Below are 143,631 nucleotides of genomic sequence, written 5' to 3'. Positions count from 1 at the left end.
GGGTCAGGGTGAGGCCAAGGTCTCGCCACCGCAGCCCCAGGCTGGACATCCAGGCTCCATCACCGCTGCGGTGGGATGCTCGCCCTGCTTGCCACGTCCACACTCACAGCTCAGCCCCGCCGGGGGTGCAGCAGGTGCCCAGGGGTGTCACCATCCCGTCCCCACATGCTCGAGGGTCGGGGCTCGGGACCAGGGCTGCGGGGCCGGGAGCTGGAAAGCGCCGCACGCTCGGGGACGAGGTCTCGGCGAGCGAGCGCGGCGGCGAGGAGCTGTGCACATCTGGATTTCTCACGCTTGCGTTCAACGTCCCTCCTCAACCAGATGGCAAAAATAAATAAATACAATAAATCAGAGCCTCCTGACACAAATTGGGAACTCACGCCCGGGCTCTGCGTTTCATGAGTCTCCCTGGAAGACAGTCAAAAGCAGGCGAGGACAATGGGTTCACTTCTCCCTGGTGTCGGGTCATTCCCAGTTAAGGCTCATTAGCGGCGGGCGGGGATTAACCATTCCTTCCCTGGAAACGTGGCTACTTCTGAAGTGCAGACGGGCTCGTGACAGACCCAAAACTGGAAAAATCCCCATCCCTCTCCTCCTCCCGGGGCTTTTGGGCCGGGGCCGAAGGCGGCCCCCAGCTCGTGCCATCACACTGGCCAGGACACTTCGCCCCGCGCTCCGCGGCCATCCCAGACCCCGGGGAGATGGACGGGCTCGCGCTGACATCAGCCAGCCTCCGATCCCACCCAGCTGGCGTTCGGGGGAAGCTGGCCAGCCCCACGAGCGGGACAGGACGCAGGGCCTGCAAGCACCGGGGCGAACCGGCACGGCGGGACCATCGGGACCTGATTAGCGGTTCCCTTTTGGATATGGGACTGGAGAAACTATTTTGGCCGGGGTAAAAGCCAAGGAAGGGGGGGGGCATGGGGGGTGGGGGAAGCTCCGGAGAGCCAGTTTGCTGTCATGAGAGCGGTGCCTTCGCCCCGATAACGGAGCGGTCTGACCATCAGCGAGCAGTCCCCGAGCCGCGAGGCAGTGCTGCCCTGGGGGAGCGCGGTACGTGAGGAGCCGCTCCTGCCCGCGGTGAAGTCAGTGCCGCTGCCTGGGTGTGACTGACTGACCTCAGCCCTTGGCCCCGCGGCGTGCATCATGTGCTAACTCACTCCCCGTGTAACCCGGCCGGACGGGTCCACGCCGCTGCCCCGGGCCATCAGCCAGACCGGACTTGCTGCAGGTGCGGTCCCAGGGTCCTGCGAGCGGCCGCGGTGCCCGCGCTGCTTCCTTGGGGTGCGAGCCACCGCTGGCATCCCCAGGCGGGTGGCCCCATGGACACCAAGCCCGGGTACCACTTGGGTATCCCAGCGGAGCAGCCCGCAGTCCCCTGCACCCACCGCCCCACGCTGGGGATGGACCCGCTGGAGCACACGGCCACTTCTCCACTCCCGAGGTGCCCCCAAGGGCTGTGTTTTTGGGAAACGCTGCACTGGGAGGCTCGCACTGCCCACAGCAGCTCCCCGCTGTGCCCGGCCTCTTTATAGGACCCAGACCCCAGGCTGGTCCCTGCGGAGGGGAACATCGCGTCCATGGGGCTGGCCAGCGGCTCTTTCTCACCGTCCCCAGCTGGCCGCTGGCCCGAGCACGGAAAGCACAGAGCTGAGCCCATCTGAAACGCATTCGTCCCCGGGCACTGTTACTGCAATAGCAGATGCTCCTGCGGGCCCCCGACCACATCACAGCGCGGCGACGCAGGAACCGCACGCTCACACGGGAAGAAACAGCCCTTGCCCCGAACGAGCGGCCCGAACTCCTAATTGAAGACCAACCGTAACAAATAAACAAGACAATGGGCTGGAGGCGAGATGAACGCCGCGTCTTTCGCAGAGCCCGGCTCCTCCGTGCCCTGCGGGGGACTTGGCGCGAGCCGGCGGCGCAGCGGGGAGGGCGGGGGCCGGATCCGGACCCCCCGGCGAAGCCGCTCACTGTGCGACACCGCCAGAGCTCACGCTGGCCCAGGAGCTGCGTCCTGGATGACACATCCCCACGGTCCCCCGAGACCCTCGTCGGCAGCTTTGCTAAGCAAGTGTTTAGTCTTGCCGCAAGCGGGCTTGGACCAGGATCAAGCTGCTGGAGAGGACGCTCCTCACGGCCCCCTGGGGCCGGGGGCGCCGGGGACCCGTCTCCAGCCACCCTTCGTCACCCCCACCCCGTCGAGGACAGGATGAGCTGCCTCGCCGGGCAGCAGCAGCAGTGCCAGTATCAGGGCATGCAGCCCACAGCGGGTATCTGATGGCTGGGGTTATCTCTGCACACAAACAGCACGCGGGGAAAATTCCCCAGCCTCAGGGTCTCTCGCCACCGATGGGTGAGCCTCGATAAGGAGCTTGGCACCTGAGCCTGATCAGGCCCCGATAAGATGCCCAAGCAGGAGGTGTTGGAAGGGGAGGGAGCACCCCGTCTCCTTCCACCCCCACCAGCAGTGACCTCGTCTGACATGAATTTATCCCCCCCTTGCAGCAGAAGCTGCAGGGCTGAAGCTAGTTAAGGTGTAACTGCTTAATAGAGGCGTTCTGGATTTAGCCCAAGCCCAGGAGGGGAAAAATCAGGGCTCAATGGGAAGGTCTCACCCAAGGAAAGGGCTCGGTACCTGGGGGACCTGCAGAGTTTGCCAAGGGCAAGCGGGTGGGATCTAAGCCCTGAGCATGCCCCCATAGGAGCGGGCATCACCTGGAGACCCCTGCAGGACCTGGGGAGGGTGGGGAAGGACCACGAGCGGGCACACGATGCCGAAGCCCCCGTGCCCGTCCCACCGCTGTGACCTGTGGTCCCAGCCCCGGGAGCCAAGGGGGTTGTGACATCTCTGGCTGCGCAGCTGCGGGAAGGCAAGCCCCTGCGGTCATTTTTCCCACTATTCCACTGTTTCCGTTATTCTCCAAAGAGAATAAGTCCGAAAATTAGCGAGGGAGGCGGAGATGCCCGAAGAAACAGAGAAAATGGAAAGCAGAGACTTCTTTCTATGTTCAGGGGAGGTGGCAGAAGGGAACCATCGTGATTAGGAACAAATGCGCCCTTGCTCGAGCGTTTCCACCTGCTCTTTGCTCTCCCTGAGCTCTCCGACCCCGGGCGGCGGCAGCACCTCCAGCCCCGTGGCACAGCGGGGAGAGAAGGAGATGCTTCGAGCCAAAACTGGGGGTGCCTGACACTATAGCACCCATGGCACCCATAGCACCTAGCTCAGCACCTCCACCACATCACACAGACCACATCAGGACCCCACCACTGGGCCCCCCCCCATCCCAAGGCCCCAAAGGGTGCTCAGCTGCACCTCCCTCAACCGTGCTAAGCTCGCCGCATGGGTGCCAAGCACCCCCCACGGGCTTTGCCTGCCCCAGGGACACTTTTCAGGGCTTAGCTGACACGTTCACTTCTTGCAACAAAGCGAAATACGTGCCTGGTGCTACCAGATGCGGGTCACGCTCCCTTTTCCCCCGTGGCTGCCTCTTTGAGCCTCATTTCCTAAGAAAACGAGGTGTGTGCGCAATCAGGAGCCTGTGGCTGCCAACCAGCAGCGACTGATGGCCCGGGGCCTCACAGGTAGGAAGCTCCTACACGCCTTGCGAAGGCAGCAGCCCCAGCGAGCCCCCCGGCAGTGGGGAAGCTGCGGCGGGGCCCAGCCTTTACCATCCATCCGAGAGTCTCCTCCTCTGCGCCCAGGCTCCCCGCGAGGCACGGAGCTGTTGGGAGCGGTGCGCCTGACTCATGCTGCAGCTCCGAGAGGGATGTCTGCACTCGTGCTGCCTTCCTCCTGGCCCAGCACTTCCCAGGTGGGCGACATCCGTCCCAGCCCCACAGAGGATGCCCGCGGGGCTCCAGGATGAGATTTTCCATGGGGGAGCAGCAATTACCCCGTGGTGCCACTGCCAAAACCTTGCTCTGCTTTTGGTGCCCGTGGGCGGCCTCTCCCTGCGCCCAGCACCATGACACCGCTGCTCCCTGGGGGTCAGGGTAGCTGGGGTGGGGAAGGACCAGGATTTACCACCCTTTGGGGCAAAGCAATGAGCCCCCTCCTTTACTAACCCTGCCACAATAAATATTAAAGCTTTTGGCCACCCCTGCATGTGCAGGAGGAGGGCACCGGCCTGGCTCCCAGTGCCAGCGGGGTGGGGAAGAGCAGCGCAGCCCTGGAACTGATGGGAGCTGCAACCCTGGGAGCATCCTCACTCACATCCTCGCTCACATCCTCGCATGCTCACACCAGGGCCAAGCCTGGGCGGAAACAAACCCCAGCTGTGCCTCTTTGTAGCTACTGTGACCGGGCTCTTCCCCAAGAAGGGTCTTGGATGAACAGCACGAGGAACCTGCCCCGTCGCCCTGGGGCAGAAGAAGCCACCAGGCTCCGTGCTGCCTGCAGCACTCTCTGGCTGCTGCACGACCCACCCAGAGCAAGGGGAGCTTGTGCAGCTCCTCCGGGGTCTGCACCGGCTGGGTGCTGCTCCGGCATCCTCGTGGCGGTGCCCCCCATGCGCTCGGGACGGTTTTGTGTCCGGGTGTGTTTATGTCTCTGCACGTCGGCCTGCATCTGTGTTTATGTGCGTGTTTATGCATGTGTGCGTGTGGCTCCGTGTGTGTGGCGGTGTTTCTGGGCGTGGACGGGTGTCTGTTCACATCGGGCTCTCAGCTAACCTCTTAGGAAAGGAAAACAAGGCTGGAAGCCTGGCAGCTGTTCCCTGAGCCCAGCTCCAGCGCCGCTTCCAGACAGACAGCAACCGCAGGGCTGATGACCGAGCACACACGCTTCCCTTCAGGCCTTCTTAATTGCTCCGTCAGATATTCTGAAACAAAGGAAATTAAAGAATATACCGATAGCAATAAATGTGTCACGGGAGCAACAAAAGGCGGTCGGCTCCCCGGGGGTTTGGGAAACGTCCCTTTTGGAGAGGGGGCTCGTGGAGCCGCCGGCGCAGCGGGCACGGGATCAGGCTTGGCTGGGAGGCAGCAGAGAGCTGGGTGGGCATTGGCAGCGCCGCTGACCCCGGGAGAGGGCTGGGAGGGTTCCAGCACAGACGCGGGCCGGCGATGGCCGCGCTGGATTTCTCATGGAAACTTGCGTAGGAACTTGCCAGCTCCCAGGATTTTTCCCCTGCCTTTGCCCAGATTGTCTCCAACCAGCGCTGATTTCCTCCAGCTGCCTGGACGCGAGCGCGGCGCAGGAGCTCGCGGGGAGGAGAGCTGCTGGAGGTGTCCAGAGGGGTACGGGGCTGGTGGCTTCCAGCTGGAGGTGGCCACTGGGCCACCAGTGGTCAGCGGGACCAGCCGGGCTGGTAGCACGGGGGACGGCACAATGCCACGGGTCTGAGCTGGATGGGGGAAAGAAAATGATGCAGGGTTTGGAGAGGGGCTGAGAGTGAGCTGGCAGGGCATGGGGACGACCTGAACGTGTCACCGAAGCCCTGACCCAGATGGGGAGAGTGAGCACGGCCGGCTCGAGCAAACGCAACCTGCCAGAAGGGATGGAAGAGCCCAGCGATTGCTTAGCCTGGAAAAGGTTGGGCTGGGAGCGCACGGCTGCACAGGCAGCAATCCACCAGCAGCAGGTGGGACAAGAAAACCCCGGGCTTCTGCAGCAGGAGAGGTTCAGGGGAGGTTTTCCAGGCTGGGGATGCGCCAGGATTGCTGCGTGCAAAAGGAAGAGGCAGGATTGGGATGCAGGGCGGGCTCCACGCCGCTCTCCCTGGCATCTCTGGGCACTGGTCCCTAATTGCCCTGACTTTCTTCCACCTCCCGGCTGGGATTTGCAGCCCTGTTCGCAGGGAGGTGACACGTCCAGCGCGAGGGGTTGAGCTCAGGCAGCAGAATGGGTTTGCTGGGCTAAATCCCTCCTGGAGCCGGAAGGCTTTTTTGGCTTCCTTACAGCGGTGTCCAAGCTATTGTGGGAAAGTACTGAGCACCGCTACAGGCGGTGTCACAAGGCTCACAGAGAGGGGCTGGGGAACCGAGTCACTTTGGGCTGAAAAACAGCTTTTCATCGCCACAGGGGAGGAAGGAGCCAGCTGGGCAGAAAACGCAGGCAGGGCAGTTCCCTAGAAATATCAGCGTTTTTCCAAAAAGTGACCTGAGGCACTCACTCCCCCCACCCAGCCCCCCGGCTCACCCCCGTTTCGCCTCTCCGAGCACAACCCCTGCCTTCAGCCCTGCCGGGGGCCGCCGACCGGCGGTGTCCCTGCGGCACCCCAAGGCGCATCGCTGCCGGAGGGCAAAGGAGCTGCAGCTTCCCTTCCTGGGAGCTGGAGGGGAAGGAAACGTGGTTGCCCGCAGCGCTGCCAGCAGTGGCTCGAGGCTGCCAGCAGCCGCTTCCGCTGCACCGAAGCCGCTGGGGCAGCGTGCGGGTGCCACGTCCCGGCCCGAAATACCGGCCGGTGCCAAGGGTAGAGAGCAGCCCCAGCACATGGGGACATGTGGATGCCAGATGCCAGCGCACCCGTGGGGTCAGCCCGCAGCCCTCGCTGCGCCGTGCTGAGCTGGGAGGTGTCCAGAGCCGCTCACGAGCTCGTGCTGGCACATTTCAGCTTCCCCGTCTGGAGCCCAGGGCTTGGGGCTGAGCACAAAGCTCAGGGCTGAGCTGAAGGCTGAGGAGCAGGGTGGCAGGGAGGTGTGGAATGAAATCCTGCTGTTCCCTCTCAACCCTCACCTGCGTTTGCTTTTCCCCCCCTTGGTAAAATGTGAGGAGGCTGCTCAGCTCTGCCCGCCCTCGCTGCGGGGACGTCGCACGGTGCCCAGGACACGCGGCCCCGTCCTGGCACCGTGCCGAACCAGGAGGAGGAAGGGAAGAGCAGGGCAGCTTCTCCTCTTTGATCCTGGATCAGAGCACACCGGGAAGCAGAGCAGCTTGGGCATGCGGGCAAGGGGAAATCCTGCACTCTCCTCCCTTTTTGCAATGCCATGTGCGTGTTTACGTGCAAACATCCAGCCGGGAAGCCCAAGGGCACGGAGCTCCCGACGTGCCAGGGAAAGTGCCGCTACCTGCCGCAGGGCTGGACCCGCTCTGCCCATCCCTGAGTGGGTCCCCCGCAGCCTGGTGGTTCCCAAATTCCCCTTCTCTTCCCCAGGTGGATCCCAGAGAAGGAACTTCCCACCTGAGCAGGCTTGCCTTGCCATGGGGAAGCTGCGCCCTCACTTTGCTCAAGAATTTGCCTTGGAAGGCACCCAGGTTCCCTTGCAGCTCCTGCCTGGCAGAGGGGCAGCTGCTGTGGCTGGCCTCCCCCTACCCCCAGGTCAGGCCCTTGCAAGGAGCTGCCAGGCTCCCAGAGCACCTAAATTCACTCTGCATCGTATTTTTTGAGCAGAAAACTGAGTTTCTGAGGAACAGGTGATGATCACCAAAAGCGCCCGCTTGGCTGGGTTGCACCGGGTGGTCCCTGATGCCCTTCCAGCCGGGCTTTGCAGGGGCTCCCTGTCCCCAGGAGGATTTCCAATCCCCTCTGCTCGCTCTCTGCTCTGCTACCCCCAGGCTCAGCCCCCCGGGGAGCCCTGCACGGAGCCGGCCGGGCGCAGGGCGGCCCGGACACACGTCCTGGAGAATGCCGTGCACGCTGCGGGATTTATAGGGATCAGCTCTAATCTCCGGGATCACCAAACACAAAGAAAGTGGCTCTTTGTTTCTCAGAAGGCTGCAGAAGTACTGAAGCCAGCACAATTTCTCATCCCTGTTGCACCAGCAAGTGGTGGCTAACCCTTTATTATTTTTTTTTACGATCAAAGGACCGCAGGAATTGCCACATCAGACCTAGAGCCCCTGCAGCCAGGCTCTGCCTCGGGCAGTAACCAACGCCAGATGCTCCAGCGGAAGGTGCGAAGCCTCCTCGGTGCATAGATGGAAAATATCTGCCCATGCCCAGCTCCTCGGCATCCTGTACAAGGCCACGGGGGCTTTGCAGGTCCAAAAGAGCGGTGTGACCTGGATGGGGATTCACATGAGCTCATTCACAGACTGGTGTTAGCGGGGAAAGGTCCCCTACAGGTAATACAGAAACAGAGACGAAAGGTTTCCTTTAGGGCAACCGAGAAGAGTCATCTCTCTCTGCTCTGAATCATCCCAGCAAAGAGCTGAGCTCTCTGCACTGGCCAGATCTGGGGCTTTAGGGGTGCTGGCCCTCAGCCAGAGCCCTCCAGCACCTCACACCGGGGTGCAATTTCCAGAAAAAACGGGCTCTGGCATAGCTGCAGCGAGGCATCCTTCTACAGGGGCCTCTCGCAGCCTCCCTCAGATGCCAAAATCCTTCTACAGGGGCCTCTCACAGATGCCAAATGCCACCGCGACACACGAGTGAGGTGCAGGTGAAACTGAGAGGCAAGGCTCTCCTGGAGTATTCCTGACCAGCAGGGGAAATTCGTAACAGAGCTACGTGCAATACCAGAAACTCCAGATAAGCACCCGGTGACGGCACCTTGAAGAGCCCAGACCTCTGCCACATCACAGCAGCGTGACCAAAAGAGGGTCATTCCCAGTTTAAATTTCAGTTTCTCCCTCTTCACAGGGGGAATAAAGGTGCTCAAACGTCCTGAGGGATCAGTGAAATTACTGTCGGAAAGCGGACGAAACGCTGGTTGCAAGTGAAAACCCCAAAGCCTGCCCACAGGCAGCGTGTGCCAGGGCAGAGCCCGGTGCCACCGGCACCTCTCGGCACGAGGCGCACCCAGCACCGGCGGGGACACCCCGGGTCCCGCAGCAGCCCCAAAGGGCCCCCAGCCCTGGGGTTCCAGTTTCAGACCCGGCACTCCCGTGGCGATGATCGCAGCACTTGAGTCATGAGCGGCCCCATTGAGCCTCGCTGAGTGCGTCCTTTGTCCGCCGTGGAAGGGTGCCCAGGCTGAAATATCTGACTCGCGCATCGAGCTCTCTTTCCTAACAGAGCTTCCTACACAGCAGGCTCTGTTGCTGGGCTAGAGGGAATTTTTGTCCCGGGTTTCTTGACGTGGAGGCTTTTCAGACAGAAAACCCTGACTCATGGAGCCGTGACGTTGAATATACTGCTGTGTAAGGCCTGATGCTGGATGCTTGGCACCGGCCGGCTCCAAATCCGGCCAAGGCGAATATATGCATTTAGGAGAACTGAATATATATTTTTTTTCCTTTTCTGCTTTTAAGCGAAGGGCAGAGGAGGGAAGCCTTAGCAATGCCTTAGTAATGAGGGTCACCCAAACACAGACAATGTCTCCCACCGGATAGCTTAAAAAGCAAAATTCAAAAAAAAAAAAAAAAAAAAAAAGGTTTTTCCCTGTTCCTTTGCAGTCAGTAGCCAAATATGCTGATTCTCTTCCGGAGTGAGCAGCTGCCAATTCCAGAGCAGAAAACCTCCCGTAGCCAAGGACCTCAGCGCTCGCGATGCTCTCACACAGCCTGGGAAAAAGGGAGCGGGCCAGCCAACCAGCGCCGCGATTTCTGCCGAGAAGTGGGTGCTGGCCCTCCGAAACGCCACCAGCACCACGCATCCGCTCACAGGCTGACGTCTCCTTGAAGGCAGAGCGCACACACGGCCGTGTCCGGCCCTCGTCACGCTCAAACCCTCCCCGCAGAAGCCCTGGGCTATCCATGGGTCAGGTCCCCAAGTTACCCCAAGCTTTCAGGCACACGAAACATCCCCAAACTTGACGCAAGCAGTGAGCATCCTCGGGCCATCCCTTCTGGCCTTATCCAACGCGTATAGAGATGATCAGACTTTGGTTGGTTGGTTTTATTTTATTTTTTATTTTTTTATTATATTTTTTTGGCTATTCCTGCCCCAAAGCCCCAGGTTAAGCTGCTCTGTGCAACCCTTTGAAAACAGAAAGTAAATGCTGTCAGACAGCTGGCCCGATTCTTTCCTTTTTCACCTCAGCACATAATTCCACTGCCTCCGCAGGGGAACCAGGTAACAGCCAAACAACCACAAGCCAAAGGAAATACTTGCCACGCTTTGTCTAGCGGCCGCGCTTACCAATATCTTCCACGTGTCTGAGGTCTGCACTGATTGAGAAGCCCTTCACCATGGAATAACCCCCCGACAACGCAATAACCCCCCGACAGCTTTGGGGAAGGTTTCCCCTACGCCCGCTGCCTCCTGCCCCACCTGCAGCCGGTCTACGAGCAGGTCCGTGCCCAAGCCAGGGGTCTCTGCCCTGTCCCACAGGCTCTGCCTCTGTTTAGGGCACGCTGCTAGGAACTGCCAAAGCCCTGGCAAGCCCATTTTGTGGCCCAGCAGCAGTGATTAACAGCAGCTAATTGCTGAGCAACATCCAGCCTCGTATAAACGGGGGGAGCTGTGGCAGAGGACAGCGGGAGATGTGTGAGCAGAGCTCAGCGAAGGTCTTGGGTGCCTTGACCGGAACAGCAGAGATTAAAAAAAAAAAAGACCAGCTTTTTTATTGCGTGTACACAGAGCTCCTTCACTGGTTCTTACTGATACTGTTTTATTAGTGCTGGGGAAGCATCTGGAAACATCCAAGATTAAAGATATGTAAGGGCAGCTTCGGCAAGGGCTTGTGGAACGTGGCTCCTGCCCCCATGGCCAGCACTGCTCAGGAGGAGCAGAGGGGATGGGGTTTGTTTAATGGAGCTCTGAACGCCCCTCTGGGCAGTCCCTGAGCTGTGCCTTATCCAAGGGGACACGCAGCTTCACTATCCTGGTTAGCCTGAACCTGTAAGAAAACCTTTTCATGGACAAAAAGCAACTGTCCCCCTCGCCCTCCTGGCGGCTCCCCGAGCCGTGTGCCACCTGCTCGGGATGACATTCACGGTTCTGAGGCTGGCAAAGGCTTGGGTAGGCTCTAGCCAACTCCAAATGCCACTCTGTTTTCTAGAGACATCACTTTCCTGTGTTTTAGACAGTCTTACCCTCTGTTGCTGAAAAAAAAAAAAAAAAGAAAAAAAAAAAAAAGAAGCCATGTGTGTGTGATTCAAGGTCAATTTACTGCACAAAGGACTTGGGTTTCCTGTTATCAAGCCTAGACTTTCATCAGAATAAACATCCCCTCACTGCACGTCCTGTAAAGAAATACAAGCACTACGAACAGAATATATCATGGCATGCCCAGCTCCCTGCTCCCTCTGCTAGGCACTTCCCCAGGTCCCCCCATGCAGCCCGCAGGGGCTTCCTTGTAAATAGCAGCATCAGCCCCCAAACCTCCCCAAAGGATGCTTGATCCCCTCCTTAAACACAGGTTAAACACGGAGCTGCAGCCATCTGCTGAGGGATGGGGCAATGCCCAGGGCTGGGGCATGGGGAGCCACAAGCAAAGGGGGCAGCAGTCCTGTGGCTGTGACCACCGGGCCAGACCGAGACCACGTCAAACCAGAGGGTGTTTGATGGCTGGGGTGTCTTCATGGCTATTTTTTCTAGCCCAGAACTGACAAATTTCACTGCAAGATATTTAGGACTCGCCACGGGAAGGCCGGTCGGTTCCACGCTAGAACAGTAGGTCATTGATGCTCGGGGAAATGCCGTACGAGCACGTCTGGCACACGGATCCCCAGGGCGGCGTTTCCTATGGAAAACTCCTGCGAGGCTTCGGAATTTCAGCCTCCGTGTAAAGGAAGGAGAGCCGTGCCAATCCGCCTGAAATTAGCCTTGGAAACTGGCGAGAGAAAATGTGCCAGCTCAGATGCAAATCCCTCTTACTTACCTCGTGATGACAACAAAAGCCAGATGAAATTTTACTCATCCATTAACAAAAAGGACTTTGCCCAGCAACACACGTGGGTGGGATTCCACTGGGGTGACATTACGCTGCTGGCACGGAGATCTTGGCCCCCGAGAATGGCAGCCCTGTGGCATGACAAATGCAGGCACTCAGCTGCAGCAGCCACGACTACGTACTTCACCTGCTGACTAAAGAGGAAAAATGCAGAATGTTCAAAAATTAAAGTTCCAGCCGAGATCCTGAGAGGATAAACTCAGGGAACGGTTCTTTGGGTAAAGGTTTATTATTAGACTTGTCAAAAATACCAGCTGATTTCTAATCGCATTTATAGCAAGGTATGGCTGAGATGTTTCACTGGTAGCAATTCAGAAATTCACTGGAGGAAAAAACGATAGCCTAGCTCATGTGGACAGTGTTACAACGTGATTTTTGTATTACTGTCATGGGTAGAGGCCACTCCATGCTCCACTGACATCAAACTCTAACCCTCCTGTTTAAAGTGTGAAAGTTTCTTCATTTCTCCTACCCGTGCGTTACGTTTCGTTTCTTCTTTCTGCTCTCCTTCCAGAACCGAAAGTCAGATCAGATAATTTCCTAGAGCACACGCTGCAGTGGAAATCCCAAAAGAATCCTCAGCTGTCAGGTAAAAACCGAATGTTCACACCTGTCCATAAGATTAGTGTGCAGTACCAGAGGCTGGGGTTATTTTCTTGTTAAGGACAGTATATTTAAGGATGTGGTTGAGACAATGCTAAACATTTTCCGTTTGACTTCAGTTTGACTTTCAGTTTGAAAGAGAGATATCACTCTTCTTGTTAAACGCTATCCCAGAAACAGGGAACGGTTTTCAGAAGCACCGCCAACCTGTTTGCGGCTTGGCAGGTGTAAGGATACCCACATCACGTCTATTAAAAAGCCTGTGGTCACGAGGGACAAGAAAGGGTTCCCCTTCTTCACTGATTTTCTGAAAGCCCTGGGAAACATTCACTTTCCCCTTACAGAACGTTCCCAATATGCTGGTTTTTGAAACGGCCTGTCATCTTAATTGCTGTTTATATCTTTGGCAGATCAAAGGGAGGATGTCTGTGATTCTTTGTATTACTCATTGTTATATTAACACAGAGATCACATATTCATTTATTTTGCTTTAAGAGGTAACAGTCTCCTTTCACTGCATGCACGTAATTACTGTAAGTATTCAGGGGACTTGCCAAATGATGCACGGGGGGGAGGAGGAGAATCTTTGAAGAAAATTATTCAAACGTAATTTAGTTCACTAATTGGCAAGGGACCGTTACTAACGAATTGCTTCTGTTTTATGTCAGTAGTGAATCAGGTTGATGATGTGTAACACGCATTAAGTCAGTTAACGAGTGGTAACTAGAAATGCGACTGAAACACAAGAAAAAGGTTTTTTTACCTTTAGCTAGCCAAGCAGAATTGCTAATAAATAAAAGGATATGTGTAAGTGGCTTAGATGATTCCAATCTGCAGTGGAAAGACTTTTCTTAGAATCTGATGGTAACCACAAGCTTGTGGGAAAAAAAAAATCAGACGCTTACTGTGGCAATTCATCACAAGTTACTTTACTTCTAACCAAGCCTGAAATGAAAATGACTAAAAGTCATTACCGTAAAATAGCTGATTAGAAGCCAATGTGAACTGAGACAGTGAGTCTCTGGCCACGGCTACAAGACCAGGACACCGTCCGGTCAGCTAAGCCGTGGATTTACTCGGCAGAGTCTGGGTGCTCCCTCGTGCTGTGTGGGAACACCAGGCAGCCTACATCCCTCTCACTGCGGGCCAGGACACCTTGCATGTTCCAGTGTGCATGAAGCAAGCTGAGAGACTAACTTGCTTGAGTTACCATAAACATGGAGACACGTTTGTCTTTCTCCTCTGTGCACAATACAACAATAAAACGAGGCTCTGGGGGCAGGCAGGAGTCAGTGGGCTGAAGAAATGCAGAACCGTAACCTCCAGCAGCACGAGGGCAAAGCTGTCAGGTCAAGGCAGGTCCCGAGCTGTAGCTGTGCCGTGAAGAACGCAGGCCTCCCGTGGATGTGCAGGCATGAGAGCAAATATCGTTACAAAATCTGGGCTCAAGGAAGCTTTCTCGTTTGCTCTGGCATGTGAACAAACTGGCTTATTAGGCCACAGGTGCAAAAGTGAGAACACAGGACTGAAAGTGAGGATAAAATGGAGAACTCATGTTCTGCAAGTTTTGTGAAATAGGAATCAAGCCACAAAACCTGCCAGACACTGCTGCAGGCTCACGGACAGTCAGTGGTCTGTCTGCCTCGGGCCGAGTAAGGACAGCTGTGGTATTAGCATGAGGACTGCAATGAGTAACTCAGCTACCTGGAAGAGGAGGTGAACTGAACATTTAGGGGTGTTCAGCTTCAGCGTGATCTCTACCCAGACAGTTCTGGTCTGGCCTGCAACTCCTTCAGGTGGCCAGCCAAGTACAAGCACAAGAGAGGTGCATCAATCCCCACCTCCTGGTGGGCTTCTACCCAGTCACAGAGAGGTGGTGGTTTCAGCAGGCAGGAAGATCCACGATGCCTGGAGCCAATCCCAAACGCTGCCGCAGCACAAACCATCCCCACGTTAACAGCAGTGGGGAACCCGGTGTGCCAAGCGATGTCACTGGTAGCCAACATCCTTCTGTCACGTGCCCTGCACGCTATGGGTCAGACAGTTGTCAAGTGCTCCTCACTCCTTCCTCTGGGGCTGACATACGCCACAGAAGAAACACCTTACATCCAAAACCACTGCTGCTCTTCAAGCCCTGTCCCGAAATCTGCTGCATTATCTGAAATGGCCGGGATAATGCTACGCTACGAGGTGCCTTACTCTGTTGTATTCCAGTGTTTTTATTTCCCCATCCCTGTAAGATTTAAACTCTTCAATCAACACCATGTTGGGAAGAGGATGCACTAAATTCCCTTCGGTGTTTCGTGTTTCAGGATCTCTTTTGTTATGTGCATAAAGGAATGTAGAGGCTGTTCCATGAACACCTTTTAAAAAACGTTTAAGACCAATTAGACCATTTTGCTCCACTCCAGTAATAACTTGACAGAGTGTCTGCCAGGCAATCTGCGTGCCAGAATACACAGCACCTTTGCTCCAAAGGACACAGAAATTCTTTTATTGCTGTTGCTCTCCTTACCTGTGTTTGCCATCATGAGGTACCTTTATAAAAGTTAGGTTTTAAATGTGGAGTATTTCAACACGATTTCTATCACTTAACTAAGCCCCTTGGTACGTGGTAGCTGCTGCTTTAGAAATAAGCTGATAATATAGTCATGGCAACACTACTTGCAGAGTCAGAAAGAAAACATTCAGCGGCAGCAGAAAATGCTTATAGATTACTTTATCTTTGTATTCAATACAGATTAAAGAAAAACTTCTTTGAAAAAAAAAATCAGCGCTCCGGAAACAGTAGATAGGAGGAAGCATAATGAATCATGAGACTTGTTGTTTGCTGGCATTGATACCTCAGAGAGCTCATCCTGAAATAGTGCTGTTAATATTGATGACATATTGGCAAAGGACAGCCCAGTCAGCGAGGAGCAAATTTAGCCAGTGGGGTGTGTGTGGTGTGAGGGAGAACTCGGACAGAAAGAAGCACACGGACACATTCACATGGAATCATCAATCCTCAACTTTAGAACATGGAACAAGTGCTGTTGGCCCACACTGTCAGGACAGTTATGGCGCTTGCAGTCTCTTTGCAAACCGGTTTGCACTAGACAAATATGCAGAAATACACGTGGTGTGTGGAGAGTTAAATATGAGGAGAGAGTAAATGTCTTTACTTGTCAGATGACAACGCAAACTCACACCTTCTAAATGCACTTTGTGTCAGAGCGAACATCACTTCCTGCCTTCCAGAAGCAGCTTCTCTGGTTCACTGACCTTCCTTTTCTTCTTGGGTCCTATTACCTCTTCCTGGCTAAATGCAAGGTTCAGGCAGCTTATCTGTAAGAACCATCAGAAGCAGTGATCATTCTCACGGTACAGGCTCTTGCTAGACAAGTCAAGAAACACAACTTCCAAACCTACAATGTGTTTTCCTGGATCCTCTTGGGTTTATTTACTGTGATCCTGTTCTCCAGAAAAGCCATTAGGCAAGGAATCAAAACTGGAATACTCGCTGGAATTGAGACCATAAGGTTTGTGAAAGCAACAGGTTCAGCTTCAGGGAGAGAGAACGTTTCGGCCCCACAGCCGAAAGAAAATACAAGGAACAAGGAGATCTTTGAGAAACACAATAGCTTGTAGGGCAGAAGCTTCTTTTACCATCAGATAATCGTAAATGCATGTAACAGAAGAGAGGCACTTATGTCAAATCTGCAGTCACTTGAAACAGCCTTTCAGGATGAGACATACAGTACCTCTATTTGCACACCATGGAATTTCAACATGAATTGGTTGCCCTCTGAGTTCCAAGACTACTCATGAGTTTGTGAAAAATAACCAAGTGAAGCAAGCTTTGCTTCAAAAAGGCTTAACTTCCCTCTAGGAAGACACAAGCCTCCCTCCAAAATTGCCCGGAGACCTACCAATCAAAAGGTTAAAAACCACCACTAAATGTATGTTACAGGATAAATGGGTCAATGGTCTCGGGCGATTCAGACAGATCACCGAGAGATGAACAGCCAGAACGACAGTTGAAGTGTTGGCTGTGCCATTTAAGTGACAAACTCACTTGTTATTGCAGGACATATTTACATTTGTATAATTATAACACAGAGCTGCAGAGAACAGCCCACCCAGAGAGACAAGGCACGCAGTCAGGCAGTGTAGCCTATCTTGCTCTCTGGAACTGAGCTGAAGGGACACACCACAGCACACTGCTTCAACTTTGCCTCCAAAAGAAAACTCATTTGGATGAAAGCAAGGTGAATGAAGAGGGAAAAAACAGCTAACCATGTTGCTGCTTCAAAATAAGATTAGTTTGCTCTGGTTTCACTACAAAACAAGAGGAATCCTGTAAGTGAAGCAGGAAAAACACAAGGAGTTAATAAAAAGCTATTCCAGAACATATCCTGGAGACAAGCACAAGGTCTCCAGATTACAGAATGTGGTCATTATAGAATTCCCCACCCACGTCATCAAGGCTTTCTTTCCATCTGACCTTGGTATGAGGCTTTGGTAATCTCTACATAGCAATGGTCTTTCTAACGTGTGAAATAACTCTGACTACGGATTAGCAGCAAAACAGTTTTAAACAACCCCATTTCGCCTCTCTATCATGTTTCAACTTCCCTTCTTCCCTCCTCTTCATTATGAGCAACATGATATTGGCTAATGCACAAAGTACAACTTCCTTTCCATGAAAACAGAAAAGGAGAATCTGCCAAAGTGGGACAGGCAGGTTCTCCCTCATGTCTGACAAAATTTCCAGTGCTGTCCAAGGCGTATTTGCTTGAGAAAACACTGATGAGTCGATCTCTGTGTTACAGCTCTGACCTGATATCCAGCTGCTCAAACTGGCATTTTAGGCAGTTATTTACTTTCCTCTCCCTGGCATCGTTTTAACCTGTCTGCTTCCTTTTTTGATGTAAAGGGCCCTGAGGGTGGAAACACTGCATCCAGACACTCTCCAGTGCTAACACAGCTGCAAAGTTTGTACCATGTCCTGCTGGCCAGACAATAAAGCAAAGCAATGATCCCCAGTCTCCAGCCCCCTCGTCACCTGAATAAGGCGGCTCTCCTTCTATTTTAGCCTAAACCGCATAACGAGAATGTCAGCCTGAGCTGGCGCTTTTATTTCCTCTATCGAGGAATGGATGTTCTGCAGCACAAGCAGATACTTAGTCAAGTTTTACCCCTTTTTTATTTCTCCTAAGTTTTCTGCACGGATGGGATACTTTCGAGGTGGGAGACGCAGCCACAACGAGCAGCTGCAGCTTTCTCTCTGAATGTTTTCCTTCCCTTTACCACAGGCAGAATTGCCACCTAACAGGAACCTGAGATTAGAAAAGTAAAAACATCCAGGCAAGTCATCAAGTGCTCTAGACAAGCACCATTCATCTACTGAATGAATAAGATGTCAAAAGTGTGAGGTATTTCACTGAAGTCAACATGTCCCGTCCTGCTCCTGCAAGGCTACAAGTTCACGTCGCAGCTCAGAGCCACGAACAGAGCCCAGGTCCAGCTTCCAGGTTCCAACCTTAACCAAACACTCAGGCTTCTTCCCCAGAAATGCAACACTAAATGGGATTAAGTCAAATCCTACGTATGTTTATTTGACTTTAACCAAGAAGTAAACCTCTTAAACGGTGTGGTGAAAAGCAGGAAATCCCTCCCATTGACTAAACATACAATCAAAGGCTCCAGAAGTTGATCAATTGTATTTTTTTCCCATGTACTGGGATGCATGACTTAGAGAGCTCAGCCTGTACGAATGTTGTTGTCTTACACAACCACTACAAGCCTCAGCTCCTCTGCGGCGTCGAGCCAGGTGCTTGCAGGCCTCCTCTGCGAAGGGACAACGCTGAGGACAGGACGGGGGGACAAGTCCAGATGAAGCAAAGATCAAACAAAGGCAGGAAGAGACCTGTGACCTCCTGACTCTCAGTCCACGACGTAGCTCTGGCTCATACCATGAGCACACAGTGAGTGTGAATCTCCTGTGTTTTACAGTAGTGCGCTGTGTGTAAAAATGTACTATTTTGCCACAGATTTTTTTTTTTTTTCTGCGAAATTACAGCTAACTTGTGAATCATGCAAGTGTTACTAATTTCTGGCATAAAGCTAACAGGACAGCTGCACTTTGTCTGGAGAAGATATCAGGCTAAAAATAGATTAGACTTAGATTAAAGCCTTCCCAAGGCAGACTGGTGGATGGAGCAGAATGAGCAGACTATGGCTACACTGCTATTCTTAGATAGACAAAATCAGGACCTAGTTTTGTGCTCTGCAATTTTCAATCCCCAGTGTCCCCGTGTATGCCGGCCAAAAATTCCCAACATAAATTGATGCAAATTTACAGCTCTTCTGGCATGTGCTCTGCTTCCCAAGGCATCCTATGTAGAAAAGCTAGAATAGCGTAAGTGTTCAACCGTGTCCCCTCTTTGTCCCCTGCCTACCCCATGCTGAGGTTTGGCACTTGGTGCATTCTGTGCCCTCAGAAGACTTCCCTTTGTCAGGACATGGAGTGTTTAATGTGGTACCTTGTAACTACCCTAACAAATTCAGAAGCACATGAATATCAAAGGAAGCCCAGTTCCATCAAGCAAGCCAGAAGAATAAGGACTGAGATACACGACTTAACTGGTGAAATAAGGCAGAACAACCCTCCAGTGCCAGGGCAGCAAATATCTGCAGGGTACATCTGTCACCATCAGGAAACTTTAATCAGAGAGGGGCAATGTCTGATGTATTCTGTGATTTCAGCTGCAGCTAACTCAGTAGCACAGCAAACAGTCGCTGCTTGCAAAAAGCAAGACTTGGAAAAAGCTCTTTGAATGCAGCCCCTAAAACGTGAGGCATCCCCAGTAAACGGGCATCTCTGGTTGAAGGCAGTAATTCGTGTCTGCTCACTGACAGCTGGCTGCTCCATGCCCTCCAAGGCACAGATAAATAAAGGTTCACAAGGCACTTTGTGGTGCCCTGTGAAAAGACAAGAAAAGGACACAAAGACAATTGCAGCAAATTCCATTTAAACCTACGGAAAAGCTTTCCTTTACTATGAGGGTGATCAACTGGCACAGGTTGTCCAGAGAGGTCGTGGAGTCCATCCTTGGAGATGCTCAGATGTGACTGGACAAGGTCCTGGGCAGCCTGCTTCGAGCACACAGGCTGGTCTAGACACTCTCCAGTGGTCCCCCCTGACCTTTGCCATTCTGTGAAGGCAGCACAGAGGTTAAACGGTCGAGGCAGGGCTTGGCACTAATCTCCTATCAGTTTCCAGTAAAGCTAACGCACTGACATCAGTAGAATTAATCCTGATCTTCATCTGTACGAAGTGGAGGAGAATCACACTGGTTAGCGTGCAAGCCAATTTACGCAGGTGGAAGAATGAAAGACGCTCACTGTGGTGCCCCGGTGGAAACTTGCCACGTTTCTGTCCCCAGGAAGCCATGCCAAGACATCACTGACTACCACTAGCCCTCTTCATTTTCCAAAGCTCACTGTTAAAATCTCTGTCATTCAACGCAATTTCCTTTTTTGAAACTGGAAGTCTCATGCATCTACTCTGTATCTCGTATATCTTATTGCGTTTAAAGGACTAATGAACAGATTTTTTGCAGAGTAGGGAAAAAAAAAGAAAAAACACTTAAAAAATACCCAGTGGAAAAAAGCACACCAGTCTCTCTCCTCGTAGCCTCTATCAGGACCCTCAGTCGTGCTCATGGGATATCCTCACAGGATATTAGATCTGTCCAGCCTTACCCTGTGCAGATTTCTCTAGAGGGCCTGGTTGCTGGCATGTGCATTATGAACCTGTCCAAAGGCAGTCGGTGCAGATGCTCCATGGCTTCCCATGTCCCTGGAGTAGCTGTCAGGGAATCTGAGGGCACATGGGTTGACTCTCCCCCATCTGTGGGGTGATGAGCCTCACCTCTGAATGAAGAGATCACAAGGAAACTGTTTCCTAAGCAGTTAGGGATAGCAGGAATAATTCATGCAAAGGATAAATGGCCCCAGATACGTCTAAGGATCTGACATGAATTCAGAGAAGCCAGGAATTTCCTGACCTCCTGGTCTCCCTGCTCACAGAGCTAACAGGAAGGAGAAAGGCTAGCTCATCTCTGAATCTTGCTCTCTTCATTGTTTGGGTCTGTGTTGCCTCAGCTGCTCTGGAGGAGAAAATGTTCTGGGAACTTCTCATCAGATACAGTTTGCTTGATAGACAGTTAGAGATAAACCTTTCTTTTTTTCTTTTCTGCAAAAGTTCAAGATAATGACATTGCCACAGAAAAATGCTTTCCTATTGCTCTGCAAATGGCAGACTTCACCCTTCAACTGCTTTCTGTCATGGCAGTTGTAAAAGTGGTTTGCCTGGGAAAAATCAGACAACAAAGGTCTTGATCTTCAAGCTGTTTTTCTGCAACTGGACCCACTGGTGCTGACCTTCGCTTTCAGACAGAAGCCACAGACAACACCAGAGCTCAGCAAAGGCACGAGAATCTCCATCAGGATGACCTGGCACTGGCAGACAGCACAGACACTGCTCACAATGTGTTGGGCACGAAGGACCACTCACACTGCCTCCCCTTGCTACCACAGTCCCTAACAGAAAGTGGGATGTAGCCCCTGAGACTTCTGCATGGGGAGCAGCAGCTGGACAGCCCAGCTACCCTCTGGTGCCTAAAATGACACTGTTTTACAACAGTTAGGCAAATGAATCTCTGCCTAGACATCTTTCAGACAGCTCCAGAGCTGATTCACACAGCAGCAGCATGCCTCCGCCAGGCGCAGAGCCCCCTGGGCTATCAGTTATCCAAACCAGTTGTGTCCACGCACTTGTGTCCCACAGCAGTCCAGCAGCATGAGCGTGGCCAGTCCAGCAGCATAAGCAGTGTCTGGCCCTAGCTAGCAAAGCCAAAAACTGACTTGGGCTGTGCTGCGTTGATGCAGCCACACCATTTCCAGCTTTGGCACAGGCTTGGTCTGGGGCGATTCAGGGCTCTGCACGGCTGCTGCACTGTGCAAAGAGACTGCACTCGAAGGACCACCCCAGAACTTCAGCCCACAGCTTGCTGATGGGAGATAAAAGCCTGCAGAGGCGTCCACATGCTCAGCTTTTACTCATCTTCTAGAACTATTTCATTCCAAATTCATTCCACTTAACATTTTTGCTTATATGAAGACAAAAAACAATTTGCAGGACAAGACGATGAAAGGATTCAAGAAGATAAAGCAGTATGCTGAAGTTTTTCAGGTTATCTTACATTCAGTGCAGGAACCCATTCCCACCAGCAGATTTCTGTACACTAAATCAATGGGCAGCAATTCCCTACTTAATACAACTCTTCAGACCACAGCTCCTAGAATGCCAGTGGCAACTAGCAAGACGCATAAAGATAGCACACTGGGACAAATCCTTGGCTGATGCAATCAGAAAAGCTCTCCTAAAGTCAGCAGAGGTAGGCTAATTTACATGCTGGTGTCTAACTCTGGATGATTAAGCACAGAGATGCTTTGCTGGGAAAGGGCAATCTCTCATTTGATCCTAAGTATCATCAATCATTAGATTGCAGATAACAAGCAAGTTGAGTACATGTAAATTTTTCTCCAATCTGAAAATCCTCTGTCAGAGACTCTCCATGGCCATTATCAAACACCAGTTATAGTTCTAACTGGGCAGCAATGGCTTCTTCTCTTTTGGCAGATCTGCATCCTTTGCTTCGCCCATGTCATACTGATAAAAATAAGCCTGTAATACTTTAATTCCTGGTTTTCCTGAAAAGCTATAGGTCAGGAAGATAATGAACGATAAACTCTGTCCCAACAGCACAGATCTTATTTTTGATAATCCAGAATCCAGAAGGAATAAAGCAGTTCACCCAGATGAAAAGCAGTAATGTGCTGGTCTTTACTTCCCAAAGCAACTTCTGGTTGCGAGTACCAGATTTTTGAATTCAGCACTTTCTGGTTATCAAATCCTTGTACAGACACCCAACTCTGGGACCCTCCGAACTGGTTTAGGTAGATTTGAAAATCTTGGCCTTAAACTTTAGAGAGTTGAGCACTGAAACCCAAGTCCCTGCAGTGCTGCTCCACGAAGAGCTGAGCGAGCTGGTGCTGCGCGGCCAGCAGAAGGGCGAGGTCTCCTCCCAGGCCCTCTTTTCCCCATTCCTTACTTCCCAGTCTTGCCCGCTCCCTCACGGCAGCACTGGTATGTGAGCAATTAATTAAGTGAGCAGTTCAAGAGGCTCTTTTGGTGGAAACCTAACACTCGTCACGCACTAGCAGTGCGAGTCTAACGGCGATGTCTGCCCAAAATAGGGAGACCTCAATGGCCCAGGCCAAGTTGTTCCTCGAGCACCCTCACGTACCAAGCCGACTGAACTCTGGAATCCAGGAGAAAGCAATTCCCTGCGGAGACCTCACGCCTCCTCAAATCTGAGAGCCTCCCTGAACACACCTGACAGCTGGACAATGCTAAACTGACTGTACTGCAGTCTGGATAGCAACAAGATGTTTGCATTCACACCCCAGCAGGACTCCTTCTACCATCTTACCTGTATTTGACCCTGTTAGGTAACACCTAACTCTAATTTCCCTAGCCTGTCCTCATCTTTTAAGACAAACCACTCAATAGTTTGGCTTCCTGATACAAGTGGAATACACAATGGTCATTTGTTTTACCCACTTCCCTCAGAAAAGGAGGGAAAGTCCCTCCCACGTGGAAAATAGTGTCAAATTTGTATTAGTGCTGGCTTTACTGTGACGACCTGCACTTTTTAAATAGTGACTTGATTTTATTTTTCCCTAACCTAACTGAAATATTAGCCAACTTCTAAGCTGTGGGGGTTTAAAAAATAGTATCAAAGAATAAATAAAAAAACTGTCTGCCATGCAGAATTTACCAGGCAGAGGGCTTGGGATTTTTTTTTATTTTTATTTTTTTAAGTCTTTGGAAGCATTCAATGGATAAAGTGACTCTTTCACTTTTCAGTAACTGTTTCCACCACCTTCAGAAACTCTCACTATTGCTACCGTGTTCTAATGAAATTCACAGAGAGAGGTGTCTGGTGCTCTGATTATAATCATGACAGACCCGAAAGAATGTAAGAGCGTGAATCAGTGGGACAACCATGGGTTACAAACAAGAAAGGCTCCTGTTTTCACAGAGACGACAGAATAAACAATGATCAGAAGGAAACTGGAGGATGTGACAAAAAAATATGTGGTTAAAGTTTGAAAAATACCAGCCTAGGCACAGAAGTTCATTTCTAAAATCCAGAGTCAAGGCAAATACTTCTGAGATGCCTTTTGAGTGACACATTAAGCAGTCGTCTACAGTTGCTGTCTGGGTTAGACACCCCAGGATTCTTTTCAACAGAAGCAGGGAAATTTTTAGTAGCAATTTCCTACTCATTAACTTACCCTGTAAAGATTCATTTTCAGAACGTTCAAGCTCACAACATTTTCAACTAATTTGAGTGGGAGAAGGATCAAGTGGCAAGTCTGGTGGTATTCAGAGATTTGCTGTGTCACTGAAAAAACTTATGCACAAGCCCAGGAATTCCAGCTCTGATTCTGATTCAGGGTTTGACCTGGACAGTCTCAGGACAGAATTAATTTCACATAACTTTACATATTTAAAATTACATGTCTGGTCCACCCTACTTCTTTGGATTGCCCCAGTAACCAATGAAAAAGAGATCAGCACCTCCAGGGGATAGATGAGTCTTCTTATTCTAGAAAGGTAGCCAGAAAGGGATAGGATCCAACAGTACCTGTGACTCACACATAAAGACAGTCTGCATGCAAGGAAGCAGAGGTGAAGCCTATCTTAGGCAACAGACAAGCACAGTCTTCAAACCTAACACAGGGAGGTGATTTCAGAACCCTAATCCAAAAACACACACAGGTAAAACAGCCTGGTTGTGATGTTTAGTCTGCATGTGTAATTCACAAGTGCCAACTCCAGGAATAGTACAAAAATTCTTGTAGTGGATGAATGAAATAAGCTGACCATGGAATATTTGTTCCTAAGTGCTTCCAGTTCATGCTTATACCCCTATGCCGTAACACTTGTAGCAGTATGTTTGATACTGTACAATAAATCTACAGAAGTTATTTGAATCTTGTGCCATCCAGATGATGTAATATTCCATGACAATGAATTCCACATTGCCCGGCACATCATAAAACCACTAAAATTTTCTCACCTGCTGAGAGGCCCTTGAGGAAGGCATTCTGCCCTTTTCTTCTATTTCTGTCTTTGCCTTTCCACCTACAATCCAAACACATCAAAATTAGCTCTCAATTTGAAAACCCTACACTTGACTGGAAAAAAAAAAAAAAAAAGCAAAAAAAAAAAAAGCAAAAGCACGAATGAATTACTGTACCAAAACTGGTCTGAAATTGTGTAACCTTTGTTCTCAGGCAGTGCCAGCAGTGGCAGTTTATTACTGGAACAGAGATTTCAGACTAGTGCCATCTGAATGTGCAACACATTAACTTTCTGCAGCTCCAATCCATGAGGTTGACACATAAACTCCATTTTTAACCTGGCTTTTTAAGAAAACAAGGCTCATGCCAGTATATTCTCTGTGCAAGTGGTTGTGTTGGATAGGAGCGTGTCCCTTGATTACTAACTGTTGACCTTATTAGACAGTTTTCATAAAATCTGATGGGAATGTCCCAAAGTGCCTCAGAGCTTCCTGAATACAGGCAATTAGCTAAAGGAGGAAGATCTTGTAAATATCCCCTTAGTGGAAAAGGTGTCAGAATGAGTTCACTCCTATCAGTCATCGGAGAATCTGCAGGAGAAAGACCTGAAAAGGTAACTTCATAGGCAGCCTAGCTTCTTTATTGCACTGCTTGGGGATCTCAGGAATGCTATTTACCATTTTGTCACTAGATGGTATTGTTCCACAGGCTATATTTGAGAGTCTCAAAGGTCAAATGCAGCAGGGTATATCAGAAGCTAGGCTTACTGATGTGACAGGGTTGTTTCACAGGCTGTATTTGAGAGCCCCAGAGGTCAAATACAGCATGGTATATCAAAACTAGGCTTACTGAAGGAACAGAGAAGGCTTTTTTTTTTTATATATGTTCACATGTTTTCATATGTGAAAGTTATTAGCAAAATCAAACTGTAACAGCTAAAGGAAAAGAGCCTTGGTGAAATGTAGATAACATAACTCAGTATTAATGAACTTCGCATTTCCTCCATATCTGAAAAAAACTGCTGAGATAAAGAAGAGGAAAGATAATGATAAAGAATTTGAATGTTTCTGTTAACAAACCGAGCATACAAAACTGGCCTTTTGTTATAGTTTAATCTGATCTGATTCAAAATTGATTTAGCCTGGCAAACTGTTCATCCCTTTCCAAGTAGGTGAGAAAATCTACATATTATGCTAGGATGCAGTTCTGTGCACAAGCTCCTTCAGTTGTGAAGCTGAACCTCTACCTGTATCTTGAAGGCAAAAAGAAGATGCTTCAGATCTCCAGCCTGGATGGGTATCATTTTTGTCCTTTTCAGGCTCACCTGAATCTGCTCTGACAGGGAGAGGGTTGTCCTGCAATGCAAATGATGCTTTGTCTTAATAGCGTAACTTAAAAAAATATGCTCAGGTGGTATATCTACAAACTCAGCACTAACAGAGAGGGATTTTCAAAACTCCTCAGCACCCTGGCATCCCTACTCCCAAGCCTACAGGTCTTTCGGAAGAGAAATTTGCTGAGAAAAGACAGAAAATTCTGACCTAAATAGCTTCCTGTTGTCAGGTGCTGGTTATGTTTTGTTGCCTAGCACTGATCACCTACATGAAATTGTCAAGTCTGAGCTATGGCTGCAGGCTGCCCCTTCTGTTATTCTGTAGAGAGGCACCCCCAGAGGCCCATTCATTCAACCCTAACTTGTTGGCTACGGAAATTATCTGAACTGCCTGGTAAAGAAGCCTTCTTCTCCACTAAACCCAGAGAAGGCCCCAGAGAAATTAGACACAGTGCCCAACTTTTAGATGGCTAGGGGTAGTAGAAGGAATCTCACCTAACGACATAGCGGAAAATGCCTTAGGCCTGAGAAACACCAAGTGGAAATGCCAAAGTCTGCAATTTTCCCCAGTTTGTGCATGTCTGTGTATAAGCGTGTAAGTGTGTGTGTGTGTGTGTTGTGTCTCTCTCTGTATAATCACCGCCCTCTTCTGGGAGAACATACTACACTCGGTAAGCCAATGGATACACTCGAAGGAAGATCTCATTATGCCTATGGATTTTCCAGTCCAGCTGAATCCTCTGTAGTGCTGCTGCCCTACAAGCTTATTAAACTAGGATTCAGAGCACATGTTTCTTTTAAGGAGAATTTTGCTAGATAAACTCCATTCCTCCAGTGAAAACTGAATAGAGTTATTTTTATACCTTGGTGCTCCCCTCCTCTTCCTCTTCATCATAGTCTAACCCTTGATGGGAGATCTCAGTAGGGCCATTCTTCTGAATCAGGTTGCTTTCAACTCTCCCCATTCTTTTGTTTTCAGTCGTAACTTTCACTTTCATGGTGTGGAACCCAGTGGAGACTGACCCTACTTTCAGGTTGACGGGATCACCATCAAACAACAGGTCCGTAGGGCCGACTTCTTCCTTAAAGCCAGGCGGCTGGTAATCGCTGGGAGTCACTACAGAGGGAGGAAGAACCCACTGCTGACAGAGAAACCAAGTTCCATTTCTCTTTAATCTGCTCAATAAAAGACAAATATCTACCAGCCTCAAGAAACAATACCAGCTACTAAAAATACTCTGTGGTTTGTTTTGTTTTGTTTTATTTTGTTGAGGGAAGAAGGGAGAGAATTCAAAGGAAAAAAATGGACTGAGCAAATGTTATCCAGGGGCTCAAAGAAAGTAACTTTAGACTGCTGAGATACCATTAATGAGCTCAACTTTCTGGAGCAGAACCCGGCAAACATAGGATGCTGGTTCCTTAAAAAAAAAAAACAGTGAAGGAGAGGGTTGTCTCCATTTCACACTGCATGGCTATACTTCTTACATGGATGTTCAACCCCTTCTTACAAAGCATCTGCCATCCCAGTGTGTCAGAAGGCTTTACTTTTACACCATTTCTCACTGGTGCAAACTCTCTATCAGCTAATAGATCCTACTAGTTTACTACCATTTCACCTTTCTAAGCTGTATTAATTTTATGGGACTCAAGATTATCACAGAAACTGATGGAAAGGGAAGTTGTCCCTACAGCATGTGTTGTTCTCTACCTACCTTCATTGTAATAGAAGAGTTTCATGGTCAGGGTAATGTCATTGGGAAGCGGGCCAAGGTTTTGCATTAACAGGTACAGCTTACGGATCAGCAGGCTGCTGGCTTGCTTAATGTCCTCGCTGCACACCCCATTCACAAAGTTCATTTTGTTGCTACAATGGAAAGAAGAATAACAGAGCTGTTTTCCTCGGTCATGAATATTCAAGATCTAATTACAAGTACAGTGCACCCACTGACTTGTCTCAAACCACCAGCAACAAAGCTACAATGCCTTTATGTAATTTCCAGATAAACAGGGAAGTGAAACAGACTCCATGGATGGGATGGCATCAGCAAAACAACAGTTCTAAATGAAGAGGCATGGCATTTACATTTGAAAAGACTTTGTAGCTGGGGCAATGGACCCCATTATACAAATGTCATGACTCACTTGTTTGAACATGATTAAATTGGATCAAAGGACCATAAAACAAGTGCCTTTCACCTAAGCAATTTCAGGAATGAGAGGAATGAGGTGAGAATCCCATATAAAGCCGATTCATCACAGTGGCTATTTTCAAGTCCATTTTGCATTTTGAAGAGAAGTGAATTACATGTTTTCACTTCAATTCCATGTAAGAAAAACCAGCTCGGAAGCACATTTTTCAAAAGTGACTAAGGGGCATTCCTCTCACCTCCTTCACCCACCCAAATGTCAGCTGGCTAGTCTAAGCAAGCAGTCTAGACTGAGATAAACGTATAACAGAAGTGGGATGAATTTCCCTCTGGAGGAGTTTGTTTCTCTTGACTACTGAGGCAGATGAGATGAACGGCTGAGATCAGACAGTTGAAGGTGGACTGGATGAATCACTAAGTGACTAAGGAAGCTAAGCATCCCTAACTTTCACTGAAAAGAAGCTTTAAAGAAAGGAGCTCCTACATTACAAAATTATGTCCTTGTTAGACCACTGGCAGGTGGACAATACTGTAGGCTGGATGGAATCTAACAAATCATCACAAATTGCTTCAAAAGCAGTATGTAACCTAAGACAGCAGGGAGAATCCCAGGGCTGAATATGACTGATTAAATCACTGGAAGGCATAGCTTCATTAAGACTGACTTCCCCTTCCAGTTGAAACTTTTAGGCTCATCATGAAAACTGAGTGGCTGTTGAACAGCTTGTATTCCCAAGGGTATGTATGTTTGGTAGGCTTCCAGATGCTAACAACAAAACTGATGCCGAGCACGCATCAAATGAAATCTTGCATGTTCTGAAATGTACCAGTGAGAGGGCAAATGCTGGCAACACCTAGGGTGGAATAACAAAAAGCCACAATTTTCCTTCTACGTCATCTTTACAAGTTTTGGGATTAGCAGAATAAAAATGGCAGGGAGTATGTATACAAAAAAAGGACACACCTTCCATAGGAATTAACAGGTCAAGTACTGTTCAAGTACAAGTTCAATATAGGAATAACATTGTGGATTTGATGCAGGAACGTGCCAACAGGTAGAAGCTGATGAACTGAACCTCTCTGAGGGACGGGATCCATGGTGAGGAATTTGGTGAGGAACTCCTCCAAAAAATCAATACAAATAGGTCAGAGATCATCTAGGAGAAAGGTTCTCCTTACCACTCAGATACAAGGACACAGACATAAAGCATCCCTCACGGAATGATTAACTCCAGGTTTGAACATGAAAATAAACCTTGCAGGTGTACAGAAGCAGTTTTATCAACTGAAGGAGCTGACAGCAAAGACGACAATACTCTGATCAATGCCAGCATGCCAGCTTACTAACAACTGCAGGTACATGCATGATCCCACGGCAGCAGTGTCAGTCACTGGGGGCACAGACCACAGCTAAGGAATCTGGTGCCATGAATGTTCAAACAATGTGGTAAAGAGATTTCAAAGAAGCTGATATAAACAGAACAGCAAGATTACTTAGCCACTTCTTGGGCAGTACTATGGACACTAAGGAATGCTGAGTTCCATTTGGAGACTGCCGTTATTTCTAGGAACAAATGACTGATCTGAGTAATTCTGACAAAAAAAAAAATGTACTCAAGAACCATCTAATATCTTTCATATCCCAAAGCTCTCCTCTTTTCTTCACTGTAGTAAGGACAACCAACAGCAGCTTTGAGGTAGTATCAGAGAATACAGTCAACATGGCATTCCAGATTCAGATGTGGTTCAGATTTGCTCACTAGAAAATCATTTTGCCATGTATGACAAATGATTTGGATGTGTTTAGAGAAAGACTGGTGAACAGCACACTTTGGGAGTGTTATAGAGGAGCCTCCTGAGGAGCATAAAACACAGCAGAGCTCTCTCGCTACAAAGGCAGGTTTCAAGGCCCAAAAGTCCATCTTGTCCAATGGTAATTAGAGAGGAAAATCTAAAAACTGGCTAATTATTTTCCTTTGCTCTGGTTGTAGCCAATTGCCTTTGATAGTATTTAGTTTAAGTTGAACAGGACTATGCCCTACTAAACACAGTGCTGAAAAGACACAAAAAGCTGCTGCTGCTTCCTACTCTAAGATTTGCAGCATCAATGCAGGCATGATCAGCGAAAGATCTCCCAGGTCACCCTCACAAGGCTGCTCAAGCAGAATATATGCATGCAAATGCCCAAGGAAAAAAATATTGGGTGTGGGATCTTCATAAAAGGGATCAAACCTGGGAAAGCTTCACTGGAAAGAACAATGCTCTCAACTCTGACGGTATTTACAGCTGCTTAGCGACTCAGACATGCTATAATCATAAAGGGCAGTTTCTTCTTATGGCTTCAGGAACACAGAGCTTTCATAATGTAATTCTGAGAAATAAAGCCAAACCATTACCTGATGATGTCCATCTGGGGCACCTCCTTTTTGTACTTGAATTTGAATTGATACAGTTCAGTCACTGTCTAGAGATTTACGAAGAGCATGAAAAGAAGAAACAGGTCTCTTTCAATAACAAGCGTAAAGATGTGTACTGAACTTAACAACTTTATGTCAGAACACAGCACTAATTTAGTGACATGATTACAGCTTTAACTCCATTATTGCTTGCATTGGCAAGTTTTCTTAAGAACCATAACTCACCTAGCACTGAAAGAATCACAAAAAGCTGCAAACTTCCTGCTTCCTCCTTCCACTTCCTTTGTGGGCCTGACTCCCCAGCCTAAACCTCTAATGAGGCACCAAGGCCAGCCAACTGCCACAATCTGCTGATGGCTTCCCCTACTAAAAGGAAAGATGTGAGGCTTCCCCGGTGATGCAATGCCACAAGGAAATCTGGCCCAGAGTTCTGTAAACAGGCAAGAAGGACCTGAAGGGCTGTTCCTACTACTAAATAGAAATGGTATCATAAAGACAAAATTCAGAAATTGCTGAATTTCAGTGGTCTCAGAATTTTGTGAGAGAGATAAAAAAAAATCTAGATGATTTTCCATTTAACAAGATTTGCTACAGTTTTAGATAAGAATATTAGGGAGAACAAACTACTTCTACACAAGAAAAAGCATGTACTGTCATCCAGTCCCATGCCTGTTGTTCACTTTTTTTCAAAGGCAGTAAGGTTGATTGGGAGGAGCAGAGTTGAGCTCTTAACTCTGAGCCTTCCTTACAAATCCCAGCCTTTAGCCTTGGTTAGGGCTAATCCTTGCTTCTTTCCCAGATGCTGTGGGACAATGCAGCAGAACTGTAATTAGGTAAGAGTGTTCTGAAGCCATTCCCTGCAACTATTCTGTGGAGACAGAACGGATGCAGAACCTCACTTATACATTGCACTCCCGAGCCTGTCACTGCAGGCTAGATGTAGACAAAATAGCAGAGGTGGCAATGCACCAGAGAACATCGAAAGGATAAGCACACACAGTATGTAACACACACACCCCAGGTCTCGAGCAATTCATAACTTCTATCCTAAACCTCTCTGCATGAAAAACCAGCTCCCTTTTCAACACTGCTGTTAAAAAGATGATAATAGAATAAAAGAATGATTTTGAACTTCCCATTTCTTCCTTCTGGGAAGAAAAACAAAATCAGGAACATGCCCATTAGTTGCCTGTTAACATCCCTGCCTGAGGCCCTAGATGGGCCCACAGCCTAGTGCCCGGTAGGAGTGTTTGATCACAATCCAGCTCACTGAGCTGTCATTCTTGAGTGAAAGCAGAAGAAGAGAAACCAGGTCACCAGGCAGCTATGTCAGGGTAGAACGTAAGCCAAAAGTCCATTCTGAATAAAAATCTACTCACCCATGCCTTCAGTTGCCTCAAAGATTAATTAAGACTCTTTCTTACCTCCGGTTCCTTGGGATTGGTGTAAATCTGTTGTAAAAAAGCACAGTGAGCGCATTCTCCCCTTGGATAAGATGAGCCAGTGAAAAGTGACTATAAACAATGATATTTTCAAATTACAGCAGAGATTGTACTATCTGTAACATGGGATCAGAGAAAGGAATGGCTGAGAAACAGCCTTCCTCTATCAGCAGTCAATACTTTCCACTTCAAAGACAGGTAGAAGACACTCATCTGTGTAACTGGGGAGGAATGAGGCTAATTCCCATTCCAACCCTTACAGGTAACTGTTGATGCCTGAGATGTAAATGCTCAAATTATGCACAGAATAGGTGCATAAAATAGCTATTGCTGCTTTACAAAAGACCAGGGCAAAAGACTCCCAGCATAGCTGCTAGTGTGTGGTTTCACTGGTATCAGAGTAATAAAGAGGACTCCTATGTAGAGGGAAATGGAGGAGACACAGCAGCTTCCTTCTTCCAAGGATGGAGGCAGGAGTTTGCTGGAAGCAACAATACGAAGCTCACAGAAGTGCTTCTTGGACTTTAAGGATTCTTGTCAGGCCTCAGAGTCAGAATTCTGACATACTGAGAAAATGTTCCCACGCAGCCTAGGAAGTTCATATTTACCATATTTAAGAAAGGTCGCTGCTCTATTAAAAACCACACATATTTTGACTTCCCCTTAAAAAAATGGTTTGACACAACCTTGACTCCAAATCTCTGTCAAGCACGGTAGAGGAAGAAAAATGCCTTGCATCCATTTACTTACTGCTAGGACAGCAATATGCAACTAAGGAGAGAGAAAAAAAGAGAAAACAGATCACAAAGTCATAATCTAACCTTAATGGGCAAGGAAAAAAAAAAAACACATTTCAAAATCGAACTGCCTACACAGAGCAAATATGTACATTCAACAAACTGAGTCAAAAATCGTTATATGGATTCTTCATAGCACTGCATCAGCAACACCTAGTGGCCAGTTTACTTGGTCTCACATGCAGTTTCCCAAGGAAGACATTTGCATGCTCAGACTTCCTCTTAGGAGTTCTTTCTAAACAAATCTTCAGAGGCTATGCCAACTTAAAACTCTTTCACAATAGCACCTATCCCTACTGAAGACTAGTATTTACTCTCTGGTAAGAAACTGACCAAAGGTATTTGATTTACGCTATCGCAAGAAATTGTACATGGGACTACTCTTGAAAACAATCTTAGAGCATCTGTTAAATATCTGTTTTTCCCTAAATCTTTGCCCAATAACAACCAATTTATATCTCTTATAAATACCAGAGGACTAAATTCCTCCTAGAACTGTCAGCAAGCAATAAACTGAGTTCACAACATTTTGAACTACCATACACACAATGAGACTGATTTTTAAGAGCCCATCCGATCAGCAGCGCTGAAACTAACACCACTTCATCTGATCTAGATGAGAGTCAGTTTGATGAACAGTGCTGACAGAGATGGTGACAATTGATGCTTTTTCCTGTACAGAGCATTTTTTTGTGTGAGAATCAGCAAGGAATATGATTACTTACTAGCTGATTTTGTCCTGAAACCAGTTAAACACATTACCTGATGAATTACTCTACAAAAAAAAGGAATCAAGTCTGAATCAAAGACAGAAAGATAAGATAGTTAGAGAAGATCAGAAGAAGGGAAAAGACTTGAGGAAAGAAACAAAGGAAAGCAGAAGCATGAAAGAACCTTCCTCAAGAAAACAGGCATGGAGATCAAGACCTGCAAGTTCGGACTGGCAGTGTCTCCATCCAGAGATTGGAGAATTCAAATGTAGAACACAGAACTAAGAGATAAGTGCAGAACAAAGAACTAAGAACCCTTTTAGGCTGCAAATTATTTCACACACCATGTACAGGCAAGTCCAGGGAGCAGCAGCAGTCAATATTTGGGCTCTGGGAATAAACTCCCAAATCTCAGGGAGATACATTCTCATGTATGCTCATATATTCTCAGGCAGGGTCTTCTCCCTACCCCACAGCTGTGAATGTGTGTTGTGTGCACATAAAATCACTACAAAAATATAGAGCAGGAATAGAAAGAGAGTTTTGTCCATACTTTATGAAAAAAATATAAAAGTCCATTAAAAAACATGCAAGAACTTACATACTGCCTCTCCAAAGCATCAAAACAACCTTGAATCCTGCCGGGGAAAAATATTTTAGTACTAACCAGCAATGTTTATCATGTAATCTGTAAACATACACTCATCAAATACAGTTTAAAGTGCGTATATTCTGGAATTAAAACAACACAGCTAGTAACGTTTTGGTCTCGTAAAGTCCTTTCCAGGTCAATCATCAGAAAGGCCACATCATCCTCTGCATTTTTTCATTGTTTATATAATCTAGGGCCGGTCAGCCTAGAGCCCACTTCAGTCCTGACAGTGACAAGGACCTAAAGCCTGGCTCAAAGTGGCTCTCAGCTCAGTGCTGTTTTGGCTCCCCGAGACTGCGCTCCAGCAGCTCTTTTCCCAATGGCTGCATACAGAGTTTGGCTGAAACTTCGCTCTGAACACAGCCTGACATGTCTGGTCTTGTAAATTTTTGCTATCTGATGCATAGTTTACAGCTAAGGACTTTCTCAAAGCAGTAAATATTACTTGAGGTAGCAATGGTCCTTGAGTCTTTGCAGCTGCCTATCTCCTTAGCAAATCAAAGTCAGACTCTCTGCTTGCTGAGCACATGCTAATTCTGAAAGGCATCCTAAATAGCACAAAAGACAGCCATAAGGTACTTAGACACACAATATCCAGGGAGATAAAATATAGGACATACTTAAAAGAATCTACAAGAATCACTATAAAAGTGAAACTGGAAAATATTCAAACAAACAAACAAACAAAACCAGAATCAATCTTGTGATTTTCTTTACTCTCTCTGCCTACCTATACTGCCTGTGTGCTCTGGGGCCTGACCATGACCTCACTGAAGTTAACACTTCAAGAGACCTTGAACTCACATGATCTGCTAGCTAATTCTGTCTTGCTTACATACAGGGCCAAGCACACGCTGCAGCAGTGGGAGTTGCACTGGCATATCCAATCGCACTACTGGGCACAGTATTTTCAAACACAGGAAGAAGAAGAATGTGAGGGGCAGATGTCTTGCTATTCAGCACAATCTTGTCTTAGTTTCGCTGTTACTCACTTACCACTTGACTATCTGAAATGATCCCAGACAGCTTTTATCTTCTCGGAGAATTTTTAGACAGAGGTCTGCAAAACCAGATTTAGCACATAGTTACCATCCTTATCACAGCTATTGGGCAAACACTGAAACCAAAGCAGTCATCCTCCCTTTTTTGGATAAAACACTATCTGGAGGTCCTTCCTGAGCGGAAATGTTGGTTTTCCACTAAGTCCCAGGTGGGCTGACACAAGCTTATTGCTGCATTTTCAAATGTCAAAGATTTTCCTCAGATGATCTGGACTCTGCCAGAAAAAAGTGCTAGTTATGGCTTAATTTCAAAAAACCTACAGCTTCCGTTGCCCACTCCCTCTCTTCTTCATTCCCATCTATTCTGGCATTTCCAAACAACACCTTCACATCTGCATTCACACTGCACCAACATCTGAATGAGATAAATGACTATACATAGAATAAACTGCTTCTGTTAAGCTTTTCCACACAGTTCCTTCTGCCACTTTTTTCAGGCATTACAAATGGCAAGAAGAACCCCATCCTGCAAATGAGGTGGTGAATTAATAACACCTTAGGAGTCAACCAAAGAGCACTTAAAGGCATAAGCAGGCCAGATGTTAACATTTTTGATCAAAAAGGCATTTGAAAGGCCTGACATTTGATTAGAAAGACTAGTGGCTTTTCAGGGCTTGGTGATCAAAAGACAATTTGGGATTTCCTGTGCCCTCAACCGAGTCCACATGTGACCATGTTTCAGGGTAACTACCTGCCTAGGTAAAAGCATGGAGATGGATTGGAATACGAAGGAACACTTTAGACCTGCTAAACACATCTTGAATGAACAAAAAGAGGATGATGAATCAAAGCATCATGAATTCTTGTGATCCTATGACAAGTCTTACAGTAACGTCCTTCTTCCTTAAAGGTCTGACTGTAGTTAGTTTGCTAATTCTGACCAAACACATGTGGTTATGTGACCTAGTCAATTTTTAGAGAAAAAACAAAAACAAACAAACAAACAAAAAAAAAAATATATATATATATATATGACAAAAAGAATTCTACTTTCTATCTCACAAAGAAAGCTGAAAATTTGAGCTCAAAAATCCACAGGGAAATAACACACATCAATCAGAGCTGATTTTTAAATACTTACTGATTCTTAAGTCAAGCTCCTGACTCTGGGGACTGGCAACACCAAGGAAAAATTATAAACCAAAAGAGACATGAACAGGAAAGCTGTGTGTCGCTGTAAGCTGTAATAGCTCTACGTTGTCTTCTATACTCCATCTGATGCAGAAGCCTTGTCTGCATCAAGACAAGAGAAAGCATGCTAGCTGTATTCCTAATGAACTGAACTCATACATACATGAGCAGCTAGAAGCTAATCTGCAGAGTACATTATTGCTAAAATATAGCAAGTAAGAATAAGAATGCAGCACAAACTGGAAGTGTTACCATCTAAATAGCGAGTTCCATATGAACTCTCTGGGAACAGCCCTCTCAGGTATGTTATACAGGAGACAGAGATGGCCAGAAGTCTTTTCACCAGCACCACAGACTGCTGCTCAGTATCAATTTTGTTGGGGAACAACACTGATTCCTGAAAAAGAAGGGTAAACTTAAAAGTAGAGCTATTTTATATTTAGAAATGACTCTCAACAGGTAGAAAGAAAGGGTAACTTAAAAAGGTAATTTTAACAGTTCCCTGGTCTTCATATCACACAGAGAGGGATTCATGCCAAACTAAGTGTGACTAAATATTTCACGGAATGTTATCAACTGATCTGATTTACCCAAATGCAGACTGCATTGGTCATTACCCTCCTCTATCACAGCTGAACATTCCCACCCCCTCTACTGTACCAATGCAGACACTTAGCAGACAACCACCCCTTAAAAACAAAAGTGTATATAGTTTTCTGCCAGCTCTGCTCTACAGAATTAATAGTGGAGTCAAGCAAGTGCCTGTGCTGGTGTGTTGTTTACTGCAGTACCAAAGTTCAGTGCCTGCCCCAGCTTTTTTTGAGATGTGACAGCAGACCAAGCCTGTCAACACTGTAGGCAGACCTACTTTTCAGAGCAATTTTAACACAGAGATGTAAACATGTCTAAGATTGGAGCTAATGTAAATACTAGGCACTGCATGACTTAAACATGAAAAATCCCAGTGGAAAGTATACTAAATTTAGTTCCTCTATTAGGTCATTGCGTTACTTCCTGCTAATAAAGTCCTGTACACACCTCATGAGCCTTTATTTATTTAGTCAAGTATGTCAAAACCCCATGCTGTATCTTCCTGGACTCATTAAATTGGAAATACCTGCTTTTTAATTAAACTGAACAACATAGCCAGCAGAAAGTGTTCCCAGCTCACAGGGTACAGATATGTCAGGCACCAAAACTGACGGGTAAAATTGCCAGCAGCATCACATTTCAAGGTTTTTACCTTAGAAGACTTCTTTTCTCTAGCGCGTAAAAGCTGACAAGTGGCCATCATGTATTTCAAAGACCTGTCTTCCACTTGCAATCAAAAACCTGAAAAAAAGCAGATGCGATACACCTGGGAAATACACCATCATCACAACTCCTCATTTTCCTTAAAGTAGGAACTAGATTCTTCAGCCAGATTCGAGTATAAAAACTAATTGCCAGCTAAAGCAAAGCAAACCACAGATACACTATGGCACTGTCTGGAAGTCTGCAGAATGGAAAAACTCTCTACTCACTGGTGAATGATCAATAGTATTTGAAATTCAGGGCCATAAGTGTACTTGATGTCAGCTACTGCCCTTTTAAGTTGCATTTTTCATATTCCAAGCCACAATGTTAATTCCTACAACCATTAAAAAGTGTGAAGGGGGAATGTGAAAGAACTGGAATTCTGCCAATGGTAGCCAATATTTTAGCAAGGGTAAGCAGGAAACACACTAACATCAATCTTGGCCAGAATAAAGGAATGACTCTTCTGGGACACCTTGAGAAAAAAAAAACAAAAGAGAGAGAGAGAGAGAGAAGTCCACAATGTTTTAATGAAAGCACGTCTTGTTAAACAAACCTGGATTAAAGAGGAAAATCATTTTTTATTTTTTTTATTTAACAAGAATGGAAAGCTGGTTGATAAAGAAAATAATGTGGACGTCACATGTTTGGCACTTCAGTGAGGTGCTTCATTTAGCACCAACTGACATCTTGATTAAAAACTTCCATTAGATGGAATTAGCAAGGCACACATTAACCGGTTTGAAAAATGGCTCGCTGCAAGATCTCAATGTGTATTCGCTAATGGGGAGACGCTAATGAAGAACACCACGAAGAGGTCCCCAGCGGAGCGCTTCCTTGTCCACAGCCAGTCAGTATTTCTATTAACGATTAAAATAATAACATAAACATAGTGGATTGATTTAAATCGTGAACTAACACAGTGAGCAGAGGACTTTTATTGCAGCTGACTGAATCTTGTTCTGTGTTTTACCTTTTCAGCTCTTTTCCATGGAAGCCTCATTTCCATTTGCTGGCAGTCATTAGGACGTTGATTAGAACCTGTCACAGCTTTTGTGCTAAATTTAGCACTTCATTTAGTAATGAAGGCGGATTACTGCTATAAAAGCATATTTCAACAAATACACACCTGCGAAATTTTTAGTATTTACACGTTAAATATTTTAGGATTTTTTTTAAATCATGTTTGACTAAGCACTCCTCAAACAGGACTGGAATGCAATTAAAACAGACAAAGGCATTACTCCAACGTCAGGTTATTAGCTAAATAAAGCTGATTTAAGCGAGCCAGAGAGATAAGGAAGCATGTTTTCTACAACACGGTACATTCACAATCGATTTATACACAAAGGAAACATCATGACTGCCTGTATCTGATCTGATTGCTTGGGTACGTGGTGCCCCTGAGGGCACCACAACCACGATCGCAACCCGGCCAAACCTGACTTTTTTTTTTTTTTTTTTTTTTCCCCGGAATATGTGAGGAAAAAAGGCTTCCAGAGCCCCAGCACTCTGCGGGCCGGGGAGCTGAGGAGAGGGAATAGACCTAGACCAGGACCAGGCGCTGAGGCGCCGGGCCAGGGCCGCCATGGCGCGGAGCCATCTTGAGGAACGGCGGCCCCCTCGCTGCACCGGGCCGGGCCGGGCCGGGCCGGGCTGGGCCAGTACCTGCACGGCTCAGCCCCGCTCCTTCAGCCCGGGGGCTGCGGGCTCCGCCTGCCGGCCCGGCCCGGCTCGGCTCGGCTCGGCTCCGGGCGGTGCCGCGGGGCCCCCGGGCCTGCGCGGCGCTGGGGGCGGGCGGAGGGCGGGGGCTCGGCGTCGCCGTGGCGGGCCCGGCTGAGGGGAGAAGCGGGGCTGGGTCCGAAGCGGGCTCGTGGAGGGTCCCGGCGGGGCAGGGGGGCTGCATGGTCTCGGTGTGAGGGATTGGGAGTGTGGAGGAGGCTGCCAGGGTAGCGAGGCTGATGGCAAAGGTGCCTGCTGGCAGCCTGTGGGTAGCTTTTCTCTTCATAGAATCCTAGAATGAATGTTGGAAAAGAGTTCCGAGATCATCTAATCAAACCATCCCCCTACCACCAATATCACCCATCAAACCATGTCCCCAAGCACCACGTCCAACCTTTCCTTGAACACCCCCAGGGACGGTGACTCCACCACCTCCCTGGGCAACCCATTCCAATGTCTAACTAACTTCCTTTCCCCAGGGCCCACTGAGTGATTTAATGCCACATCCCGACACTGCAAGGTGCCCTTCGGTAGCATGACTGAGGGAAGAAATAGCAGCACAGTCATCGCAGGGCATTAGGTTTGGCCCAAGCACGCCTGGAGGCCAGCACAAGGTGCTCATGGTGCTGTCCAAGCAGGTGTTGCCAGCAGCCGTGCCTTCCCCACTGAAGCAGAAGCAGCATTTCTTTACCTCCCCGTTGCACAAACCATTTTCTGCATAGTGGGACTGTTAAATGTATGCAAACCCCTGCTGAAGTGAGGGTCAGGACTTGTTCGTGCTGCAGCATGAACAGGAGCCACGCCACAGGTGGTGTTGACAACCTGACGCAGTCGCAGTGCCAGCATCAAGACATCGACGAGGTCCCACCAAACAAGCAGCACCTGAATTTTTGAACTTTGACATCCATGTGGCTTTGTGGGACTGGAAAAAGGTGAAAGGTGACTGGTTTTGCTTCACTAACACTCTCTCCAGCTGGTCTAAATTCATGCTGGGGTTGGGACATGTCACTGGGTTACACCCCATGCTCTAGTCTCCAACATTTATGCTTGTAACAGCACTTTGCTATCATGCAGGTTTAAAATGATGGTACTGCTTTTATTATCACCGTATCAGTCAAAATCAGGTGCATGTTTTATATTACTCAAAGACAAAGACATTCTTAGAACACTCAGGGACTTCCCCAGCGAAAGGGAAACATTTAATATCATCCTGACTCAAATTTATGACTTCAGAGACTTCATAAGAAGCCGATTCTTTTTGGAGCTAGTGTCACAACCCAGGACTCCAGACAAGGAAGATGAATTTCCCTTTTTAACCAACACCTCATTTACAGAATAACCTGCCTAAACCTTTTCTTCCCATTTCCAGGCATTCTGTCACACTTCAGAAAAGGAAATGTAATTTTTCTTTCTGATCTCTACCAGATTACAATTTCCAAATTCATAATCCCAAGCAATTCAGTGGGGATGCTGGTGGGAGCAGCCTCACATAGGTCCCCTGACTCTTAAAATATCAAAAACTGGGGCTGGTGACGATGATTTCCCCAGCTGGTAGGGGGGGCTGCAGTGTTTTCTGAGTACCTGTGTTTTTCCAGGCTGCTTTCTGATCCCTTTCCAAAGACCTTTTCCCTAGTTCAGTCAACAACAGCTGCTAAACAGCTCCTCCCCGAGGGAGGAGAAAAGACCTAACTGATTTACAAGAATAACTTAACGACGTTAAAACAAAACAGGACTGGTGCTAGTGGCAGCCTGGGAAGGGTCTGAAGGTGACAGCTGTCGGAGCGACACGCTGAAGGTTTTGCACAAGCATGTTTGCCCGTCGCTTGCCTTTGTGGAGGTCCAGCGCTACCTGCAAGCCGTGGCAGTTGGGTCTCTCTCTGCGTCATGGCTGGGAGAGGTGCCAAGCCTGGAGCTGTAGAGGAGTCAACACAACAGCAGAGCAGGGGCAACAGGTCAGCATGCAGCAGAACCAAGTATTAGAAGATCTGGAAATGCCTGTTGCGAGAAGAGAAACCGAGAACCTCTTCCAAGAGCGGCCCGAGACTGGGAACCAGTATCTGGAAGATGCTTTGCTTCGAAGTTACCTGAAGGCACACCTTCCTCCCAAGGTCTGACGTGCATGTTTGTGTTTCTGTGCGTGTACACACGACAGTTCTGGCTAGGTGACTGCTTAAGACTATGAACTGAACATTTCTTGGAGCCCTTTTGCGCCTTCAGTGTGTTTAACTGAGGGGAATTTACCAGCATTCTATAAAACTTGTTTTATGTGAATCAGTGCAGGGGTGAAAAATACTCCCAGGACATAAATGGAAATAGAAAGGGCCTAGTGGACTCCTGTGACTGGCTTGGGCGTTGCACGGAGTGTTGTTAGATTGTTAGTGTGTGCATTTGTTAGCCGGTCACCCAGCATTAAAAAAAAGAATAAAAAAAATCAGTGAAAGGGAAAAGCTGAGGTGCTTCCAAATTCTGCTGTGCTCTTCCACTTCTCTCTCACTAGAGGAAGAGGTTTTTTTTGAGGAACTTCCTTGCCAAAAGAATTCAGCTGTTGTCAGCTGAATGAAGAAGAGGATGGAAAGGCCCCTGGGGGTTTGCTTGTTCTCAGCAACAGTCACTGGCTTTTTTGAGTTGATTTTCAGAGTGACGGCTCTGTGCAGAGCTGCAGGGGTACAGAGCAAGACCCCAAGCTGTGGGTCTCTGTTCTGTGAGCTTCGGGCCTGCAGGAAGATGGGGGCTTGTTGCATCGGCTCTTCTCTGCCCTCACCCCCAGGACTGCAACTGCTTCTCACTCGTCAAGGACCAGATCTCACGGAGCTGAGCGTGGCCTCTCGCTGTGAGTTGTTCTAGCAGAAGCAGGACCTGTAAAGCCACCGTGTGAGTAACGGAGGCAGATCCTGGCTGTCAGTGATGCTCCTGGTCTCCAGGTCTGTGAGGCCTTGCAGTCCTGGGGTGGTAAGAGTGTGATGGCAGTGCTGGGAGAATGATTTTGTCAAGGCCATTGTGGGAGACAGGAATGAGGCCTCCCTACGCACCACTGTGGCCTTCTTGCTAAAAGAGAAGGTGAGGGAAAGGACAATACCTTTGGGCAACCAAGAAGATCTTGCTCCTAATCTGCACCTTTGCAAGAAGCACGATTCAGATCTTCTGAAGAAGGAAAAAGGTCAGCGCTGCTCTCCACTCGTTCCCCAAAGAGACGCAGTGGCTGCAAAATCTACCAGAAAATCATCAGAATCAACCTTACGTTTCTGCGCGTGGTCCCAGCGGGGCAGTGTTGCCTCACTGCTAAAAGGCAGAGCCCAGTCTCTGCTCTCTGCCCGAAGCAGCACCAGCTTGTCTGCAGCCCGAGGGGCTGCTCTCCATACAAACGCCCTCCTGTCCAGGGGAGCAGCAGCAGCTGCAGCTCTGTGGTGTCGCGCTGAAGCAGACACCACAGTGGAATTGATTCTCGTTGTACTATTCACCTGTGTTCAGCAGTGAACACAAAAATTTCCCTGGAACAGAGCAAAGGGTTTGTTTGAAGGTGGTTTCTGGAAAACACAGAAGGAAGCATCCACTACTTTTTCTGAGCATAGTGGTGGAGATATCTATCGGTCTTTGATCCCTCTGTAAATAAGTCCTGTAATATAAAGCATCGTATGTTTGCACTCGTAGTGTGTTTTCACTATATCCATCCCTGGCACATCAAAGCAGTGGTTAGGGTGAGTGAGACCACCAGCAGATGCTGCAAGTTAGTGGCATCAGCCTTGAACCTCACGGTTTGCAGCTGCCTCCCCAGTATCCTGTTGTGTGGTTTTGGAGTGCCCCGGCTGTGGTGTGTTACATGCAGCAGTCACAAATGCAGGAACTCTGATTTTGTTCTCTTACCTTGGAAATAAACACATTCGCTTAGTGGTTTATAAGTGTGGTCAGGGCAAGAGCTCGCAACTAGGCACTGTTTTTTTGTTTTGGTTTGTTTTTGTTTTTGTTTTTGTTTAGAAAATGTGGGTATGGAGGTAAAGAGACTGTTGTAGTGAGCTCACTGTTGCATGTTGACTAAGAGACCTGTTTGGAAAACTGCTACTCTTCTGCCCACAAAATAAATGCCAGCTAAAGAGTTCAAAGGTTCCTGTGCTTCAGGGATTAGTGAAATCCGTGTACCTTGGATACTTAGGTTGTGCTTGTAAAACAGCCTTCCTGTTGTTGCTACGATATGATAAGCCTTGGAGGCATATACCCACCCCAGCTGAACCTAGAGCAGGAGTGCCGCGTAAGCTCTACCAGTTTGACAGGGCTCATGCAGGCTTTTGGCTCGTGTTGTGGTTTCTGAGGCTGAGTATTTCAGCGTTCACCTGAAAGAATACTGCCTGGTCTGAGGATGGAGACTTCCAGAGCACCGACTGGACAGCGTGTGCTGGATCCTCATTACACACATTGAAAGGCAGAGCGATGAAAGAATCAATCATATGGGAAGGAGTTTAATGAAAAGTCAATGCAGAGGGGAAGCAGGGTTTGTATTTCATCAGCAGTACATTAATGTGTTTTATAATTGCACCATTTGGGCAGAGCAGCTATGGCATTCACCTTTGCAACCGCTGTATTGAGGAGGAAATGAGCATCTCGTGTGGTTTCAGAGAACAGCAAAAAATATTCCTCTATTCAAAGTTAATCTTGATCAGGTGCTCCTGTGACACCCCATAACAGTCTTGGACGTACTTTTGCTAACCAGAGTCCAACAGTGCTAGGGGCTGGGTCTCCTTGGCCTGGTTTTAATCAGCTGTAAGTCAGGCTATTTACATCTAGGCAAGTTCATTGAGTTTCGGCCACAGACAGTGAAAAGTAGCAAGCACCTGCAGGAGATCTTTGTCACCTTAAAATAAGGATCTAAGGCTTGGAACAAATCACTTCTCTGCAGGTGCTGGTTTCTCTCCATTAACTACAGACAGACTACTCTGTCCAAGTCAGCCAAGCCTGGCTGAAACGAGGGCAGATGAATCCTTACCTAGGGATGTGAAAGAAGCTGGCTGCAGAGTGACAGTTTGAATCTAGACACACCCTGTGTATGAGGCTGAAGCTCAGAGGATTGAGCTATCCCTCCTTTTCTGACCTGGTAAGGAGTTAACTACTGAGCCCCGCAGAAGTTTTCCTGTACAGATGAAGGCTTCCTGTTTTTGGCACCTTTTCCCCTAGCACTCTCATCCAGCAGTAAATCACAGAGTGATTTACTGAGGTTGGAAGGGACCTCTGGAGATCAGCTCATCCAGTCCCCTTGTTCATAAGCATCTGTGTGATTCTCAGCCCTGATACAAAAGCTCTTCTGTCTTGTGTAAAATCCAGAGATGCTGCCAGACGTAACTTGAAAAAATGATTTTGAGAAAAAAATGTGACAGCTGAGCACAGCTGTGCCAGCAGAAGCTAAGAGACAAGCTGTCCTGCTGCATTACCGAGTACAATGAGCCAAGTGGCAAGAGATCATTAGCACCCAGAACAATATGGCCAGTCTTTTGACTTTCTGATTAGGACCAAGGCTCCTTTCCTTCCAGGCGAGTGCCTAAAGGCTCTTGTTGCTTCACAGGTACTGGAGGAGGTGAGTCAGGACCTGGAGAGGTTTGGAAACCGTCTGCTCACCGAGGTCAAACCTCTGGGATGGGAATGCGAGTTGAATCCCCCGGTGTTTCGGCAGTACGACGCCTGGGGGCAGCGGGTGGATCACATCATCACCTGCTCGGCCTGGAAGAGGATGAAAGAGATTTCAGCAGAAGAGGGGCTGATTGCTGAGGCCTATGAGAGAAGATATTCCAACTGGAGGTAACTGGGGGAGAATGGGAGCAACTTGGTGCCTTGCTGGTTATTCTTAGCAGAGCGTATTCAGCATCTGGTGGGACTGAACTTCTTGTTGTATAACGGGTAACAGATGATGCACGGACAAAAGCACACCGACTGCTGTACTGAACAGCAGTGTCTGTCCACTGTAATGTTCCACATCAGCAATGATAAGCTGTAACTAATGGCCTACAGTTGATCATAATATTCTTTGATGCCATTTTCCTGATTCTGGGGCCTGGCACTTCCCTGCGCTGCTCCAGCTTTACATGCAGTAGTTGTAACACAGCCAAGGGTCTGGAATTGTACTTGCAATTTAATTGTATTCTGGTCTCTGGAGATAGACCCAGATTTCTTATTTTTAAAAAGTACCCTTAATGTGCACCAGATGGCAAGCGATGCTTTCCATCCAGCCCCACGCTGGCAGTCCCTCGGGGACTGAGAAACTTCTGCTCCACTTCTGTTTTCCTCTCTGAAACAGTTCCTGCCCTCCTAGAAATGAGCAGGCTGATGCTAACCCATCTGGGCTGTATTTTTCCCCCTCTCTTCCTAGTCGAGATGTTTTATCCTCCTGCTGCTGAACTGCCACAAAACCTGTCTGTTTTCGCTCTTTTCTTTCCTAGCCGTGTGCACCAGGCTGTCAAACTGTACTTGTTTTCAACCACCTCTGGAGGTTTCAACTGTCCGCTGGCCATGACTGATGGAGCAGCCAAAGTCATTGAGGTACGGGCTCAGCTGGTCTCTGAGGACACAGCCCACGTCCTGGCAGCGCTGGCTAGAGGCAGGAGCACTGGCTGAGGATCTAGGAGAGCTGATCTGCCATCTGCCTCTGGACACAGCCCTTCCTCGCTCTGTGACTCAGCTCTGTCTCCCACTGCCTGGCTTTCTCCTTTCTCTGCAAAGTCTGTGCACCCAGACTGACTTTTAGATTTACATACAACACTGTGCACAGCGAGCCCTTTGCTGCACATGAAACCTGTAGCACTGCAGGCAGTTGGAAAGGTGTCTTATTGTTCCATACTTTTTTCTTTTTTTTTTTTTAAACTACAAGGCACAAAGGCCTGGCTTTCCTGTCCCCTCTGTGAAGCAGCTGTTAAACATATTGGGCCAGATCCATACCTGGTGTAAATTAACCAACCTTGCAAGGCTTCCCCATCTGAAGACTTGGCTCTGCATTTTACTGACCCTTTGCACTGTGTAACTGGCCATGTAGGGTGCAGAGAAAAGCTAGGCCTCGTGTAGCTAGCTCTGGGCATTCCAATTCAATAAAAAGAAAAAAACACAAGGCAATTTACCTTTTCCTGCAGCTCTTTGGGTGCTGGTGACATCCAGTGTACACGACTGAATGCCTGTCCCCTGGCACTGCGCTGTTTTGAAATCTGTGGGTCCAGCTGCAGAAGCTCAGGGGCAGGAGGGCTGCTCAGCATTGCCCTTTGTAACACGAGCCTGCACCTTCTGCCCGCACAGTGTTCCAGCAGCCTCGTACGAGCCAGGAGGTTTCACAGACTGTTGGCAGGACCCTCAGATACACTGCAGCACAGTGCAGGACGTTTGGTGTCCCGCTCTCCTGCTTGTGTACCATCCATTCTGAGCCTTGCAGGGATACTTGTAGGACACACCAGTGTTAATTAAGGCAACTCTAATTTCATCTGCTTTGGTGTGACCTTCTTCATTTCTTTTCTCTCTCCCAAAACAGTCACTAGGTACGCCTGCATCCCTGAAAAATGCTTTTGACCATCTGACATCCCGTGACCCCAAGAAGTTCTGGACCTCTGGCCAGTGGATGACCGAGCGCAGGGGGGGCTCTGACGTGGGTACGTGTACTGAGGTGGGAAGCAACTGCAGTAGCAGCTGGCTTGTTAGTGAGAACTGAGAAAGTGAAGGGTGTAGGGAGCTTTCAGAGCCAGGTGGCTGGTTTATGAATTTTCAGCAGAAGTCATCTAAATCATCTGCACAGCTCTTTACCAACAAAAGGCCCAGCTTCTGTCCACTGGTGTACACAGCACATGGCATGCAGGTAATCAGAGATTTGATCCTTGCTCAGATAACACACTGACATCTAGCTCTGTCATCTAAACCTTGGGCAAGGCAATCAGGCCCATCCCAGCTGGGACTGAGGAAACATTCCTGATCTTCAGCTTTGGTCCTTGGCAAATGATAGGAATAGCATGATGGGCTAGGAAACCTCAGAACTCCATTGCAGAGACGGAAGTGTGGAAAGGGAGTCACCTACATGGGGTGAAACTGCAGCTGGTTTCCTGGTGGCAGAAGTGAAAGAGTCAGCTGTGGAGGGAAAGCTACAGAGATGAGCATCATTGAAGGATTCATGATTCCTTAGCACCCTTTGTTGTTCTTGGCTATGGTAGCTCCTAAAGAAATTGAGGTTTTGGATTGCAAACCACAGTGCACTCTGCTTACAAAATGCTGCCCTTGCCATTTTAGCCTGGAGCAATTGCTGGAAAGGCTTGCAGCTAAACAGGGCATATTTCCTTTCTAGTACTGAACTCTGGCTGCATTTCTTATCCACTGTCAGTGAAAGAGATTAGCAGCTAATCCATATTTCATCTGGATAGCAAGAGGTGACTTATAAAGAGCTGCTGCTTAAACCGAAAATCAGCATCGATTGATACAGAAGCTCCCATAAAGCCACGATCTTCTGTTCCTTTCTTGCAGCTAATGGCACGGAAACAGTGGCCAGAAAGCAGCCAGATGGCACATATCGTCTGTATGGTTTTAAATGGTTTACATCAGCTGCTGATTCTGATGTGACATTAACCCTGGCCAGGATAGCAGATGCTGAAGGACATGTAAAACAGGTCTGTTGTGTGGTGGAATGTGCTGAAGGAGCAGGGGAACTTTTTACTTTCCTTTTTTCATTGTGACATCGTCCTCTTTGTGTGTCTTTTTAATGGCCCCAGGGTTCCAGTGGCCTGTCGCTGTTCTTCCTGAAGGTTCGAGATGAAGACAAGAAGCTGAACAATATCCGAGTGCAAAGGCTGAAAGACAAGTTGGGCACACGGCAGATGGCAACAGCAGAGCTGTGGCTGGATGGAGCTGAAGCAGAGCTGGTGTGTAGGGCACCATTTCCATCTCCTCTTGGGGCTGGGCAGGTGTGGCATGGCAGACTGCTCATGGGGGTGTACAGCTGAAGAATTTCCTCTCATCCGTGTCTGTAACTGGCTGCCTGTTCCACAGAACCCTTCCCCAACAGGGCCCTGTATGGAGCAGAGCTCAGGAAAAATCCTGGGGGAGAAGGGGAAAAAAGTAATTCTAAACTGGTAATTTCCCTAATCCAGTTGCCTTAGCCCAGCTGAGGGGCAGATCTGTGTGGCATGCAGGTGGGAACAAGCAGGCAGTGACCAGAACTGATCGTGCTGATAGTCTCCAAAGGCACCTCTCCAATCATGCCACAGACTTGGTTAAAACAAGGCAGCTGTATTTTAACACAAGCAGATCTTTCTGGTGCTGGAGAACAGAGAGAGGTGATGTGGACGTCCTGTACCTGTCTGCCTGCTGACACAAGTGTCACTAAGATAGACGTGCTTCAGCTTTGAGGCTGTGCCACAGGCTTACATTGACTTTTGTTCCTCCGTGGTTTCAGATCTCTGCAGAAGGTCGTGGAGTGGCCTCCATCTCCAACATGCTGAACATATCTCGGATCCACAACGTCATTGGTGCTGTAGCTTCCATGAGAAGGTGAAGGCTGCCTGGACCCCGCTCCCAGAGCTGGAGGAGCAGCACGTCAGGATAAGGGGAGATTGCAGTGCTTAGCATCGCAGTCACCTGTCATGTCATGCTTTTATGGCACCGGGCTGGGAGCCAGCGGTGCTAGGTCACCTCTGGGTGACCTAGGCTGGTGTGGTGCAGCCCAGCAGGGTTCACCCAGTGGAGATGGCCGTAAGGGGAGGCTTAGAAGGAAGGCTGCTGGTCTAACTCCTTTCTCTGGCTGCGTTCTCTCTAGGATGATCAGTCTGAGCAGGGAGTACGCCCTTAAGCGGGTTGTCTTCGGGAAGCTCCTCAAAGACCATCCCCTGCACATGCAGACGATGGCCCGGATGGAGGTAAGGCTTCCAGGAGCTGAGCTGATTCTGCTGGGCAGGAAAGAGGGCAGGGATCCTCAGCTGCTCATGGGCACATTTAGGTTATCCTAAATTAGAATTACCTGGGAGCTATTCTGACAGGAGTGCTAAAGTCTGTGCATGCATCCACTATGTCATGGCCTCTAAATTAAGTCATTTGCATCAGACCACAAGCATGACACCATAATCTCCTGAACTGCAGTTATCAGACTGTTTTCCAAGACTGGTGCACACTCATCCTGGTCGCTCTTGCAGCAGGAGATCGGCTATTCTCAGTGGGCTTGATGAATTCCTGGGGGGTGTCCATGAACTTTCAGTTCTGGGACAAATTTGTCTCCATGGTATACCTGCACAGTGCTCAGCACAAGACACTGAGCTTGAATACAGCATCTAGATGTAAATACCATCTAAAGAAATAATGGTTAGACAATAAAGAGAGAGCAGTATGAATTGGCACTCTGGCTCTGGGCTTTGAGAGGAATTTCACAGCCTTAGCTCTCTGCAGAATGTCTCAGCTTTGCCTCAACACTGAGCCACAGCAGCCCACTAAACCCAGAGGACATGGGTGGCTTCCTCCCACTACCAAAACTTCAAAAAGAAGGCACACAGTTCTCCTCCTCTCACCAATCCAGGCACTATTTCTTCTTTTAACTGGTGTAACACAAATTCTTATCCTTGGGCTACATTAGGTTCATGCAAATATTTAAACCAGCATTTAAAAGTCCGCTTTCAGGGTGGGGGAAGAGGGAAAGTGGTTTCACCCCAACAAGCATCAAGCATAACTTAAAGCTCCAGCATCTCGTAGCCTGTGGCAGTCCATGGCCAGAACTCTACCTCTGAAAGAAAGGCAAGAGCTGATGTAGTCCCAGAGCACATCATTACACACAGAGGCTACAAAGCTCATAGCTCAGTGCTGTCCAAATTGCAACTTGTCAGGGAAGCAAGAAATCTGTCAAAGACCTTGCGGATCTGGTGCTCGGGGGCTGACCATCAGATGTGCAGCCTCATGTCCTTTATCCCTGAAAAGAATGGATTTATGATCTGGATACCTGAGAGGAGCTTTGATAAGGATCCCATTAGGCTTAATTAAATGCCATCGTCCCTTTTCTCATAGTGGATTGCAGTGTACAAGAGAGGCAGCTCCAGATTGTTTCTAATATTTTATGCCTTATGCCTTGCTGATCTGTGGTCTTCGTCTCTGAAGCTGTGGTTTTGTATGGGGGGGTTGCATTTTGCTCAGGTCCAAGCGCTGTGCATCCCTTCCAGATAGTCTCATGGCACCTCAGCAAATCAGGCTGGAATCACAGTTCGAGACCCATGCCAATGAAGCTCCCCGCTTCTCCACATGCAGGTGCAGACACGAGGGGCTTTTCTTCTGCTCATGGAGATCGCTCGGCTGCTTGGACTTTCAGAAAACAACATGGCAAGTGAGCAAGACCAGCTTCTCTTGAGACTGCTTGTACCCGTCGCCAAGCTATACACTGGGAAGCAGGTATGGAGCAACCAGCTTGATTAGCCCAGAGTGGGGCTGGTGGCACATTAGTAGCCATGGAGCTGGAAAGAGGCAGAATTAACACAGCCAATGAGGAGGGCAGCAATGGCATGGGGTATAGGCAGCAACATCTATCTGCAGGGCCTGCAGCTTGATAGCTACCCTGCAATTACTGCTGTGTGCTGAGGCTGGACTTTGTAAGTGGGGGACTCATCCCTCAGCTCCCAGGAAGGACTCAGCATGCCAGCTGCCTGGCAAGCAAGCCACAATCAGTCAGCTGGTGACAGCAGATAGAGCAAACACTCTGTGAAGCACACCACTGAGGAATGCTGCTGAGGCTTTTCTTACCTAGAGAGGACTGCAGTGAGACTCTCCCTGGATCTTCTCCCTGGGTCTGGCTGCTCCCCCAAGTCCTCACTCAGTGCTGCTCACTCCTCACTCCCCGGGATGTGCCTTCCTTCATGTAATGAGCAACCTGGTCTAGTGAGAGGTGCTCCTGCCCATGGCAGGGGGATGGAATTGGGTAATCTTTAAGGTCCCTTCAACCCAAACCATTCTGTGATTTTATGAATGAGCAACCTGCTTCAGCAAGGCAGTGGGATCCAGTCAGTCCCCTCCCAGCAGGACCTGCTGTGTGATACAGGAGGTTTCCAGCCACTCCTTCCCTTTGTGCAGTGTGTATTATATTATATCAACTCTGCATTTTGCAGGCTTCTGCCACTGTTATTGAGGCAATGGAGTGTTTTGGAGGACAAGGTTACATGGAGGACACAGGCTTGCCAGTCATAGTTCGTGATACTCTGGTAAGAAAGCAGCAGAAAAAGCTCATTGTGTATCACCTAGTCCCCTGCATAGTCCTTCGTGGTTGCCTCCTAAAGGCACGCTCAAAGAAAAACACACTCCTCCCCAGACTCACTGCAAGTGTTGCAGTTCTTTCTAGCTGCCTGAGCCCCAACACCACCAGGGAGGGGACATGATCTGTTCCTGGTGCTGGGGATCGTTTCCTAGTTCAGTAATGTAGCCAGGCCCCTCGCTCTCATCAGCACTGCTTCTTCCCACTTGTGGAGAGGCAAGAAATCTTTGGAGATTTCCCTGACAATCCTTTAATGCTGCCCCAGCTCTTCATTGGCTCATGTTCCCCCTGATTTACTGCAGTTGCTCCAAAAGGCTCCTTCTTGCTCTTACACAGTCTCTTCTGCCACCAGGTGCTGTCTATATGGGAGGGAACAACAAATATCCTGTCACTTGATGTCCTGAGATCCCTCACCAAGAGCCAAGGACAGGTGATAGCTGTGTTCTTCTCCACAGTGCAGGTGAGCCCTTGTCAAAAGCACCAGTAAGCCTGATTTGTCTGAGTCTAATTTGGTGTCAGTGCTCTTGGCTGAGACTGGTGGAGAATGTGACCAAATTCAAAGCTTTAGACAAGCGTTCAGAAGGTGTTTTACAATTCTGCTCTTTAAATAGCACTTACAAAAGCAGAATGCAGGCAGTGTTTGTTTTGGGATCCTTGTGTGCTGGGAAAAAAAAGGCAGGTAATTTTATTTCTATAGTAAAGAGTTTTGCATTGTCAGTGTTCTTCATGACAGGTACCAATGTAAATGTATTTTTACTGTGATAGAATCAAAATAATGTAGTGTTGTGGTTTTTTGTTCGTTTTTTAAACTGCAAAAACACCACAAGACTACTGAATATTAAACTTTCACTAGGCCTACCTACTGCAGCATGACTTTCTATTCTTATTCCCACTGAAAAGATGGAAAGAGCCAAAGGAATTCCTTTGCTGCCTCTTCAGATTTGCAGCTCTCTGCCTTTACCTACAGGCTGCTCTTTTAAAGGTTCCCAGATAACAGGCAGTCATGGAGAGTTCAAAGAAGCCCAGAATTTCCTGAAGGTAAATGAACATCATCTGGCTTGTTACATCCCATAAGGGGACACAGGAATGAGGCTGGAAGGCATGATCACCATATCAGAGGGTATTCCTTCAGGGATTAGATTTTTAATGGAGACAGCAATTCAGAACTGTGTGAGTGCAGATACAGCGCGGGAATCATGAGCTGCTGGATTTCACTCCATGTAGCCTTCACTTTCTCATATTCTCCCCATGAGAATTGAGAGGTCTGGGCCACTTCACTCCCTTCAGCATTGACAATTTGCTCTTTGAAGGTGATGGCACAAGCAGAGAGAGAGCAGAGATGACACCTACATAGTGGCCTTGCCACTGCTCAAACACAATTGTGCTGAAAGCCCAGACTTCAGTCTCCTTTCTTTCCCTGGGAAGTGAACATAGGAACAAAGGAAAACATAATATATATAATGGATATTTTCATTATATATAGAGAGAGAGTGATTTTTTTTTTAATAAGTAGATTTTACAAAACAAATAAAAAAACTCTTACTGTGGTCTCTGGTGTATCCAGCAGATTATCCTATCCTATCCTATCCTATCCTATCCTATCCTATCCTATCCTATCCTATCCTATCCTATCCATCAGGTCCTTCAAAAACACACTAACAAGAGCCTGACCCCTTCTCACCAGTGGCTGCAGTTGGCAACTTGTGTTACGTTTCACACCCACAGTTTAGCTGTATTCTGCACAGCCCACCTCTCTGACCTCCAGAGATGTCCTCTTACCATCCTCTCGTGCAACTTCTGTTAAAGGAAAAATACCTCAAGCAATTTGACTACCAAACATGAAAGCCAAATCTGCTCATAAGCAGGACTAATGAGCGTACCCACTAATTAAAAAGCCAACTGGTCCAGCTGTTGGTAAAAAGCAGTTTAATCTGACACTGAGGGTAATGGAGTAGAGAAGGAAAGGAGGGGGTGGTAGGCTCTAAAAATAACTTGGAAAGAAGCCGGCTTCCTCAGGCTTATGCTTCTACTAATTTAAACCAATTCCCCACAAAGGTGCCATACTGCAGTCCTACGAGCACCTTCCTGGTGCAGCTAAGAGGGTCCTTAACTGGATAACCAGAGAAGCACTAAAGAACTCAGCAACATGATTCAGAGCAAGTAATTGCACAGCAGTAACACCAAGTGTTGAGATTTATTAATTAGCAAGCTCATCATTGCTCTGGTGCTCCAACAAATCACGCTAAGAGACTGTGTGGTGGAGGAGTGAGCACTGACTAAGGTTCCTCAAATGCCATTAATGCCACTGCATTTTCTGTTCATGTCACTTTTGGGCTGCCTCCATGTCCACGGAGTGTGGGAACAGAGTGACTGGAAGTGGCTGGGGCTCAGAGAGCCGTGCGATGCCCTGGTTCTGGATGTAGCAGATCATACGTGGCAAACATAACCTGGGCACGTCAGAAACCTTCAGCAGCCAGGCACTGGAGGCACCAGCTGGGAGGTATTTCTGCATGGTGCCTCTGTAGCATCAGGCAGGACCCTGCTGAGCTTCTACACCAGAATCAGGATGTCGTTCTCAGGTGATAAACAACCTCATTTTGAGCTCCAGGTGTCCAAATTCTTTTGGTCTCTGGGAGTCTGGCTCGTTTTGAAACATCCTTCCCATGCCCATCTAGTGAGGAAATCATTTAGCCCTTCATAAAGGGATTTTTACTGGTCCAATCCATTTTCTTTTTATTGATGCACACAAAACTTAGTACAATTCACTTTACGTTTGTCCCCTCAAGGTTCTCAGTTTGCAGAATTTGTGCCCAGTGACGGAGGCTTCTTTGGAGAAAGTGGCATTAGTAATTAGTGCAGCATAGTTCTTTGTTCTCTGAAGGAATCCAGTGTTATAATTACCTATAGGAAAAGGGAAGAACAGAGACCTTTTTCATTTTTGCACAGCGTAATTATGAGAATCTGAATTTTTAGGGTAAGCTTGTTACAAACCACCCTGTCCAGAGGTCTGCAAAGTCTCAGGGAGTTTCAGGTGGATACTGCACGGGGGGAGTCATTTTATGTTATAATAAGATTTTATTAGCTGGAATTTTGAGCCAGAGCATTGCCTGTACTTTCGAATCCTATTACAGTTTGAAAAGTGATGCTAAAATAGCACTGGGGAATTCTTTGATTATTGCATTTTAATAATTTTAGATTAAATTTGGTCACATCACAGTTCCTTCTGAATTGCCAGTCCTGCGGGCATCTTGCAGAGCTCAGAATTAACTGCCTGCTGCATCAGCAATGACTGCGTGGGGCTGAAACTATCTGTAAATCGGACGTGCAATCCGAGTCACATGGTAGTGTTTTTAGGTCCTTTTCAGACCAAAACCACAATTTTAGCACAGCAGGAAATAAATGTAGGTTATTAAAGCGAGACTACATTATTTGCTCAAAACAATAACATGAGACTTGTGCTTCTAGCCCCGTTTTGGATGTTCTCCCTGTTGCTGTGTTTTTAAGTATTGGTGATTGTTCTTCAAGTAAAAACTGCTCTGACGATCTTGCTTGGTAGTGAGAGCAAAGAAACGAGTGGCAGCTTAAACATTCCTCAGTGATAACCTGAAGGAACCAGACATACTGGCACTCTGAAGCTCTTTCTCTCTGCTGACTGCAGTCAGGAAAGAACCATACAAGTGGCACATGGGGGCTGCGTGCCCGTGCCTCCCCTCAGCTATGCCCTACAGGTGCTGGAGCAGATCAACCCTCAGGAGAGCAAACCAGAATTTGCTTCTGCCTCAGACATCATCCCTGAAGCAGCTCTCTATGTAGTCTCTCACTCTCCAAGGCAGTGGAGGATGTGCAAAAACCCAGCTCAGTCTTTCAGAAGATTCAGTGCTTTTGGTTAGGAGAAAAAAAGTGTGATCTGAAAAAAAAAAAGAAGTGTAAATTATTGGAGAGCAAAGGCAATGCAATTATTATTATTATTATTTTCTTCTAAGGTTAAAACGATGCTTTATATTCCTGGTCTACACTGCCAGGTCTTTAAACCTTACAAACCAAGGCCGTGTAGGATGTAGCTGTTTGTACACCCCAGCACGTGGCTGCTGGTGGAGGCACGTATGTGGTTGCTGTGCTTTGCCTGTGTGATGCTGGCTTCCACCCAAGCTGCTGGGAATCTGTTTATGCCTTTGGGGTCTTTGATCCTTGCTGGCAACAAGCTCCGAGCTGCTTTTAAAACATCTTATTAGCATTCTGTGGGTTTGGAGGGTTCTTTGGACTTTATCTTGGCACCAGACCCAACCGCTTTACTGATGATGTTTTCGTATTCGTCCAGCATATGCTGTGAGTATTTGTGTGCCGCTTTGCCTGGAGCACAGAATAGCAACCATTGAGGATTGTGTTTTCCTTGTATTAATAGTCAGAAAATACAGGGCAATGGCTGGGTAGAAGCTGTCACACACAGCCGTGTTACAGAAAGCAAAGCTGGGTTCGGCTTGCGTGGGCAGAGTCCTACGGTGCAAATAAGCTGTACGAGCAAGGGGAGCTGCACGTTCACTTCAGCACTAAAAAATCAGAAATCGGTTCTGTGCTGCAGCTCCTTACAGGCTTTAGCTCATAAACAGCCTCCAAAAGAGATGAACAAAAAGCACCCCCTACCACCTGCTCCTTAAATACGCACGCAGCCCTGCTCCAGGTAAACCTTCAGCCTTCCTGCAGTGAGATCTGAGCGTTGTGGAGGTGCCAGCTCAGCACAGCCAAAGCCAGTGCTGCCCGCAGGTGGGTGCCTGCCCCACCAAACACTCGTGGCCCTGAGAGATGCAGGGGCCAGAGGTTTGTGGGTGTGAGCTGGCTGCTTTCCAGCCTGCGTGGCTTCAGCGAGATTGAGTTTTCACCCAAGGCTGGCAGCCCCACGCACAAGGCACGCTCTTTTTTGGGCTCATGAGGGCTCAGCACTGCTATATGGGACACACAGGTTTAGGGCTAGCCTCTGCAGGACACATCCAGGCAGCCATGGGCATGCTGTGTTGTGAAAGGACTATTTTAGATTCTCTCGGCAGACACTCACTTGTGTTCACAAGGTACATGGGATGCTGGAGAAACAGCAGCTTAGCCCAGCCACCAGAAGGGAGCCAGACTGGTTCCCAGACAGGGAAAAGCTGCTTTTAATCTGAGCTTTCCTATCTGAACACAGCTCTAGCATCTTAGTGGGAGTGAGAATATAAAAAGAAGGGAGGTCACACATAATTAACCTGATAATACCCACCTGATAATAGCCCGCACATTAATAACCTGACACAGGTGTGCAATTAGAGGGAAGTGGGGATGTCAGCTGGTCCCCACGTGCAGCTGGAAGGCCAGCACGGTTGAGGCTGGCTCACAGGAACTCAACATTTTCGGGGTAAGGCTCTGAGTTTCCTTTTGGCAGCCTCCCCTTTCCTGCTGAGCAGGGCTCTGGCCACTCCACCTATGGCAGCATGAGCTGCAGCCACCTCAATGTAAGCCTTCTGTTAATATCCTGCTGGGTGTGCTCAGGGTTCCACCAGCTTCATTTCCTTGCAGAAGGTAAATATGCCGTAATTTTTCCTGTGATTGTTTTCTTTGCAGAAAAAAATTGAGCTGGCTTCAAGCACTGCAGAACTGGAACCCGCGGTGAAGCAAATGCAGGCTGCCATCAGCCGTCTCACCCAGTTCATCCAAGGAGCTGGTTCGAAGGAGGCAGTGACCATGGAGCTGGCTGCAAGAGACTTCTCTTACTCCCTAGCAAGGATCTATGCAGGTAGTGGGAAAGACAGAAATGATGAATTTCAGACCAGGAAAGGGCCAGGGATCAGTCCTAGAGTGTTGTGGCTTTACACACTCAGAGGTGAAGGGTGGAGTTTTAAAGAAAGCTTGGTCCCTGCTGTTCAGATGGAGGCAGCTCAGCCTGACAAGTGCTGTTGAGCAGTAACCACCCCCCTCTTTCCACGAGCCTTTGCTGCTTCAGCTGGAGCCCAGGATTACTTACATCTCATGTTTTTCCACAGGAGCTCTTTTAATTGAACATGCATCTCGGCCTGACGCTTCTGCTGCAGATGTCTCTGCTGCTCGAAGGTAAGTGAAGAGCTGCCCTATCCCAAACCATTCCAGATCATTCCTTGCGCGATGCAGCAGGCGTTGCTCTGCCTCTCAGAGTGGCCTGAATGTCTGCCGTGGTGAGATCCTAACTCCATCCCCTGGATGGAGACAAACAGCACGAAGCCTGGTTACCGGCAGTGTTGCTGCTTTTCCCTGCCATGGGCAATCTCTGTGCTACAGCGATGGGAAGGATCCAAACTGGGCAGACCTCGAGCTGAGAGCAGCACTGTCTGTTTACCAGGGCTCAGGTAACTGCTTGCGTTCTCTGTTCAGGTGGTGCAACCAGGAACTGTGCCCTGTGGCCACGGAGTTCAAGAACAGCAGCTACAAGGCTGAGGAATCGCTCATGGACAGCTCCCTGGTGTACGGCAGCCCCCCCAGCACCAGCAGGCTGTGACTTGGCACAGGTAACTGGAAAGTTGTGCCAGCCTTGCCAATGCAAAGTGCAGGATGGCAGTGGCATTCGGGGCAGGCTGAAATGGCCGTGGTGAGCTGCTGGATACAGAAACTCCCATCTTCAGGGTGGCAGCGGCTGGGTCTACACCTGAGTGTTTGGTGCAGGGGTGCAGGTTTGAAATAAACTCCTGTAGTGCCCCCCCTTGCTGCACTTTGGCTGGGTTTGCCAAGTTGTTTTACTGCCCGCAAACTCTATTCCTTCGGGAAGGAAGGAAGTTGAAAGCCCTGCTCTGGCACTGAGCACACTCCAACCCCCAGCTGAAACAGCCGCTTGGCTGCGATCCCAAAGCAGACACCTCAGACAGCCACAAATTACAGGTATGGTGAGGATATTCTGCCCCGGGGCCAGACCAAATCCTTCTGAACTAAACCCACAACTGCACCCACTGCTCCAGGCTGAATTCCCCTGCTTTTGCACTGAATTACTTGCTAATGCAGACACAAGCACTGAAATTCAGTCGGAGATGCTGAAATGTCCTGTGTTTTAGACAAATACTGAGTGATCAAATCATTATCAAATGTGGATAATGCCTTGAAGCAGCAGCTCTTCAAGTACAAACAGGCATTCTTTTTAAAGACAAGCAACTGAAATCAAAGTGAAAAATATTTAAGCTGATTAAATACAGAAAGACACCATTTTTTCTTGTTCACCACCTTGCTTTCCAATACTGCACGTGTTCTTCTACCCCGGCACCTGCCAGCGATGGTGTTTCTGCCAGGGCAGCCTCTGCTGCCCACCTTGGTGGTGCAGAAGTGGCTCCATGCGCAGCAGATGGCATCTCCCATCATACAAACAACTTCAATGAGAAGTTGTTTCCATTTTCCTAATCTCACCTCACTAAGGCTATTGTTAAGCGAGCTGGTCATTGATTTGTCTAGCTTGTGCTTTGACTTTTTCCTTTTACATTGAACTTTGTCCCAAACAAGCTTTGCTTAACTTTAAAATAACCTGATGTAGAGGCTTTACCTTCACGTGTAACGTTGGGCACCTCATCCCTGCTAACTGAGCTCCACTGTCAGCCACGATGGCCAAGAAAGACGTTCTTGCTCTGTTGCATTTCAAACACAGCAATTTGGTGTTTGCAGCTTCATAAGCGGTCAGCATCAACACCAACGCTGCTGTGCAAAACCGCTCTACAAACATCCTGGGGAGGAGATCATCTCAATTACATCACTTAGATTGTATCAACAGTGCACAAGTTGGTACCAAAATTAAAGAAAAAAAAACACTTTTGACCTCTTATTCATTTCCTATGTGTATGTCATAATGATGCTGCAATTTACTGACATAAATTCTGACGTAAGTTTTAGACTGAAATCCAGTACTGCTCCACCAAAGCAAACATCTGGCTGTATCGACTGCATGCTTCTCTTCACACGCAGCACGTCAGTCTGCCTGTGTGGTATTAGCCCGATGACTAAAAGTTTAATCAGAAAGTTGATAATAACATGAGAAACAATAGAGGGAAGACAATGGGAATACGTAGCTGCGAAGTGCCACCAGCAGCCAGGGTATCGAGTAGGAAGAGAGAAGGGAGCTGGTTGCAGAGCACGAGTTACCAACGTTTTACAGGAGACCAAAGACCGGAGATACAGAGTACCTGAGGCCACGTCTGGGGAGGAGGAGCACAGGCAGAGCAGTGACGGGAAGCAGAGGGCTGTGGGGGATGAGGAAGGAGCTCCTGGGGGCTCTGTCTGTCCTCATGCGGGGCCAAGCACAGCGCTGAGCCACAGGAGCTTCCCTCGAGTCACACAGGTGACAGCCAGGCCAGCACCAAAGGGCTTCTCACTACATCGCTCCTCCGCGTCTGCTTTGTGTGCAGCCAGGTGAATAAATAACACTTGGGCTGGGAAAACCTCAGGTGGATTTCAGGTATTTATTTGAACGCTGGAAGTTACTTTTTCCTAATGCGTGAGCTATAATTTGCCTAAAAATAAACCCCACGAAGTGGGAGCCCTGCAAGTGCGCCAACACAGAAAACACAAGGGACGGTAAAATTGCCACCGTGTAGGAAATGACAAATTTATTAAGATCTAAATATTCACTCTGAGGCTACAGCAGAATAAATGCTGTTACAAACAAATAAGCACTAGGGTCTAACACTTTGTGCTGCTGCTGAACAGCTCTCTGTGCTCATGGGCGTGCCTGTTTTAAAACATTTAATGTTCTTGAAGTTATTAATCAAGACTTCAGATGCCATTTTAATACAAATTCCACCGAAAAAAAAAATGTACAATCAAATGCATCACCTGTTGCCACTGCAAGGTAAAAATCATTTCATAGCAACTATGGGAAATCAGTTTAAAAAACGTTTGTTAAATAGTAAGATAAAACTTTAGCAGCATTTAAAAAATTTTGAAAGTTGAAGAGTACGGCAGCCTTCGATCCCGAAATGCAACAATCTGAGCTCCAATGCCTGTGTTATGAGTGTAAAATGAAGAGATAGGAACCTGTTATCCCTCTGCCCAAAAAATGGCATTTCCTTATGGTGTGGGGTCAGCAAGAGAGATGAAGGTTTGCACAGAGGGGGCTCTGTTTAAAGGCTCCATCTCTGTTTCTGCTGGTGGATTCCCTGCTTAACAAAAAACCGAGTTGAATTGGAATAATAATAAAAATCATTAAAAATATTGCAAACCAGAAACTTCACACGCCCTGGCCTCAGCAGTCCGTCTGGCTGTGAGTGTACAGGGTGGGAGCATCACCCGCGTGTCCTTCAGAGCAAAACCCAGCAGCAGGAGCAACCGCGGCTCCTCGCAGCTCCTCACCCGTCTGCGGGCGCTGCACGAGCAGGAGCTGCGTTTGCTCCCATTCCTTGTTCAGCTCGGAGCCTAAATCGCTGTTTTTGCTTTCTAAGCACAACAGGTAACCCCGTGTAACTCTCTTGCAATTCCCAAGCGCTGCCAAGCCACGGCACCTGGCGGAGGGCAGCTCTGAAGCTGCTGTCAAACCTGATGGGGCCCCTGCGCGTGAGCGAGCCCAGAGCACCGACCTCCCCTCGGCAGCGTCCGAGCCACGTCTCTGCGTCTCCTTCCAGCACGGCCCAGCTCAACACCGCCTCGTAACCGCCTCTGGACCCCGTTTCCTCAATTCCTTGTGCTGAGTAACTCAGGACCTACTGGAGGGACAGTTACAGAACCACAAAGATCCGGACACCCCGTATCTGCTCCGTGGCATCAGCTCAGCGCTCCTGCAGGCGCCTGTTCCCTTCGCAGCCTCAGCTCCAAACCTCTCCTGGCCTGGACCCCATCCCACCCCAGCAGCCCCTCGTGCTTCTCCACAGCCTCTTCCCCTTCACTCCTGGAGGAAGAGCCTTTGGCTTTTCACCCCGTGCTCCACGATGAAGCTGTGCCCAGCCTGCAGCATCGCTGCTGCCCACCCCCTCTTGCTGCTGTGCTCGCTGCCGTCCTGCCTGTGGCCGGGGGGCGTTCAAAGGGATCGTTTTTTCCCTCACCCCCAGCAGATATAAGCTGCTCGCAGGGCCTGTGCAGGAGGAGGTCGTTTTAAGAAAACCACAGCAGGGCAGCCAGCACCGAAGCCGCGCGCTGTGACAGCCGCTCTGCCCTCCCTTTGGGCTGTTTCAGAGCTGGAACAAAAGCAAAGAGGAAAGGATGCTCGTTAGGAAGAATCGATCGCTGGAAACGCCGCTTGGGTGCTCCCCTCGCAGAGCTGCCAGGTGATGCTGCTGGCTCTGCTACAGGGAAGGTAAAGGTCCTCTGACTCCCGTGCAGGACTCACGGGGTTTGCTCCACGTTTCTTTAATGGGGACATCTGAGAAGCGCCGTGCCCGGGGCTGAGCAGTGGCACACACACAGCCTGCAGCCACTGAGCTAGAGGAATGGGTCACTGAAAAAGCACTCAGAAGGAACTCAAGTGTGAAAGGAGCTATATGAAATCAAACGCTGGTGTGTAATTGAAAACCCGCTGTTCCTTTGCATGTTCTGAATAATGCAAAACATTCTCTATACCTTTTTTTTCTTCTACTTCTTGAAGCTGAAAATACTACCACCAGCTGTGCTCACAGCTCTGCCCAGAACCTGCAGTTTTATTTGATTAAATAAATACCTTCAGATTATAAAGCAATTGTGCACAACATCTTGTGACTGGAACAGACCTGCCCCAAAATAGCTCGCAATTGCTCAAGAAGCTCTTCAGCCTTCCTGAGAATTCAGGACAAATCCTCTCCCTCAACTTAAAATATGTAAGAAGCGATGAGGATGAGCTCATGTGATGGAAGTGCCTGCAGCCACGCTGCTGAAACAGCCAAACAGCCCTAGGAGAACGAGAACCTTTGTGCAAGAGACTTTTGCAGGACACACAGCAGTTGGGTTTTTCACCTTCTGGGAAAAGACGAAGAGATGTTAAACCTGAGTGGGTTTGGTTTGTTCCCCAAGAGCTACAGCTCTGCCAGCCAGCAGGGGAAAGGGGAAAGGGGAAAGGGGAAAGGGGAAAGGGGAAAGGGGAAAGGGGAAAGGGGAAAGGGGAAAGGGGAAAGGGGAAAGGGGAAAGGGGAAAGGGGAAAGGGGAAAGGGGAAAGGGGAAAGGGGAAAGGGGAAAGGGGAAAGGGGAAAGGGGAAAGGGGAAAGGGGAAAGGGGAAAGGGGAAAGGGGAAAGGGGAAAGGGGAAAGGGGAAAGGGGAAAGGGGAAAGGGGAAAGGGGAAAGGGGAAAGGGGAAAGGGGAAAGGGGAAAGGGGAAAGGGGAAAGGGGAAAGGGGAAAGGGGAAAGGGGAAAGGGGAAAGGGGAAAGGGGAAAGGGGAAAGGGGAAAGGGGAAAGGGGAAAGGGGAAAGGGGAAAGGGGAAAGGGGAAAGGGGAAAGGGGAAAGGGGAAAGGGGAAAGGGGAAAGGGGAAAGGGGAAAGGGGAAAGGGGAAAGGGGAAAGGGGAAAGGGGAAAGGGGAAAGGGGAAAGGGGAAAGGGGAAAGGGGAAAGGGGAAAGGGGAAAGGGGAAAGGGGAAAGGGGAAAGGGGAAAGGGGAAAGGGGAAAGGGGAAAGGGGAAAGGGGAAAGGGGAAAGGGGAAAGGGGAAAGGGGAAAGGGGAAAGGGGAAAGGGGAAAGGGGAAAGGGGAAAGAGCCTCTGAGAAAACCATGCTGGTTGTACAGGGAGCACCTGACGGTACGTCTGGGTGGTGACCTCTCCCCCCTCCCTGGGACTCCTGGTGCACCAGGAAAACCAAGCTGGGTAATTTTTCTTCTAAGCTTAGGAGCAACAGTTCGTTGTTCCTTGCAAAGACACAAGGGAAATGAAAGCCAGGGGAGGCTGCTGCAGCCTCCTTTTTCAAAGGCCTTGGTGTTTCTGCTGAACCTCAAATGTATCTCCTGTGAAGGACAGGAAAGAAAAATAAAAAACTAGAAAGTGTGTTAGCAAATGCTCCCATGCAAAATTCTAAACTTTATTCACTTTTATTTATATATTTAACAATTCTAAAGTATTTACTTCTCGCTTTGACAAAAATGAAAAATATAGGAGCACTTTACTCTCTTTAGGAGAGAAGGGTTATATATACAGCTATGGAGAGATACTGGTTCCTCCTTTACATACAAAGAAAACTAATATTAATAAAAAAGTGCTTCATCGATCAAAAAAAGACTAAGAGCTGCAAGCATTTATTCACACTGTACATCACAGACCCCAAAAACCCGTATCATAACCTCTTGGCACCTGTCATTATGAACTGCAGAATCTTAGACTTATTTTTGACTGTCTATTTGCACCACAAAAACCACACAATGTTAGTGTGCAGAACTACACCATGTCCCCCAGGTCACACCTCTCATCGCCCACCTCCGAGGACAAGCCAGAGACAGGAGCTGCGTGTTACCCCGCTCCAGCTCCCTCTGTTTTACACCACACAGCAATGCCTGGAGCCCTCTTCCAGATCTACTGCACTGCTTCAGGAGCAAGTTCTTAGAGACACGACTCGACCGGAGAGCCCAGCTTTTTCTTTGCTTTTCCCACCCGATGGTTTGCAAACCATTTAGAAACGTGCACCGGGGAGATGCTCTGTTACCAGACCCCCTTCCCGTAAGGACACGGGCGGCTGTGCTAAGCCTCCGAGACATTCATTGTCTTGTGAGTCTTCAGCTCAAACTGCGGCAGCGTTAACCATCCTGGCAAAGGGTGTGGGAAGTTCCAACGCCAAACACAACATACCTTGTCATTTCTTCCCCATCAGATCTAATAAATACTCCCAGATGGTTTTCTCTGTGTGATCCTCACTTTGGACTACGTGATTGTGACATTGCAGGGAAGGGATGCGCTCCTCTCCCGAGACTTGTTAGATTTTTATTTTTTTTTTTTGACCTTTTATATTTAAAACCCTCAAATACTCCAGCAGGATTTGTGTTCTTGAGAATACCACAAGAGAAGTCCTACCTTGGTCTAGGCAATGCGTTGTGAAGCAGGATATTACCGTACGCGTTTCTTCCTTGCCAAACTGCACTAAGCAGGCTCTATCGAAAGGGAAAAGGGGCTGAGTACCTAACGCTCATTTAAAAACATATATTCAAGAGATTCACACTTTAATGAGGTGACTTTAAAAGCGACTCAGATTGGGACAGAAGGAAGAAGGGGAATCCATGATGTGTTTTAGGTCTTTATATAATCCTCAGGCAGGTTTTTTTCCTATCTGGAGTATATTGGATACAGACTGAAAAAGGAGGAGACATCCCAGGAATATGACAAGCACCACTGCACTCCTGGACTGAGCTCAGCGAAAATACCAGCAGATCACAGTTGTTCTTTCGTTGTTGTGGATAGTCTCGTTAAAGTGCGGGTCTAACCAACAGCATGACAGACTGTTTGTACGAACCATGACAAGTGCACCGCTCCAGAAGTCGCTTTGCGTTGAGTAAACCAACCTACAGCTGGGACAAGGATAGAAGTCGAAGGTCTTCTACTTTCCCACTGGGTTTAAATAACGAATTGCATTTACAGACCTTCAGACAGAGGCGCCAGTGTAAAACCAATCTCGGCTCGGCAGCCTGGTCAATCCCCTTCTCACCTCTCTCAAACTCGCGCGCACTTTCCATAGCCACCGTTGTCCGGGTGTTTTCCCTCAGAGCCACAGCCAGAGGGCTGGCGGCGATAAAACCTGTTGATTGTGTGTGTGAGCACAGAGCCGCGGAGCGTGGAAATCTGTGACTGATCCCCCCTTCACGCAGTGAGGATAACTAAGCCCACTCTAAGAACAGAGAGGGAGAGTGCTCTCTTGGGAAAGAGATTCCCATTTCTTCTAGCAGCAACGAGTTCCCAAACAGCAGTTTCTTGTTTGGAAGTTAACAGGAGTGATTGAAAGCACTAGCACTGACGCTACAGGTATTCACTTTGCACACTGGCTGGGCTGGTTCCCCTCTTCTCCTTTCCTCCATAAAATCGTCTGTCTGCAACACAGTTCAGCAGTGGGGCAGTTAAATACACGAGGGAAATCTGGTTCCGGTGCCAGCCCCCTTCCTACTTCCACAATCTTCCAGCAAACAAGCAAACATATATATATTATTATATATATATACACACACACAGGCGCGTACACGCACACACATACACACAAATAGGACAGAAAGGAAAGGGGGAATAGCTGGAAAAGGAGATTCCCACAATCCAGCGGTACGTCCTCGAGGTCTGTCCCGCCGAGCAGTGTTCCACGCCCCAGCCTCCAAAGTGCACGGCTCCCTCCTCCTCCTCCCAGCCTCAGCCCACTGAGAATGTGCATGTCCGTGCGGGGAAGAGTCGACGCGGCTGCTTCCCGCTGCTTCTAGGCTGGAACTTTAATTAGACGTGGCAGTGATGGGTTTATCCAGTTCGAGATCAAGGCTGGAACTGCTTGGGTGCAAGCTGCTGTAGCACGATTTGCAGACTCTGCTGGGTTCAAAGAGCTGTTGACTAGGAACTGGAACCTTCTGGTTACAGCAACTGGAGCAGAACACGTTTCCACAATTCCTTGCGTCAGGAACAGAGGAGAAAACAGAAAAGAAAAAATTAGAAGCAGTTTAATGAAGTTATCCAAGTTCTAAAATTACACTGTGTGAGGGGGTCAGCCCTGGAGGCTGCAGTCGGTGCTCCCTAAGTACCAGAACAAAAAGACTTCCCTCCCTCCAGAGCTTTAAGGTAGGGACAGCACAAAGGAACACAAAGCAAGCTACAGTAGAGAATTCCAGCTCGTTTACCATCTCTACAGGGACTGCTCTTTTGCACAGTATCGTCCTGCATCAACCTGGAGGGAAGTTACCCCTCCAGGAAGCGGGGCTAAGCTATCTCCCATGGCCTGCAGGACACCTCGGAGCTGCTCAGTGCTGTCACCGCTACCTTGTGGGCACGTGGGTATAAGAGAGGGACAGCAAACAAAGAGCCCTCCTCCGTAAGGATGTGGGGGGTGTGGTGTTCTGGGCCCTGCTCACATCACTGATCCAGCTCTGCATTAAGGACATGCTGGATGCTGCAGTCCTGGCAGGAGGAAAAAGTCTCTGCTCCTTTACTCTTCTAAAAGCACCTGCTGGTAAGTACCAGCATGGACACATTTTCTTCCATTTCTTTCAAGTTCACTGCTGGAAGGTTTAAGCATGGAATAGATGGAAAAAAAAATAAAACCAGTTTTGGTTGATGCAACCATCCCGCTGCCCCGACTGCGCAGTTCCTTTTGAGGTGCTCCCAGCAGTCCCCAACCTCTGCGTAAAGGAAACGGAGCCAACAAGGAGCATGCAAAGCCACAGGGCGGGCAGCCAGGCACGCCATGCTCGGGGACAGTCACGCCACGGCAGGGTGAGCGGTCTCATTCTTGTCAGGTGTCAGCTGGTGGAGGCACGCGAGCGCATGCACCTCACAGGAGGCAGGGAGAAGATTTAAGACTCAAAAATAATTCCGTTCTTCTTGCAGCCCCCCTCCGAACCTGCTGCTGATCAAGCTAGCCCGAGGAGTGCTGCGACGCCCTCTCCTCCAACCTCATCAGTTCTTAGAAGGGGCTCAGAGCAGCACCCCAAGGACCTAAGTGTGCAAGTTTACCTCCAAGCCTGATGCCCTTGTCATTAACTCTTTGGCATCAGGATTTTCTGCCATTATCTATTTGTGCTGGAAAAGATTTGTTGCTGCCAAGAGACTGACACAAAATTCTGCCTACACGCAGCAGCTTTGATTAATCCTTCATTGCCAAGAGACCAGATTCCCGGGTGCTGGTCAATGACGGGGAAAGAGGCAGCAGAGAAATCCCATTTCTCACTTCAACGGGCTAATTTGCTCCGCTCCGCACAGCAGCTCCTGGTCTCAAAGCTATAACCCCAGCGGTAGGACACTCACAATGGCTAGCCTTTCTGCAGTGGTTTTGAAGTCTTCTTAAGGACCCTGTTAGAAATGACTATCAGAAAAAACAGCAGGAGTGAAAACAACTCCACGAGGTGTTACACAGAAACACCCTGCAGAAAAGCATCTCTGCTGCTCAAAGAACAATCACCCAGCAGAAACTTACTGCAGATGGACGAGGTCAGAAAACAACCAGAGGGATTAAAACAAATCTGGTTGTTGTAGCTCACCAGCTTCCTAACACATGCTTGGTTTTGTTGTTGTTTTGTCTCTCTGTAGAGTTCTATAACTGTTCTCAGCCGAGCTTTGGAAAGCCCTGAACCACTCTCTCTTTTTGTCCCAGTGGCCTGCTGCCTTGCTTGAGAGATTAAGAGAGATGTTAACAACACTGGAGAGGTGAACTTTCCCCTTTGAGGATGGCTGAATGTTAAAAATCATACCACCAATACCTTTTCTTACAAACTTATGGGTGTTCATCCAGCTTTTTCTGACTGTAGCTCTCTACCAGCCTTGCATTAGCTGTTATTGACACAGTACTTTCGGTCCTTCTAAAAACAGTGGCAATTTTTTCTGTTGACACAGCTACGCTAGAACTGCTTGTAACACGTTGACCTCTCCCGAAATTAAGGCAAAAAGAGAAAGAATCAAAACCAAATGCACGATGGCTAAACTTGAAGGACAGCCTCTTCCCGGTTAGAACCGAAGCATTCTCTGTTACTCAAACACACGACCTACCGGTGGTGTTAGTGTAGTCCACATCACAGTTCAAGCTACCAAAAGCCAAGCCCTAAATGCCTTTCTGTGGTAAGAGAAGCCTGTTTGTATGAATCTAAACATCCAATAGGTTGTGCTAGCTGCCCACATTACTTCTAGTGATCTCTAGGCGAGTGAAAAATGGGGAATAGACCGAGTTAGTTTGGAGAAGTTACCAAGAAAATGCAGACAGACAACAGACAGAGGCTGTTGTAAATGCTCACCAGATTTGATCAACACGTTCAATGTCCCTGCAAGGAGGGGAGAAAGAGCTCAGAGGGGAACTAGCAAAAGAAGTAAATAGAGGCAATGAAAGAAGCTGGATAGTTTTATCGTGCTCAAGTTGAAAATGTGGTTTTCAACTTATTTTCAGTCTCAAATAAGACAGAGAGCAGACTTAGACTGGGCTTTATGAAAGTGCACGCTAAGAAAATACTTGGTTTTGTTGTTGGCTAGGGCGCCACTCCTCACTGGCCTCTACCACAAGCAATCAGAGCTTACACGGGCAGCCTGTTCAACCCAGGTCAGGCATTTGAAAGATGAAGGAGCAAAGACACCAAAGAGAAATCTGCAACAAAACTTGAAGCCCTGAATTTTAACTCCTCACGGCGTTGGGGATGTTCGGTGTGTATACATTCAGGGCATACACATCCTCTAGGACTTCACCAGAGCCCAGGCCTAGGAAACTGAAATGTAGCTGCTAAATGTCAGTCGGCCTAGGGAAGCAAGGAGGCAGGGTGACAATGACGAATGGTACACCTCACAACAGAGACCACTAGAAAAAGGACAAAGGAAAATGCCATTTCGACTCTTCCAAAACCCTTCAGACGTGTATCACTGTATGCTTAATAATTACATTTTTCATCTGAAGCCGAAAGGCACATTTAATAGATTTGCACACACACAGTGAACATGAAACTTGAAATAAAAAATCAAACCCATTCAACTTCCAATTCATTCTTCCCTGGTTTATCTCTACAAGACTAAATGAAGCAAAATATAAAACGGACACGAGGTGCGTACAGTTATTTACTACTTCAAAAAGCAGCGAATCATCAAAATGAGATAACTGCCACTAATTTAAATGACAGGTCTTGTAATGGTTTTCTCATGTCCAGGAATGGGGATTTATTTGAAATATAACTAAGACAGAATCTCAGATTTCTAAATTTAGAATATGATCTAATCAAAAGGCCCCTACCCCCTCTTCTTCATTAAGCTCCTGCTGCCTGCATTATCTGTCGTAGCCTCTGTTACCGAGATGTTTGGCAGAGAATAATCCAGATAACTTTTATTTCACATCTTTTCAGATTCTCTCACAAAAGTAATTTAATGAAAAGAATGGTTAGAGAAGGAAAGGTGCTGGTTTTCAACCAGTACTGGAAAAAAGATGCTATTTGCATATCTGCAGTACTGACTGCAAACACAAGCCAGTACTTTTTATTATTTACACCCACTTAAACTAAACAGCTAGCTGCCACCAAACCCAGGCTGAGGAAAAAGAGGCAGGATCTGTTTAGGCCGGGGTGTAGTCGATGCCGCATCTGCCTTTTTAAACATCTACTCTGAATGGACTGGAGCTAACAGGAGAAACTGCCCTGTTCTCCCAAAGCTCTCGGCTCCTGTGTACGCAGTCCTCCTGCTCAAGCTACTACCCTGAGGTCCATCCTCGACAAAGGAACTTCGTGTCCAAATAAAGCCCTGTCCTGGTGTAAAAGGAGAGGGGACAATCCAAGCCATGACCTCGCCCCCTCCCTTCCATCCTCTGCTGACGCACAGGTTACCTGCAGTGGTGCTTCCTGCTGGCCAGCCAGAAGGTGCTGTCACAGCCGTAGCAGTGCGCAGCGAGGTGGTCTGGAAGCCATCGTGTCACCTGGGAGAAAGAGGAGACAAATCTATCAGGGAGCGCACAGCTGATTAGAAACAAACACATCTCGTTTGAGCTCACGAGGTCAAAACAAAGCACGATGAGAGAGTGCTTGTTCTATTTTAAGAGTACAAATTCAGTGTTCTTAGTAGTGAAAGAAAGACAAAGACCTTCCCCTTGAGCACTGATACACCAAATTCCCCTCAGACAAACAGAAATGAGGTCAGGAAGTCCAGTTCCCTGGTTTCTCTGTGCTTTAGACGTATCCAGGCCAAGAACATTCACCACGCATGTGCCAGCGTAGGGCTCTGTGGGCTAGCCATCCCTTCCACAGCTTACCAACGAGCTCAAACACTGACAGCAGAGGGCTCATAGGCACAGGTACTGGTGTTTAGAGTACGAGACGAGTGAAATGTCAGGAGGATAGCTCACGAGAAGTGGCGTATGACCAAAGGCTGTAGGACAATTTGAACTACGAATATCCCATCCTACCGGAAGAATGAGCAATTTACAGGGATTTAGTCTGTACCTCTGTGTCCTGTTTATCCACCTGTTCCCAGCTGGCTTCAGAGAAAATCTCTGTGCTGCAGCGAGACAAGCAGTTCTGATCCAGATTGCTTTCCGAGTCGGGTATAGAAGTCTGTTGGCAAACAAACACAGCTGAACAGAGCCTTCCCGTATTCCTGCTTCCACACAGATAAAAACTGGACAGTCATGGGGAGGAGTGGAAAGGGCACCTCCTGCTGAGGAGGAGCAGGCTACATCCACATTGGTAGGGTGAATGTCAGAACCAGCCACATGCCCACACGTGGCAGTGAAGGCAGGCACCCTGCTCTGACCAGTCCTATATGCCACATGTTGAAGCAGTTTGCGCAGTGGTGAATCACAACAAAAAAGAGAGAAAAAAGAAGAAAACCCAACAGGTCAGCTTCTGACCCTCTAACGACAGGATGATGTGAGGCAGAATGGATTTAAAATGTGTTCTCCCCTCTTTTAGGACAATATTCTGGCAGCACTTTGGGTGAGTAACTAAAAAACCTGTGGCTCCCAATTCATAGTTCCACTTCCTTGCCAAGTCCGTTTCATTTTCAAAAGTAATACAAGTAATGCATATATCCCTGCAAAAGTTCTGGAAAATAAAAGCCAAATCATGCACGGGAAACTCAGAATTTGAGCCAGATATATTCCATGCATAGTTTTTGTGGGGAGTAATACTTCCTTAATACAGCCTGGCCTGGTAGTGTTGTAGTTTATCTGGCTTAAATAAATCTCTATCAGTCCTTAAAATATGTGAAAAAATAATGCAGAAATCTTATGTCCTTTTTGTGCCTGCCAAATGGGCACCTCAGGAGCTGCAGAAGAAAAGCCCTGTTACTCCCACAGAGGCAAACAGAGAAGGTAGGGATCGGATTCTTAAAAATAGTGAATTTTCCAGGGGACATCCCAGCCCTACCCTGCAGGTCGTGAATGCCCTTACAAAATGGGAGGGTAGTAAATTAAGCCAAAGCATCAAATTCCTCCAAGGACTCCAAGCTTTTGCCAGAAGAAGCCACACCCAATGTAAATGAGACTCAGCTGACGTGGATGCCCCAAAAGAGCATTAGTGCTGTTATCTCTGTGAATAGCCAAGATGGCCCGGAGGATTTTTCTCAACAAACGTACCTGGGACTATTCAGCACCTCTGCCACTCCTACACAATATTAAATTAAACAAGCAAAAGTTGGAAATCACTTTATATTTTTATATATACATATATGCACTTTTTTCAGCTCTGTAGGTATTTAAAGCACATTAAATGTGCACGTAGGAAATTTTTGTACATCAGCCTCAGGAGCTAGAGGCCAACACTGCCTACCATGCAGACACATGGGAAGATGCACACTCAAAAACTCTCCTCCGTCTCCTCACCTTGCCCATCATGTCCTTTCCTTCTCCCGTGCCTAGCTGCTTCCTCAGGTAGCTCTCCCCTCTTCTCCTCCTGTAGATAAGTAATAACACTGGCCCTTTGAAAAATCAATTTTTGCAGCAATGCACAGAACTGCTCTGTGCTGAAAGGCCTGGAGAGGACGAGAGGCTCTTTTGCTTGTTCTCTGAATCAGTGTTACATCCAACTGTATGTGGCCAGTGACTCTGTGTCCTTGCAAGTTTTGCTATTATTAGTCATAAGACGAGAAACTAGGTAAAAACTGGTAGGGGAGAAGCACCTAGGGCAACTTAAAAATCCAGTCCAACATAAACAGTGATGTAAAAAGACATGCTGGTTCTTGTGATCTTGTACTCAAGTTACACTTATTTCTGATTTTTAAATTTCCTTTGCAGCTACAACTACGCAGATCATTTGAACATGCTACAAAGAGCATGCTGGATTTGAGTCACGCCTCAGATTTATTCTCTATTTTGTTAATTTTAAACACTCCCAAGTAAAATTACAAACATAGTCCAGAGGCTCTCTTAAAATTCTGTTTGTTAAGAAAAATCTCTTGCTGACATATTGCTGTCACAAACACTCTTCGTTTATTCTGGCTTACAAGCCTTGAGCAGGCCATCCATCTGAAAAGGTGGATGCCCTGAAATTCATGGTTTGGAGCTAACAACGCAGGCACTGCTGCCTCCTTCCTACCCTAAGCTGTAGAGCACCCATAGATCGGTCCCGCATTCCTGTCCCAGTAAATGACATTCACATCCTCAGAAGAGTGTCCTTCCCATGTGTGAAAATAAAAGGAAGACAAGTAGTGTTGTGGAATAAGGCTAATGCAGGTATCTTAAGTGTGTCTAGTTTTGTGCAAGCATGCTGCAAAACACGCTTCTGGAAATGAACCTCTGCTATATCCATGGTTGAACTGAAATACAGTGAAAATATTAGTCAGCAGTAGCGCTGCTTGCCAAGTACTCCAACCAGTTGCTTGCCCCTTTCCAGAATGACCTTGACAGGTTTCTACAACTCTGTACGGCCAAAAAATCACCGCCTGACCAAGGAGCCCTGAGCTGACAATATGGTGAGATCCAGAACTTGACCGACTAGCCCGCTGTTTCCAGCAGTGGCCCAATTACCACCTCACTTACCACTTCGTCTCCATAATCACCATTGAGACGCAGGGAGCTGTTCAGGAACTGGCTCTCCAAGCGGCTTTTCAACTCTTGCACCTGCTTCTTCAAGGTCTCCACTTCTTGCTGATGCCCGCTTTCTATCTGGCGCAGGCGCTGCTGGATAACATCGCTGTAGACGGGCATCCCATCATCGTCCAGGTGACTTCTGGCGGGTTGGTCTGGGCTGCTGGCTGCCTGCTGCTTCCCCAGATGGCTAAACATCCATTTTTGGTGCAAGTTCCGCAAGTGAAACTGCGCGGAACTACAGCTAGCTGCGGAGACCTGCCGACTCAGAGAGGCCTTGATGCGGCCGTCCTCCCCGTTCACGCAATGCCCGTTTGTCGCGTGGTATTTCTGCATGATGCTAAACCCCACGGGCTTCTCGGTCATCTTGTTCTCGGGCTCCAGCTCTCCGTTACAGACAATCTCATCTTTACATTCAGCTAAAGGCAAGGCACAAGGGGAAGGCATCGGGAGGTGTGTGCTGCTGCTACCAGAAGTCCTATGTGCTTTTGTGCCCAGTTTTTGAAGCTCTATCATGCTTTCCCCCTCTGGCCTGTTCTCAATAGTTCGCGAGAGTTCGTCAGCACTGTTGTCGATCGGGTGAGGTCTGTGGCACGGACCCTTAGCAATCAGCTCCTGCTTGGCTTCACTCTCTGTTAAGGTTTCTGTAGAGCTTTCGATGTTGGATGTTCTTGCCTCGGATGGGATTGTAAGAGGTAACGGAAGGCTGGCCTGCAATGTGCTGTACGGGCTCTCTGCTTCTCCTTCAAGCTTGCTAACACCTTCCTCCGCGTTCTTCTGAGTGTCTCTGTTTACAGAACCCTCCAAAGGAACAGTCGGCAGTCCTTTCACCTGAGGTAACTTCTGGATAGTGTTACTGAGATCAGTCTGTTCATCCTGGTGTCCTCTAAGCTCAGAAGCACCTTGTGAAACTGGATGTGGATTGTTCGTGACAATACCTCTATCCACCTCCGTCTTTTCACAGAGGTCACTGACATACCCATGCAGATTTTCAGTCCTCTTCTCCTTCTCCAGGGCAACCTCATCCGCTTTACCTGCTGGCTCTAGGCTGCCCCTTGAGTGCTCCTCCAGACCAACGTCATCTTTAGTGGCCTCTTGCAAAATGTTCTCCATCTGTCCCTCCGCCACACCGGCTGCAACAGAAAGCTCTGCTCCAACCAGAGCCCTGCCTTGCTTACTCAGGCTGTCTCCATCAAACGGATCGTCCCCAGGGTTCCCGAGGCTGCTCAGCTCCAGAGACCGGCGGTGCTCTTGCCACTTCTCGTTTAGGCTGGGGTCGCTACTGCGTCGATTGGTTGTAGGCACGCTGCTATCACAGGCTGTCGTCAGATTGTCAAATGATCTTGTCTTTGGTAACCTATAAAAGTACAAATAATCAGAATCCAATCTCAGGGATTTTTTTTTTTGTTTCGCTTTTTAAAATTTTTATGTTCAGCTACTATGGTTTAAAAACTCCCCCCACAATTAGGACAGTAACAATCTGCTAATTAATGGACTTCTGTGAAGTATTATTTAGGAGCACATTTTGACCATCTGTAGTGCAAAGTTGCTTCAGTACTTTTTTTTTTTTTTTGTTTGCCATCAGGAAAATATGTGGAATCAGACTTCAAACATTCCCACAACAGTCCCTTTACCACAAAGCACAAATGCTTACAGGCTTGTCACACCTCCTAATTGACATGTGTTCAGAATCATTTTACAAAAAAAAAAAAAAAAAAAAAGCAAAGAAAGTTATGCAGCACAGGAAAAGAACTGAAATTCAAGATAGCCAAATAAAAGCTCATATCCCACAAGGATATGAGGAATCTCACAAAGCTATGCAATACCCAGGGCTTAATTCTACTTGCTAATCTTTTTTTCTGATTCAATCTATTTGTTATGCTATGACCTCTGAAACTTAATAGCTTTCAAAACAAACAAGGAAAGACTGCTTTTGGTCAGTCAAACAGCCCCACAAAGAAGCCTGTGAAAAATACTTCCCTCCCACAACAAGTATTCTCCTCTTTATATCCCACAATATTCTCTGTTGATCTTACTTTACAGGATGGGATTTCTGGGCTCTAGGCTCACCTGCCCAGAGGCTGATCTTCAGGGCTAGAGCCTGGAACAGGGTATGGGGCACAGGTGTCATCAGCAGGTGTGGAGGGGGAAGAGCACGGCAGGTAAACAGCACTCCAGAGCATTAAATTACGCACATGGCACACTGGATACAGCACCTGAGAGAGGAAAACACACACAGCATTCAGAAACTGCAACCGTTTGCTCCCAAGGTGCAAAAAGATGCTCACATCTGATTGGGGCACTCCTGGTTTGCTATTCAGGTTTGCAGCTGGGAGGCTTTGTTAGACCTCTACAACTCTCTGAAGGCCAAGGAGCAGCTATGGCATTTCTATCAGCTGCACTTGGATATACAATTATCTTCTCTTTCAGAGGTGGAGGCTGAGGCATAACAACACCGGCTTTCAGCTTCTCATGAATGAATTACTGCAATGTGCTCTGTGTGAATCTACACCTTAATAATGCCTTTGAGCAATTTAAACTGCTGAAGAATTCGGTGGCCCATTGTTAGCGCGGAGATTTCCTCATACTCTGTGTTACAGTGTGCCGTGTGAGAGCTGAACTCATAACCTCCTTCTGCAGGCTCCAATTCATCAAAGCTAACCCTGCCTTTAATGGAAGCACTCACACGTGAAAAAATAAGTACATGCAGAAATACTTTTGCTGAACAGGCAGCTTGTTCTTAAAAGGGATTCCTTGACTGTGGAAGATGCTTTCTGTTTTAATTTAAGAACACCTTGAATCTCTCTAGCAGTTCCACTGTTTTCCCAGGCAACTTTCTCTTGGAAAAGCAGAAACAAGTGAATCAGAGGGAGGGATGTGGGGTGGCTTGGTTTGGTGGATGCTGCTCTTAAATGATTGTGGTTTTAAAACAGGTGTGGCTACATCAGTGAGGCACCCACTAAACACTGAAGAAAAAAACAAAACAGGAAAGAAATGAATACAAGATAGGAAATTACCAAAACTTCTATGGACAGACAAATTATCCTAATTAGCTTAGTATTCCAGTGTACTATTTACTGAGAACACAGGCCAAATCACAAGACTACACCTGTACTGTAGGGTACAGCATGTAAAGGCAGCCCAGGGACAGAACAACTGCCTGGCTGCACTGCCTGTTTTAAGCTGAGCTTCTCCTGGGTAAACTTGCTGGTATTTTCTGGGAAAATAGATGCCCCCATAGCTCTAAACATCCTCACAAGCCGTATTTATCTGCAGTGTCTCATGCTTTTGGCTATCACATCCACATCCACTCTTGTAATGACAATGTCAGGCTGGAAAGTCTTGAAGGGCTCTCTTTGCTGCTGCCTGTCACAATGACAAATGGGATCTGCGCCGGCTGAGCACTGGCTGCAAGTACGGTGTCTACAGGAGACAGACAGTGACAGAGGGCTGATGTGAATATTAAATTTAGCTTTTTATAACAAATGTAGACAAACTCTTTCCTGCTAAGCCAAGCCTTCATCTTCTTCTGAGGAACAATTAAAAACCACGTCTATCATATGCAAAAACATTGCGTAGTCCTTACAGTTAGGTTTATGGTATCTGATACTTTTAAAAACAAAAAGCGTTTAAATATTTATAAAAGTCTTTGCCATCTAGTCATGGTGACCTTTGATGATTGACTGTTTGTTTACACTCCATGCCTACCATATTGCATCTCCGTCTAAATCCCTTACAAGCCCCTTCATCAAATACACAAAAAAAGGTAACTGCAAGCCCTTTCCTGGAAGCTTCAGTGAGCTATTACTATGGATAAGCCAAACTCAAAATGTGAAAGTATTAAGAGAAACACAGATATGGTAAATAATCCTAGTTACTTTTTCTGTTTAGATTTAGGTTTAATACAGAAAGTGTCTAGGTCTGTACGCAATTTTATGGCACTCCTCTGACATAGCTTAGCTGTCTAGAAAGGTCTATTTGTCAAACACAGAAATGTTTTCTGTTACCAAAAAAAAAAGGCAAAATATTTAGTTACAGAATATGTGTCTCCAGCATAGAGACATTTCTGAGGTTGCATTTGACATTCCTCAAATATCAGCAGACCTAACACAAGACTTGAAACACAAGACTGAACAGAGCGTCCAGTTGTAAATATCAAGGAGGAGAGCTGAGGCATTTCCAGAAATGTGTACCATCTCTACGCTGCCAGTGAACCCACAGGATGTCCCACTGCTACAGCTTGGATACCTCCTTAAGGCACACACTTCTGAAAACATCATACTTGCAAGCCCTTTGAGGGACTGTCCCATGTGGTAGGGATTAAAGGATACATACAGATTCAGACTGGGAGGAGTAGAGCAGGTTTTTGAAGGCTTTGTTTGCTGCCCGCAGCAAAGACCAGACAGAACAGGTCCGTTCCTGAGTGTGTTTTTCTCCTCTCTCTTTCGCATTGTTGCACAGGAATGTACCAAAGAGGCAAGAGTAGGTGTGCTGCACCAATTTGACCTGCAGAGACCAATACAAATACAGTCATATGGCAGAAGATATCATGCTTAATTCTTAAAAGCAAGAAATGTTTCCTTCGCAGGGCAATACACCCCTTCCCAAAGACTGACATACAAATATACCTGAAATTTTCTGCATGTCTCCTTATAAATTAATTGCAAAAGGATTCAAGCACAGAGGCACCTTTTAAAATCATAGCTAAAAAGTCAAGGAAAAAGTATACAGAATAAAGACAGAATACTTGTTCATACTCAAGTTTAAAAGTCTTGCCAGTTCAAACCTCACAGACCAGGAGGACAGGCAAGGAATCCCAATACCTCTGTTATGAAACACTAATGCAGTGGGCAAAGAACGGCAGGGAAAAGTGTTAATTTCTGTGTCGGTATAAACTCACAGCACACACATCTGGATCATTAGTCGCTCTATTCTGTGGTCTGACCAAACAGCTTGACATGACCCTGATAGTCCCACTAGTCCCCAAGACTGTACACTACCAGCTAGGGGTTTTGCTTGAAGGTGGCAAGACCACCTACGTATGTTCACACGTAGCTCCTGCAGATTAGCAGCGAGCTCTGAAGCCAGTTACAAGCTTACATATCTTATTTCACAACCGAGCTAAGCTAGAACCGGACATAAACTCTGTTACATGGCTGAGCTGGCAAGTGGTAATGCAAGGCGGCTACAATCACAGGAACGTGCTTTAAATCTCTCAGTGGATCAGACACTCCATAAAAGCTTTCAGTCTTCAGATTACTGGTTCTGCAGTCAGAGACTGCCACTTTCCCACAAACCTGCTTTCTGGCCTTGAAAACTGATTTTGACAGTCCGAGGCCAATTTCTAATAGGAGAGCTGTCCAATTCCAAAGAAAATAAACTCAGCTAAACACATTTTCAGCTCAGAAACACAAAAGCCAAATGGAAAGGTAAAACAGGGGTGTTTTCAGAGGAGTTGCCTTCAACTGAAAATGGGATCAAACTAGGGGGAAGTTTATATCACCAGTAAACATTTATTTTTTTTCCTTTTAATGTTGTGTGGATGCATTATAATAAACTTATTTCAGCACCTCCTAGGTGAAACTATTAAATTAGTATTTATTTATTTAAAGTTTTAAAGAAATCCTGAAGGGTCCTACTTCTGTTTTAAGAGTGAACAGATGTCAAGCTCCAGGAAACAGACAAGGGCTTTTGTCTGTTGTATCAGGGCAGTTTTCCCATTTCCTTTATCAGGCTGCAGCATATCACAGATAGATGGGAAAATCAGAAACCCCTCAGGGCTATTTAGTTTGTTAGTACTGGGTACTGGTTTAGAAGCAGTCTATAAAACAGCAATCTCTCAAGCCACAACTCACAAGGAATGCTTCGTTAAACTCGAAAGAGCAAGGGAACTGCCTCTGGAGCTGATGGACGCAGTCCAGCCACTGTAAAAACACTGGGCAGCGCTCATTTAGGTCATCCGAATTCTCACCATGGCCACAGCGATCTGCAAACTTGTGGCCAAAATCCAGCCACTCCGTCTCCACTAGCACCTGGAAACCCTGCAGAAATGAAAGAAAAGATGAAAAGTTCCTCTTTTTCTTTGGTTCAATTTTCTAAGACAATCCAAGATCCATGGGAATCATTGCTGGGTCCTCATTCCCTCCGATCCCCCCTCAGCATTAGCCCCATCACTTCTTTTCTACTTTACCTAATGCCTCTGCACCCTGAAATGCTGCACAATGAATTCAGGACAGGATTTAATTCCCAAGTTTACACAAACAAGAAAGGCAATACGGCAGGTTGTTAAGTCCTCAGTGACTGGCAAGGGAGGAGACCTGGCAATGAGCCCCTGCCTGGCCAAGAAAGGGCAAGTAGGAACTTCACCTTGATCAAAACGTGGATTACGGCTATCACCATTCAGATAGGAGAGGAAACCTTCAAGTTCTCATTTGAAAATAATAGACAGATCTTCTTGTCAAACAGAAAACAGTTCATCCATGACAGGACATCCACACCCCCAGAAATTGCTTTGCTTGTGTGTGTAGCAGATGTAGCACAGCCACAAGTTTGATAAAGGTCAAGTTGCATGATTTCTCATGCAAACTCAAAGGGCAAAGCACATTTCAAAACTAACGTCTAGCTGAGCACCTGGATGTGACACCTAGTCTTACAGGACCTAAACCCTACCACGTGTTAGGAAGATCTTGCTTCTTAGTGGAAAGAAAAATTGTGGAGCATGTTTATTGAGGCAATGGTTGTAATTTAAAACAAAGAAGAGCTGATAGCTGTAAAGCCTGAAATGTGACAATGAAGACTCATTTTTCTAAACATTTCTGATCCTTGTGTAGACAGCTACAGTATATGGCTTCCTCTGATGCAGTAGGGACAAGGAAGGCAGGCAAAAGACATGTATAGAGGAACCCTGCACTTTGAACAGGAACGACAACACTGAGTAGGAACTATAAGGAGGTTCTGTGCTGACGACAGAGCAGTGTGTTTCAACCTGATAAACACTGACTTCCAAAACCACTGTGAAAAAGGATCTGAGGAAGACTCCACAGTTTCCTTCAAAAGGCATTGCTGGAGTTTAAACTGCTGGTACTTATGTGTCTGAGGTTTTGAGCAGCAGTTTTTAGCACAGTGTTCAGACACACGCTTCTGTTCTAGACAACAAAGACATTTTGCGTGTGGGCTGGTAGATGGAACCCAGCCATCACATATCCCACAATGCTGAAAAGTGATAGAAAAAAAAACAGGCTGAAAAATCAACTGAATTATACCTAAGCAATGAAGGACAATGAAAAAATGAAACTGGAAAAATATGCAGCTGAGAAATCTAGAGAAGAGAAAAGCTTTGTATTGGTAGTTGATTGAGAAATTGCAATGGTGCCAGAAGCACTCTGTATTCTATATCCCTACACTAAATACAGAGAAACATAGGCAACGACTTGGCAGTTATTGGAAAAGGGAAAAATATAATTTGCTCTTGAATTACAGACTCTATTTACAAGTATATGTAACTGTATCTACAGACTACTGTTAACTCCTGCTAGCTTTGGTACTTCTTCTAGTGGAAAAACCCGTAATTATTTTTTTATAGATTGGAAAAGAACCCAAATTCGATAACCACCTCATGCATTAACCGATGGTTTACAAACCTCTGTGGTCCTGTAATATGGATCTAGCAGCAGTTTGGCCAGCGCCACTATCTGGGGGGTTCGGTCCCAGCCATCCGAGCAGTGCACCAAGACAGGTCGCTGGTCTCGGTCCACAGCATGAACCACGAGTAGCGCAGACTTCAGAAGCACAGACAAGTGCTGCAGCCACTTGGTACTTTCCAGAGCTGATAACCAACTAGAGGAAAAGAAACGAGGACAACTGTTGTTCTTTTAAAATGCTTCCAGGTTTGAATCTCTGAATCCATCAAATCAAAGCATAACCATGATTCAATTTGTATTTTAATAACCCGTGAATGTCATTCTTGACTATTTTTCATTTATATCTATGCTTTCCTGTATTTGTAAGAAAGAAAGCTGTGCAGCCCACCTGAGGAACAGCCAGTCTGTGGCACGTGGCTTGCTGCACACAACTTGCCCAGCACAACACATCCCCAGCCAGGGCCAGCACAGGCACTGCTGCTAACCGCTACTTTTAGCAGCCTCTACTGACTCCATTCTTTGGAGCTGAGGATGCAATTACCCTGACTTCTGGTATCAGTGGCAGGTCTTGGGACTCTGCCATATCCCCAGGCCAACTCTGTGCTGCAAGGAAAGTTTGGAACCTGAGGTGCCATTGATATCACCCACATCTCAACTATTGCCAGGCTTTCCAAGGTGTGCAGTGGGTATCTAAAGAAGCAGAGCAGCATGAAGGTTTTCAGATTCAGCTCAGTAAGGGTGGCCATTTGAGTGACAATCAGCAACAAAATCAAAGCAGAGAGACCTGGTAGAAGAAACAGGACTGGTGGAACTATGGTGTCCTAATGAAGACTCAACCTCAGAGGCTCCTGAGGTGGTGGGCCAACTAGAGGCTAATTACCCCATAGCACCAGAGGGTTATGTTCCCTGAAAGGACGCTATAAATGCATGAAATACATGGAACACCACTAGAATTTTTTTGAAGGAGAGCCAGGCTGCAAAGATTAAAGGTCTGGGAATAGCAGGTTAGACTAAGTGCTAGCACTCAGAAGCACACATGAAAAGTAGTAACATTCTGGGATCAAAATTCAGGGCTGAATTATAATCCCAGATCTCATTTTCTAAATTCTCTTCAGTGACAATAATCCAGCAACTTCCTTTAGCTCAAATTCCATGGAAATGAAAAATACAGCTCAGCATTTTCACACTGGAAAGTCAATAAGGGAAAAACAACACTGCATTTCAGTTTACAAAACAGCAGCAAAAGAATGCGGTTACAGAAAGATGTAAGAAATGCCAAAAACACCGAACATCCACTTACTTTCCTGGATCTGGCATTTGTGTGCAGAGCAAACGCAGGGACTGAAAGCTCTTCCGGATAGAATGAATGTTTGCCATTCCCATGAACACTACTTCACAGTTTGGATAATACTCTGTAGGGAAATATCAAGAAAGAGGGAAGAAACTGAGAACTGCACTTAGCTTAATTTCTAGAAGAAGCTTTTTCATAAAAACAAACCTCTGGTGCTGTGGACAGATGAAATGATCTGTTTACAAATATTCTGTAAGGAAAAAACTAGCGCTTGGACTTCAGCAGGTATTCCAGGCATTACAGCAAAACATGCAAAACAGGAAACAGCAAAATGTTTCTGTATTTGTTTTCAGTGTTTTGCTTCACATTACAAAAAGCAGAGTACAAACCTATGGGAAGAGTGATATTGCTGTGCTAGGGGTTACAAAATGTTCTTCAAGAGACTGAGAAATTTAGTAAGAGACTAAGAAGCATAAAAATATTTAACTGGTAATTTATGGATGCTCTGTAATTTGGTAAACTAATTTATATTTTTACAAAAGTTATATTTTCACTTTAACTATTCCAAAAAGCTGCTTTATTTTGAGATTTTCTATTATGAGGAACAAGCAATACATGAGAAATGCTCAAAGGAAAACAGAAGATAAATGGAATTACTGAGTTTTCCTTCAGACATTGCCATGACATGTACTCAAGCAATTTGGCTATGCTGGGGAAGCAGTTTCGGTACAGACAGTGGCCACTAGTTAGAGGGAGCACCCAAAAAGCTGCAGAAAAATACTAACTAGTCACTCCTAGACCTAGCTTTGTTCTGTATCAGTGCTTCTTTGCACAAAAATGATGGCATGATAGCAATAAAATGACCTTTCCTACAACAGAAATAAAGTCAGGAGTTAGAACGTTGGATATTAAGTGCTTGTAAAAGAAAATCCAGTATTATTTTAAAATACATTATCTGTTTTAAGAAATCATTTGATTTCTTAAATGCCCAACAAATTCTGCCCAAACTAGAAACATCCTGTAAGGTATATAGGTAACTCCAGTCCAAAGTGACTGACAGTATCAGAATATCTAAGTATTTTTTGTCTTTTTTACTGAATTATATTTTACATAAACACAACATAACTGAGATTGTTTTCTATACTGAGAGAAGCAAACTTGGCAATACCTGGAGAAAATGTATCAGCAAAAAGGATGTACTTAATGCAAGTCAAATTTATTGAAGGTGACACTTAAGCTGTTTGGAAATTTTCTACAAAGAGTTCAAGAATCAATATGTATGAAAAAAATTAAACTTCTTGTATACCTCACATTTCTGTTTTGAAATTTTACTGTGATGATGATGAGTTATTTAGTCATTGTGAGGTGTTAAATGGAAAATTCATCTCTTCCTTCTGGTGGCTATTTATCAAAGTGAAGCAATTGCAGTAAAGAGCAAAACAGGAATATGTGGCTGAAATAGATTTTGTTATCTTATTGACAATTTTTCTGTCTGGTATTCTTTTCAGATTCTCCAGCTATGGAATTTTAACAGGTTGTATTCATATTCAACAGTGACCATAAAATAATATCTTGTTTATATCATCAACAATTTACATGTGCCAAAAAACAAAAGGAAGTGATAAATGTGAATATATTACAAATGCAAGATGAATCAGGACTTCAGTTGCTTTGGGTTATAGTATAAATGCTGAACAATGTTTCAGCTTTAAAACAATTGCTGAAAATTTGTCTTCTGCATAACCGTTCTAGACTATGACTGTCCTTCACAGCTAAGGGACAGCTTTAAAAGTTTGTTCAGGTTTTTCAGACATTAGCATATTGGATCTGTTTGTCTCACTCCAGTTTATATATTTGACTCAGCGAGAGAAAGATAATCAATACACCCCACACGGTTCACCATATACTGAACAACGTTGCCAGCTGGTTTATGCTCTGAGAAACAAACTCAAAGGAACAGATAACCCTGTCCTTTTGAAGGGCTGTGAGATAGCTGCAAGGGTCCAGAACTTTCATATAGATGAATAGCAATTGCATCTATGCAGTCTGCTGAATACACAGTACTGAAGTATATCAGCGTAATTATATTTGAGCACATCTTTTTGATTAAATTAGTATAAAAATGAGAAGAAACACTGCTTACCTGGGCACTCACAGCCTCCACCTTTGGCTCTGTTTGCCACAGCTGCTGCGTAGGATCGTGCGTCTAAGATCAAAAGCTTCTGAGGCTGTATTGCCAAACTCTCTGCTCCCGAAGCATTAGAGATGGAGGAATCTGGGGAAGAGAACATGCAACTGAAGGGATACTTCTGACATCACAACGATACACCCAAGCCCCACAGCGTATATGCAACATGCACACAGAAATCAGAGAACACCTCATTAAACAAAAGGGACTGAATCTGTTACAGTACACAGAGGCAATTAAGCTTTTTCCAAAAGCTCTGCCTTTTACAGAAAAAGATCTGTGACAAACTTACCAAATTCCACATCAGAGAGGTCTCCTCCATTGGAGAAATCTCTGGAACAATTTCCATTCATTAGTTTGTTACTGTTGGACCTCGAATCTGAGGCACAGGCTTTGGCTACCGACTGGACAAGGTGCTCGTCATCTGCATTCCTCCAGCCCCACCAACTGACCTCAGGTTGTCCACAGCGGGAAATAACTGCTCCATTGCTCTGGTGCCTGAAAAGGTAAAGAACAAAAAGAACAGCAGTGCATAACTTGAAAGATCAGGATGGAAAACACAGAGGGTGTGAGAAATTAAATGGTTCGCTCCAGTACTTTAATTCTACAGTTCAGCAGCTATCCCCAGCCTGTGATTCAGCAGCAATGCATGCCACGCGCTTCCCTCCAGGACACTGGCTGTCACTGAAAGGGAAAAGCCAAAGCTGAGGTCAGTCAGAGAGAACAGAGCATCTTCATGCTTACCAAGGCTGCCTGTCGACCTGTAAAAGCTGAGGAGCATTTCAGCACAGCAGATGCTGTAAAGGAGTGTTCAACACCTGCTGGCTAAGTCAGGGCTGCTGCTGTGGTACAGCAGCCAAATGCAAAAGGACAGTTAAACCCATGCTAATTTTAAAGCCAGAAGAAAGGAGTAAAACCACAGATTCACTTTTTGATGAGCTTGTTTTGAAATTGAACCGTACCATTAATTAAATCTGTGAGGAATGTCACTGTGATTTTGGTACAAAATACTAGCAGAATTTGGCAAGCCTTCTGCCTGCTGATGTGTAACGCTAAGTCAGAACCTTGCCCTTGTACACTGAGAGCATCCCTTGCCAAGTATCACCTGTGAATGCTGGAAGGTGGTCCTTGAACACTTGGCAGAACCTTATCTAGAAGGTACTGTATTTTAGGTATTACTTCACTAGCTTAAAAGAAAAGAGCCAGTTTCTCAGGATGCTGAACATCTGCAGTTTAACTCATTCTGAATTTTCCTATTAGTGCCTGTTGGAAAGGAATGGTCTTCTATCCTCACCAGTGGGGAAGAAAGCTGAATAATTTTGAAAAAAAAAAATCCTAAAAATAATTGGGGAAAAAAATAAGTACCACAGCCTTCCTTAAAATAACAGAAGAGTATCCAACCACTGCAAACATGCTCTGAAAAAACAGATTAAGAAACTCATCCCTATAATCTCTTATTTTGAAAAAGAATACTGAAGCCTTGTCACTTAATTCTCACATACTGCCTCCATGCTGACCCATCGCACTGCTGCAGAACACAATTCCCTGTTCACTGAAGTGCTTACAACATTCTCTTTGACCTTCCCCAGCAACACCTTGAATCCAGAGGACCGCAGGCACGGCAAGAAAGGGAGCCCAGCCGTCAGCATGAGGAGCTGTAGGTGGAGAGGCAAAGGAAACGTAGGGACATGACTTCTCTCAGGCTGCTTGATGAGTCTGTGGTGCTGAGGAGCGGGACACCAAGAAAGTTCTGCTCCCTGCCTCACATCCCATCTGAATTTTTCTACTGCTCATCCCCACACTGTTATTTTCTGTCCAACCAACCTGCAGACACACAGCTTTATAAAAAGGTGCCTTTAGGCAGTGCCACCCTTGCTCAGGAACCCCTCAGAAACACAACCTCCACATCCATAAAAGTACGTGCCAACTGCCGTTCCTAAACGTTACTCTGTAGGAAAGGAAAATATTTTCAAGTTTTATTCCAGATTGCAGGCAGGATGATTGTTCCAGCCTAACGTCAACCAGGAGTTGTTTAATTGCATTGACAGTAAGGGTGAGCTGAACCTTTCAGCAAATTTAAACATTGACTTTGACAGCCCTGACCTCGAAGAAGGCACAAACCTCTAAGTCTTACTTTTTTCTCTCACCACCCCAGTAAATGTTTATGGCAGTGTCAGAAATTGGTTTAGAATTTGCTGCCAGTGCTGTCAGACCCTGTCGTGTGCTCGGCAGAGCCACCTCTGCAGTGTCACCTCGGTGGCAGCTGCCTCCAGCTGTTCATCCAAAAGCAGCACTAACAGCAGGTTAAGGCTTGCTGCTGCAAAAACTCAGAAATATAAAATATTTCCTGATAGTGTATTTTAAGTGTTTTTCATAGCTCTTTTGTAATGGTTTCATATAAAATTCCTTCAGCAGCTGACACGCTGCATTAACCGAACCGAAGGCAAAGCGATCTGAATGCCACGGCATTTACAAGAGGTGCCAGCCAACTCCACGCAAAGGAAAATGTGTTGGTTGGAATGAATTGCCTCCCAGAGGCTGCTCCATTGATACAAAATTAGTTCAGTAAAATATACGTGTCAATCACTGAAAGGCCACCCAGTTCCCTGCTATGCTGGCACAAACAACAAAGAAAACAAACCATCATTGTACCTGTAACACATCTATTCTGAACACCTCGATAAGCTCATTTACTTTCCCATATGTTCTCCCAGATTTCATTGCTGCCTACCTGCAGAATCATTTTCACGGCTTCAAACACAGTTACATTTTCATCTCCAGGTTCTTGCCTCCCATTTATACCATGATTAATAACGAATCACTAGAGAGAGGTCGAGTTCATTGATAGCTGTGCAGCCTGAATACGCCTAGGCAGATATCAAACAAATCTATTTACGGTAATGTTGGAGGTCTGACGAATCACACTCATCCCAACTGAACTGGCCTTGGGAACAAAAAATAGCAAATAGTTTAAGTGCAATTCTGACGTCCCTAGAGATGGATCTGAGTATAAGATGGTGTCATTCGCATTTCAGTAACTATAAAAAAAGAATAAAAAGAAAATTTAACTGAACTCTGCAAACTTCCTAACCCTCTAGAGGCAAAACAACATGAAGCCTCTAGATAGTAAACTAGAGAGTAAATCACTCATTGAATAACTACAAAGCTCATCATTACAAAGCATTGTAACTGTACGATGTGCAGTACACTGCAGCATACGCTCAATCTCTCTGTTAAGCAATCCCTCGAGTACAATAAATCCTCTAAGTCCTTACAACTACAAGACAGGGAACAGTAATAAAGGTTTGCACAGCTCCCTGCATAGCATTACTTAACTACTAGTACTTGCAACCCAAAAAATTATTGCTGCAGTCCATTCTAATATAATTCAGCAAGTACGGTACGCAGCAAATTTCTGTTTACCCTTGCTTTCTGTGCTGGCAGAAATGCTGCCTGGATGGGTAATAACCTTCAGTGTGAGAGAGCAAAAAGCATCCTCAACACTGTTCATTTTTAAGTAGGTTCTCATGAGTCTAGGAAAACGTTTATATAATGCAGATGAAGCTCTCTGTGCAGTCTTTCCTCTGAATTCCAGAAGGCTTCTCCCTAACACTGATTTTCTGGGACTAAAACGTGATCTACAAAAACTACCTTACAGGCCAGGTTCATCTGCCTAAATATGTGCCTAGGTTTTCAAAAATGGTAAGCACTGAAGAAAGCTGCAGAAGATGGGTGTCAGATTTTTCTGGGAACCTGATCACAAAACAGGAGCAGCAGTCCTAGGAGGTCAGGACAATACTCCTGTAAATTCAAAAATTCAATATTTTTGAATTTTGCCTCCGAATTCAGCCTGTTCAGCTTTTCAGACTGTGGATGCTGCCATAGCTTCCGAATGCTTTGCAAGAACAAAAAGGGTTTGTAGCTAAGTGTCTCTCTCTCTCCTCTCTGTCTCATCATTCGAAGAACTATCTGAGACTAGTTATTGGACAAATTTAAAGAATTATTACTTTTTTCCCTGAGGTACAGCAGTAAGAGCTGATTTTTAAATGTGATCAATAAATAACGAAATCAATAGTCCCAAATGATCTTCAATGGATAAAAATGCTGAATGAGCTCTTGTCTGTTACTCCTCCAAAAGTAAGAAAAAAAGCAACTTTTATGGTCACACATATATATATATATGTATATAGAGAGAGAACTATATATGGATTTCCAATCACACGGATCATCAACCACTAGCTGATTTGGATTTTATTAGATGCAGAATGATGAACTGGATGTCTTATAAATCTATTCCTAAATGTCAAGATAAAGGAAAAAGAATTCAAAAAAGAGCAAGTTTTCTCCCACTGTTTTTAAGATACAGGTGAAATACGATGTGGTAATTGAACACATGTAGTCTCATCAGAACTGCAGAATATAAAATGCCAGGGATTGAACAATTTCAGTCAATGAGGTCTTTCAAACATTTAAATCACTACCCCATAAATCTCCTTGCATGGAAGCTTTACCCAAGAATGATACAAAAATTATGACTTTTTCTGCATAGTGATGAAGGAGGCTGATGCTTCCTCATGTTAACTGTGTTAACTCTGCCCAATTATGTGACTACTGCATCAAAGGCACGAAGCAGCCTGAAATGCAGTGTTCAAAGCTGGATACAAAACCATATATAAATTATGCCATTCTCCTATATACATTTATATATATATATACACACACAGACACACATACACATATATGTATTACCAAAATAATAACTACCTTAAGTCTAAAAAATTTAGCATATGCTGGAAAGCATTTTTCCCTTCACAGAGCCAAACAGAGGATGGGGGTAATTCCTGAACATTTAGAGACAATGCTAACTGCTTTATTATTTGGGAGAAAAAGAAGAAGGATGATTCAAAGACAATGGTCTGCTGCCACAAGCTTATTTCTTCTCCATGCATGGAGCACTAACTCTTATCATCCTAGGTAAACCATGCTTTATAGCCTACTCTTGTATACTTGCTCCTCTGACCTGGGTCATGTGAATTTGTCAACTTTACTGATCTCCAAATTTAGCTTGTTACTCAGAGAACAGCTCCTGCTCTCTCTCTCTTTAGAACAAATGGATGACTGGGCAGACTTAATGCAATTATCAGTATTCATTATCTTTTTAATCCCTTTGTCATCTGATTTTGAAAGTGATTTTAAATGCTTATGGGAGGATAAGCACACCAGAAAAGTGGCCAAGGTATTAAAGACAGGTCCCTGAACATTTGAGAAACAATTCTGAAATACATTTCTTACTAAAGAACCTGCCAAAAAATAGTATCTCAGAAAAGCAATTTTCTTATGAAGAGCTGGACTCACTCTAAGGAAAAGACTGCCTGATTAAAACTATTTACAATATGCAGATGAAGCTAACACCTCTTGTAAATTGAGTTTTAGATCTCTCTTAAATCATTTTAGGATTTGTCCTTGCTTATACTGCACCATCTGAGTACTGGTTTGTTTGTGCTTCTCTGTTGTGTGGTTCTTCAAATGGCTGGGTGAGAAGTAGAGAAAAACGGCCAGAGTACCTAGCCAGAGATGCTACTTACCATTTTTTCACTTCTGTTCATTTCTTCACCTTATACTTTTTCATTTTCATATTTAAAAAAAAAATATATGAATCTTAACTCAGGTGCTGCCCTAAGAATGACTTGCAGGACATGCAAAGCTGAGTGCTCCCACAGCACATATTTGGAATGAGAAGATACAAACCGTTATTCACTGACTGACTGTGTAGTCACTCTGTCTTACTTCACACATGGCTTGCCAAGTGTCAGTACATGCTGCTATGTCGCACATTCTTGGAGATTTCAATAGGTATAAAGCAATGTATGTACACAAGTAGCAAATGTAGAGACAAAGGCCCCAAACCACCAAGCCTAACATGTCACACTGTGCTGTCAGTTAAATACAAGCCTGAACTTTTTCTCATGTGAAGGCTCCTTGTCATCCTTGTTTGCTACCTGAACCATTAGGGTGCTTTGTATTTTGTTCCACGGTCCTGTTCTCAAAGTGTTAAAGATAAAATATCTTTTTAAAAAAGTGTTAAAATATCTTCAAAATAAAATATCTTTAACACTTTTGGTGAAGTCTGTCAGGCTTGGTGAGTGGACATCTGTGGCCCACAGGAGCCTCAACACCTTTCATGACAAGTCAAGATCCCCAGTTCCACGTTATTTCAGCTTTTATTTGCTGGAACACCTCAGGCACAGACTGGTGAAGCCTGTTCCACCTGCTCACCTGTACACAACAGCAGGGATGCGCTTCCAGGACCGAAAGCTTGCCACGCTCTCCAGTTCTTTATCCGTGATCCAGGCAGGAACTATGATTTCCTGTGGGTAACTGCCACAGAGCCTGTGAGAGAAGTGGTGCAAAAGGTTGAATGCAGGAGATACAGAGCAGTTACACACCTTCTAGACAACACAAACAAAAAAAAAAAGCAGCATTAGCAATCTGACAGCTGTTCATCTCAGCAAGCTATTTTGTTATAGCTCCTGTTTGATTGTATGTCAGTAAGTTTCTCCTTAGCATATATAAAAAGCACTATGAACAGCAAGGTATGTAAGTGCATTTCAGGATCAGAAAATTCATGTTTTGGGTTTTTTTGGGAAACTTGCATATAGATAATTTTTAACTCCACCAGCTGAAATAAACTGGACGGCAGAAAAAATATTCCACATCTCTCCATGCTAAAGAATAAATCACTCACAATTTCTGGGGCACAAAACATGGAAGAGCCACCTGGGCTACTGGATTCAAGACAATGAACTTGTATAATGCATGAATAATTACATTAGCTGATCAACCCTCCCTGAAGGCAGGAATTTGAGTGCACTGGCTTATGTTTGACTGGTTAACTGGAACTTTCTTCTACTAGATCTATCTCCTACTCCACAATTCAAGCAAGAAAGTCACGACTGCCAAAGAGAACTGGGCAAGCAGTCAGCAGTGACTGCAATATATTGCTGAATAATAAACTAGTTCATACCCAGGGCAAAAATGCAACAAAATGTACAGAATCACCCTATTGTACAGATAAACACAGCCTCACATCTGGATTGAATGTCACAGTTCTGAGACTGTGCAAAAATAGTTTTCTTTGTCTCACCAATTGGTCTGGGGGAAATGTTAAGAATAGGCCATAATGTCAAGGTTATAAATTCTAACAGAACTCAAAAAAAAAAAAAAAAAAAAGAAAGAAAGAAAGAAAAGAAAAAGGTCTTCTAGCAAAACCCAAGTAAAAGAAATGGGAAACAAGAATAACAAGAATTAACTTTGTGTGTTGCCAGTTCTAACTAGATCATCATTCCGGCCAGTAGACCACAATACTTTTTACAGTTCATTCAAAAATAAATACACTACTTGGAGAAAATTCTTAAAAACTTCAAAGAATATATTAATACCTGTTCTATCTTACTAAAAAAAAAAAAAAAAAAAGAAACTATATTCTAACAACGAAGTTGCAAGAAGTAGGAGCACTTAAAAAGAGATCACTGCATGAGGACAGACTTGAGCACATCTCTAAGACTATTCACAAAAATCTATCAATCATGCTGAAAAAATAATATTTTCTCAAGTGCTGGCCACTAGAACGAAAGGAGTGTGTTTGTATCATTCTGCTTCTATATGACACTGAAGTTTTCTTTTTTCTTCTCCAGTATTAAATATGTAAGAAATAGCTCTTTTTACTTCCCTCCATTTTTAGAGACAAGACAAATATTCTTCTTGTAGTGTCACCAACTGCAAGTCATTATCCTCCAAAGACAATGCAATGAAACATGTTTCATTATGAAGTGTTACTGCTGCTTTTGCACTGAACTGCATCAGGGTCAGGCAGTACACTGTCCTACCAACCATGAATGGAGGAACACCTTTCTCTCTCCCAGTAGACTGAGGGGATATTTATCCATGCTCTCAGGATCAGAAGAAGTGTTTTACTCTTATTTTCAGGGTCTATGAACTTGACTCATCCAAACCAACATTTTTTTCCCCCACAAGCCTTTGTCTTAAGCTAGAGAACAAGACATGTTGTAAAATCTTTTTAAAATTTCAATGTAACTCTACTCTTTGCCAACTTCTTAAGGCTTCCCCTTCTTGCATTGGAATGTTTATTCTCTAAGGAGTCTTACAGCAAGCACATCAAAATCTGGTATTTCTAAGCCTATGAAGTTGTAACAGCTAACAAAACACTAAATAATAATTTAAAAGCACATCTATGCTATAGAATAGCAAAACAACAACAACAAAAAAACCACCCTCATAATTCTAGTTGTCCCTTATTATGAACTGCAGAACTTGGAAAAAAGTTCCAGTAATCCACTATAACAAAATTGGTGTTTTGAGAAGGTATTTGGCTGGGAACCAGCAGCCCACATAACTTACTTGTACTTCTCATTGATGTTGGAAATCCTCCAGGCATTGTTCATATCAAAACCCATCCTCTCCACTTCATTTTTAAACCTTGAAGTTACATGTTCTCCTGGGTATCAAAAGGAGACAGACAAAATAAAGGTGAAATAAGATTCTTACCTTTCAAAATAGAGAAAAACACCACTGTACTCATACTTACTAAAAACTGAAGAGGAAAGAAAAGTTCAAAACCAGTCTGTCTCATAATCCTATTTGAAAATCAAGCAAGAGTACCACAGCTTGTATTGATGGCTCTCCCTGACCAGATCTCCAATTTTTCCCCAAAATGACTTTCCTCTGTACATTCATATCCAGAAAACAAAACAAAAACAAACAAACAAAACAAAACAAAAAAAAACACACTGCAGACCAGAACCAAGCATATCAGCAAAAATGAGAACAATTTAGATCCATCATCAGCCTTAGTGGGAAAATGCTAGCAGATATTTCTTTTTTTCTGAAATCCAGAATTTTCTATGAATGAGAAGAACGTGAAGCTTTGGTCTGACTGATATGTGAAGGGGTAGTATATAGAATATGGTCTGGAACTTGGGCGGTCATTTAGCATGCAATGTCAGCCACAGGCTTCCTACATGACTGTAGACAAGCCCTGCAATTTAGTCTGCATCTCAGTTTTCCATCTCTAAATTGGAGATGCACAGTACCAATCAATGGGGAAAAATCTATTGAAAAAATAATGCTTTGAGTATTATATCTTTCTGTTATATTTCAGAAAACCCTTAGTGTGTTTAAATACATGAGATATGCAGAGACATGTATCTCTAAGGATGTAAATGTACATGCCCAACATTTTTATGTGATATTACCAACCAATTAGAGATAAATATAGAGAAATAGGTAAACTAAGAGTACGTGGTTAAACTAAGTGGTAAACTAAAAGTAAGAGTTAATGGCTTAACTACAGGACCGTGAAATTAACTGAGAAAAAGAAGCTCCAGCGTTCTTTATTTCTACAGGTCAGATCATACACTGAAACTGGTTCTCTGCAATTCAAGACGTGCGTGAGATCTGCCTTAGGGAAGTGTACTAAGTTTGTTTTTCTTATGTTATTTTGAAGTTAAAACGGGAGAATGGCACCATGCAAAGAGACAGCATTCATTCTTCAAGGCTCATGGTGGTGCAAGGATGGACCTGCCTGACCATCACCGCTTCCTTTACAATGTGTCACTGGTAAAACAGTTTCGAAAAAAGAAAAAAAAAAAAAAAGATGAGACAATTCTGCCTCCCAGGCTGTGACTTTGCAGAGTGTCAGTCACACAGAGGCGCTGTAGTTCTGCTTCCCCTTCCCTATCACCACGTCAATCAGACTGGAGCTTGCCAACATTTCCCCACCTCTCACATGAACTCTTACTCCCTGCATGAGTTTGAATGTATTATATTTTAGCCACTTAGAATTTATCATCCTGAAGCGTAGGAGCTACTTGAGTCCTTGCTTTGCAGCAGCCGTTTGGCAGCCCTCTGTGAGGACAGGCCTTTGATTTCTCAAGTGCAGAAGTGAACTGGGACACAGCATTCTGGCCAGGAGACCTCTGCCGTGCTCCTCTTCACAACAACTTTCATTACTGTCCTTAAACATTCTGTGGGAAGAGCAACGTGTCCTTGCAGCACTGAGGATGGGCTTCATTCATTGTCCGCTGCTGTTTAGAAGTCACTAAAACTTGTAATACATACTGACAAAATATTCTGGATAGCAGATGAGAATACTAGAACTATCCCCAACCAGCTGATGCACACTGCTGATGGGTTTTAGAGAAACACATGAAACTACATGAAAATGAAATACATTTGATTTCTCCCTTCCTCCCTCTAATTTTCAGCTACTCTGTACATCAAGAAATCACAGATTCTCTCTGAAAAGCGAAACCCTAGCCTTAACATTTTGTCTGGTCTTCCCCAAATGCAGATATTTTATTTAAGAGGCCTCTGAGCCAAGGTGAATAACCTTTAATTTCTTAGGCATGCCCAACCAACTCTTAAAATTGGAGAAAAAGCAAGCTATACGTGTTGTGGGCTTGTGATGATAAACACTGGTCATGTGAGCCACAGTGCTAATCTGCCATTGCAGACATGGTTAACACTTTACAATTTTTTTCACAGAAGTTGATATTTAGATTTGGAAGCAATTAGTATTTGTGTCCGTATCTATCAAACACTGGGCTGCTTTGATGTACAATAAATAAATCCAATGTCTTGGATTAATTACATTCCTATAGATTCATTTTAACTATAATTTAACTCTTTATAGGAGGAAAATATCTACCACCAGAAGTACCCTCCAGGGGAGAAAAAGTTACTACATGTAAGTTTCATGGATATATCCCCAAGAACAAAAATGTATTTGATAAAAGTTAATCACAAAGTAAATGCTGCTTCGTGTAACTCAGGCTGAATCCTGTCTGAAGACCCACAAGGAGACTTAGTAAACCATCTAAACTCCTACTGTATTCCAGTTAGTGAATTTACTTGGGAGGGGAAAGATATGAATTCTGCTCTGAGAATTTTTCTTTCTCAGCAACTGCTAACAAAGTGTGTAAAGTGCAGGAAGAGGAAGCAGAACCAAGCAACACCTCCTCCCACTTGTGTGCTACCTGTTGACTGCTCTTCCTCAGGCTTCAAGGAAATTACAGTCTTTGCTAAACCACACTCCAGCTTCAGTAACAGGGGTAGAACCACACCGTCATTCCTCTGTTAACGAACCTCCTATAATTAGGCCATTTTTCTCAGATACGTGGATTATGGATGCCGAGGGCCTCAGACTGGAGAGGGCCCAGAACACAGATTTCCTCGGATACAAACAAATGCTATAACCACCAGCATAGCAATTTTAGTTTTTATTTACTTGTGGACTTCTCAAACTTTCCAGTGTGGATGATATTTCAGTAAAAATAGGCCCCTGTCTTGCAGTTGTGAACCTCAGAAACAGCTCAGAGGCGTCTTTCTCCTGCACCTCCTACTGCTGAACATCCACGCTGAAGACCACTGTCGTAGGCAATGACTACAAAAACATGGGCACAATCCATACAAAATGTTTAGAATGAAAGTTGCTGCCCTGGTGAACAAAATGTTATTAGTATTATACGTGACTGACTAAATTAGATCCACCACATTAATTTCCCCAGGCCATTCAGGGAGTGTTTTGCATAGCTTTTTGATCCCAAAGTAGCTGTGGTGGGAGCTAATCTCCCATTTGTTCAGACAGGACAAAATTCAGACTGTGCAGAGTCAGACATGTGAGACATTAAACACAATGCTGAAAGTGAAGGTATACTATATAACCAAGGAAGAAGTGCAAGAACTGATGTAAAAAAAGTCCATATGAGATTTTTCCTGGTACAATCTAAACAGAAAAACTGAATTGTTCATAATTTTTTTTTGAAAGTTGTGGATGTCAGCAACAAGCAGGCAGTTCCTATTCAAATCACGTGTGATGATCCTCAAAGTGCTTCCACGTACCTGGCCGACACAAGTCTCCATGCTGTTCCTTTTCACTAGCATACACCTCCATGCACCAAGCATGATAGGCAAATGAGAAAAGGTCTTCTATCTTCGAAGGAGGGCGGATGGCATTGTTCAGACGCTTCAGCCAATCTTGACACTGCTCAAAAGTAGAAAACTGACACCTGTCACAGAAATAAACATTTATTTATTAATTGTCAGGAATAGGTGCCCACATTATAAGGTCTGGCTGACTGCGAAAACCCTTGTGAAAGCTAAAAATGAGAAGAACCATCTCATTGATAATTTAGTTCTACTTCTGTGTACATTCTAGTGGATAGTAAAAATGAAACCTTAGGGTATTAGTACAGAAATAAATAACTAAGGATTCAAGTTAAATTGCAAGCATGAAAGCAATATTCTGTGACTGCAAATAAACCACCAGCATGCCTTACTAGTCATGGACGAGGAAGATGTTTATGGGTATGGCTAGTTTAAAATCATGGCGAGCATCCCTGAGCTCAGTGTGCAGCTTTCACACAAACCAGAACTGCATTATGTCGTCTTGCTGAAGGGTGGTCCCAGATGGAAACTAACTCATAAAACCACCACATACATTATAATCTATCACATTCCTGCAAGCAAGAATGCATTTTTCATCAAAATCTAGACAAAAGATCCATCTGAATGATATACTTAATTTGAGAACAATGGGGACAAACGCCAGTATGTGAAATCTTACCTTACTCCCCTACCATAGATGTTAAAATTCTCTTTCCTGGCCTTGGTGGTAAGCAGAAAAAATGTTTTTGAATCTGAGCTTTTCCTAACATTACATACTAACAACAACGAGCAAGAACATTCCCTGCACAGGAGAAAATAATCTTCAAAGCCATACATTAAAATGGCATTGGCTTGTCTTTTCAAAGAGGATTTCTGGCCCCTTTGGAATAAAGGGTGGAAATTAGTGCAGTGATTTATTTTTACTTTTCCCTGACAGATTTCTTCAAGAGTTTATAGTTATAAAATATTCACCAAATATTTGCATTCAGCTCAGTCTGGTTTCAACTACATTCATCATTAATGACAGCATCTGTATTCTCTAAGGGCAGGATTTATTATCCCTACCTGTAAATATCTAAAAGTCAGGCAGTGGAAGGAAGACGACATGTGCAGCTCCTGCTATCTTATGAAACACATCTAAAATAGCTGCGAGGAAGTGCAGCCCTGAAGCTTTTATTTCTCATCACTGACTATAAAGTGAGCCTCCACTACTAGCTCAGACTGGTTAATTGTCTATTAAGTGTCTGCAGTTAGACAAGATGCACCTCACCCTAAGTATCCCATTTTCTTTCTAAATTGTTTTAAAGTTGGTATTAGTCATTTTCAACACTACCTTCATTTGAGCCCAATTATTCAGAACACAAACTGCTTTGTTCAGGAAACATAACATGCACGTGTTCCAATTTTGGGATCTTGAGCCCACACCTCATTATTTCCAGTGGTCATTTTCATCAAGTCCTGATTCTCAGAACTGCAATTTTGATCAGAAATTCATAAAGGAGGACATAAATACAAATAATTTGTATTCATTGTACAATTGAAGAGGATTAACAAATTAATGTAGATAGGAAGAGTGAATTTTTTAAATGTCAAGAGCTATAAGTTAAGAGGAAGTTAAATATTTAATTCAAATTAAACTAAACATTACTTCTAAAGTAAAATCAGACCTCATCAAAATCCAGCATTTCAGGAAGCAGCTGGCCTGTTAAACATTCTGAGTGCTCAGATGTGACTGAGGCGCATTTCATTATACGAAAGGTACTGCCAGCAAACATTTAATCAAAAAGAAGTGTTCCTTTCTTGTTAATTAAAGTTTATAGATCAAAATTAATTTATCCAGCAGAAAAGTAGGAAATAGTGAAGTTCAGAGAACCCAGGGGCAGACACTGAAGAATGCTGAAGGACAGAAGCATATTAACATGACACATGACAGCTACTTTGCTGTCTACCGAGGTGGGTTGAAGACCTGGCTTTGCCTTATTCCCAGACTTTCTTTTTCAACCAGCTACTTGTGTCTTAAGGATAGTCTCTGCACTCTGACAACAGCTAAAAACCCAAGGTGGCTGATGCTATCCTGTCTGAAGGTTTCAGGTAGAACTACACAAGCCCATACCTTAAACCCCAACCTCAACCCCAAATCTTAACACTTTTTTTCTAAGAAGTATGTGTTTCAGCTGTTTTATCTAGTTCTGTGTCTTATAACCAGTACTGCATTCACTGTAAATCAGGGAAAGAACAGTGAGACTAAGATTAACTTCCAAATAAAATGCATGCCATCTTAATCCCATCCTCTTTACAAAAATGGCCAACTATTATACACAAAGACAGAAGAAAATATTTTGGGGGGAAAGAAAGTGCACTAAAGATGAAAAAAACCCACACACATCTCCCTAGAATGTCTTAGCTGTACACAGCACATGGAAGGCAAAGTCACAGCCCATTCAGCATTTGGCCTATTCATACCTTATAACCTTGCAGTCTTTGCAAGTCAAATGAAGCTGAAATATGTCACGGCACTCAACGCTTTCTATAAGCTGCAATGGAACCTGCAATTAAAAAGATTATATGATTTAATTCCAAATGGCATTAACATTGTAATTTCTTGGCATATCTCACAAGGACTATGTGGATACAGAAAAGAGAGAGAAAAGCAACAAAAACTAAGTATAGCTACTTCAAAAGCTCTGGAGTATGGTACCACAGATCAGTACAGTTTCTAGCTCCACTACTGTATAGCCCAAAGAACCTTAAGGGATCCCATGAAAACACCTGAGATTACAGATTAAATCAGGGAGAGGGCTGCAGCACTGGTAACATACGCAATGGTAGAAAAAGCAACAGAAACCCACAAGCTCCTCTCTCCTGGAAGCATCTTTCTCTTTTGTTGGTCCAAATTTAGAGGTTCAGGAAATGTAATTTTAGCTATTGGTGTTGAAAACAAAACTCTATGTAAGATTCCCCCTTAACAGACTGCTGCAGTCTAGATGCTTGTTATGTGGACATATTCCACATTCCTTCTTTGGGGAAAATCATTTGCCCTGTGTAGATTAACTCTTGTGATCAAAGCAGCTGTATTTTGAGTAATAAAGCTGAATCATTCAATTTTAAAGGTGTAGTTATATGCACTTCTAATGTTTTATGGCATATGTAACTGGCAGAAGCTTGATCAGGCAAAACATGTAAGCACATGCAAGTACCTTTAAAGATGGGAAGCAGAAGACCACACAATGAAAATATTAGTTTCATTAATATTTTAGACCTTTACCCGACACTGGCAAATGTACATTGTGGTCTGCAATGAGTAAGAGTTAGTATTCGACTACCTCAGAAATAACTGCCTAAATTCCAAACACAGTTATACAATTTAGCTAATATTTACAATAAACAGCGTAAAAATGTTTGAAATGTTTATTAAAGATTATATTGAACGTTACACAAAGCAAGAAAACCTCTGCCACTGGGATCCCTCAGTACAACAAAGGCTATCAGATAAAACTTTCAAATTCTCTTATCTTGTCATCAGTGGGGTACAATCCGGCAGTTTAAGTTCAGGGTTGGGGCTTACAAGATGGCTCTAAGACCCTGCTCTGCCAGTGCCTTTCCATATGACTCTGGGCACAAGTCCTTGAAGATTACCTTCAATCAAGGATCTGGGGTGTGGAGCCAAGACTGCTGCTTCTCAGGCATCACGATGCTTAAGAAGTGCCCAATTTGAGTGGAATGATCAAAGGAAATGGAATTAAAAACAGAAGATGGGGGAAAGTGATGCCTCAGAAATGAGAACCACAAGAAAACTCATCCTGAGCAGGAAGATGCCTAGAGAGCTAATAGTAAATGCTGGGCCCAAGGGAATGGTCATCATTCTGTCTCCTGGAGGCAGGCACACAGTTCGTGGCTGCACCTTGACTATCCCAGCTCACCCAAAAGTCAAGAGTCATCCTAAGAATGCAAAAGCCCAGGTAACTGCACAGAGCTTACAATGCCCAGAATACCACGGGCAGGTATTGTCTCAATACCCGAGCTTAATCCTTACCCTCTGCTCAGCCCCCAGCGACCAGAGGAAGTTTTCCTCTGGTCCTTCTGTTGCAACCAGGCCAGTAAAGAACATAAAATTCAGGCACAAGGACACTAGACGAGATGGAGTCTGACCTGACAGCCCAGAAGTTAGGGTATTCAGGTAAAGTTGGAGCTTGAATTCTGGTCCGTGTTTTCAGCCCTGTTACCGTTCTGAGATTGCCAACAGTCTGCTATCAATGACATGGCCAGCTACACGAGCAGGCATCCTCTTGGATGCTAAAACTGACTGCAGAGCCAGCCAGCTCTAGCAGAACAAGTGAGTGGTGAGAAGAGGTACCCTGAAGATGCTGATGGGCTTAGCCGCTGATTTAAGCCACTATTTAAATGCATTACAGACAAGCAGATCAGATGCACTGCTGTTGCTACAGCCTTTTTATTTTAACCAGTAATTCCTTCCACTATTTCTCCTACTTGATTCTAGGCTGCGAGGCAGATAAAATGATTGTGATAGTTTTGTCTAATAATTTAAGGGACTGGACCAGACCTAACACTAGAGAACCCTCCATTCTCCCTTCCCAGCTGGACAGCCCCATGAACACCGATAAATTATTTAAAACTACCAAACTCACATCGCACCAACGCAGAAAGTAAGATCCATTCCCGCTAATTTATGAGTTGAGGCTCTAGAGGGCATCCTTTTTAAGTCAAATGCTCCTTCACCTGTTAATATTCTTCTTCTCCAAGCCCTCTGTTACTGCATTATTTCCAACACACACTTCATTTAAGCAGTTCTTCGCCTTGCAGTCTAGTTCCAGCTCCTCTTCCCCTGTCTGCACCCTAATGCCATTCTGACTATTCTTCTACTAATGCATTATTTTTAATTTCCTTCTTTCAAAGTCATTCTTTGTTCTGCTCTCTTCCAATCTGCCCTCCGCTCAGCAGCCATTCTTTTTTCCCTTTACAGTCTGCACACGGCTCCCCATCTATTTCCTTAAAATTTGCTGTTTCTTTCTTTAGGGCAACCTTCGCATCAGTCTTGTAAATTTTCTTTTCCGGTCATAAAAACCTATCCTCTGATCCTCTTCAATTTTCAATCTCCTTCCTGTCCATTACTCTTACTACCCCATAAAACTCTGTAAAATTATCTGCCTCCGTCCTCCCATTTTTCCCACTAATAACCTCCCGGTTTCATTGTTCTGTTTTTCAGGCTGAATCACACCGCGAGGCAGACGCCCAGCGCCGTTCGTTTGCTCCTGAAAGAGCCATCAATTCTATTTGCAGGCTTCCCCATTTAATAGCGCCTATCTGAATAAAGCAGTGGAGAAGCAATCATTTTGGCTTTTATAAGAATAAACATGCACTGTTATCAAAGGCCAACCACATCACAGCAGAACATTACGCTCTTGCACTATGCCTCTTGACTGTCTCTTCTTAAAATATATATATATATGTATGTATATATTGTTTTAAACAGCAACATTTTACGACTCCATTTTTTACCTTTTTGGAATCATTTTTTCTTTTATTTTTTAATTGCTGGAGCTGTCACCTCGCTGCAGTACAAGATAGGTTCAGAGAAATATACCTCTGTAGTTAGAAAATAAAAGGTTATGCTTAAACCTGCTAAAAGGACCCATTGCATGGCTCAGTCCTTGACCGTGACACCAAGCAGCATGCTGTGGACCACGCTCAGGCTGTTTTGTAGCACATTTACTCTTGAAGGATCTGATTTGCTCTCTACCCTGCACACCAGATGGCCTCAGACTACTGGGTACCAGGTGGCACCCAAGGCTCATGAGCTGGAATTAGTATTTCCTTGTTGTTTTTCCAGCTCGGAGCCAGAAATAATGTTAGGGTTCTGCTACGTACTGGTTACTTCAACAGCACGGGGCCAAGGCTACGTGCTGGACATCCTGAAGCGTGGTGTAAGATGGAATATGGACATACTGAAGCGGCAAGGCCAGCTCAGAAGGGCTTAGAGCACTCCTGTCGATGGAGAGAGTCAAATCCTTCCAGGTGCAATCTGGTTCCTACAGCCTACAAGGAGTACCTAAAGCACAGTTTGCTTTTAATTACACCTAGGTTGCATTCCGGTTTTGCCTTTCAAGTAATTATTTAGTCCCTTTCTCTGCTTTCAGGACCAACATACATGCAATGCGAATGGTCAGACAACCAGGACCTGGGGACAACACTAAGCTATTGCTCAGCACAGATGACCCACAACTGTAATATAAAGCTGGGAAGAAACTAGACAAACCATTTTTCTACTAAAGACCAAGGGAAAGCTCATGCTAAAACTCATTAGATCCTAAAGACTGAAAATCTTCCTCATCTTGCCGGTATGACTTTTTTTTTTTTCTTCCTGTGTCCAAAGTCTGCTATTTGAAAGAGGCTACATCCAAACCCAGGGTTTCATAGAATACACTAACATTTTAATTCCCCCATAAATGCAATTAGCTTACACAGAGAAAAATGATAAGACAGAAATATCAGCTGCAAAGTTTGAAATTTTCTTAAGGAAAGCCAATCAACAGAGAGCAGCCTGGGAACCAAACTCGTTATGTGCACTGAGATATCACTGTTGAGTCTGCATTATAATCCCATAGATAAATACAAGGCAACACTTTTGAATGCCATAATCCCTCCAATTTATGCATGGTCTAAGGGATCTTTTGTTTTTGCATTTAAAACTCCATGTCCCTGTTACTACTCAGATCTAGGAAATTATCCATGGAAAGGACTTACACATACAACCCTTTTCTGCAGTGTTGCAAGGTGAGCATTATCAACATTTAAATGTATTTATTTTCAAGCACAGGTGCAGCAAGTGATCTAGCAACATTGTGCTACTTACTGAGGTTTCACAAGCATCGTTTGGACAGCCAGTCTATTGAATTGCAAACAAAAAGAGAACAGTGAGGTACAAAAACAAAGACTAGGAATCCATTTTTAACTGGATCCCATTTCTTTCATGCAGTTGTCCTTATTAAGGTACAAGTAGTTGGCGTGCATTCTGCTTTCCCTGGAGGTCCATTCCTACAGCTACTGCACAGGAATATTCCACCTCCTGCAAGAGGACGTGCCTGCCCAGAACAGCTGCACACCCAGCCACTGGGAACAAACACTTCTCACAAGTATTTTTACTGTAATACAGATGCTTGCTAACAATCTTCTTTCACATACACGAATACCTCTCTCTGCTGAGGTGGGAAGGTTGGTACTATATCCGGCCTTAGGGTATTGATTTCTAGAAAAGTCACTGAAAATTAAGGAAAATCAAATCCCTACAATTAGTAAATGCATTTACATTTTTTAAAAGGCCTTCTCAAAAGTAGCCAGGTGTTTTCTGAATAGGTCTAGAGATATAATAATAGAAAAGAATTTAGATGAATGTGATCAAACAGTACTCAGTGAAGATTTCATTTAGAAAATCACCAATAAAAATTGATCAACAATAACCAAGCTGATTATTATTCCAAACTCTAGCAATTGAAATATGGTTCCTAATTAGTACAAATACCTTTTTATCTTTACAAGTATTCCAAATCTTGTCTGCCTTGAATTCTAGTACCGGAGAGTTCACAGTAAGTAATTAGTGATGGTCATATATGATTAGGGAAGAACAATCTATATTCTACTCTACCTGCCACACTACCTAATTGAATCTTTCTCACTAATGATGACAAACAAAGCAGGACTAACAACCTCAGAGACATCAGACGGAGTTCTTATTCAGGCCTTACAAGGTCAGAACACTGCACATCGAAGTCAGTGAAGCAACACTAACATGGTAATATTGACAAAATTTTGTGCTGTCTTTCCTGAACTCAAACAAATAATATTTTAAGAAAACATTAAATTTTTGTGGCTGTTCATAAACATTACATTGGCAATTCTTCAAAAATTATCCTCCAATACTCCTAAGGACAGACACAACAGTAAGTGCAGCACATTCATTAGTGCCTTATCTAATAAAGTAATTCATTCGTTTCCTGGCATTCCCAAGGACAAACTCTTGATTTTTAGAATTACGCTCGTTTCTCAAGTCTCGGCTCCTTGTTTATAAATATTCAGTCCTTTCCACTGTCACTTCTACTTGCCAAATTCATACAAGAGTTGGACTCTGAATTAAAAAATAAGTAAAGCTAACAGTAAACACTACAGTAATAGTTTTATTGTAGCAGGCCTATTGGCAGAATTCAGCCTTAGAGTTTATGTTCATATAACAAAGATATGGACCCCTATAAAATGCACTCCTCATAATGAATCCTCCTTTTGTTGGCGACAATACGGAGGGATGCATCTGGCTGGGCTGCAGCTGAGACATCCCAGCACCTAGCTGACCCTTGGCTCCCATCCCCAGGTGCACGTACAGATTAACTTCCAAGTCCCAAATCGTAACCCAGGACTGACTATGGAATAAGAGGCGGAAAGTAAAGCTATGCTACCTCTGCATATACACATACACTATCTCCTTTGTATGGTCAGCAGTGGAAGATAAGAGCCCTTAAATGTCCAATTAAATTATTGCCATCAGAAATTTCCTGCCATCGTTTTAAATTAACTGCCGTGTTCAGAAATAATACGTTTGCTGAAAAAAATACACCATCATGAACTCTAGCACTTTACGTGTGCTTTTTATATTATGCTGTACGCAGATGTTCACTAGCCAGCAGATACGCCTGTTCAGCCCATTATGTTGACAACTCATGAACTAAAAGAGCACTTTATGTGATTAATGGTAACAACGACAGGCACACAGAAGTCTGTAGGTAATAGAGCCATACGATTAGAGACAACGTAAAACAGCGAAGATTTAGTTTTAAACAATCAGTAAACAATGTTTTTATAGAATTAATAATTTGGCTCTGGCACAAAACAATAAAAGAACAATTTAAATTTAAGACTGATGTGGTGTCAAAAGTTAACACAGCTACGTGCACAGGAAATCTCACTGATGTTCCAGACCGCTGTGCTGCATATGTCTCAGTCAAATATGTGACAGCACCTGACAATTCTTATGCTTTGTTGCCCTTGCTTTTGTCCGCTTTAGAACAACACGCATCAGTTTCGGTGTTTTACATTTACACTTTACAGCTCAGGATTCATGAGTGACACCTTGCAATTGTCCACAACTAGCTAGGGTCAGGACTTGACTTCAACTAAGGAGACTGGTGAAAAACCCATCACCATGGGGGAAAAAACATGCTTAGCTTGTTTGGATTTGTTTTGCTGGTTTTATTATAAATATTTACAGAAATACTTCTGTGCCATGTATAATGTCCTAATGAATTCTATATAGTTCACAGCTGGTACTGTAACTAGTAAGACTGGCATATGCCAATTATACCACTGTAAGGGACTTCACAATGCCTGTTTAATTTATGTTTATATAACATTTCTTTCTATGACCTTGAGTAGCTAGATATGTAACAATTTTTAAGAATGGATCTAAAGCTCTATGAAGAAATGCACAGGCATCTGACAAGGAGGTAAAATTCATGGATCTCTTGCGTTAATGATAGCACCCAAACTGTTCACCTCCAGGCATCAAGCTTCAGTAGCTAAACTCTTCCAGATCCTCTTGGTGAAGCTTCTCTAAGCAAGCTATGAACCTAGCTTAGATGCTGCAGACAGCCCGTTGGGCTTGTCTACTGACCCTGGGCTTGTCTACTGACCATATACAGAGCTTAGGAGAACATCTGGCAGACTTAGCCAGTTATAGAAGGACCATAAAGTTGATGAGGAGTATCCTTACAGAGCCTCATTTTCAGAGGTGCTGAGCCACCTTTTGATGTCTAAAACCACATCTGTTTTCTGTGAAAAATGCAACGAGCATCACAAAGAGATTTTCTATTACCACTAACCTTAAAAGGCAGGATCACTGTACTGTCACCTAATTCTTTTATTTAGATTGGGTTCAAAATAGCTGTATTACTGTAGTAGCATGAACAACACTTACGTTCACAACAGACTCCTTGAATTTGATGTGAAGTCTGTAATTAGAAAGTGCAATGATGGCATCTTCTGCTCGTCCTACATACTCTGTACTCTCACCATGAAGTTCAATGAACGGGACCTTCAGAACAGCAAGAGAAATCTTTTAGAAAGCATTTATCAAAACCACATACCTCCTATAAATACCCACTCAAGTACACAATAACAAAAGAACAAACCGAAACGCTGCTGAGAACTCAAACCTAGCTATTATTGCTAAGAAGGAACTGCAGCCTGTTTTATACAATTCCTCTTTTTCCCATAGTTTGCCTGAGTAGAATGTGCTTGGTTAGTTAAAACAGTGAATTTTTATAAAAAAAATTGAGCAAAACATCTTCATATTTTGGCAAGCAGTCTGACCTTCTGATTTATGCTCTTGCTCCTTACTTCATGGAATGTGGCATTTCCACAGTGTTATTAAATTCATCCTAAAGTGAATCATGCATAACCTTCTACACTGTTGGTCCCTTCACCAAGCAAGCTCAGACAACCAGCTTAGACTGGATACCTAACTGCTACACAGTGGAAGTCAGTTGGACAAATCATACATTTTGACTTGTATTTCTTGCTGCAAACAAGAAAATGCATGACATGCTGCTGTTTTATAGGTTGGAAAGAAATTATGATTGCAATCTTATTATGCTGCACCTAAAAACTGCAACTGTTTAACTAAAACCAAGATTTAAACCCAATTTAGCTGAGCTGAGTGAAACACGTCTAAGGGCTCAACTGGAAACAAAACTGGTTTTGCAATGACTTAGTTTAAATTAATTTAAAATATTTTCTATTAAAATGAAATAAACTACCTCTTCAGTTGATATAAGGATGTCTACATGATTATATCACCTGAAATTTCAAAAGAAACTTTGGAAAAACAAAAGAAAACAACAAAAAAATCAATTTTGTGTAACATGACTTCTGGCTTCTTTGTAACAAGGAGTAATGGTAGAACTTGAATAACAGTGTTAGGTGGGAGGTTTTTTATTTGTTTTATTGAAACATAAAGAGTTCCAAACTATGTAGTAAAAACTTTCCTAGTGTTGGTAGACAGGAATTATTAGTAGATTCTCAGTTCAGGAATTAGCACTTGAAATTACAACATGGGTATATGGTTCTACTTTTCAGACACTGGGGAAACTCCTGCAACATACTGCACAAGCGCTCTGTCCTGTCCAAATGTACACGAGTCTTTGAACAGAAATTGTTTCTCAAATAACTGTACTGACTCACAAATTAAAATTCTGCAGGAGAGACCAGAAAATACCCAGCTCAACAAGTGACATCGTGATCTCAACTGGCAAGAAGCACTGTGGTGATTACCTGAAGGTTCTCATCCTCTCGGATAAGCTGCTTCCTGGGAAAAATCTGATTAGCCTGGATGCATTCAAGGCTGTGCTGAGTCTCTTCATCCTGAGAAACAAAGCTTGACAGTTAACTTCAGCACTGTCACTTACTGCCTTCTTCACAACATAGCAAGCTATCAATGACTAATGAAAAGTTCAAACAGGATGGACTGTTTAGAGAATTCAGATATCAGTAACTTACTGAAGTTACTAAACTTACAAAGACAAGCACTCAACTAAATATATTAGAAATGGATCTTCCTGCAGCCTGGTTAATGAAGTCATAAAAAAAGAATGTCTTGAATGAACATTAAGAAAAAAAAAAAAGCGTTAGCCTAGCTTAGTCTAACTTTAGGCTCAACAACTCACACACAAACATTAATTCACTAATGCTTTTTAGATTTTAGCCTATCCTGCTCTGTAAGAGTCTCTATAAAAGACTTTTGCTTACCATGACAGGTCCTGGACAGGAGGAGAAATCCTCGTCTTTACTTGCAGTATTTTGAGGCTCTTCTTCACTTATTAAAATCTGAAAAAAAAAAAAACAAAATAGAAAAGTATAGCAATGAAGACGAATTCATTTCCTTTTGGCAAATACACACAAATGAACTTTTAAAAGATAAGAATTTAGCTATTAGGAAACCTCAAGCAAACAGTAATTATGAAAAGAGGAAATATTTATCAACTAACTCTTCTGCAAGACAAAATTATTTCAGAACGCGTCAGCCTCCTTCTATTCATACAGAAAAAAACATCTCTGAATGTACTGCTGGGACAGCACCAGTCTAAATGCAGCAGTTACACCATTCTGTTTACATCAGTTAAATTAAATTAAATTTATTTTAATGCAGATAGGTGTTTTTCTGTTTTTTGTTTTTAAGAATTAATATAGGTATTTCAGGACCACTTACACAGAAGACACAAAGTTAAACCTAACAGTCATGTTTAGTCAGTTCTCAGTTTGTGTGTTACCTCACTGCTAAATATATTTGCAGTTTTCGGTGCTGCAGTGGACAGAAAACCACTCTGAACACAGCATGAGCACGCAGCAGGAAGCGCTGATGCACTGCCCATTGCACACAGCTCTCCGAGAGCAAAGGAGCAGCAGGTACACAGCTTCTGAAATGAAACCAGCCTGCTGTGGAAAAAAGAATAATAAGAAAGTGGTCTGACACCTCTGTCAAATAGAAGTACGCCAACAAAGCCAGTGCCTTTATGTCCCCAGTAAAGGGAAGAAATGGCCTGAAAAGGCTGGCACAAGGGTCCAAAATCTGGCAGCGTGCAGAGGGATGTTTCTGAGCTGGTACAGGGCTATGGCATGATGCTAAGCCTGTATTCTCAACTCCTTTAGCCATTATTTCTACTTCAGTAAATACAAACCCTAAATATAAGCTCAAAACAAAGCAAACCTGTTCAGGCTAGACAGAAAAAAATGGAACTCCTGAGCTCTGCATTTTAAATGACCCCATTAAAACTGTAGGGCTCCGGGTCCTAATAAACAAACCCCGGGGTGGGTCGTGAAGGGAGTCCCTTAAACACCATGCTAATAAACAGTGAAATCCCTTAAGCATTCCCTATAGTATAGGGCAAATAAAGCGGTATTATTATAGGAAATTTCAACAGCAGACACGCTCCACAATAAAATATCAGAAGAATTAAAAAAAGTTAGAGATTATATTTAATAATAAATTTAAAAAGATTATTCAGTCAACTGCAAAAGTTTGTTTGTCTTGGGCTTAAAAATGGAAACTTTTTACAACTACATATGGACCATAAAATTGCAGTCCTCGTGTTCAAAACACGAGCTCATGCTCGATTCCAGCATGACGCAGTACTTTATGCATGTTATACTCAGTTAAGCTTATCTTGTAAAAAAACATCTGCTCTTGACTTGAAGATACCAGGAAAGGAGGAGTTCAGCTGCTCCCTCAACCACACTTGGTTTCAACTTCTAGCCCTTGGTTCTCGCTCCTGTCTCTCAGACTGTGGGATGCACCACTGTCCTCGATCTGCAAGACGTTAAAAAAGAGCCTCGTGTCCAAGCAAATTTAAAAGGATGGCTGGCAAAATAACAGGTGCAGACTGGATTGACTTTGCAATGTATCCTATCACGAAGACCAATGACTTAAGAGGAGATGGGTTTAAAAATGAAGATTTACACAAATCTCCTTCTCCAGCCTCACAATAACGATAAGCTTCCACACTCAGTCATCAGTTCTACAGCCAGCCAGAAGGATGAGGAGGAGTCAGGGCACGTCCTCGTCAGAGGTGGTTCTCTAAACATCTCCATCACCATTTCTGCAGGCTGCCAGAGGCAGGCTGTTGGCTTCTGCAGCCTTCTAGAGCCACCTACCTTAGCAAAGAAACACATACCTAATTAAAAAGATAAGCTTCATTACAAATTTAAAGCATGCTTAGTAGCACTGATGAAGAGTTTTAGTAGGCATTGTGATGTAAACAAAACTGTTCTTTACACTTCTGTTTGATTAGATGCATTTATTTCAAGAGTTTACTGTACAACCACGTACACGTTGATACTAGCTTATAAATAAACTCTTTAAGACAGTTGTTATCCCAAAATCCAGCAGAGACTATTCAAACTACCACAGAACAAGTTTCTTATTCTAATGACTGCACTCAGCTGCAAAACAACTTCTATACTAGTGTGGCTTTTTACATGCATGAGTAGAATCATACCTTTTTAGGGGAATTTTGGGAAAGCCGTGTGGAAGAAAAATATGCTGGTTTCAGCTTCAATTGGGATTATCAGATATGAACTGTGATATTGCCAAGATAAATGGTACTAGGACTTACAAAACTGTTTCTAAGATGACTACACATTCACATTGCTACTAGGTATTAGTGCGATGCTTCATCAAGCTAACTGCTGTAGCACAGAAGTATTTATAAAAAAAATTGCTGACAAAACCAGTAAGGAACATTGCCTTTTTAGAATGAAGTTCAGTGGTCTGATGGAAAATGAATATACCCAAAGAAAAAATTCATTTCCCATCATGTCAACAAGTACTGATCCCAGTAGTTCACGATCTTGTGATCACAGGACTAAGCACAAGGGCAAGGAATACCCTGGGAGCAGGGGCATGGACCACATGTGATTTTCAGTGGCAGCCCATATTGACACTGTGAATTAATTCTGAAATCACACTTTCAATCTCCATTTCCTTCCATTACCAAAGCTTTCTAACCCATTTCTATCTATACATAGCAAATTCTTCCAGGTTAGCCAAGTGAATAGGAGGATGATTGCAATCGCATGTCACCTAGAGCAAGGGGATTTCTGACCCTCATTTTGAAAGCCCTGCCCTCGAGGTGAGTGTGAGGACATTCTTCATATTGTAAACTCCAAGCAGCCACTCTGTTAAATTTTACACGTAATTAACACACCATACTACTTTCAAGGTCAGCTTGATATGAAATTAGATTTCTTCAGCCCATTCCTGCCAATCTCATGTTGACCCATCCCATCTTTTGTTGATCAGTGGCAGAATGGAATCAGAATTCCAGTTCTGTTTAACTGCAGCTGGCAAATGAGCAGCACTTCCATGATGCTTAAAAGCACTTCCCAGAAATGAAAATGTTCAAATACAGCTTGGATTATAACTGACCAAGAGAACACCTTCATAAAAACCAGCCTCAAATTCAGGCTTGCACTTACACATAGGATCACATACAAATAGTAGATAGCTTATAAATAGTATAGTGAGACTTGTTTTTGTTGTCAGAAATAACTTCTACGACTGCAGCCAAAAAGTGTATTATGGTATCGATCTTCAGTGCTGTCCTTTCAACTGCATTATTCAGCCGTATATTACACCAAAAAAGGTTTGGTGGTGTTAATTCTTCATCCTTATATTCTTCTCGAAAGGATAAATGCTTAGTAAAGCTTGTATCTTCCGACTATTCAGCCAGAATGGGAACATCTTAATTACCTCTTACTTAAGATGTACCTTCTGTTTTAAATTATGTACATAATTAAGGCATAATAGCCATGTGTTTGCCAGCAATTTTAAACAAAAAAGAGGAAATAAAAAAGGATGACTTAAATTCACATATTTACATATAATTGGACCTATAAATTACAGCAAAGAAAAGAAAAATTGGTGGAAGAAGAAAAATGAACTACCAATGCATTTAACTTTCTTCCCATGCCATCCCCTTCCAGCTACTGAATTCCATTTAGTTTAGTGATAATCAAATTGAGTTGCCCCTCAGACTCAAAACATAGCTGTTTACTTGCTGTGTCACAGTTGCCTTCTTAGTTTCAGATAGGAATCCAAGATTTCAACAATGGAGCATTAGAAAATTTGAGCATGAAATATTCAAGAATGCGATCTGGCTTTAGCAAAAGATGCTTCTGTTACAAAGTGAAAACACTTCTTCCTTTTCACAGGAGGAAGGAAATTATTCTGAGATAAGGATAAACGCTTAGTTTCCCATGTTTCAATCCCTAACAGCAAGATTTCCCCTCTTTCCTGGCACTGCACGTAGAAATAACTGAATAGCTGTCAAAGGCATTTACTGGCAAAGTAGTTAAAAATATGGGCATTTACACATTATTCTGAAGAAGACAGACAAAGAATTGTTTGAAGATTTTCAGGAGAACTAGAAGAGTTGTATGGAAAGTACAGATATCTTGGTGTTTTGTTTTTTTTTTTTTTTCCTTCTCAATTACAGGTCGCAAATACCAACTCAGTAAAATGTATGTATTTTTGTCTAACATCTTGGAAAATGCTTTCATTAAGAAAATAATTAGTAATAATCAATAATAACTGTAGAAATCACATTCAACAGGTAGCTTTTCTTATCAAAATAATATGATAAGCTTACCAAAATACGAGAGAGAATAAAACAGTCCTCTTTGTCCCAGAAAGTTTCAGACGATACTCTTCCAATATTTCACATTGGCAACTGCAAATAAAAAGACAGTTCTTTAAAACATGAACCTTCAATTGAAAAAAAATACATTTTAAATAGCCAGACACTTACTTGTACAAGAAACTCAGCTGCTAGGCTTGTCTGTCCTAATTAAAGAGGAAAGTAAAAAGTACTAACTAGCATGCAAGTCATAACCACTGAAGAGGGAATTCAGCACTTGGATACTGACAGGTACACATGCTCTGGCTAAGGTCTGATTTCTGGAAGGGAATGGTTCAGAAATCGTGGCCACCAAGTAAGTCAAATCTTTTCCAAAATTCCTTTGCACATGGAAATTAAAAACAAACAAACAACAACAAGAAACAGACACAAGAAAACAAATTACTTGGCAATACAAAGTACGGAAAAGTTCTGTTGTAGAATATGCAACTGGTTTTGTACCAATTTTTAAAAGTGGTTTTTCATTTTACACTGAAGTTAGTTTCCTCCCACAAACAGGGGTTATTGTCTCAGTACTTTTGGACAAAGCTGCAAAAATGCCCCAGTGACCAGCAATGCTCACGATGTCATTCTTCACAAGGCCCATCTTTTTCACTTTCCAAGTGAACGGCTACTTTGCAAAAATAAATTTAAGTATTTATGCCAAATATGTATTAAAAAAAAAAAAGTATTAAACATCTAATTTGCCTCATTCCTATGCAGTCACTTCAGCAGGCATTCAAAGGGCTCTTCCATAGCATCGCAATGAGTGCTCAGCAGCGTGAGTCAGGCGGGATGCAACGTTCTCCACCAAAATGCTCAAACCCTAAAATTAAAGTTCCAGACTAAAACCAACCATCCCTAAAGCATGCGAGCAGCCATAATGATGGAATACCACTCCCCTTGCATCCCAAAAGCTTATTCTTCACAATAACTTGGAAGCTATCCCAATACCATGCTGCACGTGGATGTGCCTAGAAAGTCAAACTTACAAACCCATACAATCCTGCTGCTAGAAAGAGCTTCCTTGTACTGGGATGTGCCACAACTTGTGATAATTTTCACATCAAGGTCCATTTCCAAAATCTTTATTTTGCATTTATCGCGTTGTTGTTTGTGGTTTGCGACAGAAAAAGAATAAAAAGTTCTTTCAGTACCCAAAAAAGGGATACATAATTTTAGCACTGACGCAGTAAGAAGGGATAGTTACGGAGGACAAACTTAGAGTTCCTTTAGCTTGATGTGTCTAACATTTCGTGCATTTCAGCATGCACTTTGGGGAAATCTCATGTATTCATCTACCATTAAAGAAATGGTGCCATAATCTGCCTTCGCAAAGAAAATAAGAGGATATGCTGCAGATGACCACAGCTGTGGAAAAGCTGGTTGTCCATCGTGAATTCTGATTTTATACAATAGTTTCTAAAAGCATCGTTTGGTTACCTGCAAAAGAGGTCAAGATTTTTTTATTTTTTTTTTCCAAGTCTCCTGTAGCTCACAACCAGCAAGCTAAACTCCAGTCCCAAAAGCTTTGTGGCCTGATAATTAAACATGGCACACGAAGCAAAGACAACACCATTTCAGCTTGAGGTACCAGGCTGATCGTGCAACAAGTTCCACTGCTTGGCTGGACAAAGTCACCTTTGACGGGAATACTCAGCAAGCTTATTAAACAAACAAAAAAATAGCTATGAAGGCGGACTACGCAACTCATGAATGTCTCTTCAGAGAAATTTTTCTGGCCACGTCCATGCTTTTAAAAGGCAAGGCACATTTTTAGGGTAGCAGGATGTGGACTTATTTTTGTGTGTTTTGGGTCCAAGCAAAAACCTTCTCAAAATCTGCAACAAACTTTTTATTGAATTTAATGAGGGTTGGAAGAAACCACCGCGTCTCCAGAGCTTTGTAGAAAAGCTTAAAAACAGGAGAAGCTGTTCCAATACAAGTGTTAATAATTCTGCTTTATTTCTGCCAGCATTCAGCAAACACTCCGCGGCGCGCTCGTTAGCATTCCTCTCGCAAGGCTGCTGCTCGCAGATAAGCACCTCGAACGTTATCGCTTCCTAAGTCAACAACATGTGCCAAAGTGAAAAAAAAAAGCGGGCTGGAGGAAGGAACCTCACCACCAAGCCACCACCAGCTCAAAAACACTAATTAGGGCAGGGAGGAGCAGGCCCCGGCACTGATGTGTGACTGCCTCATTATTATGGCTAAGCAAATCTAAGCTTGCCCCCCCGACGAGGGAGCTGCAGCCCCCAGCTGCGTGTTCCCACCTTTTGCACCGTGTTAGCTCCTCTGTCTGATCCACGATGGAAAGCAAAGGGTAGAAGATGGAAAAAGGAACAGCTCCGTTTCCTTCAGTAAACCCTACAAAGGCAAACTCGTCCAGTAACAGCTTTTGTACCAGCTTTCTTCCTAGGTGCCACACGTGCTCACAGCCGGGTGCTTTGTTTGGGATGTTTTGTTTAAGCACAGACACGGGGGTGCTGAAGGACACGCTCACTCTGTCCAATTTTAATTATGTAAGAAGCCATCCAGCTATATGGCTCTAGTGCTTATGGGGATCTGAACAGCAACACCTACACTGAGCCTTTGCTTTGCACCAGCCTCCTAGCAGCCTTCTCTCTGTTGCCTATTTCATAACCTTAGCCATCAGGCAAACGCAACAGGCGATGTGCACACACAGGTCTTGCCTCCCTCGTCTTGTCTTGGAAGATGCTATGAAGAAGCAGAGAAAGGGAATGATAGAGAAATTATGCTCTAGTAGTGAAAACCAAGATATGTAACTAATGGAAAAAAATCTAAATAACAGTTGCTGAGCACTGCAAGATTTTCAAGTTGTAGATCCGCCACCCAGAGCTATTCCCAACTTACTGACCCTTGAGCAACCCCATCCGGCTCCAAAGTTGGCCCTGCTCAGAGCAGGGTGCTGGACTACCTGACCACCACCACTCTGCAACAGGGTTCTTCTGGACATTTATTTAAACAAAACAGTGGCAAACGGGTGTAAAAAAAACCTCTAAGTTTTACTAAATGTTTATTAAAGTCCAAAAAGCTGTTGCTTCAGTTTCTTTACTGAAAGGATGCATCCAGCAAAAACAGCAGTATGACTTTTTGTTCATAAAGCAAAACGACAAGAGAGGAGCTTTTGAAAGAAACAAATCCCAGCCTTCTCTTCAGAAGCTGACAATTCTGAAGGTTTTTCTCCCTCTCCCTTTGCTGAAACATTGCATTTCTGCACTGGTTATGCCACACCATGTCACAACCGTACCATTATGCAAGGCGGCTTTCTGATTGAAAGTTCTCTATTTCTGTTTACATTCCTAATGCTTTGCAATGCTGCTGGTTCCCACAGAACCTGGCTGTGCAGTGACTCAGCCTCCTCTTGCACCACACATCTCCCACTTACCACTTCGTTGCCTTTTTGGTTGTTCCCTTTGCGCTCGCATTTTCTCTTAAATCGTTCTTCTATTTCTTTATGTCCTACCTAGTAGATTTTAGCTTGCTTCTCCCTAAAACTGTTTTCACACTGGTCTCAGAAGCACTTTGCTCCTGTTCCCCAGCCTGCCACCAGGGTGATGCAGGTGTCTTGCAGCCAAGCCAAAGCCACGGAGACAAGAGTGTTGGGATCCAACCGAGTGCAGCCAGTCCTGAGGCTGGGTATTGCAAGACTGTGACTTTCAGAAAGCATTAACATGTGCCCAGAAGAGAAATGCTGGCCTTCAAGGAGGTATTTCCCAGTTATATGGCCATGTGTCTTCTCTTTCACCCACATTTCCAGATTAAGCTAAGCAACCAGTGCCAGGTTGGAAAGCAGTGGGCTATGATGAAAGATGGAAGCGATGGAAGAATGAAAGCAGTAAAAGCACTGCCAGGACTGCAGCACCCTAACAGCTAACAGTAATTAAGAACAAAATTAGCCTTGCATGAAGAAAGGCCCATTTTTCCCAACTGGATGTAAAGAATAAACATCAATAGACCCTTCGGTGGGATTACAGTATTCTCCAGTAGGAGCAAGCATTTCTAACTAGTTCTGTATTAGTATTCTTCACTCATCTAAAACCAACCTAGGCCAAAACACTGCGGCAAGCTTGAAACCAAAATCTGAAGACAGATTTGCTTTTTCTTAAAAAATTTCTGATTTTTCTTTGAATTCCTTTTTCATAAAGCCCTGAGATTCACATGCTGCAATTATGTTCGCATATAAACCAGGACGTAACTTCCCTGTCACATCTCCTGGTGAACCACCAAGAAGCCTGAAGCTCAATTAACAGCCTATTCTTATTTCCCTTTTCTTTCAATTCTTTTATTCCTTAATTTTACTTGCATGACAGGCAAGTAACACCTATCTAGAAGGACCAAACTGCAGAGAGATCCGCAGGGATGGATGTGGATCCAGAGATCCTCACTCTGAAAGCTCACAGCACACAGAACCTTGACCTGGGGCCTGAGTTGGTGGAAACTGGAATAGTTTTGTGTAAATTCCAGGCTAGAAGAGTAATCTATTGTGTTGGGAAAGGAAAATTACATCAAAAAGAAATCAAAAAGTCACCTTCATGACTTTTTGTGGCAATGTTCAGAGGGAAAGTTTTCATATGAAGTGGCAGAAGAGTGTGAGGGTACAGCTCGCTCCTCGTGCTCCCCGTTTTCCCCAGAGCATCCTCACTGGCCCCTTCCCAAGGCAGCTCTCCCTCCCTTTTTATTTCTCTTCTAAAACAAAGGCTGCAAACAAAGAAGCGGAACAGGGAGAAGAGGCTGCTAATCAAAGCCCTGAAGGTTATATGCATCCTTCCCAACTCCTTCTCATCTTTCTCCCCACCTCTAAGAATGTTTTTCTCTCCCTCAATCCTTTCTGTACCCAGATGAACACCAGAGCAGAGGAAGCCACAGTTCTAGGAGAGCTCCATGACACAGCACCTACCAAGGCATCCTTACAGGCTGTATTTCCCCAAGTCTACGCAACACTAGAGAGTAATGTAACACTATAAGCAACACAAAAACAAAGTTCTGGAAGTGGGATGAACTGAGAAAGTTTGAAGACTCCTCATGAGTGACTTGAAACTCCGAAGATCTTGTCTCATTGAGCTACGTCAGGACCCAGTACACAGAGCTACAGCTGTTAGCTCCTGTGTGCACACACTGACCTCACTCTCACTGTGCTTCGTCTGGCACAAAGCTTCTAAAACCTCTGTAACAAGAGACCTCCCCATGCTTGTCATGAGACAACTTTATTTAAATACCAAATACCAGCTATGAATAAACATTTATTCCTGAAAGCACTGGGTAGGTGCAGTTATTACAAGGTGTCCGTGACTCGGTCCTCCAGGGCTGCTCAGGGCCTCAGCACCAAGCAGCTGCACGGCCAGGCCACGAGGAGCCTGGGCTCTTACCTGCACCTCGAGGCCACTTGCTCACTTAGGGACTGGCATTTTAATCCACTAATTCACAGATTCGGTCAAAACACCCTGCTCTGTCAGGCAAGCCATTCGGGTACAATGCACACACACCATCAGCATCCTCATCCAGGAAGAAAAGGCCCCTGAGAGGCTCAGTGAGCGTTCACTGACTGACACCAGCCTGGAAGAGGAGCTTTTCAGCCTGGCACTTGCTAAATCTCCTCCTCTTTTTCCAGTGTGACAGTTTTTGTTGTTTGTTCATATATATATAGTCATATATATATATATATATATATATATATATATATATATATATATATATATATATATATATATGACTACGTTCAGCTCTCTGAAGCAGGTTGAGCAGTGAAAAAGCACAGGGTACTGATGCCACAACTCTCCCCAAAGCACTCCTCTTCCTTGCCTTACACGAACTCCGACATCTCAGCCCCTTCATCCTATTCCCAGACACAAACCAATGCAGTCCGTAGGGCCAGACAATGATGTGGTCCAAAAAATACCAGGTTTAGCACTACTCTACACCACTGTCCTTCCAGGCCAGACGCTGATAAAAAGCAAAACCCATAGCAACTTCAAGGCAGTTGTGGGATTTTAGACAGCTCAAGGATCACTTTAATTCCTGCAGGAGCAGTGACGCTTTCTTCCTAAAACTAGACACTTAACTTGCTCATCTCTTAAGCTGTTACTCACCTAGTCCTCAAAGCACCAAGAAGGTTGCTTAAATGGCAGAGTTTACAGTTCAAAGCCACTCAGAAGACCCCACGTGCATTAGAGCTGTTCAGCAAAAAGTTCCTCCGTACCAGCAGGAACCGAAGCTGTCTCTGGCTGTAACGCACAGCAGCGACACTTGGTCAGCAGCAACCACCTCAGAACTAAGGGTTAGTGTCTCCCCAGCAGCCACAGCAGGGGGTGAGAATGCTGGACGACAGCATTAGCACTGTTTGGTTGTGGTATAGAAATAGTAAGTTAAATCAACACAGGAAAAGGGTACGTTCAAGTAACTCTTTATTAGCACCTGCAAAAGAAGGCTGATTAACACAATTGAACCAAGTAATCATACTGAAAGAGCTAACCTAGGTAGAGAGCCAGCTTTAGTTAATCAAAAGACCCTTTCATATGAAGTGCCCACCTCAAATCACATCTCAGGAGTTATTCAAAGATCAGGTTTGCTTTTCCAGGACCACAGGGAGCTGTTTGCTAGAAAGCAGTCCAAATCCTTGTTTGCGCATCACCCACAAGGCTCACTATTCAGCCCCTGTACGTGTAGGTACAGTAAGGCAGACCTCAAGTGCTGAAGAAATAAAGCCACGTCTGCGTAACACCAAAAAGCTGAGCAAGGGAACGCTAGCAGCTCGAGTGTAAGGCCTTCTCTGCTAGCTGGCATTCCCACAGCTAGTTTCAGTTTAAAGCCAGACACATGATTTACCAGAACAGGTCCCTGTTCTCCTTCCATCTGAGCTGCTAACCTCCTCCCGATCAGCACAAACAGCTTATCGCAGCAATCCACTGCCAGTTTCAACTTCCCTGAACTTCCAGCGCCGTGCCCAGCTTGGTGCAGAGGGAGAGCAGGCCTGTACTAGCACTGCCCTTCAGCTGCACGCAGAACTTCAGCTCCCTATGTGCATTAAGAGGGACACAGAGCTCAGATGCCTTCCCTAATTAAGGAGGCTTCCTATATTTAGATCACAAGGGACAAACAAACTGGTTTGGCTAATCTAGCAGCACACTGCCTCTGAGAAACCTGCTGCTCCATGTCCTTTCTTTGGTCAGCTGATTCAATTCAGTAAAGCCACAAGAAAAAAAAAAAAAGCAAACAACTTTTCTCCTATCATTAACCAGCTTCAGTATCTCCCAAATATTAAGACAGCTCGTTCCACCTCTTTGCGTTCACGGAAAGCCACGGTGATAGTCAGAAGCAGGAAGTGTATCTGGCAAAATGCTGCTTTGTGTTTGCAAGCTGCACTCAGCTAAGGCCTGGGGATGGGACCGGAGTAAAAGGCAAGCAGAGGGGGGTCAGCGTTCAACAGGTCCTACAAATAAATGCAGAAAAAGGACAGAGACCGCTCCATACCAAATGCAAGGAGTTGTGAACAGTCGAGGCTGTATCTCACTTGAGAGACTAACCTAACAGCAAGGATTTAACCGGCATTTGTACTTCTGACTGGGGAGGCACAGGGCAAAATAACCAGTCTCGCATCTCTTAAGATAGCCTGGAGAACTGAAGCAAGTCTTAACGTGCTTCGATTCCTGTAACCAGTTTTAAAAGTTAGTTACGTGCGCTCAGTGCTTGGTATTACGCACAGAGGTCTTCAGACAGGGTCATTTTGTCAAACCAAAACTCTGAAGGCACGAGAGCAGTGTTTGAGAACAGATTGCCTTTTTTCTTCCAGTCCCAGTAACCCTCCAGCTACTGAACGGAGGCAGTGTGCTCTGCAACCATCCTACTCAAATCCTCAACGTGTCAAAACAAAGAAATGCAGCTTCTGAAGTCATGTGCACAGACCAGCCAAGGAGGCTGGGTTCAGTCATGACAACACCCTAAAAATCTCCTCTTATCACAGCTTCCGTAGTATGGCAAGTCCACAAGCTTATTAGTTCACGCTGAATTTGCAGGAATGCTCAGAGCTAAGAAAAAATTTACTTGGATTAACAAAATGTTTACTCAAAAAAAAGAAAAAAAATAAACAGAATGAAACCAAAGTTAAATATATTTAGGCACTCCAGAGAGGCACCAAAGGATTTAAGGCACATATGTACCAAATCCTATGCTTCAGTTAGAGTTGAAATTGTGTTCTGCCACAGAACACAACTCTGCTACCGGGCAAGCTTTGACACCTCCCCAGTCAATATTTACCAGTCAGGCTCTCCCTCCCTCCCTGCTCCATGTTTAAAATTAAAAACCAATTAACCTGGATGCTCAAGCTTCCTTACGAGGGCAGGAGCAGGGATCTGCGTTATTTGGAAAAGGACTCAATCCTATACGGTAACTACATACAGCCCCTTTCAAATCAGCATTTCGATGGCTACATCAACCAACAGGAAAGAGTTTCTCTATAGAAACTGAAAATTTAAGTCAGGTTTTCCTACCTGCTCACTTAGGTCAACGTTATGCTCAGTAGAGTTGATTATTTTTTATTTTTTATTTTAAACTAGTAACAGATACAGCCCCAGTATGATATTTTACACTAAAGGCCCTTGAAAAAAACCAAACATGGCAAATTCATAACCCAGGATAACACGTGCTTGTCTGCAAGCATTCCTCCAACCCATCACTAGAAGCACACTGTCTACAGCAACCTTTTTTTCTAGTGTTGAGTTGTTGTAGGAATGTATCTGTATATACAGTCATTTACAACCCGCGGAACTCTGATGGGAATATCCAGAACGCTTCTCCCCAAAACTTGACTTCATACGGATTCATCCAAGCCAAACAAACCCTGGCTTCTCACTTGTTTTCCCTACAGAAACTCATTCTTACTGGCAGATACACTGAACTCTGAGAAGGAAGAACGGTAACAAGACATTTTCAAGTGTTTCATCCTTAAAAGAACATTCACTCCTTCCTAATGTGACTCAAAGCAAACCTAGTTAACTAAGAAAGGCTTGCTTGTAATTAAGAGAGAAGCCATCAATTTAAGGAAACAAAAAGCTTGGGCTCTTCAGCATGTTACCTGAATAAAACACATCCGCACATCTTCCCCACAGGCATTACAGAAGTTCAACAGGTAATTCTGTTACTGATGCATCGGGAAGGAATTTTCATTTTAAATATGGTTCAATCCCAGACTCACTTCTGTGAGCTGATTGTCCCTCTGTACTCAGCTCCGGTGAGGCTGCGCCTCCAGTGCTGTGTTCAGTTTTGGGCCCCTCACTACAAGAAGGGCATCGAGGTGCTGAAGCATGTCCAGAGAAGGGCTGCAAAGCTGGTGAAGGGTCTGGAGGAAAGTCTTATGGGGAGTGGCTGAAGGAGCTGGGGTTGTTTAACTTGAAAGCTCAGGGGAGACCTTACTATACTTTACAATGACCTTAAAGGAGGTTGTAGCAAGGTGGGCATCAGGCTCTTCTCCCAAGCACCAAGTGATAAGATGAGGAGAAATGGCCTGAAGCTGCGCCAGGAGAGGTTTAGGTGGGAAATTCTTTACTGAAAGGGTTGGGGGGCATTGGAATAGGCTGCACAGGGAAGTGGTTTGGTTGCCATCTCTGGAGGTCTTCAAGAAATGTGTAGATGTAGAACTTCATAGAATGGTTTAGTGGTGCTCTCATCAGTCCTAGGCTAAAGGTCGGGCTAGATAATCTCCAAGGGCTTTTCCAACCTGAGTGATTCTGTAAAATCTTCCTTCTGAAAGGCTCCCATTCAACACCAGAGGTCTGTGCTGTTGACAGTCACAGGAACAAGATTCAACACTCAATTATGAAAAAGCAGAAGTTAATTCTGCCCCTGCAAGCCCAGTGGGGAAGCATGAAGAACCAGGATAGATGCACACATGTAGTTTTATGGGTTAAGTGGGACATCTGGACATTGCTAAGTCAAGCCATTATTTGACACAGTCCCAAGTAGATCAAGTGGATCACAGACTCATCCAGCCAAGGTTTGAGCATCTCCAAGAACTCCTCCAGAAAACCTGTTCCATATTAAAGTTGGAATCTTTAGAACATTTTAAGTGAGAAAAAATACTCAAAGATACATGAAGCCTTCACACTGAGTAGATAGGCAAAACAAGGATAGGAACAATGTTCAGAATACTCCAGCCTACTTCACTTTTATTTCAAACATTCCAAGATGTTACACATTTGGTATAATACACAAATCTAGATGTGAAATCAATTTCTAGAAGCAAATGCTCAGAGTTGTGATAAAAAGCATTTGGCATTCAGATAAATAACAGCTCACTGTAAGATCCAGCTCAGCATCCAGCCCTTATTTTTGAAAGAGCTTGCATACGATTTTGTACATCTAGATTCAAATGCCAAAAAAAAATAATAATATATATAACTAAACTGCCTTACCTGGCTGAAAGACTACATCCTTATGTAGCAAAGCTTACTTGACAAGCTTAAACTGATCTGTGAAGCAATTACAAGAAAATTCCATGGTATGTTTCAATAGCAGTACCATATCTGTGTCATTAGCTGGGAAATAAAAATCTCTCTGCATCACTTTCAGGCCCAGCTGACAGAACTGTCCTGAGAGCAGTCTTTGTCTGGTAGAGGTTTCCAGAATAACCAGGGAAATCCATGAAGCAGCACTTAGAACTGCTGCAGATTGTGTTCAGTCTGAACAATTTAAAACTTGACATGAGGATAATCTTTTTTTTTTCCCCAGTTACCGTTAACATGAGTGCTAAAATCAGATCTTCAAAAAAAAACAAAAAAACAAACAAACAAAAAAAAAAAAAACACACAGGCCAGTATTTCTTTTTTTCACTATTTCACATACAACAGCTTGAGAAGTCCAAGTGCTGGCGTGTAAATGCTGCTGCAAGGGAAGAGATCCTTGACAGGACAGGCACGCTTTGGTGATGGATTTTTGGACTAGGAATTCAGGTTGTTACAGGTAGTTGGTTGCACAATAAAGTAAATAAAGGACAAAAAGCTGACAGAAGAGATCCACACACTCATTCTCCCACTCTCAGATGATTCTCACGCTACGTTTAGTGTTGGTACAGTGCCACCTTGAATACTGTGTACAGTTCTGGGCTCCACAATACAAGAAGGATGTTCAGGTCCTTGAAAACAACCAGAGGAGGGCAATGAAGCTGGTAAAAGGGCTGGAAGGCACGTCCTATGAGGAAGGCCGAGGACACTTATGCTGTTTGGGCTGGAGAAGAGAAGGCTCAGAGGCAGCCTCACTGCTCTCTACAACTCCCTGAGGAAGAGGAGCCCTACATTCTCTGAACACAGACCTTTATTATTTTATATGCATTTTACTAACCCTTGTAGTCAGCAGGATATTCTGAATAAAGTCATTTTTCCACACTGCTCAATTTACAGCACATCTCCCGGTAAAGCTCTATGGCGCTCACCATGTTTTAAGTATTTTCACACTGTCCCACACAGTTAGGCAGCATTACTGTACTTAAAAGGCTGAAAATTAAGCATGGTAGGAATTCAAGGTATCAGAAAGGTTTTGTTTCAGTTCCCAAAACAGAAGCCTAGTTTTTCAAGGTTTATGTGTTCTGTACTAATTTGCTCTGTACTCAGGGAATCCAGCTCCACTAGCTGAGGGAGTTGGAGCTGCAGGGATGAGCACTCTGGCCTGGAGATGTTAAGCTTTTGGTGCTGGGTGTACTACGCATGCTGTAAAATAGCATAACTACTGTACAAGTTTCCAGTAACTTACCACCCAGCACCACGATCCAAAGCAGGGCAGGGACACATCTAAATCTCCAGGATGGCAGCCACCTGACTCACCAGACCACCACCTAGCTGCTCCTCCCTCATCCACTGCTTCTACAAAAACCAGACCAGTTCAGATGTTACCAGGCTGCTGGGCAGTTCTGGATAGTTTCGGAGGTACAAGACCTCAGAGATCTGTTATTACCTGCATGGGTAAACTACTGATGCACTTTGACACTTGGGGGACTGGATAGGCATTTAAATATTCCCATCAGCATTCCTCCCACCATCAGCTTAAGCTGATTATATTAGTTTATTGGCTCAATTGTACAGTAATTGTATAAACCTCTTTCAGAGAGACGAACTTCTTGGCAAGCCTTAAGAATTAAACAGTGCTCACATTTGGTAGAGGAGCTGGAACAACAGCCACAGCCATTCATTAAGGAGACCAGATCATCCAGGACTTGTGTTAGAGCTAAAATGAGTCAGGTGGCCAATCCTCACAGCCCCCTCTAAAACACTCAGCCCTAAAGCTAGGGGTAGAGTTGTCTAGTATAAAACTAGACAACTTTTGAACATAACGTTAACGGAAACCCTCAAAGCAGGTAATCTTTCTTTCCTTTAAGGTTTCCTTGCAGAGTAGGATATGGCAGTTTAAGCTGACAAAATTGCATGCACATGGGAAGACACGGCACTGACACTTACGGGGTATTCAAATCTTTTAAGTGCTCAATATACGTTAGTGTTAACGCTCAAAACCCAACATGCTTTACCAGACTCTTGTATCAGGCTTACACAGGTCAGGAAAGACTGACCTTCACCACAATGCTTTTTCTCTGCACGTGTTTTCTTTGCTGCAGGTCCCCAGCTTTATTTGCTGGGCTCCCCTACCTGTCCCGAAGCACCTGGATTGAACTAGGTTGAACATCACCCTTCTGTACAGCCACTCATATTAAGGAAATTAATGTGAAATTAATTGAAAATAATGCTTTGTACATTAGTTATTTCTCAAACAACTTCAGATTCAGGCTATTTTCTTTAAGCCCAATCAATCCAATTAGGTTTAAAGTCAGTGAGTGTAATACACCACATGCCACTTGCCTCAGCGAGGCACCACCGTCATGTTTAAACTCCGTCTGCCACAGCTTTAACCTTATCTTATCAAAAGGATGTCAGAAGTCTTGTGCAAGTTCACCTCTAACATACTTGTTATCCTCTTAGGAGCCACTGAATGAAATGTGAGTTAATGAATAACGCAGTAGGAATTATTTCATTATCCTCATGGTGAAAGAGAGCCATCTAAATCTTGGCTATGATGTCAGGCTTGAGAACCAGCCAGTGAGAGACTTACTCATGCTTCCACTGCTCAATCAACTGCTACGCCAGCGGTATTCATAGTGAAAGGGGCTTGCAGACTGCACTGACAGTTCAAGCAAGACTGCCAGAGCATGAAGCAGAGCTACTCTGATGGCAGCCTTAGGAAGAATTAAAGCAGCCAGACGGGGAGGAACTGAAGCCTGCCATTTTGCTTCCACAGCAGGCAGAAGGATGAGAGGATGTTTTTAGCAGCACGTCAGCATGAGTTTAATGTGTAGGTCTTGCACAGGTAGGGAATCAGTGTAGCTTGTCATTTCTTCACATTTTCTTCCCTTACCTTCAACTTTGGAGAGTTTTAACTCTCCCTGCTCCAAGCTACCACCTGTCTCTTGTACTGAAGTCAGCCTGTCACTGCCAGAAACTTGACACTTAAGGCAAGTCTGAGGCAAGGTACAGCTCCTTCAGTCATTGACAGTTGTGTCTCCCAGCACTCAAGGCTAGTTCCTTTCCACTTTCAGGTCAACTAATGCTGTCAATGCTAACCAAAAGACCGTCTAGTCCTTCCAGGTAGGCCAGGCAGTTTAAGACAGCACTTAGAGATATATTTACCGATTTTCTAATCATGAAAATCCACCCTCAGTGAGATCAGGTAGCTATGCTAGGACAGTGTCTTTCAGATAATCTCAAACCACTTGACTGTTGAGGAATAAACTAGCACAGAAGTATGCTGTGGAAAACCTAAATAAGAGGAAAAACCAGAGAGCCTGGGAAATCAGAGCTAGAAGATGGACTCCTCATGCAGCTGGCAACAACAGGTGTGTCCTCCTGACAAGCCACCCCCAATGAAACAGCCCAAAGCAAGCTCTGCACATAGTTTTCCTACAGACTGCAGAAATAAAGATGCATTCTCCGTTGAAGGACTGAGATTTTCCCATGAGCTGTAGCTTGCAGCCACTTCTGAACAGCCCCACGCTGCTGAGCTCACGTAATGCTTCACAAGCAATGGATACCCGTACCATACTCCAAGTCATAGTGAAAGAAACCCTATCTCCAAACCCAGCATGTGCTGCTCTGTCATTGTCACGTGTGCATGTGGAAGATGTATTCATAATCGGGAATCAAGTTCTTGCGTCACAATTACTCCACCAAGAATGCAATGCTGAAATATATTTAGAATGGTTCTGTTAACGTGATAGCTAGCTTCCATAACACTGTTAAAGGCTATAAACCCACTATCATTCTATGAGCAATTATTGCAGAGTAAGTGGAACGCTTAAAATACCGTATTTAAAAAATAATGCTAATTCCACAGCAGTATCTGTAAAACAGAAAAAAATCAGTAGGGCACATTATCAAAAGCTGGCTTTGGGGCAAGTTTTTATTACAGTAGAAATTTTTGAACTGGTAGGGAACAGCTTCAACACCCAGCTCTGCCAGCATCTCTATGTGTGAAGAGCACCCGTGTGCGAGCCTTGTGGCAATCACCTCCAGGCAGGATCTACTGTCAAGCAGCAGCAGTCCCGAGCAGCCTACCCAGCAGTCAGCGTCCACAAATCTATCAGCCAACCAGCAGAGCACTGAGCTGTGCTTCAGCCTACAGAGCTGGAAACGAGCGCCTAAAGGTAAGCAGAGAAATACAGAGCAAGTTCAGAAACAGGTCTGAGCATGTAAGAGAGTAATGAGACAGAACTGATGCCCTAGCTTGGGAGGCTGGAAGCTTTAGCAATTCTGACTTGCACAGTGATACTGCTTTGTTTGATCACGTGCTTACATCCTCCAGGGAGTCAGAGCTGTTCCTACACAGAACATCAAGCTGAGTTGTCAAAGCTCAGAGCTCTTCAGTTGGATCTCGAGAGGCTGTGCCTATACTATTTCTACAGCAATGTTTGTTAACCAAGTTTTCATGCCAAGAAAACTGCCAAAGCCACCTGCAGTCAGAAGATCCAGCTTTACTAGAAGCATCTTTAGTGCTCTGTTCATATTAGCTGTATACAGAAACTGCCTTGGAGACCATAAATGAGATTCTTCTCGCCTCAAGCTAGATGCTTGTGTCTCACCTGGCCCCTCTATCACTCAGAGAGCAGTTCCTACCTACTCTGGACACCCACTTCAGGATAAAGACACGTGCTTGACTCCGCTGTCTGATTCAGAGGGAAGACAGCAATATTCCAGTGTTTGTAATGCCGCAGTTTCGAGCTTAAGTACATCTAGACAGAATTGCTAGAATGAAGCAGACAATATCATCCAGACTCTGGCTGAGGAAGCATCAGTAATTAAAGAATTTAAGTGGACACCACACTCTTTGATGTTCAAATGCTCAAAGAACAAGCAGCTCAACAGATGTTCCCTGTATTAACATAACAAATAGCTGTTACCCTCCCTACACACATCAAGCTTTGCCAAAGTGAGAGTCAGTTATAAGGCAGCTCTTCTATCACCACCTCCATTTTCTCCAAGCTTAAAGATTAAATCAAATATTTCACTACTGGAATTTTCATTATCAGGAAGTTGCAATAATGCTTATTTGGTTGGTTTGTTCTCCCAATATGATAGCTCACTTTAATGCTTTGAGTTAACAATTATTATTGCTTAACTAAGATAAAGCAAACAGAGGCCTGAAAAGCATAAAGCAAGCAGTAGAAAACCAAGCTCAGCTGCTCACAGATAGACTGAATGCATTATGATCACCTGCAAGGCTCATGGAAATTCTGGCACAGCTCTAATATGCATCAAAAGTTTCAAGCCCTGATGCTTAGAGCTTCAGGAAGTTGTCAAAAAGCTTAAATAGCAAGATAAAGACTCAGACCGCTTATTGTATCTAAACAGTTGGGGTTAGCAATGAGCAAGAAAGGTGCATGATAACACAAAAAGCAAGAACTAAAACCTGCACACAATATTCCCAAGATATTTTGAGAGATGACTTCTCTCCTAAGTATAAGCAAGCATGCGTGATTCTCCAGAGAGGTCACCAAAAGTGAAGGGGGGCTGTTTGCTCATTAAAGCTCAGCCGAAGAGCTCCATGACCTGCCGAGCAGCCCTACTGCGTGGTACCCACCAGGAGGTATCCCCAGTCACGCTACTCCTCTTGCCCAATTCAGGAAGAGGATGCAGGAGGGATGTGATGGAAGGCAGCAGTAAGGCTTGGCCCAGCACGACTTTATTTCTCAGATGGGTTATTAGACTTGCAAGAGAAGTTTCACTGACTTCCACTGACAAGATTGAACTTGAAGCTGTTCCAACAGAACTGAAATTGTCAGTATGAGATGTTCACCCTATAGATGAAAGCCTGTGTATGGAAGTGACCCGATCTTAGTTTTCTTCTACTAAACAATGAGCTTCACTCAGTGAGTATAACGTGCTAAGGAAATAACTGAATAGATGACTAGAAAGAGGGATTCAAGTGTCAGTCTTCACGAGACTCAGCCAGGACAAAGTGCTTTTTGTTTCTACCTTTGAGATCCTGACAAATCAAAAATAGATTAAGTGTGCTAGCAGACTAGCTTCTCCCTCAAACTGATACACGATCCCACAGGAGGATCTGCCAATGCTCTGAAGTAACTTACACCAGAGCAAACACAGCAATGCATACGTTCAATTTCCCTTGCCAGCAGTTTGAAGGGAACCATGCCTTCAGCATTACAGTAAGCTCGCCAGTAACCACTTCGCTTACGGGTAAGGTATAATGAAGCTTCAAAATAGATAAGGTCCCAACTGCACAGGTATTACACAGGAATACCAAAATCCTTAGTCTCGTCAGAGCCACAGGAGTATCTGCACAAGGACCAAGAAAGGCTTTGGTACCCCTGGAAACAGGCTCCAAAAGAGACATTTGTTGTTTGTACATTTTTCATTTAACCTTGCTAAGTTCACCAGCATTATTATGTGCAGCTCAGTGACCAAAACCAAGTTACTCAGTAACTTCCCAGCATGAAGTTTCAGCGCACTAGCTCTAGCGACTGAATTACATACATTGCCATCTTAACATCTACAAATCCAGTAACTCACTGCTCCCCAACCCACAAGGAGTCAGCACATCTTATCTGTGGAAAACACACCAACATTATCAGCTAGGATATCAAACGGTACCACAAATACCAAAACCCAGCAATTCAGCTGTTTCAGTTAACAATTAATAAAATAGGGCTCCGCAAAGGAATGCATCTGCTTCCACTTCCTGCATAAATCTCCAGCAGAGCTCAAGCGGTGCCACAGGTACGTAAAACCCTCAGAGCTGCCTGTGCTGCAGGTGACGCTTTTAAGCTCAGTTTGCCCAAGACACAGAACTGCTGCAGAAGTTGTATTTTTGAGGGTAACTTGCCATCAGTAGCAAGGCCTTCCTGCTCCAGAAGTTCAAGCCAGCATTCCAGCACCCTCAGGCACCCAGTATTCTTAGCTCTGTTGCATGATCTGCACAGCAGCCCTTGCACTTGGTACCCAGCCTTGACGACACCAGCACTCTACTCAGGGAAGACTGCTGTAAGCCAGCAATTTCACTTTAGGATAGAGGCCATTTTTGCTACAGAGGCAGAATAAAGCACTGCAGAAGCACTTGTTAAATGCTTTTCTTGCAGCATTCTTTGTCTAGAAGCATTGCATCAAAACAATCCCCCTCAGAGTACATAAGGCCAGTCACGCTGAATATGGCATGTTAAACGGAAGATGCATGGGACTGAAGCAACTGGGAAAAAAAATGTTAAGATGCAGGTTTCTACCTAAAATCTCCCTGTAAGTAGGCTGTGTCACTTGTGACAGAACACTGGAAGGAAGAAAAGCCATGTGTGAGCTGTGATGAACGTACGAGCTTACCTTGGCTGAGCAGGTGGTGGGAATACCAGCAGCATTTCTGTGAAAGCTTTACGAACTAACACAGAAGACTAAGAAAGGACCTAACGCAAGTGTGCTGGTTTGCACAAAAAACTTCTGCTTCCCCCTTCCAAAATTCAGTAAGGTTTGTAAGTAGGACAAACCTATCTAGGCAAATCACACTTAATCCTTACTTCAGAATTGGAGCCTTTGGACCCTTCCACTCAACCTACTTCCAATGCTTCATTTTTAAGATCCTTTTACGCAGTACACACCAGAGCATCTCATCTAAACAAAACTGGCAGAGTGGGTACTAGTAAGGACTTTTCCCCTTTCTTCCCAAACAGAAAACCTGTAAAATGACATCAAATGCTGTAAAACACATCACTTGAAAGATAATGCTGAAGTCAGATGCTCCTCATCCAAGAACTACTTGGAAGAATCTCCTGAATTTCTCCGACAAGTCACCTGCAGCTCAGCTCCTAAATACTAATTCAGGAGTTCAACACTATAATAAAACTGAAGAATGAAAAAGGCTTAGCAGAATAGACACAGTTTTGTTTGCTACAGCTCAGGTTTCTTTGTTAAAAAAAAAAAGCTTACCTAGTAAGTTTGGAGTGACACACACCTTGGCATTTAAATGACTGAAACCTAGAGATGTGGGACATCAGTGAATACATAGGAGGTGGCTCTTTAAACAAATGCAGGTTTTAACAGGATAAATTCCTATTCTGTACTTGCAGAGTTTAAAGGTTACAAAAAGCTCTATGTTGAAGGAACAGATCAGCACCAGGCAACAAGCTTTTTATAACATGGCAAAGATGCTCTGAATTCCATTTAGAGGCTGAGCTGTCACTCACAGCATGATTATGGATTCTCAGCTTCACAGAAAGATTCACAACTTTCTCTTCCACGTTCTCATGCCATAAAAATATCCGTGCGTTGTTTAAACTCTAAGAATTCTGGTTAAGATGTTATTAAAATCAAAGTATCTCAGTCATCAGCATTGATTTTTGAAGGGTTACAGGTAAAGCGGCTGCTCAGAAGCCAGCTAATAGGCAGGAGATTCCTCAGACAAGTTTTAATCCACCGTATCTGTTTCAACATGCAGAACCTGTCAGGTCTTTCAGCAATACTTAGCATAAAGTCACCTAGGGGAGAACAGAATCACAGAACTTGACTCACTTCCATAGAAATGCAATTCTGATTGTTTTCTGTTGCAAACATGATGCACCGAGTTGGTTTACCACCATTCAGCTCAGCAAGACATCCTTAAATCGTGCCTAGGGAATTCTTTACCTTTTGCATTTTAACTAGCCACAAGTAACCACGCAGATCTTAAGAAAACCAAGCATGCAGAGGGACCCTATTCTTCCTCCTATGTTTCCCAGAACCAGCTAAGGAGGCCTGAAGTTCTAGGAAGCAGGAGCTAGAACGCCAGTTCAAAGTTTCCTGTTCATTGATTCATGAAAGTTCAAAAGCTAACCTTCTACAAGCAGTGGAGCACCCAACTGGCTCCGTGTGCCTCTGCACCACAAGCACACACACTTTACAGCCACATTTTCAGACTCCTTAAAAAAAAATCCCACAACTTTCCAGCACCAAAACCACTGGGGCTGACAATCTACCTGAACAGACTCGAGCATTCTCTCCACCTGCAGAAGCATTCTGGGCTCCACACCCAGCTTGGAAATTCACACTAGCTCTATGAATTCTTAACTGTCTTGGCAAGATTCACTAAAAGAATTGTAGAGCTTAAACACAAATCTTTGGAAAGTTTTCTGACATTATGCCTTTTTTTGAAACCGTAAACTTAACTAGATTCCCCTCAGCCCATGTGCTTACTTCCAACACAGCAATTCTTGCACAAAAAAATTAAATCCCTTCTTGCTCTTCTCATGATATGAGTTACATTTGAGACTGACTTCTTTTGACAAGGCATGTTGTGACTTATCGCTCCTTGCCTACGATAAGTCACTTAGCTCAAAAAATATTACTGAATCTGCAGGGTTTACTGAAGTTTTGTTTTGTTTTGTTTTTTAAACTAGCACATTACTTGTTCTGCTGGGTTTAACATGGTAGCATGTGTTCCTGATTAGACTAAAAACTGAATTTTAGTTACTAGGGAATTACTATTGAATTTTAGAACTAAGAAGAGTTCTGAATTGTAGGAACTAGGAAATTCGGAATTAGGAAAAGTTACTGAATTTTCGAACTAGGAAAAGCAAGAACTGCTATAGATATTTAGAAATTACGCCACATTGTAATTTTGGTGCCCCTGAAATAAGTTCAGGCAGTTTAGGCTTAGCCCTGCTAGGTCTCTAATTTGAATGCCAAACAAGTTGCATCTAAAAGCGAGACGTATGCCAGAAGCACTAAAGGGACTGCATTCAACAAGAGCTGACCTGATAATCACTGCAGCTGCTTAATCACTGGTCTAGTATCAGGTAGTCAGATGTACTAGGACAGTTTAGAAAGCTGGACAGTAACTTGAAATAGTAATGCTTAGAAAAAATAAGCTACAGGGCACAACAGCACACAACTTACCCTTTAGTGAGCTGCCAAACTGTTTCTTCCTCAACCAGAACAAATCAAGTCTTCTTATGCAAGAGGAAAAGTCTTCATACCTTAGCGCTGAGTGAGAGCTCACCGTCTAAGGAATGATGCAAGAACACTATTAGTTTTAATAGGACTACTCTCTGGGCGTGACCCTCAAAGGCCAGGAGCACCTGAACTCGTACCTTACACAAACAGCTTAACAAGAACTAGACTTGAGACAAGAAAGTGAGACATAGCTCAGTGTCCCTGTTACACCAACCTCATACAATCAAGCAAAAGCCCTTCTTCCTCTGGCCGTGGCTCCATGGGCCAAGCACTCCAGATGAACCCACACCCAGCCACTTCAGGCAGCAGCCAGCAGTGACACCACCGAGCATAACCACCCTCCGCAGGTAGGCATCGCATCGGGCAGGTTTCAGGGTTGCTTCCCACTCCACAGTGAATCACTCCTAACAGCAGGGTTGGCATTGCTCTTATCTCAGTGACTTACTGAGCCATTCCCATCCTGTCCCTTCTCCTGGCCTTCCAAGAGCTCACAGAAGCGCCTAGGTGGTAGAAAAATTGCAGAGGGCTTCAAGGGGCTGAGCAACTGAAAGCCAGACAGCTCTTAAACCAGCCTGCACATCAACACCTCAGCCCAGAAAAGTGGTCTTTTGCTTTCCTGATGAGCAGAACCACCAGGAGTAGAGCTCCCCGAATATTTTTGCATTTCTTTCAACCCAAGTGAAACAGCTTGGGAAGAAGCAGGCTTCAGCTGCTGCTTCTATCAGTTACCGCAGCTACTCTGAGCACCAGTTCACTGTTGCTCTGCTCAATGCACCAAATTTGGCAGAAGCAGCACCCACAGTCAAGATCAGTATCTTCTAAATCAATGGAGTTTGCTTCCATCCTCAGGTCAGCATCACACCATTGGATAGTAAATTCCCTAAAATGCTGCAAACTGAGTAGTTTTAGAAAACCCCAATGAGATGCTCATCTCGTCTAGTCCTTCCACTGGAGATCACTGTTTGGCAGTTACTTCACCAAGTACCAGAATTATTTCTACCATTTAAAAAGCTAAAATTCCACTTCCAGATACATGGAAAACATTTTAGGTCCAGCTACTACAGCTGGAAGTGAAGAAAAAGCAACATTGCAGTGACCAGGTGTGTTGCTACTGTCCTGAAGCTCTATAAGAAGCTCCTGTCTGAGATGAGCCACTTGTGAACATTTCCAATCCTTTTACTTCAAGGAACCTTTATGAGCGATCACTCAGCCAGGTATCCTCCAATGTCCCAGTCAGGCTCTCAAGGAAGGACCACGGATTAGCTCTCCTGCAAGGAAGTTTCCATCCAAGACCCCTAAAACATGGTTTGAGCACCTGGAGGTACGAGGATACTATCAGTATATTCGAAAGCTGGAGCGTTCCCTACAAGCTAGGACTTTTAGGGCAGAAAGCTGATCTCTGCACAGCAAACAGCCCAACTGCCCAGCCACTGGCCCTTATTTCTGCCAGAACACACACCCACAAAGCAGTAACAGCTTCAACATGCGTCTCCAAAATTGGACATTCCCATGTTGCTTCTCCCTGCTGTCCCGATCTACTCATCCGTTACGCACAGGGATGCTCTGCAGCAGAAGCACACTAACCAAACACCTCCAAATCATGTGATACTCACACTTGAGCCCGAAGGGATTAAGAGATTCCAGTCCAAAGTAAAAGCAAACAAGCAAGCTATTGTATTCTGCATTAGAAAACAACCATGCCTCGACCATAATCCATTAGCCAAACCTATAAGGAAAGCCTGGCAGACCTCAAAACGTTGACCTTGCGCCCATCTTCCCCCTTTTTCCCCAGAATTCAGATTTTCCCAAAGTGGAAGAAGGTACGTTCTTTTGGAAGTTGCTCAAAGAAAGGTTCACTGAACATAGACAAAGATGAGAATGTAATTATAATGGGTATCCAACCAGAATATAATGCCCCGTTCACAGCAAATTCCTGCTACCAGCAGTGAGACAAAATGAAGAATTTGAGCTCTCCAACGTACTCATGACTAGTGTGTCCAATCACCGTGCAATTAAAGAGCAGGAACTCTTAATTGTAAAGATGAACGCTTGTGTGATAAGGATTAGTCATTCATTTGATGCAAAGTTTATCCACTCAGGAAAAACATGCACAGGACTCAGTGGGAACAAGGTCTGCAGGCAGAGGCAATAAACCTACAAGCTTACATTAAATAGGCTTCACTTGCTTTCTGCTTCCATTTAAAGGCAAATAAAAAGAACCCAGGAACGCAGCACAGCCAGGCACTTCAGGCAGGTCTCTTGGATCAGTTTAGCAATGCCTCCATCCACTAGCCACGTCCCCAGAAGTGGGAAGCAGGACTGGACTGATCGGTGCAGTCTGTCAGGCACCACGAACACTCTGGAGACACGGAGAGCTTCCAGGTACCGCACAACAGTGCCACGACTGCTGTGATGAGGAAAGTAAATAAACTCAAACAGAATAAAAGCAAAGCTGTCAGCTCACAGGACTCACAGAAGTGTTCCTGCTCTATTCAAACCACAGCAAACTGACTACAGGAGGGCTGGAGCAATGTCCTCTCATTAATTTACAAGCAAATCTGCCTCCAGGATACGCAGGTGAGCTTTGATCTTTTAGCTTCCCCTTTTGATCATCGGTTCTTTGTCAGTACACAGACAAATATTTTAAGAGCCCGAACTTACAGAACCCATGGAACAGTTGAAGAGAGCTCTGGTAACAGCAATTCTGAAAATCAGAGACCACGCAAAGATGGGAGAGAAGAAAACCCAAAGAGAGTTCAGCTCAACAGGCCCAGAACTGGGTCTGGAGAGGTCTCGAAGCAAGCATCCTATCAGGGACACACACGGTGTAATTAGGGGTGACAGAACTTCACAGCACCTCATTTTATCTCCGCTTTTAGCTTCAATGATAGCAATTACCTGCTTGCAGATAGCAACGCGGTAAGTAGAGCTTTCCCAGGTACACATTTAGGTCAATTATGGCTACATAGAGATGAAATCAGCCAGCCACAGCAACAAGCTCACTCCCTTTCGTGATCTGCTTGCAGAGAAGACAAGGAGTCAGGCTGCTGGGCTCCTGTCTTAAAAAAAAACAGATTGGAAAGTGTTTCCTTGGCATTTCCTATTTCAAACCTTGCCACAACCACTTCCGGGAGCTGCTAACACTCACCTTGACAGCATCCCAGTCAATGCAGACCAACTCTGCCCCAGGCAGTGAACAGGACCCTTCTGGGAGCTGCTCCACACCAAAACCTGGGCTTCCCCCCAGAAGCACCAACCAGACTCACCTACGTAACATCTGCTGTGGGATGGTGAGACACTGAGACCCCGCAGGTACGGTAGGCACAAGTACATTGTCTCTGACCCCAGGCTGCTCCATCCTTGCGTTACCACTTCAATTCCACCTCCAGTTTCACACACCCCCCTTCCAATACTTTCAGCTACATTTTTAACTTAATGAAATCGGAAATCTAGTAGTCTGCCCTCGTCTTATCAGGATCCAAACCCTACAGGACATGAAGACTCAAGGGAAGAGCAGGTTTTCCACCTATTTTCTGAAACCCTGCCAGCAGCTGTACCAACACACACACAAAAATAAGCGTACTTGCACAGAACCATCAAATTGGACTGAAACAGGAGTCACACTCGAAGGACTGGAAGGCTTAAAACTCACATGGCCTCTACCTAAAGCACTGCTCACAGGAGGGAGTCCTGTCTTCTGCTCCATCACCCGAGAGCAGTTCAGAAAGCCAGCCAAATGTATCTTGTCTTCAGACTCCATTTCCAGCTGTGCTTTGCAACAGACAGGCATTTCTGTCCTCTCATGCAGGCAGCACCGAGCAGCTTCCCCCAGGCACTTCCAGGACAGAAAGCAGCACCAGAGAAAAGTTCTGTTCTGTCAAGTCTGAGTGAAAACCTTCTCTTAAATGCACAGGCAAAGAGAAACTATTTTTATTTCTTCCTGAAGCTCCGTTCTCTCAGGTAGTGCTACAGAATTAATGCTTTGAATATAGCCCTAGTTTCTAGTCCCAAAGCAGGAGAAGCAAATGAGGCCCCCAGAAGGGCAACAGAAAACAGTGCTAACAGCATTTCTGTAGTGCCATTCTGTAGTGCACCAGGGCACATGCCTCTGGGATCAGAAAGGAAAGCTACAAAGGCTTAATTATGGCAATGCAACAGTCTTCCTCCACAAATTCAACCTGAAGCGCATTACTTCCCCCCCATACTGACTGTGTTCTAGGAACTAACCTTGTACTGCACCAGAACAGGCAGAAACACTTAAAGAAATGATTTAGACTCATACACACAAGACACTTCATCCTACAGACAGGCACCTCAGCTAGAGATCTCTTTTTAAAGCTATTTTGTTTTCAGGAATTTCAGCTAAACCCTGATGTACAGCTTTCCACTAGTCTTCCCAAAGGAAAACCTTTCCACGCTCATAAAACAGGCTAAGAAAGGCTACAAACAAGAGAGTTTTCCCTAGGAGTCTTAGCCAAGCAGATACTGTGCTCATAGCATGGGAAAATAGGACATCAGCAGCAGGTTACTTTGACAATGTTGCTTCCTTGAGAAGTAGGAAGCTGACACTGAAGTTAAAAGTATCTTTTCCAATTCTTTCCCCAGTAATGGCTAAAGAAAGTAGGACCTGATTGGGTGGACCTTGCACATCTGCTAGAGACAGCACCAGAAAAGAGTAACTCCAGTTCTGAAATTAAAGCAATCCAAAAAAAATCAAGGTATCCAACGTTCCCCGAATATGCTCAGCCTTGAGTTTAGGACGTGCCTCCAGCTGCGGATGTGTGCAGCCGCAAAACAATCCCAGTCAAGACACCAAGCACCCAAGCCCTGCTCTGGCCTCACAGGATCCAACAGGATCTTCTCACGGACCTAACCCAGCAGGAAGAGGACGTTTAAGTGGATACGTCCTGTAACCAGGTTAAAAACACAACCACAGCATCTGATTTTAAAGCTCAGCCATGGGAAGACAAAGAGGAGAGTACTCAGAGACTTCTGACATTCACGTGCTTGCCCCCAAAGCAGGAGAGCTGTTGAGCTCTCCTCACACTGGAGGCTTCAACTTCTCCCCAGGAGCTGGTAGCAGCCACCATGTGAGAGGAGATGCTGTGCAGAAACCCTGCCCAACCCTACGGAAACTGTCACTCTGCAGAGAGCGCAGGAGTAATTGGCCCGAGAAGCAAACAGGTGAGCACAGAACACGGTCTGAGGTCAACAGGAACAACAGGAAGGAGGACAAGGGGAAAAAGAAATCAAATTCAGTTATTAGAGCACAAATGCACCATCCTCCAGGCCACGTTCTGGAATTCAGAGGCATCTTGGCTGTTGATCTCCTGAGATCAAGCACTCGAACGTGCCCTGAATCAGCCCTCGCTGTAAGGAAGGCAGCGGTCAGGGCGACGGGCTGTTCCAGCTGCCCTTCAAACACCCAGCTCTTCCAACGGAGAGCAGTGCTCGCACCAAGTTTCTAATTTTGTTCCCGCTTCAAGCCAATTCCGCAGCTGCCAGGACCGTTTTCCAGGCCAGGCTCAGGGCTCGCAGCTAGGACCAGGCCCAATGCTGCACAAGACCCCCGACTGCTCCAAGCCCTGGTGTTGGCCACTGCTCTGCTCCTCCTGAGCCAATTTGATAGAGAACCAAAGTCAAAAATTACTCAAAATTTGCTCAAAACGTTCAATTTGGAGGCATGGTAACACTTGAGCAGCGCAGCTTGTACAAGTTTAGTTGCATTATGGCTAAGGGCTGCCCATCTTCCAGCCTCCCCAAACCCAGCTGCCCCAAGGCTGGGCACAAAGGCCCCCATTTGGGCAGTCCTGTTCCAAGGCTGCTGCTTCTGATCAGAGCTGGGAAGGGCTCCCCCAGCTACAGGACCACTGGTACAATGTCCAACTCTTCGTTGCCTCCCTTAGGCACACCCCCGTCATGCACACACAGGTCTTAAACTTTGAATCATGCCAAGCCTACGTCGTTGCAGCCATGTGCAGCATTAACACCCATCAGGAGCAACGCCTGCAGGAAGCCAGCATCCTCCTGCGAGACCTGCAGAGCACATTTCCAGCTAGCAGCTGAACCAGCAACCAGACACAACCCAACTGCTCCTTCTACACCTTAGATTACAGCTCTCAGTCAGAGGTATTCCAGATGACAAACCAATGCTAGGTATCAGCAACTCTATTTTGAGTTAATCACGTAAAAACAGTTATTTTTCATGGACGATGACTCCAGAAACAACTTACCTATTCCAATTAACATTCCAGAAAGCCTTTGCTCTTCTTCCCTGGCTCACGTTGCATGGTGCAGAGCTGCAGCTCCAACGTTTCCCTTCCAGGCACGCACTGCTGCTTCCTGAAGGCGACCAAAGCACCTCCAGCTCCCATCACAGACACAACCCCGCTGCACTTAGCGAAGGTAACAGTACCACTGCTTTCTACAATAATGCTGCACTCTCTTACCTCCTAGAATCACAATAACCAGCATTCTGTCAGCTGGCATCCCCTGCCTCTGGGGTGGAGAGTTGAGAAAGTCTCGGCTGTTTCCATTCCCAGCCACATTCTGAATAAGAAGTCAGCACCAACTGATGCCACAGTCTGTGACTTTTGCCCATCCAACAAGTAGCAGGCAAGAAATTGTCACATGTGCACGTCCATACACCCATCTGGCTACAGCAATCCTGCCCCGCTCAGGATTAATGCGCCCAAGGTAGAAGTTACGACACATCACAAGTTGAGGTCTTCAGATCTCCACTGGGCAGAGCAAGCCTTATGAAGTCAGTGTTTCAATTCCTAAACCAGCATGAACTTCGCTTTTAAATCTGTCATACAAGCCACGCAATCACCCTTTAATCTTCAAACTTCACAAAGATAAATGAATAACTGTCTTAAAATGCGGTTCATTACAAGAATTACAGCGTTATTTGAGCACTAGCCATTTTCCCAAAGCTTTCTTAAAAGCATTGGAAAGTTATGGCACCAACAAGCACAGAAGGGGTGGAATTGAAAGTCAGGAAGCTCTTCTCCTGGAGGTGTAGAACCCATACGGGATCCTTTACACCACCAGTCACTCTAGCTAGAGCCGAAGGCAGAGCAGTCACCCATCCCAGCACAGAACAGGGTTAGACAACTCAGTGCTGGGGAGCTTATTCCGAAAGAACCATTTACATCAGTTGATTCAGCCAACGAAAGCAACTCTGAAACAAAGGCACATTCCAGTACCTGGGATTTTCGCTCTGGTTCACAACACTCGCTGAGCGCTGTTGTACCACCTGCGGGCCCGTGCTCAGAGACACCAGCGCTGCCAAGCAGAAGAGGTCGGCGTCTGGCGTCCAGCTCCCGTTCACTCCGCAGGGACAATTCCTTCTCCCTTGCTCCAGCAGCCTTGTCAGGCTCATCCCATCGCTCCAGCAGCCTAACGCCACCCTTCTCCTTATGTTACTCCGCGTGTACACACTAACTGCCAGCAGAGCGCTGCTCAGTCCTCCTACTCCTGAAGGGCTGACAACATATTTCTCTCCACCTCCCTGGGTGGCATGTAGGTGGAACAAGATCGAAGATAAAGGACTGTATCCTCTGCCTGCAGAAGCTCGGGCACGCTGCACTTGCATCTCGTTCAGCTGCAGATGGCCATTTTGGTGAGAAAACAAGAGCTTATCAAGATGGACTATTCCACCTACAGGGATCATCTGTAGGTTGCACATTATTGCTGAAGCTGGCTAACATTTTACTGATTTCTAGTGCAGACAGCTAACAGCAACGGACATTAGCAATATCCTGAATTGCACTGCAAGCCAGAGAACCAGCTTGACTGAACGTATCACTCCTGGAAGCCTATAATCTGAAGTACAACAAGCACCTTTTGGAGTTATTACCAACCTTTTGGAGTTATTGCCAAAAGCCACCACTGCTCAGCGTTGCTGTTTCCGCACGTTTGCCCCTCCCCAAACTCCAAAACAGGCACCCAAACTTCTCGGTGAAGCATTTCAGAATCCTGTGCCCCGCCTGTACTTATCTGCAGAAAATTTCAACACTTGCAGTCCACAGTATTTCCTGTACTATGAAAGAAAGCATTTTTTCTATCCTCTAAAACCACAGCTGAAGCGATGTGTGTATCAGATGTCAAGGCTCCTCCTTTCAAGTTATCTGCAAGCGCTCCTTCATGTGAGCTCCCCTTCTCTGCCACCAGAACATTTTCAAATACTAGGAGCCTTTCATTAGGACCAGGCAAGAAGCACCTCAGCCCTCTATCTAAAGCTTTGAGCATGACAGGTATTGCAGAAAGCCTGCCATAGTTTCTCCAGCCACGCTACCGTCCCTTCCCGATGAACTAACCTAGGAATTTCAGATATCCCTTTATTTTCACCGTAAGGCTAAGCTGTACCTCTACGCTCAGCACTACTTTATGTGATCTCCCAGCCAAGCCCTCTTCCTCTAAAAGAAGCCCTTGTTGCACGTGATTGTGTGGGCTCATGGCACAAGAAAACATACAGGTGGGGGACTCAGACAGGAAAAAAGCAGTTCTCATGGGTAAAGTCCGCAGGAGTTACGAGCTCATAACCACCCTTCTCCCAGTGAAGGGGGTGTGCACAACAAGGGAATCGGTTTCCCATACAGAGAGATGTGAGGGAACACGAGAGTTCACCTGTTGATAAATCAACATTCCCTAGACAAAAGGACAGAAAAGGGAACAACTACACACAAAAACTGAAGCTCCACTTAAACAAAACACCAAGACCTCACACCTGGGGCCAGGGGGGCAGCGCAAAACCACCACTTACCAGAGAAGGGCAACATCTGCTCGGCTCCCACCAACAGAACAGAGCTGTTGAGAAGAAGACGGGGAAGAGGCACGGTTAGAGCCCCCACACCCCACAGACGAGCACCCAAAGCCGCATCGGGTCCTGCCACGGCGGCGGGAGGGGGGAGAAACACGAGAATTTCAGCCCCCAGCACACTGAGGGAGGCGGCAGGAGAAACAACACAGGGGTGAGGCCTCGGCGGGCAGCGAGGGAGGTGAAGGGGGAAGGAGGCCGGGAGGGAGCCGCGGCGACAGGGCCGTGGAGGCGGCGGCCGCAGCCGGGTGAGGCCCACACGGCGGGGCCAGGCGGGATCCACCACCCCTCCGCCAGCCCGAGCCCCCCGAGGAGGAAAAGGAGGAAGAGGAGAAAGGGGAGGAAGAGGAGGAAGGAGCAGGAGGCTGAGGCGGAGGCCGGGGGGCGTGCCTGACCAGGCCTCAACCCCCAGCCTCCCGCCCGGCCTCCCCCCCGCCAGGCCCCAACCCTCCTCCCGCCCCCCGAACCGAGCCCTGGGAGGCTCCCGGCGGTTCCTTACCGCGGGGCAGAGCCGGGCATGGCGCGGGGCCGGTCCCCGGGGCTCGGCCGCCTGCCTGGGCCCGGCTCGCTGGGCTCCGGCTGCCGCCGCCGCCTCCCCTCACCGCCACAACAACATGGCGGCCGCGAGGCGCGGGCACGGCGGGGCGGGGCGGGGCGGGCCGGCAGCGGGAGCGCGCAGCCGCCACCGCCTGCCCCCCCCCCGCCCAGCCCGGCCTCCGAGGGGAGGGGCTCCCGCTGCTCTGTGAGGGGAGCCGGTGTTTTGTTTTTTTTTTTTGGGGGGGTGAGGGTTTTTTTGTTGATTTGTGGAGTTTTGGAATTGTTAATGTGGGAAAAGGGCGCTGAGATCGTCTGGTCCAACCATCCCCTACCACTGATGGCACCCACTAAGCCGTGTCCCCAAGCACCACGTCCAACCTTGCCTTAAACACCCCCACAGACAGTGACCACCTCCCTGGGCAACCCATCCCAATGCTCAACTGCTCTTTCTGACCGAAATGTCTCCTCATTTCCAACCTGAACCTCCCCTGGCACAGCTTGAGGCCATTCCCTCTAGTCCTATCACTAGTTATCTGTGAGAAGAGGCCGACCCCCAGCTCCCCACCGCTTCCCTTCAGGTAGCTGCAAAGAGCAATAAGGTCTCCCTCGCGGTGCGTCTATAGGGAGATGCTCACCCCTTCCTCTCCATGTGTGTATGGAGGCTCATCCTTTCCTCACAGTGTTTCACTAGGCACAGCCAGCCCCATCTGTCCTCGACAGCCCCAATGAGGTGATGTGGTGGCCGAGGTGTGAGGCTGGGGGGTTCTCTGAGCCTGGGTCAGCCCGCAAGAGCAGGGCCTTTCTCAGGAGCTCGCCTAAAACCTTAGGAGAAACAGCAAACCTGGCTAAACGCCACTCTTAAACACAGGTCGATGCCTGCCTTTGCTTCTGTGACATTCAGCTCAGCTGCAGGGACATGTGTGGCCCCTTGCCATGGGTAGACGCGCTGTCCAAGCCACCCTGAGCAGCCTGCAGCTCCTACGGCATGAGGTAATGGAGAGCAGGGAGCCAACAAGAGCTGCGGGAGCCAAAAAACACATGGAAGTTGGGAGAAAAGCGATAAAGCAAAAGGGATAAGAGTGCTAAGCAGCAGAAGGGCACCACAGAGCTTGAGAGGCGAGCAGCCACCCTGTCAGAGAGCAGATAGCAGGCAAGGGTCAGCAGGAAGCATCGCAGCTTCCAAAATGAAGCCTTGTACAGGGGAGCTCCTTTTCAGCTGCAAAAGTCGTATCTGGGTCTTGTTGCAAATGTGGTGGATCGTTAATGCTTTATTTTTATACATATCTTTAATTTACAATACAGTATGTAGGTCAGGTTGTACTTCTGAGAGATAGTTCTACCTGCTCATGGTTGCCTTGATCTGAAATGAAATACTTGCTTGCAAGTAGCTATAAAATGTACTCCTAAATTATCCACAGGACTCTCCCTCTGAGTCCAAGGCTAGTC

At 45.3% G+C, this 143,631-nt stretch overlaps 3 protein-coding genes across 14 annotated transcripts; 1 reads left to right on the top strand and 2 right to left on the bottom strand.

Annotated features, from left to right (window-relative positions):
* Nucleotides 1-22,073: 22,073 nt before the first annotated feature.
* On the bottom strand, nucleotides 22,074-37,532 carry HORMAD2 (HORMA domain containing 2; the record flags this gene model as incomplete). Its single annotated transcript, XM_084297061.1, has 12 exons — nucleotides 37,465-37,532; nucleotides 36,474-36,618; nucleotides 35,026-35,089; nucleotides 33,979-34,015; nucleotides 32,621-32,641; nucleotides 31,853-31,879; nucleotides 30,408-30,475; nucleotides 27,577-27,728; nucleotides 26,728-26,981; nucleotides 25,778-25,886; nucleotides 24,528-24,592; nucleotides 22,074-22,097 (listed from the first exon to the last, which is right to left on the bottom strand). The coding sequence occupies exons 1-12, from the start codon at nucleotides 37,513-37,515 to the stop codon at nucleotides 22,074-22,076; spliced, it is 1,017 nt and encodes a 338-aa protein (XP_084153187.1). The 5' UTR covers nucleotides 37,516-37,532.
* Nucleotides 37,533-40,945: 3,413 nt separating this feature from the next.
* On the top strand, nucleotides 40,946-62,431 carry LOC311215710 (acyl-CoA dehydrogenase family member 11-like). 3 transcript variants are annotated; one of them, XR_014618913.1, is made up of 16 exons: nucleotides 40,946-41,347; nucleotides 44,788-45,020; nucleotides 45,659-45,758; nucleotides 46,732-46,849; nucleotides 47,709-47,851; nucleotides 47,954-48,103; nucleotides 48,637-48,731; nucleotides 48,997-49,096; nucleotides 50,466-50,606; nucleotides 51,317-51,409; nucleotides 51,812-51,919; nucleotides 57,049-57,220; nucleotides 57,468-57,534; nucleotides 57,832-57,965; nucleotides 60,870-61,917; nucleotides 62,006-62,431. XR_014618913.1 is itself a non-coding variant. In XM_084297022.1 (15 exons), the coding sequence occupies exons 1-14, from the start codon at nucleotides 41,048-41,050 to the stop codon at nucleotides 57,953-57,955; spliced, it is 1,944 nt and encodes a 647-aa protein (XP_084153148.1). In that variant the 5' UTR covers nucleotides 40,946-41,047; the 3' UTR covers nucleotides 57,956-57,965; nucleotides 60,911-62,431. The 3 variants fall into 3 exon arrangements, 2 of the variants coding, with proteins under 2 accessions (XP_084153148.1, XP_084153147.1); XM_084297022.1 differs by having other exon boundaries at nucleotides 60,911-62,431; XM_084297021.1 differs by having other exon boundaries at nucleotides 60,870-62,431.
* Nucleotides 62,432-63,381: 950 nt separating this feature from the next.
* On the bottom strand, nucleotides 63,382-142,288 carry MTMR3 (myotubularin related protein 3). Of its 10 annotated transcripts, XM_084297000.1 has the most exons (26): nucleotides 142,148-142,288; nucleotides 141,595-141,638; nucleotides 132,771-132,876; nucleotides 112,321-112,401; nucleotides 109,374-109,481; nucleotides 108,445-108,610; nucleotides 107,924-108,001; nucleotides 107,450-107,539; nucleotides 106,095-106,211; nucleotides 102,987-103,019; nucleotides 98,579-98,661; nucleotides 96,071-96,237; nucleotides 92,570-92,666; nucleotides 90,428-90,541; nucleotides 84,444-84,649; nucleotides 84,107-84,238; nucleotides 81,973-82,084; nucleotides 80,673-80,868; nucleotides 78,888-79,073; nucleotides 77,368-77,538; nucleotides 75,103-75,248; nucleotides 72,985-74,389; nucleotides 70,451-70,561; nucleotides 69,839-69,927; nucleotides 68,279-68,305; nucleotides 63,382-65,948 (listed from the first exon to the last, which is right to left on the bottom strand). In XM_084297000.1, exons 6-26 carry the CDS (start codon nucleotides 108,544-108,546, stop codon nucleotides 65,777-65,779), a joined length of 3,834 nt encoding a protein of 1,277 aa, XP_084153126.1. In that variant the 5' UTR covers nucleotides 108,547-108,610; nucleotides 109,374-109,481; nucleotides 112,321-112,401; nucleotides 132,771-132,876; nucleotides 141,595-141,638; nucleotides 142,148-142,288; the 3' UTR covers nucleotides 63,382-65,776. The 10 variants fall into 10 exon arrangements, with proteins under 10 accessions (XP_084153126.1, XP_084153129.1, XP_084153132.1 ...); XM_084297003.1 differs by lacking the exon at nucleotides 68,279-68,305; XM_084297006.1 differs by lacking the exon at nucleotides 70,451-70,561.
* Between the last annotated feature and the right edge of the window lie 1,343 nt (nucleotides 142,289-143,631).

Source organism: Netta rufina, assembly GCF_964035555.1.
Source record: "Netta rufina genome assembly, chromosome: 17".
Taxonomy (NCBI): domain Eukaryota; kingdom Metazoa; phylum Chordata; class Aves; order Anseriformes; family Anatidae; genus Netta; species Netta rufina.
The sequence above is the reverse complement of the archived record's forward strand: the minus strand, read 5'-3'. Positions and strand labels throughout refer to the sequence as shown.

Bases quoted from the DNA above. Each gene is read 5' to 3' on its own strand.
- LOC311215710 (XM_084297022.1), top strand. From the start codon at position 41,048: ATGTTTGCCCGTCGCTTGCCTTTGTGGAGGTCCAGCGCTACCTGCAAG. The intron at 47,852-47,953 runs GTCTGTTGTGTG...TAATGGCCCCAG, and splicing joins CTGAAGGACATGTAAAACAG to GGTTCCAGTGGCCTGTCGCT. The intron at 57,535-57,831 runs GTAAGTGAAGAG...TTCTCTGTTCAG, and splicing joins GATGTCTCTGCTGCTCGAAG to GTGGTGCAACCAGGAACTGT.
- MTMR3 (XM_084297000.1), bottom strand. From the start codon at position 108,546: ATGGGCAGTGCATCAGCGCTTCCTGCTGCGTGCTCATGCTGTGTTCAG. The intron at 90,542-92,569 runs GTAAGTTATGTG...CTTCTCTCACAG, and splicing joins AACATCAATGAGAAGTACAA to GCTCTGTGGCAGTTACCCAC. The intron at 70,562-72,984 runs GTAAGTGAGGTG...GTTTGCCAACAG, and splicing joins GTGATTATGGAGACGAAGTG to ACTTCTATACCCGACTCGGA.